Source organism: Mesoplodon mirus, assembly GCF_964341445.2.
Source record: "Mesoplodon mirus genome assembly, chromosome: X".
Lineage (NCBI taxonomy): Eukaryota > Metazoa > Chordata > Mammalia > Artiodactyla > Ziphiidae > Mesoplodon > Mesoplodon mirus.
This window is the reverse complement of record NC_138981.1, coordinates 22,310,401-22,454,579: the sequence shown is the minus strand read 5'-3', so window position 1 is coordinate 22,454,579 and position 144,179 is coordinate 22,310,401. Positions and strand designations below refer to the sequence as shown.

Sequence of the window (144,179 nt, the reverse complement as noted above, 5' to 3'; positions counted from 1 at the left end):
CCACCTGTTCCTTAGAGAAAGCTGAGTTCATTCTTTCTGGCAAGGGAGAGGACAACCTTGACAGAGTCTTTGTAGTGTTTTAGATAGTTAAATGTCGTTTTCCATAAAGTCTAATAAAATAACCCTTCATCTCAAGTACTTTAGTATTTGATCTGCAAGGAAAATGTAAAACTTAGCTGCTTTAATTGCATTTTGAAAAACACTTAGGCTCTAAAATACAGGATTTTTCCCTCTGTTCTCACTTCCTGCTGGGCACTATTCTGTTTTGGCATGTTTTAATTCACTCAGTCCTTGCAAGGACCATGGAAGGAAGGTACAGTTATAGACTAGGAAACAAGGCATTGGGCACTTAAATAATTTGCTCAAGGTCACCCAGCTATGAAGTATCAGAGCCCAGCTTCGGATCCAAGCCTCCTGGGGTCACAGACTATGTCCTTTACCACACTACCCTCTCCACTGCCTCACTGAGGGCAAGCCATAGTCCTGTCCCCAGTGGACTCATCATATGATTGGAAAGACCTCAAGATGTGTGGATGAAATGACAGATTACAATCTGTCACTTAGCCACATCTTGATGTTTGAGAGGAGCTAATAACTGACATCTTTGCCACAGTTTGGAACCATTTGACAGAGATTCAGGACTCGGACAGCTGAACGTCAGTATATTCTCTTCATACGTTCTGCTCATATATTCAAGGACACAATTTAGATCTGGACCAAGCAGGTTTTCTAATACTGCACCCTGTATCAGGGAGAGTCTTCCACTCGCTCACAGGCGGGGCTAGAGAACTACAGAGCGCTCCCTGTGGGTCTGGCTCTCTTACAGGGGAAGTTGAGTGGGCAGAGCAATTTTACTTTACTGAAGACCTGCTTAATCCCTGGACGATGGGCCTATGGCATTTGGTGAAGGCTATGGATCCTTTCTCAGAATGACATTTTTATGTGCATAAAGTAAAATATATGGCATTACAAAGGAAGCCCATTACACTAAAATACAACTCTGAAAGTATAAACTTAGGATAAATAATAAATATGCTTCTTTGTTAATGCATTAAGTAATAAGATGTAGCAGAGGAACTAATAATTACTATAATTTCAAAGCAGTGCTGAGCATGAATGATATTTTGAGGTACCTGCAAGAAGCGGAATATGTGAAAACGTCTGTGATTTCTATTCAATACAAATTCATAGACATTGTTAATACTACCGTGGTTTGTTATCTATATTCATTTGTAGGAATATATTTCACTTAGAGATCAGAGAATGTAAATATATAAAGCATTTTCTTTTCTCATCAAGTTCATGGATCCCCTAAAAGTGTCCATGAGCCCCAGGTTAAGAATATTTGCTCTAATGGAAGGTCCTCCCCCAGCAAAAGAAGCAGGTAATAAGCATCATCTCCAGCAGTGTATGCTATATGAACAAGCCTGCCAGTGATCAAGTTTGGTCCCACTGTACATAGTGACCAGATTATTGAATGGTTATCACAGCAGCTTGGAAAGGAGTTGCTTACAAGGTGTACGTTATTCATTTAATCCTCAGAATGACCCTATTGGTAGTTAAAGTTGTTAACTCCATTTTCAAGTGAGGAAATTGAGGTTAATGTAATTTGTCCAAGTTCACACATCTGAGGAGGGGTAAGCATTTGAATCTAGGTAGTCTGGCTTCAGAACCCACGGTCTTAAGCACTAAACTGAACCTGCTCAGTAAGTTTAGAGGGCTAGTCTAAGAATACCTGCGGCTAAGTATAACTGCCATTTAAAAAGTTATTTTCCTAGAAAAAAATTTAAATAAATCATTGGAAGACAATCCTTCTGTAGACTAGGGCTTCTTCCATATAGAGATCAGGAATTACTGAACACTCTGTAGTTGCCAGTTATCCACTGTATCGAATAAGCATTATCCCAAAGTGACCTTCTTTTGGCTGCCTGGACCACAAATCGGCTGGGGCTGGAGCAAAGTGGAGAGCGGGGCTTCTACTGAAGTCAGCTTCCTGACGGGAGGGCACGTCCCTTCTAATGAGCTCTGTCAAGAACTCTGAAGGGTCTGAGACTCTATGCTGCTTGAAAGCTAACAAGTTAGCCTTAATTTCATGGATGCTGGCAGAAGACAAGAATACTGGGTCAGAGACAAAGGACTTTATGACTCATAGCACAATAGGCAGCATGCATTTCATGTGTGCATTGGTTCCCTCGCCCACCCAAGTCCCACGTGGACAGCAGAGAGGTAGGCCCGAGTGAATACTGCACGTGCAGTAGATGTCTGTCAGAAGGCAAGAACCCAAGCTTAGGAAATAACAATATGTTTAAAGGGGCTGCAAACAAACCTGCCTAAGTTTTGCTCTGGAGAAAGACATTATCTTTATTATGACAGTCAAGAAACAAATTTGTCTTTGGCTCCATTAGGGAGATACTATCTCTATTTCCTCAGGCTGTTTACCATACAAACTTCCTGGAAAGTTAGTCCAGAATAAAGGCTATCAGTGTCTCTGCTCACAAGACATGCAGAAACAAGGGAAACATGGAGAACTGTCCCACACCAGACTTCAGGTGCTGGCAACTGGAGTTCCCAGACAACTCCTTTAAATAGCTAGTGTCCAACTCCAGATGACAACACTCAAGCAGTTTGTGTGTCCCTTCACTGATAAAGTTGTTTTCTCATGCTCATTCTATAAAAGGAGAACAATAAGGGTGCAGGTCCCTCTACCAGAATGCGAACCCACACTATGTATCCAGGGGTGTGTGGTGGCACTGGCACTCTTCTCTAATGAATGACGGAAGGAAGCGGACCTGTGCCTTCTCTTCTCTTGCTACCCTGCCCTTTTAAGTTTTCCTTTCCCCCAATAAAGCTGATGACTCAATTCATTCCAGGCCCTGGTGCATAACACGTGATAGCCAAATGGTCTCAGTACAGTAGATAAAGAAAAGTAACAGACAAGAGTTCCCAGCAGCCAGAAGGAGGAACATAGAACAGGCACCCAGCAAAACAGAATTGCTAGAGAAGGACAGATGACAACGTTTTAAAAAAAATCACAGGGCTTCCCTGGTGGCGCAGTGGTTAAGAATCTGCCTGCCGTTGCAGGGAACACGGGTTCAGGCCCTGGTCGGGGAAGATCCTACATGCTGCAGAGCGACTAAGCCCATGCGCCGCAACTACTGAGCCTGCACTCTAGAGCCCGCGAGCCACCACTACTGAGCCCATGTGCCACAACTACTGAAGCTCATGCGCCTAGAGCCTGTGCTCTGCAACAAGAGAAGCCACTGCAATGAGAAGCCCTCACTACAACAGAGTAGCCCCCACTCGCCGCAACTAGAGAAAGCTCGTGCGCAGCAACGAAGACCCAACACAGCCAAAAATAAATACATAAAGTAAATAAATTTATTTTTTAAAAAAAGAAGGGTATCCCCCAGGGATCCTTTTAAAAAAACCACAAACTTTCTGTAAATGGATGCTATGGCTTTAAACTTAAAAATACATTAGTTGGGGACTTCCCTGGTGGTCCAGTGGTAAAGAATCTGCCGTCCAATGCAGGAGATGTGGGTTTGATCCCTGGTCGGGGAACTAAGATCCCACATGCTGCGGGGCAACTAAGCCTGCATGCCACAACTACTGAGCTCGCATGTCTCAACTAGAGAGCCCATGTGCCACAACTAGAGAGAAGCCCACGCGCCACAATGAAGAGCCTACACCGCAACAAAAGATCCCGCATGCCTCAACTAAGATCTGACACAGCCAAAATAAATAAATAAATAATACATTAGTTGAAAATATCGTATATTAACACATATATATGGAATCTAGAAAAATGGTACAGATGAACCTGTCTGCAAGGCAGAAATAGAGACACAGACATAGAGAACAAATGTATGGACACCAAGGGGGGAAAGGAGGGGTGGGATGAATTGTGAGATTGGGACTGATATATATACACTAATATGTATCAAATAGGCAATTAATGAGAACCTGCTGTATAGCACAGGGGGCTCAGTGCTCTGTGATGACCTAAATGGAAAGGAAATCCAAAAAAGAGGGGATATATGCGTACATACAGTTGAATCACTTTGCTGTACAGCAGAAACTAACACGACATTGTAAAACAACTATACCCCGTGGGCTTCCCTGGTGGCGCAGTGGTTGAGAGTCCACCTGCCAATGCAGGGGACACGGGTTCGTGCCCCAGTCCGGGAAGATCCCACATGCTGTGGAGTGGCTGGGCCCGTGAGCCATGGCCGCTGAGCCTGCGCGTCTGGAGCCTGTGCTCCGCAACGGGAGAGGCCACAACAGTGAGAGGCCCGCGTACCGCAAAAAAAAAAAACAAAAAAAACAAAAAAAACTATACCCCAGTTAAAAAAAATTAGTTGAATTAAGGGAGAGGATACCTACTGTTGTGGCCAGAGTTAGTAACCTGGGTGAAGGGGAAGAAAAATCTCAAGGCATGATGTCCCCAAAATATAAAAAGATGGAACTTATAGAAAAAAAAGATAAGAGACTTGGAGGATAGATCTAGGAGACATAACAAGCAAAAATAGGAGAACAAGGAACTGATGGAGGTAAAGTATGATTAAGCAAGTAATAAATGCAATTTTCCCTGAACAAAACAAAGGCCCGGGCTTCCCTGGTGGCGCAGTGGTTGAGAGTCTGCCTGCCGATGCAGGGGACACGGGTTCGTGCCCCGGTCTCGGAAGATCCCGCGTGCCTCGGAGCGGTTGGGCCCGTGAGCCATGGCAGCTGAGCCTGCGCGTCCGGAGCCTGTGCTCCGCGGCGGGAGAGGCCACAACAGTGAGAGGCCCGCGTACCGCAAAAAAAAAAAAAAAACAAAAAAAAACAAAAAAAAACAAAGGCCCAAGTTGACAGACTCAAAAAGTACACTGACTTCCCAGTAGGTGCCATGAGAGTCATAGTAGATAATCTACCCATTATAGTAATTAAATTATTGTTCAACAAGTATTGATTCCCTCCCCTTTAACATGGAGCAAATTGCACTTCCCTAACTTTTTTTTTATAAATTAATTAAATTATTTATTTTTGGCTGCATTGGGTCTTCGTCGCTGCGCGCAGGCTTTCTCTAGTTGTAGTGAGCGGGGGCCCTTCTTCGTTGCGGTGCATGGGCTTCTCATTGCAGTGGCTTCTCGTTGTGGAGCATGGGCTCTAGGCGTGCGGGCTTCAGTAGTTGTGGCACGTGGGCTCAGTAGTTGTGGCTCGTGGGCTCAGTAGTTGTGGCTCATGGACTCTAGAGCTCAGGCTCAGTAGCTGTGGCGCACAGGCTTAGTCGCTCCGCAGCATGTGGGATCCTTCCGGACCAGGGCTCAAACCCATGTCTCCCCTGCATTGGCAGGCAGATTGTTAACCACTGCACCACCAGGGAAGCCCCGTACTTCCCTAACCCTTGACTTTGAGTTTTATCATGTGACTCACTTTGGCCAACGGACTATTAATGGATATGATACAAGAAGAAACTTGAAATGTACCTGCATAGTGGGTTCACCATCCTGTGCTTCTGCTTTCTGCCCTGAGAAGAGCATGCTTTGGGAGGCTCTTGATCCAAGGAGGATGAGAAATACATCAAGCAGACCTGGACCCAACTTGGACCTTAGAGTCAAGCCCAGCATAGATTTGTAGATGTGTGAGTGACCAATAAATGCTTACTGTTTAATGCCAATGAACTTTTTGTGGTAGTTTGTTACATAGCCTTACTGTGGCAATAGCTGATAGGCCTAATTTTACTTAGGCATATCCTGGTAAAATTATAAATCTCAATAATTAAAAATAAATCTTAAGTTTCTAGTCAGAAAGAATAAGTTGTCTACAAATAAAAAGTAAGATAAGTATTAGGCTTTTCTTATACAACACTGGAAGTCCTGGAAGCTAGAAGATGTTGAAAAAACAACTAGGAGACTACTGAAAGTAAAGGACTACAACCCGAGAATCCCATACCCAGCCAGTATTTCATTCATCCATCCTGGTAAAAAAAATTTTTTTTTAATTTTTTAGGCATTAAAAAAATTGAACAACCACATGCTCTATTCGAGAAAAATCATTCTAACTACTCAGCCATAAAAAAAGAATGAAATAATGCCATTTGCAGCAAGATGAATGGACCTGGAGATTATCATACTGAGTGAAGTAAGACAGAGACAGACAAATATCATATGATATCACTTATATGTGGAATCTAAAAAAAGAAGGACTTCCCTTGTGGTCCAGTGGGTAAGACTCCGTGCTTCCACTGCAGGGGGTACTACGATCTGGCATGCCACGTGGTGCAGCCAAAAATAAATAAATAAATTAATTAATTAAAATAAAATAAAATAAAAAATAAAAAATGGTATAAATGAACTTATTTACAAAACAGAAACAGGCTCACAGACATAGAAAACAAACTTATGCACATATATATGGAATTTAAGAAAAAAAAATGTCATGAAGAACACAGGGGTAAGACAGGGGTAAGACAGGAATAAAGACACAGACCTACTAGAGAATGGACTTGAGGATATGGGGAGGGGGAAGGGTAAGCTGTGACAAAGTGAAAGAGAGGCATGGACATATATACACTACCAAACGTAAGGTAGATAGCTAGTGGGAAGCAGCCGCATAGCACAGGGAGATCAGCTCGGTGCTTTGTGACCGCCTGGAGGGGTGGGATAGGGAGGGTGGGAGGGAGACGCAAAAGGGAGGGGATATGGGAACATATGTATATGTATAACTGATTAAATTTGTTATAAAGCAAAAAATAAAAAATAAATAAATAAATAAATAAGAAAACAAACTTATGGTTACCAAAGGGGAAAGGGGGTGGGGGAGGAGAAAACAAACTTATGGTTACCAAAGGGGAAAGGGAGTGGGGGAGGAATAAATTAGGAATTTGGGACTAGCAGATACAAGCTACTGTATATAAAATAGATAAACAACAAGGACCTATTGTATAGCACAGGGAACTGTATTCAATATCTTGTAATAACCTATGAGGGAAAAGAATCTGACAATGAAGGGGTGTGTGTGTATACATATCTGAACCACTTTGCTGTACACCTGAAACATTGTAACTCAACTATACTTAAACTAAAAAAAAAATCATTCTAACCAAACAACAAACGAACAAAAACAGAGGCTTCACATACTAAAGTTTAAATTAAATGGATAATAATTGGATTTCTAAAAATAAGTAATATGTAGTTCAATCTAAACCAATCATAAACAAATGTCTTGGAATATGTAATGTATTGGATAAGGATTCTTAAAATGAAAGAGGTTGCTGCAAAGGCAATTTGAATAATAATTTAGAACTAAACTATTTCAGAAAAACCTAGACGTTGGATGTGGTTAGCATGGAGGTAGAGTGAAAAAAGAGCATTTGAGGGCTTCCCTGGTGGTGCAGTGGTTGGGAGTCCGCCTGCCGATGCAGGGGACACGGGTTCGTGCCCCGGTCCGGGAAGATCCCACATGCCGCGGAGCGGCTGGGCCCGTGAGCCATGGCCGCTGAGCCTGCGCGTCCGGAGCCTGTGCTCCGCAACGGGAGAAGCCACAACAGTGAGAGGCCCGCGTACCAGGAAAAAAAAAAAAAAAAAAAAGAGCATTTGAAATTTCTCAGAGCAGGAAGGGGAAGAGAAATTAAAATAGCCTAACTATCATCTTATTGGGGTAGGGGAGTCAGGGAAAAATAGACTGCCTTGGTGAGAAAAATAGTTGAGGGGTCTTGTTTTCAAGTAATCGTAACAAAATATGTAATTGATTAAGAACTCTAGAGAATAACAAGTTGCCATTAAAAGAACAGAAAGGTACAATGGAATGTCCAAATTAACGAGGGCAAAAAATAGAATGGCGAGCAACTTAATAAAACCAGAAAGGCAAGAAAAGAAATAGTAAAGATAACTATCAAAGTCAAATGATACAGCATAAATGCAACACAGAAGGAATAAAACTAAGCATACCAGTCGTTTCAGTAAATGCAAACGGACTTAATTCTATGCGAAGACTGAATATATCAAAATGAGTTTTAAAAAACGAAACCAAACCCAGCTATATGATAAGTTATAAGAAAGAGAGAGAGAGAGATAGCAAGGCCAATGCCATAAAAAACAGAAATGGCAACATTATGATCAGGAAGAGAGGAGCTGAAGATGAAAGAACCTGCGAGAGCCTGAAGAGGAACACTGTGGAACAACAGAAGGCACAGTTTAAGAAGCAAGTGTCAAACACTTGTATGTTTCAAGCAACATAGCCGCTAAATACATAAAGAAGAAAGCCTAGGATTGAGTATCGAAAGATACCCACATTTACAGGTTGGGAAAAGAGTAACCTGGGGACTTCCCTGGTGGTCCAGTGGGTAAGACGCCATGCTTCCACTGCAAGGGGCATGGGTTTGATCCCTGGTCAGGGAACTAAGATCTCACATGCTGCATGGTGCAGCCAAAAATTTTTTTTAATAAATAAAAATAAAAAGAATAAGCTGGAATGGGAGGCTGAGAAGGAGTGACCAAGAAAGGAGAGGAAGAGCAGGAAGGTGGGTGATGTAATTTCTTGAGGTCTCAACCTACATACAGGTAAAGGCAACCCCAGCCACAGCGGTCAGACAGCCTCTCCACCCAGCACCAGCTCCAGGGTCAGAGAAGACAGAAAGAAGCTGGAGGACAACATTCCCCTCCCTGCAGGCAGCCTGAAGGAGACACAGGCCTTTTCACACAACCCTCCATTCTCCCGCATCTGCAATTTGTAGCAGATTGTAACAGAGATGCACAGTGCAGAATTAGGTTCTTTTATCTAAATGGGAGTTCTGTAGGCTTGGGGTGTTGTTAAGAAAGGAGCAGCTGCCCAATGTATGGGTGACATTGTGGAACACAGCAGTGGTGGAAATAAAAAGAGGGTGCCCATTATTTCCCATTAAAAGATCCATTTAACTTCCTGAGACTTAAAAAGTCAGTCCGTGTTAAGACAATGTACTGTTTCTGACCCACTAAAAATCCCCTTTTCTCTTCTGTTGACTAATCAGGAGTCTATATTTATTGTCAAGTTTTAGCAATAGTTTTAGGGAATTTTTTTCTAATATCTATAGGAAATACAACTGTTTAATATTGGCAAATACAGGTCCCGTTTCTGTGCCATAAGCTGTGCAGAGCTTTCATTTTTCAGTGATGAGAATTTGTGGCAACCAATAAATTTTCAAAACACTCTCATTATGCATATTGACCGCCCTTCTCAACACACACACACAGGCTCTCTTTTTTTCTGGAACAGGCAGTAAATTATGAAAGAAAAATAACACACTGCACAAAACAGATACGATCAGGATGCCACTTACCTGGGATTTCTACCTCTTCCTAGCATTCAGGGTGATGCTGGCATTTTCAATGTGTAGGGAATTGGGGCAGGACGATAAAATGTAGCTGGCCTGATTTGAACAGGGAAAGGGAAGTGAAAGAACAGCTGATGTCCCAAACACTTCTTCCCCTGGTGGGGGGATTAGGGAGCTATTATGAAAGGGTATAAATTTGTAACTAGTAGATAAATAAGTCCTGGAGATCTAATGCATAGCATAGTGATTACAGACAACAGTACTGTATTATATACTTCAGAGTTGCTAAGAGACTAGATCTTAAATGTTCTCACCACAAAAAAGAAATCTAATTATATGACGTGATAGAGGTGTGAGCTAACTCTACGGTAATTATATTGCAATATACAAGTGCATCAAATCAACGTGTGGTACACCTTAAACTTACACATGTTATATGTCAATTATAACTCAAATTTTAAAATAAATTTTTAAAAAACTTCCACTGAGTAGAACATTTGAAAATGGCTAACAGCATCCGCTCAGGAATTTACCTTAAAAAGAAACAGATACAACCAAAATCTAGAGCCTCGCTACCCAAAGTGTGGTCCCCTGGACAGCAGCATTGGCATTCCAGGGGAGCCTGTTAGAAATGCAGTCTCTGGACCCTATCCCAGACCTACTGAATCAGAATCTGCATTTTGTCAAGATCCCCCAAAAGTTTGCAAAGTGCTGCTATGGAAAAATCTCCCATCGAGCTAATATAGAATAGAGACCCAGGCTTGTTGAAGTGGGATGCAGCCTGGGCTTTTGTATTTTTACCAAGTTGCTCAGGGGACTCTGATACCAGCCGAAGTCTGAGCATCACTGCACGAGAGCCGTGCTATTCGACACAGTAGCCATTAGCCACCTGTGGCTGTTTACATCTACGTTTAAATTTAATTGAACAAAATTAAAAATTCAGTCACACTAACCACATTTCAGTGCTCAAGAGCCACATGTGGCTAGTGGCTACTCTATTGGACAGTGCATGTATAACACTTCCGTCATTGTAGAAAGTTCTGTAGGGCAGCACTGGGTTCATAAGTTCTCAATCTTGGCTATATGTTAGAATCACTGGCCATGGTTTTGTTGTTGTCGTTAGTTTGTTTTAACACAGAATGCTTATTTTAGGCCTCATCCTATAGGCACTTTATCTTCATAGAAGCTTGACTTACTGTTTTCTAGTAAGGACACCATTAGGAAAACTAAGCTCTTGATCTCAATAAAACCTCACATTTATACTCAGATAATCAGGTGCAATATTGTCATTTCGAAACAAAGCAGGAGCTCATGGGGCCCTCCCAGGGACAAAAGCCTTTCCACGTCCCCCATTTCCTGTTTGTAGGGAAAAGGCTTCACCCCCTAGACCTTCCTGGAGTTCCAAAGGGCAGATTCAAACAGTTACTAATTAGGGAAAGGAAGGAATACAGAAACAAAGGAGGAGCAGTCAAGAAACAACAGTGCAGTAATTAAAGCAGGGTCCTGGTTCCTCCTCAAGGGATATACATAGCAATATATCTCTGAGTTCTTCTGCAGGAACTAAGGCCCCCACCCAGGTGGAGGATGGTAACTTCAGGCTGAGCACAAGCACGTGGACCCCAGACTGGATGGAACCAGAAGGCTGATGACTGAGATTCCTGGAACACCACCCTGTTATCTCACCACCAACAATCAGAGGAAGGTCATACACCTGCATATCTCCCCCAAAATTTTGTGTATAAAAACTCTTCCCTGAACCGGCAACCTACTGTATAGCACAGGGAACTCTGCTCAGTACTCTGTAATAACCTAAACGGGAAAATAATTTGAAAAAGAATAGATGCATGTATATGTATAACTGAATCACTTTGCTGTATGCCTGAAACTAACACATTGTTAATCAATTATACTCCAATATAAGATAAAATTTTTTTAAAAGACTGAAACATAGGTTAAAATACAAAAAACAAAAAAAAACTCTTCCCTGAAACCAATGGGGAAATCGGGCCTTTTGAGCATGAGCCACCCGTTCTCCTTGCTTGGCCCTGCAATAAACCTTTCTCTGCTCCAAACTCCAGCATTTTGGTTTGTTTGGCCTCACTGTGCATCAGACACACGAACTTGGGTAGGACAACAATTTAAGTTTGCTGGACTCCAAGCTGTGGTGCCAGGCTCTACATAGGTCATTTCATAGATATGATACTTTCTTCATTTCCCTTGTTATTAGTTGAAAAGATCACATGAAAACAGAAAAACTTGAAAAGATTTCACACAACCATCACACTATTTCTCACTATTTCTCTGACACAGTCATCTTTGTTCAGAGCCACTACTCTCTAGTCCTTGCACATTTGCATATACAATCTGATTTTACACAGGCCACCCCAGCCTGGCTGTCCAATAGGTTTACAACAATTACAAAACTGAATCTCAATTAGATCAGCCCCCACCCCCAACCTTCAGAATATACAGAAATATTGTCAAGTGCCTGCCTTCCTGCTCCTTGGGGGGGTTCTGCTTTGTCCCACATACATTTTTTGCACAAACATAATGTGGCTCTTCAGCCTCTGCTCCTACAAGGACAGTGGTGCCCCAGGGACCCAGGTTGTTTTAGGGATGTCCTTTGCGGCTGTGACTCCTAGACATGCCTCCATTTCACACTCTAAGAATCTCCACGAGTCACCCAACTGGGTTACATTCATAGAGTAGCTCTTTATGGAGATTTGTATGATGGGGGCACTTTTATTTGCTGTTTCTCCTTGTCCCAGCCCAAGCCCCTGGAAGATCTACTTGACATTTGACTACATGGGAACATCTTCCCTCCGATCAACCATTCCCTAACCAAGTGTGTGCATTTGGACTCTCCCTCCTTTGAGGTTAATAAGGAGTGGCCCTTATTCTCAGTGGGGTTCAGTCCTAGAGGTAGGAGAGAGCTGGTGGTCCCACACAGCTAGTCATTGCCCTTACCGGGGCTGGACTAGGGTGAGGCAAGTGAAGTGTTCCCTCTCACAGTTGGGCAAGGGCAGGATTGAACATTAACTTAAAATTTTGATACTGAAAAAAAAATTTTTGATACTGTGTCCCATCATGGATTTTTTTCTGATTTTTTAAAATATTGCATTAAAATATTTTTATCTTGATTATCGAAGTTTTTTTGTTGTTTGGCACTCTGTTAAATTTCATGCAAGTGCCTTGCTGACTTCACCCTATTCCCAAGCCCTGATCCTTTCTATCAGGTTCCTCTATCCCTCATTCAGATAGAGCCTTGATGGGCCGACTGCTCATGCCATCAAGTCATACCTGTAAATCCCTCCCGGTACCCAGCTTAGGCCCTGAGCTACACAGTGATGATTGCTACCTAGTTGTAATCACATTATTCACTATATTATATTTAATTTTCATAAACAATTGTTTCATAAACAATTTTCCTTGTTTCTAGGTTGCCTCAGTTGCCTCTTTTAACAGCCGCAAGATAGTCCACTAGGCTGATGCACTATACTTAACTCTTCTCCAAATACTGGATAATCAGCTTCCTTCCTCCCACCCTCCCTCCCTCCCTTCCTGTCTTTCCTTCCTTCCCTTACGCTGCGCCACACAGCTTGTGAGATCTTAGTTCCCTGACCAGGAACTGAACCCAGGCCCTCAGCAGTGAAAGCGCTGAGTCCTAACCACTGGACCAGGGAATTCCCTTAGTTCCCATTTCTCATTCATTAATGAGCCCGTAGATCTACAAAGGAACTGAGTGTGTCTCTGAGTCAGTTCGCACTGTGGGAGACGTTTTCCCTTTAAGATATCAACTAGATGGAGGCACAGTGGAGACCCTGCTATTACTGCCACATCTTCAGAAAACGTCTCCCACAGTACGAACTGACTCAGAGACACACTATATAGGGAGCTGTTAACACGGTATTTCACACGTATACAAAAGAAGTCACTAACAGATCGGTTCCAGCTAACAAAGGCAAAGACAGGAGAAAGAGGAGAGAAGAAGAAATGGAAGACATTTGAAAATGGTTGCATTTGTTTTCTTTCCCTTAGCATCTCTTCCAATGCTAATCAGATGGCGGCCAGCAAAGACGCCAGGGCAGATGTCTACCAACAGAAGATCGGCACTAACACACCTGTAGTCAAAACCCAATTAGTGGGGACTTCCCTGGTGGCACAGTGGTTGGGAGTCCGCCTGCCAGCGCACGGGACACGGGTTTGAGCCCTGGCCCGGAAAGATCCCACAGGCCGCGGAGCAGCTAAGCCTGTGCACCGCAACTACTGAGCCTGCGCTCCAGAGTCCACGAGCCACAACTACTGAGCCCATGTGCCACAACTCCTGAAGCCTGTGCGCCTAGAGCCCGTGCTCCACAGCAAGAGAAGCCACTGCAATGAGAAGCCCGGGCACTGCAATGGAGAGGAGCCCCCGCTCGCTGCAACCAGAGAGAAAGCCTGCGCGCAGCAACGACCGTAGCAGTACAATAAGTGGGCATCTTCATTTTTCTTTGAGAGGTGGGAAGATTAACAAGGGGCTAGAATTGTCACTGGTAAAGGAGCTACAGTGAGTCCTGTTAGTGAAGGGAGGCGATGGACTGTTAATCGATTATTTTCCCAGTTGAGGAGTGGCCTTGGCTCTCTAGTTCCAAACATGGTCAGAGTGGCCTTCTCTGGACATTATTTATTTTCCACATGCACTATTTATCTTCAGTTGGGAACATCACAACCTAGCTGCCAGCAGGGCTATTTTTCATTTTCACAGCCCCTCCTTTGGCCAAGGGCAGACTAGTGCAGCTCGCAGGATGCTAATCTGTGGAGTCCAGATCCACACAAGTCAGGACATTCTGCCCTTGAACAGCTGGATGAGTCATCAAGGGAATAAATCTGGTCGTTCATGGATGCCCCGGGAGACCCTGGGAGTCTAGTCCCATGTGTTTCTGCTGTTTCTGCTTTCTGTCTGCCAGCGTCCTTTGATAGTGCCTGCATTTCAGTTAGGCCTTTTCCCTCATCTGTTTTTCTGAACAGAACAGATGCAAATGCTGGGTCTTAGCTTCAGCTACTACCAAGCGCAGATCCCGAGGTGACAGCACGTGTACAGGTAGTTCACTGCGGAAAGTTATCCCTTTTAGCAAGGGTGGCTCATCCACGCTGGGCCCAGCTGAGGGCCTATAGAAGATCCGCCTGAGATCTTCACATTCATCAGATCTTCATCAGACCCAGAAGAGGCAATTCTTGACCCACCGGTCCATCCTCATAGCCAAGGGTCACCCCTGAGTCCCTCACCCTTCCAGGTATGTGAATTTGCCAGATTAACTGAGCGGCCCCCATAGGTGTCCCCTGGCTGGCAGACGTGAAACATTTCTTGGATATGTGAGAGATGAATAGACAAGTGAAAAAAATGTTCTGGCATTTTGCCGCTGAGAGTTTTCAGTGATTTCTTTTTTTGGGGGGGCTACACCGTGCGGCATGTGGGATCTTAGTTCCCCAACCAGGGATCACACCCGCGCCCCCTGCATCCCTGCATTGGAAGCGTGGAGTCTTAACCACTGGACCTTCAGCGATTTCTATGACCACCATGTTAGCAGGATCAAGTCCCAAACTTCTACGAGTCATTAGCCAGAGTTCTGCCTGCCTCTCCCGGGCCACAGAACCTGAACGGTTGTTTCTGTCCTTGTGGGTGAAAGCCCTCAGCACATGCATCTCCCCACAGACCAGACCTCTCTGGGCCCAGTAACGAGAAGACGGACAAAAGAGAGAAGGCAGACAGACTAGCTTTATCCTGTTCCTGTGCCATTAAACTGGCCACACACCTCCTCAGGACAATGTACCTCTAATTTTAGCAGTGTAACTCTGGACAGTAAAGTTTAAGCCTTCAGCAGGTTAAGAAAGACTTGCCAGAACTGAAAAGGAACCCAAAATGTAATGACTGAGATGGGTAATGTACATAAATAGCTGGACCCGTTTGTCTCTTGTTCAAAATCCTATTCTATTTGCGAGCAATTTTCTTCTACTTCAAACCCTCTCATTATATACCCTTTCATTCAAAATGTTAATTCTCCCTCCTCGTGTAATTTAACCATCCACTAATCATTTCTGGGATGGAAACACATATTCCTAAGTGAAACTCTTTTGAAGAGCTGAATTAAGCAGACAGTGGGTTTGTTTCTCTCATTTCTTGTCTGATGGTTAATAGAATTGCCAATGAAGAACTTTTTCAAAGTCTTAAACATGATCCATGACAATGCTTTTGTGCAAACTAAACTTGGGGAGGCCAGAGAGACGTTTGTATCTCAGTAATTAAAGTGAAAAAAAGACAAAAATATTAAAAATATGTTGCCCCAAAATGATATTTACAAAAATGACTTGAGAGTCTATAAAAACACAGAGCAACTCTCTTCTCAAATAAAAGGAAAAGTACAGAGATATGGATTCTAACCTTGGGTGTTCTGGTTACTAGCTGAGTGACCTTGGGCACATGTCTGCATTTTCCACCAAATTTGTGAGTCCATTTATAACAAAAATGATAGAAATTGGATAAGAAGTTTCACGTAAAGGAAGAATATCAATGTGATGGGACAGGGAAGAAGTCAGATACTCTCTCTGGTTCATTTCTTTACCATCCCTTCTATCTAGCCTTCCCTGCTGCTCAAGGGACTATCTAATCAGAGTAATTCACAATCTCCTTAGCAGAACAGCCCTCTCTAGGGTGTCAGCAGTGAGCAAGGCCAGCTAAGGCTTTCCTGTGTTTGAAGTTGAGAGATAAACTAGCAACTGGCTCCAAATTCTATCTCACTTATAAATTTAAAATGGAATCTGCTTAGGGTCAATGGCTCCTACTAAATCCAACGTCATCCTTTATCGCTCTTGAGAAAAAACGTTAAAGATCTGAGCATTGTGAGACCCTCCACTCCCTCCTGTCCTCATGAAATAAAAAATTTCTCAGGTCATCGAATGCATGGTGTGGTAAACCACATGAGGGCCCAGTTTCTCACCCCTCCCCATGTCCACACCCTTTGCCATGTAATTTGGTAGCGCCTTCCTGCTGAAGTACTCAGCCAGGTGCAGAGCCTGGATTTGTAGGGCCCAGTGCAAAATGAAAATGTGGGACAGCCTTATTCAAAAAGCAGCAAATGAGTGCTGTTAGAGCTACTAAAATATACAGCTTTTCCTTTCTTCCACAGCCTCTCTCTCTCTCAACATGTAATGGTGTGTTTTTTTCTTTTTATTTGTTGTTAGGGTGTTTTTTATTTGCTATTTACTGTCATTCTAAGTTTAAAAAAAATTTTTTTAATTAGCATAAACTTTGCAATTCATCTTTATATTTTTGAAGAAGTGACACCTAGGGCTGGGACATCCATGCAAAGTGTACAAGGCAGGGACCCCGTGCAAAGATAAATATGCAGTGTCTGCCGTGGGCTGAGGATTCCTCGAGTGTGGAGACATATTTTTCTTTGAATCCCCAGTGCTGGGCGTGGTCCCGGGTACACAATAAGCAATAAATACATATTTAAGGGAGAAAGGGAGGGAGGAAGAAAATGAACTTGAAAATCAGTTTTGCTTGTGAGAACGTGGAGAAATTCGCACTCTGACACATCGCCAGTGAGAGAGGAAGATGGTGCATCTGCTCTGGAAAACAGTCTGGCAGGGCCTCAAAAACTTCAACAGAGAGCTCCCACATGAGCCAGCAATGCCCCTCCTAGGTATAGTCCCAAGACAAATAAAAACATACGTTCACACAAAAACTTGTACATGAATGTTCAGAGCAGCATTATTCATAATAACCCCAAAGTGAAAACAACTCAAATGTCCATCAACTGGTGAATGGATAAACAAAATGTGGTCTCTCTATACAATGGAATATTATCCTTCCATAAAAAAAAGAATGAGGTACTGATTCACGCTACAACAGGGATGACCCTTGAAAATACTGTGCTAAGTAAAAGAAGACAGTCACAAAGGACCACATATTGTATGATTTCATTTGTATGAAGTGTTCAGAATAGGCAAGTCTGCAGAGACAGAAAGCAGACTGGCAGAGCGGGGAATGCGGCGTCACTGGTAATCGGTAGAGAGTTCCTCTTTAGGGTAATGACAACGTTTTGGAATTAGATTGCGATGACAGTTGCGCAACTTTGTGAATATAGTAAAAACCACTGAATTTTATGAATTTCATGGTATGTGAATTAAACCTCAATTTAAACCAAAAAAACCCAGTTCTGCTTGGGTCCATTTCTTACTAGTGTGTGACCTCTGAAAAGTTATGTAACCTCTGTGAACTTCAGTCTCCCCAACTATAAAGTGGGAGACAATAATACTTCTGTAGAATTGTTTGTGAGGACCGGGTTGGATATTAAATGTAAAGCAGTGGCACCATGCAGTCTTCAAGCCTCTGCTCTTACCTGCTGCCCTCAGTGTCAGGGAGGGTCTCTGGCAGGATTCAGGGCAAAACTGACCCAATGGGGTCCCTCACTCACCCCCTACCCGCAGGCAGTAGAATGTAGAACATCTGGTGAGGGAGGGGAGGGATCAGAGTTCTCTCTCTTCTTTCTCTGAAAGTGGATTCTCTCCCCATCTCCCCTTGGGATGGTCAGATGGAGTGGATGAAGTTTCTTCTTGGGAGGGGCTCTGTGCCTTGCAGGGACCAGATGAGACCAAGGAACAAGGGAGCTAGGTCACTGCCTCCCTGAGCTTGGCTGGCCTCTAGGCTGTAAGGGGCAGAGTAACAGGGCTTCTCGGGGTTTCTGCTTGGTCCAGCCGCCCTCAGCATGTTAGTGTGGAAGAAAGTGTGGAAGAAAGTGTGAACAGTGTACATGATTTCTTACTGGACCCAGATGCTCAGCAGGAATACAGTTTCAGGGAGGAGAAGGGAATCCCAGTGTCTGGCACAGCCAGGGCTAAACAGACCCATGTGGCACTCCAGGCAGCAAAAGAATGCCCTTGGGGCTTCCCTGGTGGCGCAGTGGTTAAGAATCTGCCTGCCAATGCAGGGGACATGGGTTCGAGCCCTGGTCCAGGAAGATCCCACATGTTGCGGAGCAACTAAGCCCGTGCACCACAACTACTGAGCCTGCACTCTAGAGCCCGCGAGCCACAACTACTGAGCCCACGAGCCACAACTACTGAAGCCTGTGTGCCTAGAGCCCGTGCTCCGCCACAAGAGAAGCCACCACAATGAGAAGCCTGCGCACCGCAATGAAGAGTAGCCCCTGCTCGCCGCAACTAGAGAAAGCCCGCACGCAGCAACGAAGACCCAACGCAGCCAAAAATAAAAATTAATTAATTTATTTTTTAAAAAAAAGAATGCTTTTGAACAGTATTTGCTCAAAATTATTTTGTGGGTGGTAGTGATAAGGAGTGTTTTTGTATTTCCACCAGAGGGCGCTGTCTGCCTCCTTGATGGCCACTCCAATGTTCTATAATTAAGTGGAGTTAAGTGGTACCATATGAAAAATTTATTAAAGTTTTAACACCATGAAAGTGACTCCTAAGTCTACACTTTGAATCCTAAACTTTCCTCCAAACACTGGCCCTACATTTTTAGTTTTGTTTCCTATTTCCGCCTGGACGTTCTGTTGACCCACGGAACTCACTATGCCCCAAACTGAGTTCATCATCTTTCTCCCCAGCTGAGTTCTTACCTCTTTGTGGACCTAGGACAGCCAATTCCATTCTGCAGAACTTGAACTGCAAAAGGGACCCCAGCTGAAACCCAGTCACACTCTGCTTGTCAAGCCAGGCCCTCAGGAGAAAGCAGCATCTTTTTCTACTGTGCACAAAGGCACCAAAATGGCCCGCAGCAGTCCAGGGCACCACGCTCATCTCACATACTCAACTTCGTCATTTGCACTAGGTGCTTTTCCCTACTCCATGTCCGCCACCATCCCTGAATGTCAAAATCATATCTTTTTTCCTGAAGACCCATCACAAATGTTGCCACTGCCATAAAACCTCTGAACTGCTTCCTCTCCTGCACTCCCACCAACTTTTAAGCCAGCTCTTCTCCAGCTAAATTTTCAAAGCATCTTATTATACTTACTGTGGCATTTACCCCTTTCTGCCTGGTACTCAGCTATTTTTTTGTGGTAAAAAACATAACATTAAATTTACCATCCTAACCGTTTTAAGTGTACAGTTCAGCAGTGTTAAGTATATTCACATTGTTGTGCAACAGATCTCTAGAATTTTTTCATCTTGCAAAACTGAAACTTTATGGGAAAGCAAACTGGTGCAGCCACTATGGAAAACAGTACGGGGGTTCCTTAAACAACTAAAAATAGAGTTGCCATATGATCCAGCAATCCCACTCCTGGGCATATATCCAGAGAAAATTCTAATTCAAAAAGGTACATGCACCTCAATGTTCACAGCAGCACTATTTACAATAGCCAGGACATGGAAGCAACTTAAGTGTCCACTGACAGAGGAATGGATAAAGAAGATGTGGCACATATACACAATGGAATACTACTCAGACATAAAAAAGAATGAAATAATGCCATTTGCACCAACATGGATGGACCTCAAAATTATCATACTAAGTGAAGTCAGTCAGACAGAGAAAGACAACTATCATATGATATCACTTATATGTGGGACCTAAAATAGGATACAAATGAACTTATTTACAAAATAGAAACAGACTCACAGGCATAGAAAACAAACTTATGGTTACTAAAGGGGAAAGTAGGGGAGGAATAAATTAGGAGCTTGGGATTCGCAGATGCAAACTACTCTGTATAAAACAGATAAACAACAAAATCCTACTGTATCGCATAGGGAACTATATTCAATATCCTATAATAAACCATAATGGAAAAGAATATGAAAAAGAATATATATATGTATGTATAAATGAATCACTTTGCTGCACACCAGAAACTAACACAATATTGTAAATAAACTATACTTCAACTTAAAAAAAACTAAAAAAATTAAAACTGAAACTTTATATGCATTAAACACCAACTCCTCCAGTCCTTGGTAATCACATTTCTACCTTCTGTTTCTATGATTTTGACTACTTTAGATACTTCATATACATGGAATCATACAATATGTGTCCACTTGTGACTGGCTTCTTTTGCTTAGTACAATGTCCTCGAGGTGTATCCATGTTATAGCAAGTGACAGGACTTCCTTCTTCTTTAAGGCTGCATCATACATGTGTGTGTATATATATATACACACACACACACATATATATGTATATATACACCCCATTTTCTTTATCCATTTATGTTAGTGAACATTGGGGTGGATTGTTTCCACCTCTTTGCTACTGTGAATAATGCTATGATGAACATGGGTGTGCAACTATCTCTGCAAGATCCTGCTTTGAATCCTTTTGGATATGTACCAAAAAGTGGGGTTGCTGGGTCACATGGTAGTTTTTATTTTTATTTTTTTCAGGATCCTTATTATCTTCCATAACAGCTGCACCATTTTACATTCCCATCAACAGTGCACAAAGGTGCCAACTCTCTGCATCCTCATCGACACATGTTCTTTTCTGTTCTTTTGATAATGGTGTTTTGCTTTTTTCTTTTTTGGGGGGCGGTACGCAGGCCTCTCACTGTTGTGGCCTCTCCCGCCGCGGAGCACAGGCTCCGGACGCACAGGCTCAGCGGCCATGGCTCACGGGCCCAGCCGCTCCGTGGTGTGTGGGATCCTCCCGGACCGGGGCACGAACCCGTGTCCCCTGCATCGGCAGGCGGACTCTCAACCACTGCGCCACCAGGGAAGCCCCTATGCTTTGCTATTTTAGTACATGTTGCTGTATTAGTTTCCTACACCTGCTGTGACAAATAACCACAAACTGAGTGGCTTAAAACGACAGAAACTTATTCTCTCATAGTTCTGGAGGTCAGAAATCCAAAATCAAGGTATCGGCAGGGCTGGTTCCGTCTAAAGGCTCTGAGGGAGGAGCCATCCCCTGCCTCTCTTCTAGCCTCTGGTGGCTGCCGGCAACCCTTGGCATTCCTTGCGTTGTGGGAGCATGAGTGTAATCTCTCTCTCCCTCCATCTTCACACGGCCATCTTTTCTGTGTCTTTTCCTTCTCTGTCTCTTTTAAGGACACTGTCATTGAATAAAGGGCCTACCCGATGGGGTCGGGGAACACAAATCAACCCACTACAGCTGTCACTACTAGACTAAGCTCCTTGAGATCAGGATCTATGTCTTGTTCATATTTGTTTACGCCCAAGTGCCTAGTACAGTGCCTTAAACATAGAAAGGGCTCAGGAATTCCCTGGCATTCCAGTGGTTAGGACTCGGCGCTTTCACTGCTGGGACCCAGGTTCAATCCCTGGTTGGGGAACTAAGATCCCACAAGCCGCATGGTGCAGCAAAAAAACAAACAAACATAGAAAGGGTTCTATATGCCTACTGAGTTAATAGGTGGATGGACTGATGGTTGGTCAGATGATGGATATTGTCTAACCTGTTGGATGGACACCTGATGCAGTCAGAATTGGGAAGTGTGCATTATGGATTCACATCCCCCATAGAAAGTTCATAATTGCTCCAGGAAGGACTTTAAAATACAGTGCACATTGGGCTTCCCTGGTGGCGCAGTGGTTGAGAGTCCGCCTGCCGATGCAGGGGACACGGGTTCACGCCCCGGTCTGGGAAGATCCCACATGCTGCAGAGCGGTTGGGCCCGTGGGCCGTGGCCGCTGAGCCTGCGCGTCCGGAGCCTGTGCTCTGCAACGGGAGAGGCCACAACAGTGAGAGGCCCGCATACCGCAAAAAAAAAAAAAATAATAAAATAAAAAAAATAAAATACAGTGCACAGAACTCAATGAAAAACAACTCATGGCTTCACAGCCACGTAGCTTACATAAACTTCTCCCAGTCCTTGCAAATAGATCCCAGATGAAGGCTGTCTGGCCTTGGGAGATTAAGGTAAACTTGGCTGAGACACCAAGTTGCACAATGAGAGTCCCTCCCCACAGTTTCTGCAGATTCTCAGCTCTCTACTTCATGGTCCTGATTTGTTGTTCCTGTGTGTGTTCTTGATTCCTTTCCTTGCCAAAGGTCAGACCCTTTACCAGATGTTACACAGGATTCCCAACTCGCCTCCCACCACAAGCATTTCCTAAGTTTAGAACTTTACAAAGATTCGGGGGGGTACACAGTACATTCCCCCAGCCTTTAGCCATTGCCTCACTCCACTTTCTCCACATTTCACTTTTCCCTTTCCGCTCCCTCTCTGGTTCAAAACACAAATTCCTTTCCTTGTCTTATCCCAGGCCATTCTATAGTTCTGTTCACACTTCTGGCCCTTTTGCCATCTCAGCCTCTACTGTAAACAGGCTTATGTTTAAAATTTAAGGGAGGTAGGCAGGCAAGAGAAGAGAAAAGAGAAGGAGAAAGAGAGGGGGAGGAGAGTGAGAAGAAAAAAAGAAAGAAAGAGAGAGAGAGAGAGAAAGGAAGAAAGGAAGAAAGGAAGGAAGGAAGGAAGGAAGGAAGGAAGGAAGGAAGGAAGGAAGGGAGGGAGGGAGGGAGAGAGAAAGCAAGAAAGAAAGAGTGCTTCCCTGGTGGTGCAGTGGTTGAGAGTCCGCCTGCCGATGCAGGGGACACACGTTCATGCCCCGGTCCGGGAAGATCCCACATGCCGCGGAGCGGCTGGGCCCGTGAGCCATGGCTGCTGAGCCTGCGTGTCCAGAGCCTGTGCTCCGCAACGGGAGAGGCCACAACAGTGAGAGGCCTGCGTAACGCAAAAAAAAAAAAAAAAAAAAAGAAGGAAGAAAGGAGGGAGGGAAGGGAAGGAGGGAGGAAAGAAGGAAGGGAAGAAAGAGAAGAAAGAAAGAAAGGGGAAAAAGAAAAGAAAAAGGAAGAAAGCACTGCGACCTTCTAAGAGTTCTCATACCAGCTATTAAAATAATATTATTTTCTCTTCTTGTATTTTATAAATATTAATAATAACTTAATGTGGGAAGTTCTCTGAGTAGGGAGAGAAACTGAACAACATCCTCTGGTCCATTTGCTGTAGACTTCCCCCAAATCTTGGCCTTCTTACCAGAGTGAAGCAATCCTCTTCTCAAGTTTACATTTAATTATAATTGCAACCGTCATGATGATTAAACCTCTCCCTTTGTCATTGTCTTTTCTTGGCATCATTTCTTTGGCTCAGCTTGCATGCTATAGACCTCATATGAATCACAGAGAATCTGTGTTCTTAACTGTGGCGAAACCATAGGCAGCATTTTGTTTATTCCCAGAATCAGTTCCAAAACAGCTGTTTAATGTTCATCCTTGGTTTTTGTCATCTTACTTCAGGGAATTGTAACAGCAGCATCTTCTGTTTTTAATTCCCCTGAAGAAAAAAAAAAAAAAAAAAAGAACTCCCTGAGTTGGTGTGCTGTGTGTAGGTGCTAGTTAATGACTTATTTCCTCTAATTTCCTTAATCAGGAAATTTCATAGTTTGGCAGCGGCAGTGTTCCCATGAACGTGGCTTTGACCTGAACCAAGCTGTGTGAAATACTCGACCATGAAAACAGCTTGCTCTGCAAGGCTCTGACTGTTCCAAACTGAGGCCGACCAGAAGCTTCCATTTGACACAGTGGTGAGGAAAGCTCGTCAATTTTTCATGGGTAGTGATGGTTCCATCTCTAATAGAATCAATCAGCTGAAAAGTAATACATGAAGTCGTCCATCAGCTGGTACTTTGCACACAAACTGACTGGTGGGTTTTACTTTAGGGACATTTCCTTCTGAAAACAGGCCGCTGAATGATGGATACACAATATCTTGTGGTATGAAAAAGCACTCAGGAAAATCAAGACGAATTATGCCTTAACTGGGTGCAAGATATTGCTTAGTTTAGAATCATTGCTTACCAAAATGGTCATTTTTAAATGTCATCAGCCATGTTTAAATTGCTTTTTACTAATGGTTCTTCACCCTGTTGCTGAGGACAGCTTTCCAAAAAAATACTGGTAACTGACCCTACCCCCAAAGACTGTAATTCATTGATCTCGAGTGAAACCTAGGCACTGGTCTTTTTAAAGCACTCTCCAGGGTGTGGAGAAAAGGGAACCCTCCTACACTGTTGGTGGGAATGTAAATTGGTACAGGCACTATGGAGAACAGTATGGAGGTTCCTTAGAACAGTAAAAATAGAGTTACCATATGATCCAGTAATCCCACTCCTGGGCATATATCTGAAGAAAACCATAATCTGAAAAGATACGTGTACCCCAATGTTTACTGCAGCACTATTTACAATAGCCAGGACATGGAAGCAACCTAAATGTCCATCGACAGAGGAATGGATAAAGAGGATGTGGTACATATACACAATGGAATATTACTCGGCCATAAAAAAGAATGAAATAATGCCATTTGCAGCAACATGTGTGGACCTAGATAGAGATTATCATACTAAGTGAAGTAAGTCAGACAGAGAAAGACAAATATTATATGATCAATCACTCATATGTGGAATCTAATTTTTAAAAATGGTACAAATGAATTTATTCACGAAACAGAAACAGACTTACAGACTTGGAAAACAAACTTATGGTTACCAAGGGGGAAAGGTGGTGGGGAGGGATAAATCAGGAGCTTGGGATGAACACACACACACTACTATAAGACAGATAACCAACAAGGACCTACTGTATAGCACAGGGAACTCTACTCAATATTCTGTGATAACCTAAGTAAGAAAAGAATCTAAAAAAGAATGAATATATGTATACGTGTAACTGAATCACTTTGCTATACACCTGAAACTAACACAACACTGCAAATCAACTATACTCCAATAAAAGCAAAATCAAAATAAATAAATAAAGTGCTCTCCAGGAGATTCTAACATGCAGCTGATTGGAGCCACTGCTTTCTGCAAATCACAACTGCAAACAACCTTCGAAACCTGTATGTTGTGTAATTGTGATCGTGCACTTTGCAATAAGTCAGCTTGGGGGCCTCCCTGGTGGCGCAGTGGTTGAGAGTCTGCCTGCCGATGCAGGGGACATGGGTTCGTGCCCCGGTCCGGGAGGATCCCATATGCCGCAGAGCGGCTGGGCCCGTGAGCCATGGCCGCTGAGCCTGCACATCCAGAGCCTGTGCTCCGCAACGGGAGAGGCCACAAAAGTGAGAGGCCCGCGTACCGCAAAAAAAAAAAGTCAGCTTGGTATGTAATGACCTGTCTTTGAAGTAGAATTTGTTCTCCTTCAATCAGAGATAAATTAGCCTGTGACAAGTAATCTTTGGCAAACCTCACACTCACTTCTGTTCTTTCTCTCTCTCTCTCTCTCTCTCTCTCTTTCTCTCTCTCCCTCTCTCTCCTCCCTCTCTCTCTCTCTCTCTCTCTCCTTTTCAGCCTAATTTTCATTCCACAACATCTTTCAGAGACCAAACACCTCTGAGGCCAGTTCAGATCACCAAAATGTGAGCCCTACAAGGAAACTCAATATCCCATTACGCCAAACTGGTCTTTGTCCAGTATCTTCCATTTCAGGAAGTGGCCCCCAAACCCACCCTTTTATTAAGCCAATAATTTGGACTCAACCTTGATCCTTTCCTTTCCCTCATCCTTCACATCTAATCCCTTGCACCCCCTCACATTCAATCACCTCAACCTCCAAACATAACACATTCACCCACTTCTCACCACCTCCGGGGCCACCTGCCTGCTCCAACTATTAACATGTCCTACCCTGACTGCAAATGCCTCCTGCCTCCTTCTGCTTTCACCCCATTCAAGCCACTCTGAGCCCAGCAGCCAGAAGAATCTTTCATGTGGCGATGTATACGCTACTTTCCTGCTGAGAGCCTTTCAATAGTCGCTCATTTCAAGTGGAGGAAAATCCAAACTCCTCACCTTGGCCTCCAGGATCTGGCTGCTGCTGCTGTGTCTCACCCAGACTTGTGCCCCTCCCCCTCCCCCTTTCCCTCCCCCTCCCCCCTCCCCCCAACTCCCTCAGCAGGATCCACTCTCACTGGTTTCTGCCTATTCCTGGAGCAAAACAGGTGCTGCCTTTGGTGACTTGCCTGGCTGGCTCCCTTACCCTGCTTGTCTCCTTTTAAGCGTCCCTCTTCAAAAAGGCCCTCCTTGACGACTTCAACTCTGTCACAGCGCTCTATTTCTTTCCTTTCTAGTAAGAATTTAATTTACCTGTTTTCTGTCTCCCCCTATTGGAATTGAAGCTTCATGGGGAAAAGGCCTTTCTCTTATTCACAGCTGTGTCCCCAGCACCTAACAGTACACCTGGCACGTAGTAGGATCGCATCAACTCTTTGTGGAATCAATGAATGAATAACTGGGAAGAGGAGCAGGAGGAATAACTGGATAACCTGAGGCCACGCACCTCTGCGTGATTAAGGGTTGACTGCAGCTTCTGAGAAAAGGAAAGTCAGCTTTTACTTAACGTGCCCACTATGGCCGTTAGTTGTTGTTGACACATTTATCACCCAAGTCATTCTCATAACGTGCATCAAGGAGGGCTCTGGTTACAAGCACAGAAACCAACCAAAGCCGACTGAACCAAAACAAGAATCCACTATAAGGCCGCTGGCCTGCCTCATGGAACCTAAGTGGAGATTAGAAAGGGACTAAAATCAAGGGACTCAAATTCTTGGAAAGCTGGGGCTCGATCTCTCTCTCCCCACCCCCCAGCCCTGTTTTTCTCTGCACAACTATTTCTTTCTTCTTTCTCTGCAGATCAACTTTCTGCACACTTGCTGCTCACAGTTCCTGAGCTTTTACATCTCTGCTGTCCTAGAACCCAGATGGAACTCAAGTCTCACAGAACTGAACCTCCAAATTTCCTGAGAAAGACATTCTGATTGCCCTAGGTAAGGTGCTTAACCTCGGACAATAACATGCAGCCAATGACGCGGGAAGACATGAACAAACACTCCCTCCAAGGGGATCACGTTGAAAAATGGGAGCAAGGGTAAGGGAATTTGGACGGACAATTCCTGACGACCTGAGGAATCACTGGTTTTTGGCTAGGTAGACACCTCAAAATATATCCACTAGAAGATTCAAGTTACCTGCTGGGACATGCTCGTCCTCACCCCCTCCTGGCTGTCTCTTCTGTTTGCTCTCTATGACTAGTTTACCTCCTGAGGATCCAGGCTTTGGGCTGACTTTTGTAGTTCCTGGAGGCTTCCAGGTGTTGAATTGGGCCTGTATGGGAGAGAAAGAAGAGAAAAAGAGAATTAACTTTACGCCATAGAAAGAGGAGAATTAGATCAAGGAAAGAATAAGTATATTTTACACATCTAAGAGGAGAATTGCATTAAGAAAAGAATAAGTACATATTGAGCGTGGAAGCTTGATGGATTATTTTAAGTTGTTGCCTTTGAGTCATTTTTTTCAAAGCAAGTGACTCAGCCACCAAGAGATTCCTTTGTTATATGATCAATCTTACTTTACTGCTAATCGTGCAAGTTCAAATGATGACGTATTCCTGATTAAATGCTGCACTGATGAGGCAGCCTGTTTCTCTGTCCCTTATGAAGCGTCATCTTCCAACACTGATGACTGAGTCTATAAAAACAGATCCATCAATATATTTGAATAAAAAATAAGTGGTTGAATTTGGGTGTAGGATTTTAAGTTTTTAAGGAACAATGTCACACAAGATAGAACAACAGACATATTTAGGAAAAAGCCTTCCTCAAAGGCCATATGGTATACTGGTCAATAGTCTAGCTTTGTGGCCTAGTGATTCAAACCCTGGTTTCTGCCTCTTTACTAGCTGTGTGATCGTCAACAAAATATTTAATTTCTTATCATAAAATAGGAGTAGTGATAGCGTTTGGGTGAGGTTTACTTGAAATAATGGATTGTATCAGTTAGGGATTTTGCTAGACTGCAAACAACAGAATCCCTGACTAAACAGTAGCTTCAACAAACCAGGGGATTAGTTTTTCTCACTCACCAAGAAACCCAGAGGTAGGTAGTCACTCACTGGCCTTGGTTAAAGGGGCTCAAAGATTTCAGACCCGAGGTCTTTGCAGTTCCCATGACCTTTCTCTCATGGTCCCAAGATGGCTGCTGCAGTCTCAGCCCTCAGGTCCATATTCCTAATAGCAGAAAGGAGGGAGGGGTGATGATTGAATCAAGAGAGCAAAAACTTTCCCAGATGTTGAAGTCAGGGCAGGCTAAGAGCTGTAACAAACAAGCCCCACTCATCAGCAGATTAGCACAATAGTTAACTTCTCCCTCTTGCCAGGGTCAACTGAGAGCAGAGGGTAAGGGTTGTGGGGACAGGGTGGGGTGCAAGGGCTTCCAGGCTTAAACTGGGCATGAATATCCCACCAGCAGGCAAGGGAAAAGAGAATATGGGGAATTATGTAGGAAGGTTTATGGAGCAGGTTGAGAATTGAGGGACTATATTTTTATTCACATTTTATTGGCCAGAATTCAGTCAAGTGGGTCCACATAGATGTAAGGCGAGCAAGAAAATATAGTCCCTGAATGGACAGTTCCTCCCAGCAACACCTCTATGTCATGGAAAGGGAGCATGAATCTTTGGGGATACAGCTGTCTCTGTCACATTGGAGATCCATAGCAACTTCTACAGAAATTTTATCGTGTACAACCATGGCAACTGATCATCCCTGCCTGCAGTAAAGGCTGGGAAATGTCATTTTCAGCCGATATCATTGCAACCCTGGGTAGATTAGGTTTCTTTTAGTGAGGAAGAAGATACTGTGTAGGCAGCTAGCAGTGTCTGCCACATGAGAGCACAGTGCCTGGTCCTTAGTAAATACTCAGTAAATGTGAGCCGTTGTCACTGCTGTGATAGCTTTCTTAGGGAAAGCTATCCTATTTGACATAGCTGTGTCTCCTGCTGGAAGTTACTTACTCAGCATCCTGGTTAATTGATTGCTGAGCCTGGAATGAGAAGACTTGGGTTTAAATCATGGTTTGGTCCCTTCCCATCTTCTCTGAGCCTCAGTTTCTTTATCCAAAAAATGGGAAGGGTTCAACCTGCCTCACAAGTTTGTTGTGTGGATTAACTGAGACAATGAGCCCACGTGGGCTGAAAGCGTTATTTTATACATATTACATACACGATACTAAAACTGAAAGTCAAGTGGAAGAAACCCACAGGCCCATTGCATTGCTTTCCTAGGGCTGCTGTGACGAATACCACAAACTGTGCGGCCTAAAACACAAGGATACAGTTTCTCCCGGTTCTAGAAGTCTGAAGTCGAGGTGTTGGCGGGGCCAGGCTCCCTCTGAAGTCTCCAGGGAAGAATTGTTCCTTGCCTCCTCCAACTTCTGGGGGTGGCTGGCAAGCCTCGGCATTCCTTGGCTTTCAGCTGCATCACTCCAATCTCTGCCTCTGTCATTACATGGCCTTCCCCCAGCGTTCTCTGCGTCTCTTCTCTTATAAGGACACCGTTTAAGGACCCACCTACTCCAACACAGCCCCATCTTAACCAATTATACCTGCCACGATCCTGTTTCCAAGTAAGGTCACATTCTGAGGTACTGGGGGCTAGGACTTCAACATATCTTTTTGGTGGGGAACACAATTCAACTCACAATATTCACCAAATGATGAATGGATAAATAAAATGTGATATAACCATAGTATGGAATATTATTCAGCAATAAAAAGGGATGAACTACTGACACATGCTACAACATGGATGAACCTCAAAACATTCCACTAAGTGAAAGAAGCCAGACGTAAGAAGTCACATATTCTATCATTCCATTTAGACGAAATGTCCAGAATAGGTAAATCTATAGAGACAGAAAGTAGATTAGTGATTGCTTAGAACTGTGGGAGGGGGGACTGGGGAATTACTGCCAATGGGTACGGGGTTCCTTTTCGGGGGGAGGGGGACAAAAATGTTCTCAAATTGACTGTGGTGAGAGTTGTGCAAAGAAAATGAGCAAATGCAGCCATCAAAAAGAATGAAATAATGCCATTTGCAGCAACATGGATGGACCTAGAGATTATCATACTAAGTGAAGTAAGTCAGACAAGTACCATATGATATCTCTTATATGTGGAATCTAAAATATGACACAGATCAACATATCTACAAAACAAAAACAGACTCACAGATGCAGGGAACAGACTTGTGGTTGCCAAGGAGGAGGAGGGGTAGGGAGGGAAGGAATGGGAGTTTGGGATTAGCAGAGGCAAACTGTTATACATAGGATGGATAAACAACAAGGCTCTACTGTACAGCACAGGGAACTATATTCAATATCCTGTGACAAACCATAATGGAAAAGAATATGAAAAAGAATATGTGTGTGTATATATATATGTATGTATGTATAACTGAGTCACTTTGCTGTACAGAAGAAATTAACACAACCTTGTAAAGCAACTATACTTCAATAAAATTTACAAAAAAAAAAAAGGAAAATGAGCAAATGAAACTCTGCCATTCTAAATAAGTTTAGGCCTCTAACCTTCAACAAATTACATTTCCAGGGTCCTGAAAGAACCTGTGCATGTCATCCTATAAATGCTGCTAGGAAGCTTAAAGGAATCCTTTGCTGGGAAAGAAGAAAATAAGACTTTCAGGGCCTCCCTCCAGCACCGTCCCTCAAATTCTCCACGGGAGGAGGAGATGTAGCTGACCAAGGGGACCGGGGAGCACTGGCAGTCACTGGTGTCGAAGTGCCTGCTCTTTACCCAGCATCTGGAAGCCCCCTCATTCGGAATGCAGTGACTTCCTCAGTATACAGCCAGGACATCACCCTGTATCTCGGCTTAGCTCAATTTCGAGCCCCCTGTCATCATTGGCTGGAGTAACCCCACCGTTTTCTCTTCCCTTTCCTTAAGCCTAAATTTGCATGTAAGCGTTCTCTTTGCAGGTCAACTTTGGCAAGCCATTCGAGGCCCTGTTGTAAAACTTTCCATGAAATCATCCCTACGATGTCACAACAGGATACGAAAACTTGGGACGTATATTATCTCCAGACTGTTATTTAAACTTACATTTTTATCTCTATGTCCCACAGAATCTAAATAATCCAACTCCACTTCATGCTGCAAAGAACAGGGGGCAGAAGCTTGTTTTTACAGAGAGAGAAAAGGCAACTGAGAGCTGCTATTCTGATCTTGCATTCTGCCACACGCCTGGTCCAGGGCTGGGGCCTGTGTGTGACCCAAAGAGGAATAAGACCCAGAATCTGCTCTCAGGAATCTTTGAATCTTGTTGATGACAGTGTGAGTGGTGAGTGAAGCAGGAAGAACTCGTGCACCTAAGATCTGTGACTTCAACTGCCTCCAAAACTCCCCCCTGTTCCCTATGTCCCTCTCTGGGTCTTTAATGATTTCGCCACTTTCTCTCTGTACATTGTTCCAAAGAAAGTTTCTCTGGCTATCTTTTCTTCTTTCTCCATCTTTCAATAATACTTCTTTTTGAGGTGACTCTTTCTGACCCCCACCTCAGCCCCCAAATCACCAGGCCATTTCTTCTGTTTCCAGCTGCCCCGGGGTTAAATACAAATGTCTGTTACATTAACAGGAAGAAAATAGAACTGAAAGAAAGTTTGCCTAATTTGTAAAAGAAAAATGAGTTTCGATCCCAGTAGCTTATGTATTATTCTTGTAAGGACAGGGTTTACATCGATCATCTTTTCCATGGCAGTCAAGGGTGGAACGTGGTGAAGTTAGAAATGTAATTGTGTAGACGTAAAAAATTGCATCTCTATAACCATCATTGGGACACTTTTCTCAAGATGCTATTTCGGTGTCCTTCAGAGCAATAACGCTATCAATTGAGAATGTAAGAGAAGCAACTTAAATGTTATGGCTCGTTTACTTCTGGGAAGGCTAATGTGCTCCAGAGCAAGACTATTGCTCATGACAGAAGGTACTCGCAGAGAGGCTGGAAACGCTTCAAGACCATTAAAATAAAATGCCAGTCATTCCTGCTGTTCAAATATTCTTCAACTTCTACTTTAAGGCACCAACACGTACGAGTGTAATTGTGTTATTCTCTCTGATAGCTGGAATCTATCTAAGCCAAATGCTTAGGACTTATGGACTACTGGGGCTACCAGAAGACAAATGAGGTGCATACAATGTGTCTTTTTTGTGCTGGCATGTTCAACATTTGAGCCCCGTTACCGTTTGTGTTGAAATGTATTCAAAAATGAAAGTGCCTGAAGTGTCTTTCCTCAGCTGAATTGAGGAAGAGATTGGGGAAATGCATAAACCACCTCGAGATCTCAACTCAGAAATCTGAGAGAGAGAGAGAAAGCGTCACACACCTGTGCTCAGAATTACTTCCCACACTAAAATTTCTCTAGAGTTAATGGTCCATTTGTGAATCAGGAAGTTGTCATCTTGATAAAGCTGTCCTCCCCACCCGACCCTCCCACAGCCCGGTAACTCAAAATTCTCTCCCTGATGAGCAAGTGGACCACAGTTTGAAAAAGGCACGTTGGATCAGAAAAGGGCAATTTTAAAAGCCAGTGCTGTGAAAGGTGATGCTTCCCCACCGCACGGGGAAATTATTTCTGTTCAATGCCTGCCTTAGGAGGGGAACACTTAAGGTTCAGGGACCCCATTGGCACATCATGACTTTGCCTGGGACACCGTGCCAATTCAAACTGTCACAGAGTACGGAGAGGGAAAAAAAGCCTAAATCAGTTTCTATTCTTTAACAGAAAGCAATACTGTAGTTTAAATTAGCAAGGCGCTGCTGAACCACTATTTAAAATGCTTTTGCACTGACATCCCAAGAAAGGTTTTTTTCTTGTTTAATTGCACTGTCAGTGTGGAACGCTTTCACTTAAAACCATTCTGAGGTAGACCTTTTAATAGAAAGTGACAATTTAAATTGCCATGATAGCAACGTAAATGGTGCTTAAATTCGTTACTAAACTGATGTCGCAGTTGGCTCCAGGCCACTTTGTTAAAGCCGAAGAAAAGGTGTTGGGGGAAGGGAGGAAAGTAACTCAATGGTGAATCATTAATTCCTTTTATATTCACTGTAATAACATTAGCTGTGATGAAGTCATCTGGCTCCCAATAGATGTAATGTACATTTCTATTGAATTCCACATTATTCCTTTCTAACGTCACCCTGATTAATGCCTATACCAAGGAATTGCTCCAGTCACAGGCACTTCCTTCTCTGCAGTCACTCTGTTTTCTTGTCTTCATTGCAATGGTCCAAAGACAGGAGCTGTGGCTTCCATTTGCTGGGCGCAGCCTGGAACTGTACGTGCTAGATTTATCTACCGCCATTCTTTATTCTGCCTTAAATAAGTCGGATTCTCCTGGTAGCCCGTGGAAATGACTCTCGCTAGCTTTCAAGAAGGACTGTCCCCAGAGCTGAAGGTGCCATGTGAGTTGAGGTCAAGGCTGCTTGAGTGGTGCCATTGGTCAAACTTGATTGGTTTAGGGGCCCAGTGGGTGTGGACATCAGAAAATCTCAGGCAGTACTAGATCTGTGAACCTGGAGAGGCTCTCATAAGTGGGTTACAGTTGAGTTTGGAGCACTGGGGACAGTGGGAGGGATGGTGACAGGGGTTGGGAGGGATGGACGAGGAACCGAGAAGCCTGTGGGATTGAGGGCCACGCAGAGTCACCTTCACAGTCTCCTGTTCAGTTGTCTCGGTTCTGAAACATACCCCCTTAGAAGTAAATTAATCATTCAGTTTTTAAGCACAACAAGTAAACTAGATTATTGTAGAATCACCATTTTAAAATACACTGTACATGCCTCTTTATCATGTAAAAATTACCTCAAACAATCAACAGTTATAACTGGGCTCACAGTAGGGAAACATACTTCCCATTTTAAACTTAAAACATATTTAGGACAGGGTTTCTGAATAGTTTCTTGAGGTCATACAATTTAAGGGTTCTGGGAATGATTTTACAGTCTTCAAATTTTCCCTAAATCAGGCATTACAATTTCTGAAATTTCCATCACTCAAAATTGGAAGTGGCTATGGTGATCATCTGAGGCATGATATTAGGGTCTTGGTTTTGGTATCTGGGGATGGGTTACAGAGAGACCATGAAACCATACACAGATTTTTGTGTAGCTGTGTATTACCAAGGAGAGAGAGTTCATTTCTTTCATTAGAATTTCAAAGGAGTTTGCAAACCAAAAAATAGTTAAGAACCATTCATTCCATCTTACTTTACTGAAAACCAGAAAACGGAGGTCCAGAGAGGTGGTTGACTGCCCCAGGTCACACTGATAAATCTTGGCCGGTCTACAGAATCCCTGTCTCTGATTTCCAGTCCAAAACAGTCTTTTTAATTTTTTTTACAAATCTTCTTCCTTTTGCAAAACAATGGATACTGCAATGCTGTGCTTTTCTGAAAGCCAGTCTCCTGGCAAACTCAACTTTCTGGAACACAACTGTCCCTGGCAGTGGCAAAAGAGGCCCCAGAGCCACTGAAATTGTTGTCACGACGTTTCACGCACTATGAAACGACCTGAGAGATCACCGAAGAGACCGTTCATTTATTCTTTCACTTATTTAACAAAGATATATTGAGCTAAATGCTTATTAATGCTTTTGTAAGCAAAATTCTGACACATCTTGTTATCCGGTTTCACAGAAAATAGCAGAATATGAGCTGGAAGAGGACTGCAGAAGGCAGAGGTATGGATCGAGAAGTGTGAGATATTTCCTCGCAACCTGACAACAAAAGGAAACAACATCCACTGTTGAAGAGCAAAGACTCCAAGCCGTGAAGCAGACAGCAAGCGAGTTCTCACACTGTTTGTGAACATGGAGTTGGGCAGAGTATGTTTTAGAAAGCTCTTCATTTAAAGGGTTAAAATGTATGCCACATGATGAAAACGTACGTCCACACAAAAACTTGTACGTGAATCCTCATAGCAGCACCATTCAGAATAGCCTGGACGTGGAAACAGGCCAATGTCCATCAACAGATGAATGTGATCTATTCATACAATGGAATATTATTTGGCCATAAAAAGGAAGGAAGCAATGAGGCATGCCACAATGTGGATGAACCTTCAAAATATTATGCTAAGTAAAAAAAAAAAAAAACAGCCACAGAGGACTATATGTTGTATGATTCCATTTACATGAAATATCCAGAATAGGCCAATCTATTGAGACAGAAATATTAGTTGCTTAGGGCTGGGAAGGATGGTGTGGGGGGGTGATAACTAAAGGACACAGGGTTTCTTTGTTTTTTTTAGTTATTTTATTTATTTTTGGCTGTGTTGGGTCTTCATTGCTGCACGCGGGCTTTCTCTAGTTGTGGCGAGCGGGGGCTACTCTTTGTTGCGGTGCGCGGGCTTCTCATTGCGGTGGCTTCTCTTGTTGCGGAGCACAGGCTCTAGGCACACGGCTTCAGTAGTTGTGGCTTGCAGGCTCAGTAGTTGTGGCTCGTGGGCTCTAGAGCGCAGGCTCAATAGTTGTGGTGCACGGGGTTAGTTGCTCCACGGCATGTGGGATCTTCCAAAACCAGGGCTCGAACCCGTGTCCCCTGCATTGGCAGGCGGATTCTCAGCCACTGTGCCACCAGGAAAGTCCCTGGGGTTTCTTTTTGAGGTGATTCAAATGTTCTAAAATTGACTGTAGTGATGGTTGCACATATCTGTGAATATACTAAAAAACACTGAATTGTGTACACTTTGAATGGGTGAATTGTAGGCTGTGTGAATTATATCTCAATAAAGCTGTCATTTTTTTAAGTGTACGATATACAAATGCTTAAAGCCTATGCTTTAACCCTGTGGAAAATAGATTTTTCCTTTGCAGACAAATTTTGAAACTTCACTGGTCTTGAAGAAGAGGTAACAAATGAGGGTAATTCACACCAGGTTCTTAGTGGGTCTGCTTTTGTTACAGTAAGAAAGGCTGCCGCAAAATCTGTGGGAGAGCACAGAATGTCAGAGGAAACAGCAAGGGAGGGAGGAGAGAGAAGAGTTGTGAAAAAAATTTATATATATGCTTCTATATTATATATAATATGTGTGTGTGTGTGTATGTCTCACGATGTCCTATAAGAGGATAAGCCTGGGTTTTGGACTCAGTCATCTAGTTCCCTTAGCCACCTTCAGGAAGATAATTCTCAAAACAGGGAGGGGGAGGCTGAGTCTTGTTGGAGGAAGCTAACTGCCGGTGTCCAGAAAAGGGGGTAATCAGTTCCTTGCATTTAAGGGTCAAAGGAGTGAAACTGCCTGGTGGCGTGGGGCTGGGGGAGTGCAGAAGACAATGTGAAGGTGTTGAGAGAGGGTATGGCCCGTCCGTTGTCTCTGGGGACACAGGAGGAGCACTCTGGCACCATGGCGATCCTCAGGACTGGAAAGAGAGCAAGAGTTTTGAGTTGCACTAAACACGAACACCTGGGCCAGCCCGGGGCCAGCACGTCTAGGGCATCCGAGCACTGGAGAGGACCCACTTGTGTGGCTGGTGGGATGGGACACTGAGAACTATGACCAATGGAAGCCTAGGCCCGGAGCTGAGCACACGTGGTTGAGCCAATCACCAAGGGAGCACAGCACGCTGGCCTCGGGGGCAGGAGCAGCACTGGCCAGCAGCCAAGGAAGACTGGCGTTCCCTGCGATGAGAGGTGGCAGCGAATCCCACCACGGTAAGGCCAGCCCCAGGCAACAGGCAGCTGGGATCTTCCATTTGGACTGGGTGAGGCCCAGTGTTCTCAGACCACCCAGAGGGCCGTGGAGGAGCCTGAGAGGTTGATGTTGGACTTCCTGCCCACCTGGCACATGTGGTCCTGAACCTCTCTTAACTGAATTTGGAAAAATAAAAGAGATGGGGCATGATTATACCCTGAAGTTTGTGGAGAAGTTCATGCTGGTTACAGTGAGAATAGTAAGCCCTAGAAGCTGTACAGAACTTTGAATTTATGATGTTTTTCACAAGCATCATCTCGTATGGCCCTCACAAAAGTCCTGCGAGAAGGTAGGCGGTTGACATTATTCTCCCCATTTATCAGATGAAGAAACTGAGACTTAGTGAATCCAAATGAACTGCCCAGTATCAATTAATAACTGCTGAAGCTCTGACGTCAGTTATTTTGACCTTAATTCAGTGGGCCTCCTATAACACCGTGATGCTTCTCGAAAAACAAGAATACATAGGCCGCCCAAAACTTCTGAATTTTCCTGGCTCTGGCCTGAAAGGAATGATCATAGTCCAGAGCTGTATTCTGAAATAACCTCAGTTTGGCCCCAGCTGCTTTTCTTGCTTTAGTCTAGGACACTGGCTCAAAGAAAACCTCTCTCCACACAGCCAGCCTCTTCAGCTGCTCCAGACTAAGACTGGCCCAGGCCCACCCAGATCATATGCACCCTGACCCAATCCTGCCACCTCTACCTGCCACACCACTCGCTTCTGAACTCACCATGTCACAGAGAAGTGGATGCTACAGTTGGTTGGGCTGTCTCCAATATTATTGCTGTCTCGCACTGTTAATTATCTGGGTCGTTGTGTAGATTCTGTCTTTCAAACTAGAGTGGAAGCTCCTTGAGGTCAGGGGCCTCGTTTCACTCGCTTTTGATTCTCAGTGGTGTGTAGTGCATAGAAGGGGCTAGTAAACGGCTTTAAGTGAATGCTTATTCCTTTTTCTCAAACACATAGTGGGCACTCAGAAAATATTTGTTAATTGCCTAGATGGCAAACTTACTATTGTCTAGTCAACTCCCATGCAAAAAAATAAAATAAAATAAAGATCCTCACCAACTCTGCCCACCCTGACCCTCACAGACCTATTTCCTCAGGCAGTGACACACTGACGACACTTGGCCCTGTAAAGTCATGGTTAAGAGCAGGGGCCCAGGGCTGCCTTGGTTCAGTCCTCTATGTCAGTATTGGCTGTGTGACCTCAGGCAAGCTCCTAGCCTCTTGCTTCCTGCCTGTGAATTGGGGCTGATGAGGATGAAACCAGTTCTTATCACTCAGGGTTGTTACGGGGATTAAGTGAGTTAATACGTGCTTAGGACCATTCCTGGAACATGGGTGCATGACGGTTAAGTGCAGCCTGTTAAGATTACAAGTTTAGGGCTACCCCTGCCCTGCCCATACCAGGTAACCAGTCCACTGGCACCATGGGCATTCCTCACTCCCCTCAGTTGAACTTGAATAGATAAAAAGCAGATTCTAAAATCGCCCCCAAGAGGAGGAAATACGTATTTAGCAACTGTTTTTTCTGCCAACATTCCCCTCCATCTTCAGGATGGGCCTTTGGAGTCACAACAGGTCATGTCATGCTTCACCCAACGGCAGCAAATCCTCTCAGCCCAGCAACGGAATTGGGAATTTTCTCATGCCCCCAGATTCTCAAAAATTTTGTAGGCTTGGGTGCGGGTCATTTCAGGGGACCACTTCACCATCAGCCATTCTCTCGTCCAATCAATCCATCATTTATACACTGATTTATTCACTTATTCATTCGTTTGTCTAACAGATACTTATTTAGCACCAGCTATGTGGTAGACATATCCCCAAATGGATACATTTCCTAATAGTTTACATCCTAGTCATTTACAGACAATAGACAAATGAAATATGTAGTAGTTTTAGATAGTGATATATGCTAAGAAGAAAAAATAAAGCAGGGAAGGGGGGATGCAATGTTAGGGGATGGATATTAAAATTCTAGATAAGCTGGCCAAGGAACCAAAATCTGTATTAGTCGAGGTTTTTCAGAGAAAGAACTGACAGGATGGAGAGAGAAGGAACGAGAGAGAAAGAGAGTGTAAGGAATTTGATTCACACGATTATGGGGGCTGGCAAGTCTGAAATGTGCAGGGCACGCCAGCAGGCTGGAGACGCAGGGAAGAGTTGATGCTGCAGTCTTGAGTCAGATTGCTTCCCGGGAAACTCAGTCTTTTTCACTTAAGGCCTTAATTGATTAAATGAGGCCCACCTTGTTGGAGGAGGTCATGGAGAGAACGTGACCACCGGTTGAGCCACAGAGCTGGACCTGGGCAGTCAGAGGCTCCTCACCTCGTTCCTTGTCCTTGGAGTGTGCCTTCTGCCCACCGTTCTCATACTAGGAGCTGGTTTCAAGGCTGCAGCCTCTATGTCGACTTTTACGATTCTGGTAGGCAGGTGCAGACATCTGCTCATCTGGTGGCACCCAAGGCAAGCCTTGTGGATAAGTTCCCTTGCTCATTAAACCTGCCACCTACTAATCTGGAGGGGCTGCCTCTTTCTTCAGTGTACAGGGGCCAGTTTGTGAACCAACACACCCACATTATGGGGGGTAATCTGCTTTGTTCAAAGTCTACTGAGAAGGGGGTTTGGGGGAAATTTTTCAGAATGTGTGTGTGTGTGTGTGTGTGTGTGTGTGTGTGTGAGAGTGAGAGAGAGAGAGAGAGAGAGAGAGAGAGAGAGAGAGAGAGAGAGAGAGAGAGAGAGAGCGCCATGCCATGCCAATAAATATCCAGGAAAGAGAAATCCAGGTAGAGTGAGAAGCAAGTTCAGAGGCCTTGAAGTGAAGTATGGCAGGCACGCTGCTGGAGTGAACAAGGCGGAGGAGTAATGGAGAAGAGATCAGAATTCCAGGGGGCGGACCATGTGGGGCCCTAGTAGGTCTTCCTAAGGACTTGGGTGTTATTCTGAGTAACATGCAGGGGAGGGCTCCAACAAGGGAATGACCTGATCTGACTTGGGTTTTCACGATTACTGGCTGCTGTGTTGAGAATGCAGGTGGGCAAGGACGGAAGCTAGGAGGCCAGTTGGGAGGCTATTTCAATAATCCACGTGAGAGATGCTGGAGGCTGGGATCAGCGTGGGAGCAGTTAGAGGCAGGGACAAAGGTCAAGGAGAAGCAGCTGAATTCTGGACATAGTTTGAAGAGGGAGCCAAGAAGATTTGCTGACAGACTGGATGTGGGTTGTGAGAAAAAGAAAGGAATCAAGGGTGACACTGAGGTTTGGGGCTATTAACTAGTAGAGCTGCCTCCGGGGCGGTGAAGTTTGCAGGAGTAGCTTGGAGTAGGGTCAGTGTATATCAAAGACTCTATTTGGGACAGATAATGGGGGTGCCTAACACATACTGAAGTGGAGATATCATGTGGGCAGTTGGATATACAGGTCTGGAGATTGGGAGTGAGGTCCAGGCTGGAGCTAGAAATTGGAGAGTTATCAGCATATAGATGGTACTTAAGGCCCTGAGACACTAAATGAGGTCACTCAGAAAGTGAGAGTGGATACAAAAGAGGTCCAAGGATCGAACTGCTAGGCACTTCAGCACTTGGAAGTTGGGAAGATAAAGAGAAACCAGCAAACAGAATGAGAAAGAGCGATCGAAAAGACAAGACAGTAAGTGTCCATCAACAGATGAATGGATAAAGATGTGGTACACATATACAATGGAGTACTACTCAGCCATACAAAAGAATGAAATAATGCCATTTGCAGCAACATGGACGGACCTAGAGATTATCATACTAAGTGAAGTTAAGTCACACAGAGAAAGACAAATACCATATGATATCATTTATATGTGGAATCTAAAATATGACACAAATGAACTTATTTACAAAACAGAAATAGACTCACAAACATAGAAAACAAAATTATGGTTACCAAAGCGGGGGAGGGATAAATTAGGAGTTTGGGATTAGCAGGTACACTCTACTATGTATAAAATAGATAAACAACAAGGACCTATGATATAGCACAGGAGACTATATTCAGTATCTTGTAATAAGCTATAATAAAAAAGAATCTGAAAAAGAATAATATATATATACACACACACTGCGCTGTACACCAGAAACTAACATAACATTGTAAATCAACTATACTTCAATAAAAAGTTGTTTGAAAAAAAAAAAGAAGACAAAGGGGTGAGTGGGGTATTGTGGGAGCCAAGGAAGAAAGTGTTTCGAGTAAGTGACCATCTTGTCAAGTGCTGCTGCTGAGGACTGAGAAGGGACCACTGGATTCAGCCGAGTGGGGGTCATCTGTGACTAGGGCAGTTTTGGTAGAGAGATGGGGACAAATCCTGACTGGGTGGGCTCATGGGAGAAAAGTAGCAGAGAAATTGGAGACAGTGAACAGAAGCAACTCTGTTATTTAATACAGAAGAAATAACAGTACATGTGTATGCTGGTGAGAATGGTCCAGTAAATGGGGATAAATTGGTGATGCAGTAGAGAGAGGAGGACGGCAGCAGCCATGACCTTGAAAGGGGATGGAATCTAGTGCACAGGTGGAGGGACTGCTGTTGGCCGGGAGCATCAACAAGTCATCTATCTTACCGAAGAGGAAGCAAAGTAAATGGGGCCAGATGCAAGGGGGTGGGTAGCTATGGTGCTGGGAACTCGTGGAAGTTCTAATTCTCTCCATGTTCTTAGTGAAGTAGGAAGCAAGGTCAAGCTCAGCTGAGAGAGTGAAACTAGGGGGAGGAGAGGTTGAAAGTTTGAGAAGTTCTTCAAAAATACAGTGCTAGGGCTTCCGTGGTGGCGCAGTGGTTGAGAGTCCGCCTGCCGATGCAGAAGACATGGGTTCATGCCCCGGTCCGGGAGGATCCCACAGAGCGGCTGGACCCGTGAGCCATGGCCACTGAGCCTGCGCGTCTGGAGCCTGTGCTCTGCAACGGGAGAGGCCACAACAGTGAGAGGCCCGCGTACCGCAAAAAAAAAAAAATACAGTGCTGAATTTTGCTTATGAGTTGGGGAACAAGTTCTTTATTCGGTAGTTAGAGCACAAGACACACAAAGCCTGCAATGAGCTAACCCAAAGCTTAGGTTCTTGGTAAGATTAGTGTTCACGGAAGTCGGGGAAGAGGAGGGTGCAAAAGATCTCGAGATGCCTGCTGCAGGACAGGAGGTGCCCCATCCTGTTCACCGGGTAGCAACTGAGGCTACCAGTAATTTGCTGCGTTGGCCGGTGTTGGACCCCAGTGTGAGGTCTGTCGGGGCCTCCAGAAAGCAAGAGACGAAGAGCCCTCCCTCCACCTTGCCCATTTGCTCCCTTCAAATGGAAGATGGGATGTAGAGGGTCAAGCAGGACCCCCCCACCTCTGAGTGGCCGCCCTACTCCTCTGTTGACTTGGGGTGACCATGGCAGTGAGGTGAGCCAGGGGACTGCTATGAGGAAAGAGGGAAGAAGCCCGTTCTAACTGTTCTACAGTCCAAAGAGCTCCACGTGAAGGCAGCGTTTCTCAACCATGGTCCCCAGACCAGCAGCATCAGTTTCACCTGGGAAATTGTTAGAAATCAAATTCTTAGGCCATGTCTGAGACCTCTACATCAGAGCCTCTGAGGGAAGGGCACAGCAAGCTGTGTTTTAACCAGGTCGTTCTCATGCCAACGGAAGTTTGAGAAACGCTGCTTAAAGGCAGCCTGGAGAAGTTTCTATCTGCTCTTATCCAGTAGTGCCACCTATTGGGCAAGCTCTTCAGATGCTGAGAGATTAATACAAACACTGGGGAATTTCCTTTTCTTTTTCTGTACTTAACTTTACAAATCCAAAACAAAAGGCAATCTTCTTATGACCCTTCACATTATGCAAACACTAATTTTACATGGCTGTAATGAATATATCGAGACGCTTATATTTTGGTTTTTCCATAAAACATTTTGTACCCACTTTCTATGTATTAGTCCAATAGAACATAAAGTCATTATTTTTATTGTAAAATTCCATTATAACAAAATTACATAGTCACGGTGACTACATTTTTCAAAGTAAACTGGATACAGGGTCTGACCAAGTATAAACAAACAGATGGAGACAACGGGGCCTAATATTTGGAATTAATACCATCCCAGGAAATCATAGAAGTTCGTTATCATATCACAAATTAATCCATTGTTCCATGGTTTTAGATGCTTGAGCCATTTCCAGTTTTCAGTAGTTATAAATAATAAAGCCGTAGGTACCTTTGTACAATAAACTGGGGTTTTTAAAGTTATTTCTTTGGAATTAAAAGAAATCTCTAAAGTAAAATTTCCAGCCCACATGTCTGATAATATCACAGCATTATTTAAAGTTAACAAAAAAAAACTAGAAATAGTCCAAATGTGTTAACAAAAGAATCGGTAAGTTATGGTAGAGTCATCACATGCTATTCTACAGCCATCATCAATCATGTTTACAACAAGCTTAAAACAACAAATTATCAGGGAATTTTGTCAAGGTTGTGGCTTCCCAGCATCTTTGGAACACCTTTCCTGTGTTGGGCCTGCCTCCATTGTAGAAGCCAGAAAACTTGCTTTGTCAGCTTCTCTTGCAGACAGATTTACACGTGACCTAGGGTTCTTCCATCAGACATACCAAAGTAAGACTTTGATTCAAAAGTGAGCAACGTGAAGAAGCAGGAAACATATGGAATCCACTTTCTGGTGAGGGTGGCACTGGTTTCCAGCATTCAGAGGTCCTGGTATCCGGTCCTCAGCATCACGGATGCAAACTCTGGGTCCATGTCCAGGGGTCTTCACCTGGTGGTGTGGTTTGACCATTACTGCTGGCTGAATAGCCTTTAAGCCCATCTCTCTGGCCCTCTCAGAGATCTGTGAACTATCTAACTTTCTTTAATAAATTCCCTTTCTGCTTGTGTGCTTGTTCCAGTACTTTTGCAGTAGAACAAAACATTTTAAAACGTAGTGAAGGGCTTCCCTGGTGGCGCAGTGGTTGAGAGTCTGCCTGCTGATGCAGGGGACACGGGTTCGTGCCCCAGTCCGGGAAGATCCCACGTGCCGCAGAGCGGCTGGGCCCGTGAGCCATGGCCGCTGAGCCTGCACGTCCGGAGCCTGTGCTCCGCAGCAAGAGAGGCCACAACGGTGAGAGGCCCGCGTACCGCAAAAAAAAAAACAAAAAAACAAAAAAACCTTAGTGGATTCCGTGGCTTAAAGCAGGGTTTCTCAACCTCAGCACAGTTGACATTTGGGCCAGATAATTCTTTGGGAGGGGGCCTGTCCTGTGTCCTGTAGGATGTTTAGCAGCATCTGGTCTCTACCCACTAGATGCCAGGAACAGCCCCCGCCCCTAGTTGTGACAACCAAAAATAATGTCTCCAGACATTGCCAAATGTCCCTTGGGGGCAAAACCTCCCCCAGTTGAGAACAACAATCAAATATTGGAGAATATCTTGACTGGGAGGTTCTGGCTTGGGGTGTCTCATGCGGTTGCAGCCAAATGGTGGTTAGAGCTGGGGGCTGGCTGGGGATCTTTCTCATGTAGTCTCAGGACCTCTCCACATGGTCTCTTTGTATGGACTAGTTTGGGCTTCTTCACAACATGGTGACCTCAGGTTAGTTGAACTGCTTATGTGGAAGCTCAAGCCTCCAAGAGGGTGTCCCAAAAGAACCGGGCACAAACACACCTAGAGATACTGGGGGTTCCGTTCCAGACCACCACAATAAAGCAAAGATCACAATAAAGCAAAGATCACAATAAAGCAAAGATCACAATAAAGCGAGTCACACAAATTTTTTGATTTCCCAGGGCATATAAAAGTTATGTTTACACTATAGTGTAGTCTATTAAGTGTGCAATAGCATTATGTCTAAAAAAACAATGTGCATACCTTAATTTAAAAATACTTTAGGGCTTCCCTGGTGGTGCAGTGGTTAAGAATCTGCCTGCCAATGCAGGGGACATGGGTTTGAGCCCTGGTCCGGGAAGATCCCACATGCCGCAGAGCAACTAAGTCCATGTGCCACAACTACTGAGCCTGCGCTCTAGAGCCCACGAGCCACAACTACTGAGCCCACGTGCCACAACTACTGAAGCCCGTGCGCCTAGAGCCCGTGCTCCACAAGAGAAGACACCGCAATGAGAAGCCGGCGCACTGCAACGAAGAGTAGCCCTGGCTCGCCGCGACTAGAGAAAGCCTACGCGCAGCAACGAAGACCCAACGCAGCCAATAAATTAAGTAATTAATTTAAAAAAATACTTTATTGATAAAAAATGCTAACCATCATCTGACCATGCGGAGTTGCCACAAACCTTCAATTTGTTAAAAAAAATTTTTCCAAAGCACAATAAAACAAAGTGCAATAAAAAGAGGTACACCTGTAATGCCTTTTATGAACTACCCTCAGAAGTTACATGTTACCACTTCCACCATAGTCACAGGATTCAAGAGGAGAGTACACGGACTCTGCCTCTGATGGGAAGAGTGTCACGGTGCCATTGTAAGATCACGTGGGATGGGAGTTGTTGTGGAAACTTTGGAAAATCTAATCTGTCACAGTGCTCAACATCATTACTCACCAGAGAAATGCAAATTAGAAGCACAATGAGACACCACAGCACACCCACCAGGATGGCTAAAAAGAAAAAGATTCACAATGCCAGGTACTGGGAAGGTTGTGGGGGAACTGGAACTCTCATACGTTGCCGATGGGCATGTAAACTGGCACAACCAACTCTGAAAAAAGTTGCTTGCATTGACTAAAGCTAAACGTATGCCCAGTTTATGACCCAACAATCTCTTTCCTGGGTTTGTAACCCAAAGGAAATAAATGCATATATTCACCAAAGACACAAAGGAGAATGTTCATAGAAGCGGGAAAAAAACCAAATGTCTAGCAATAGGAGGATGGATATATAAATTGTGATCTTTTCATTCAATAGAATGTTACAGTGCAATATAAAAGGACTAACAACTTATATATACAACAACATATGAATATGAATTTCATAGGCATTATGCTCAGCAAAGGAGGTCAGACGTGTACACATGGTGTAATTCCATTTCTGTAATATTCAAAAACAGGAAAAACTAATCAGTGGTAATGGAAACAGGAAATGGCTACCTCTGGTGGGAGGATGGTATGAATACTCACTGGGAAGAGACACAAAGAACTTCTGGAAGGCTGGGGATAATCTATATTTTGATCTGGGTGGTGATTACACAAGTATATACCTATGTAAAAATTAATCAAGGTATAGAGTATATTAGTGACCTTTAATAATTTATTTCCGTTCCCAACAAAAAGTAGAAATAAAAGCCCTTTTCTGTTTAAAGTAGCTATTGGATTCTGTCAGTTACAACTAAGACCCTCCTCACCTAAGAAGGGTGGTGGCCCTCACCACTGGAAGGCCAGGGTCGCACTACAGCCACCATGCTCCTGTGTGGCCAGCCACTCTGCAAATTAGGCCCACTGGAAAACCATCTCCACTCAGGATGCACCCAGGAGAATTTTCCTACAGGACAGAATTCCACAACCAAGCATGGTAACCCTAAAATATTAAAAGCTGACGCACAAAAAATGTAGCTGTTGATTATACCAGTGAAGAACTGCTTGCACACAGCTGAAAGGTTACATTGAGAAATTTTCCCAGAACACAGCACAAAGAGATAAAGGGATGAAAAGAATGAAGAGGATTGTAAAGACAGATGGAAGAAAGATTCAGTGGTTAACAAGAGTTCTCTAAAAGTTACTTCCAAAAGGAGATAATTGAAGCAACATCCAAAAGATAATAGTCAAGAAATTCCCAGGATTGAACCCAAACACAAGTCAGATTGAGACAGACCTCTGAGTGCTAATCAGTAATAATGATAAAAAGCACATCTAGGGCTTCCCTGGTGGTGCAGTGGTTGAGAGTCCGCCTGCCGATGCAGGGCACACGGGTTCGTGCCCCGGTCCGGGAAGATCCCATGTGCCACGGAGCAGCTGGGCCCGTGAGCCATGGCCGCTGAACCTGCGTGTCCGGAGCCTGCGCTCCTCAGCGGGAGAGGCCACAACAGTGAGAGGCCTGCGTACCGCAAAAAAAAAAAAAAAAAAAATCACATCTAGACACTGTAGCAAATTTTCAGAACTAGAAGGATGAAGAGTTCCCAAAAAGCTACCAGAACAAAAAGGTCTGAAAAAAATGAGAATGCGGTTGACGTGAGATTTCCTGTCAGCAAAACAGATGCAAAAATATTGTTAATTGCTGAAGTCAAGTGATAAATACATGGGAGTTCACTACATTATTCCCTCTATTTTTCTGTAAAATTATTTTTATGATAAAAACGTTTCTTCTCTGTTTTTCTTTTCTTTATGGATGCAAGAAGATAATAGAGTAATACCGGCAAAGTGCTGAGGGAAAATATCTTTGAACCTTGAATTCTATATCTATTCATTTTGTCAAAGAATGAAGGCAAAATAAAGACCATTTTCAGATTACAAGGACTCAAAAATGCTATCATACCAGAAGCTCCAAGAGAACTTCACCAAGGAGAAAAATGAAACTAAAAGAAGTGATGGTGGAATTCCCTGGTGGTCCAGTGGTTAGGACTCTGCTTTCACTGCCGAGGGCCTGGGTTCAATCCCTGGTCAGGGAACTAAGATCCCGCAAGCTGCATGGTGCCGCCAAAAAATAAAAAATAAAAGAGTGATGAGATACAAGAAGCAATGGAGAGCAAAGAAATCAGTAAAATGTGTGCTCAATTTAAGCTATTATTGCTTATAAAAATTACGTCCCTTAACAGCAAACTGTAATGAAAATTCAATATATATCAACATGGAATTGGCAGGACAGGAAGAAAGAGGTGAAATTTAGGGAAATAAAAGCTTCTAAGGGTCTCATTTTGTCCAGGTTGGTTATACAGAAACTAACTGACCTTTAGAGGAGTGCTCCTCGAACTTGAATGTGTATACGACTCATCCGGGCATTTTGTTAAACAGCCATTTCTGATTCAGCAGGTCTCAGGTGGGCCTGAGATTCTGCACTTAAAATACACTCCACAGAAAAGAGAAGTCCCTACACTGTTGGTGGGAATGTAAGTTGGTACAGCCACTGTGGAAAACAGTGTGGAGTTTCCTCAGAAAACTAAAAATAGAACTACAATATCATCCAGCAATCCCACTCCTGCACATATATCCAGACAAAACTATAATTCAAAAAGATACATGCACCCCTATGTTCACAGCATCGCTATTCGCAACAGCCAAGACATGGAAACAACCTAAATGTCCACTGACAGATGAATGGATAAAGAAGATGTGGTACACATATACAATGGAATACTACTCAGCCATAAAAAAGAAAGAAATAATGCCATTTGCAGCAACATGGATGGACCTAGAGATTATCATACTAAGTGAAGTCAGACAGAGAAAGACAAATATCATATGGTATCACTTATATGTGGAATCTAAAATATGATACAAATGAACCTACCTATGAAACAGAATCACTGACATAGAGAATAGACTGGTGGTGGCCAAGGGGGAGGTGGGTGGGAGAGGGATGGACTGGGGATTTGGGATTAGCAGATGCAAACTGGTATATATAGAATGGATAAACAACAAGGTCCTCCTGTACAGCACAGAGAACTATATTCAATATCCTGTGATAAACTATAATGGAAAAGAATATGAAAAATAATGTATATGTATGTATAACTGAATCACTTTGCTGTACAGCAGTAATTAACACAAAACTGTAATTGAATTACACTTCAATTTAAAAAACAGAAAAATAAAATACACTCCACAGACTCTAAAAAATACAACAAACTAGTGAATATAACATAAAAGAAGCAGACTCACAGATATAGAGAACAAACTAGTGGTTACCAGTGGGGCAGGGGGAGGGGCAATATGGAGTGGGGGAGTGAGAGGTACAAACTACTGGGTATAAAATGGGCTAAAGGATGTATTGTACAACACGGGGAATATAGCCAATATTCTGGAATAACTGTAAATGGAAAGTAACGTTTAAAATTATATAAAAATAGGGCCTCCCTGGTGGCGCAGTGGTTGAGAGTCCGCCTGCCGATGCAGGGGATACGGGTTCGTGCCCCGGTCTGGGAGGATCCCATATGCCGCGGAGCGGCTGGGCCCGTGAGCCATGGCCGCTGGGCCTGCGCATCCGGAGCCTGTGCTCCGCAACGGGGGAGGCCACAACAGTGAGAGGCCCGCATACCGCAAAAAAAAAAATAAATAAATAAATAAATAAATAAATAAAATAAAATTATATAAAAATAAAATAAATAAAATAGTGAAAATAAATTAAATTAAATTAAAAAACACACTCCACAGAAGGCACTTGGAGCAGCAAGGCTTTAAACTACATTGTGGTTAAAAACTGTGTTGACTCAGGGCGAATGTATGCTAAACTTCCCTCACTTGGTTTCAAAAATGTAAAAATGATAGATATAGTGTTTCAAAAAATACTCAGGGACATGATTTTTTAAATTGTGGACCGGAAAGGAAGTGGAAACCCACAGCAGTAAGACAAGTTTAACATGTGGGCCCATAGAGTCCAGTAAGAACCTGACCCAGATAGTAAAGTCTGGAATTTCTTTTTTTGCTTTATTTTGTTCTATTTTTTAATTTTCATTTTTCAGTTTTATTGAGATATAATTAACATACAGCACTGTATAAGTTTAAGGTGTACAGCATAATGGCTTGACCTACATAATTGTGAAATGATTACAATAAGTTAACATCCATCAGCTCATATAGATACAAAAAGAGAAGAAAAATGTGTTTTTCCTTGTCATGAGAACTTTTAGGACCTACTCTCTTATCAACATTCAAATATACCACACAGCAGTGTTAACTACGGTCATGATGTTGTACATTACCTCCCTGGTACTTATTTATCTTATAACTGTAAGTTGGTACCTTTTGACCACAAGTCTGGAATTTCAAATCCAACCAAGGAGTAAGGAACACCCACACACCCCCATTCCCACTGCTCATGGTCCCCTGGCTATATCTGAAGGTGAACAAGGCCCACCTACCCACTGGAAACAAACTGCCCCTGATAGAGCAAGAAAGAAGAGAGACTGCACAGTCAGCCACCAGGTATGCATTTTGTGTGAGCTCCTGCTTTGGAAGCATGATGTGCCCAGAGAGCAAAAGCTCTGAGCCACTGACTTTGGTCCTCAAGACGTTGGGCTGAAGCCCATCGTAAAACCACTTTCCAGGGACAGTGAATGGGAGAGAAAAAAAGCCTCCGTGACGATGAGCGTTCAAAAAACCCTACAAAGGCCACAATGAAACCCAACACCCGCAAGAGGAAGCCAACATCTAAGAAGAGTCATATAAAAGAAAGTCAAAATAATAGAACAATTTGGAAAGGATTTAAAAATAAGTGTATTTAAAATCAACAAACAAAAGCATGTGCTACGAATCAAGAACAGATGGAATTCTTTTTTTTTTTTTTTTTTTTGTGTGTGTGTGTGTGGTACACGGGCCTCTCACTGTTGTGGCCTCTCCCGTTGTGGAGCACAGGCTCCGGACGCGCAGGCTCTGCGGCCATGGCTCACGGGCCTAGCCGCTCCGCGGCATGTGGGATCTTCCCGGACCGGGGCACGAACCCGTGTCCCCTGTATCGGCAGGCGGACTCTCAACCACTGCACCACCAGGGAAGCCCCAGATGGAATTCTTGATAAAAAACAACACACAGGCAGTGCGCTGGGCAGTCCCGCGGCTCCGTCTCCTGCTACAACGGTGTGTGGACGGAACAGACCCAGGGGCGCCCCTCGCTCCCGCCTCCGACCACCTCCAACCTGTGTTCCACTCGCAACCTTCGGAACCAGCCGCTCAGCTGGCCTCGGCCACCGGGACCGCCAGCACCATATTTTGAGCTTAACTCCGTATGACCGATCCCCCACGAGCTCCCAGATTCGTCAGAATGATTCCGCCGAGGTGGAGGCCGCCGCCAACCGCCTGGTCAACAGGCATCTGCCGGCCTCCCGCACCTACCTCTCTCTGGGCTCCTATTTCCACCGCCGCGCCGCGGCTCTGGAGGGCCTGGGCCACTTTTTCCGCGAAGCGCCCGAGGGGAAGCGTGAGGGCGCCCAGCGCCTCTTGAAAATGCAAAAGCAGCGCGGCAGCCGCGCCCTCCAGGACGTTCAGAAGCGTCTCAGGATGAGTGGGGTGAAACCCAGGACGCTGTGGAAGCCGTCGTGCTCGCGGAGGAGAACCTGAACCAGGCCCTTGTGGACCTGCACGCCCTGGGCTCTGCCCGCGCAGACCCCCGCCCCCGTGACTTCCGGGAGAGCCGCCTCCTAGATGAGCAGGTGAAACTCATCCAGAAGATGCGCGCCCACCTGTGACCAACCTCCGCAGGCCGGCTGGTCTCCAGGCGGGGCTGGGCGAGTCCCTCGTGGAAAGGCTCGCCCTCCAGCACGAGTAGGAGCGTCCGGAGCCCAGCGGCCTTTGAGGAGCCCCTGTGGCGTCAGGGCTTCTGCCTGAAGCCCCGCTCTGCAGCCACTAGGCAGCTTTTTTTAATAATAAATTTATTTATTTTATTTATTTATTTATTTTTGGCTGCGTTGGGTCTTCGTTGCTGCGCGCGGGCTTTCTCTAGTTGCGGCGAGCGGGGGGGGGCTACTCTTCATTGCGGTGGCTTCTCTTGTTGCAGAGCACGGTCTCTAGGCGTGCAGGCTTCAGTAGTTGTGGCACGTGGGCTCAGTAGTTGTGGCTCGCAGGCTCTAGAGTGCAGGCTCAGTAGTTGTGGCGCACGGGCTTAGTTGCTCTGCCACATGTGGGATCTTCCCAGACTAAAGCTTGAACCCGTGTCCCCTGCATTGGCAGGTGGATTCTTAACCACTGCGCCACCAGGGAAGCCCCACTAGGCAGGTTTTAACCACCCTGGACCCCTCTCCCAAGCCTTGGACCAAATGGAAACAACAAAGCTTTTTGCAGCAAAAATAAATAAATAAATACATATTAAAAAATAAAAACACACAAATAATTTTTAGATGACATATTAGTCAAGGTCCCGTCAGGAAAAGAAAAATCCCTCAACAGAGGGAACTTTATACAAGGAATTTATGACACAGGTGATGGTGGAACGGAGAAGCCAAGGAGGGATGGTGAGGCATCCCAGAGATTAAAAACAGCAGGAAGCTGCTACCGCCCGTATGATTGAAGGGACAACAGAAGGAGGTCGTGTTGGCAGAACCCAGCATTTAGAGCCCGCTGATGGGAACTAGAAGCACAGCAGGTGCTGCGGCCCTGAAAGGTGCGGCTACCTGGCGGGAGATGGAGGCAAAGAGGAGACACAGTCACTTCAGAGACGTTACCCAAAGCCGAGACAGAGGGAGAGAAATACGCAAACCCACATAGAAGGCATCATGGGATATGAAGGTCCTTGCAATACGGAGGGAACAGAGCATCAGGGAACAGGATGGGGAATGAATCTGAGAACAAACTGACGAATGCCCAACATGCTGAGATAAAGAAAATAATGGGTGGAAAAAGTGAATTTGTGACTTAGAGGACAGCTGAGGGAATCACTCATCAGAGGCTGCACGGTGATAAAAAGATTTAAAATATGAGGACGTAATTAAGAGCTAAGAGAGTAGGTTGAGAGGCACCAGGACTTATTTAATGAAAGTTCCAGAGAGTAAAACTAGAAAAAATCAGGAAGGGGCAATATTTAAGGAGATAATGTCTGAGAATTTTAGAGAACTGAAGAAAGACAGAGTCCCTAGATTGAAAAAGTTATTTCTAGGAAAGATGGGCTGTATTATTTGTACCAATCAACTAAAAATATGAATAACTAACAACTGAACACATGAATAGATTTTTTAAAATATGGATAACTAACAACTAAACACAGGAATAGATTTTTTTAAACCTTAGGAGCATTTAAAAGCTAATGAAAAAGCAAGGAAATACCAGGCCAAAAACCAAGAGAAAGCAGGAGTCTATAGAAAGAAACAGTTTCAAAGCCCAGGATCACTTTTACCCCCAAGGGATTTGCTAATAAGGAACACTTGTGCTTCAGTTTTAGCAGCTTAATGGGGAAATTTGGACGCAAAACAGCTCAAGGTAGAGAAAGTAATAGGAGGCCTTTCCTATGTTAAGCTGGGACCCCACTGGCTTGGTGATATTTAGAGCAGGAAAAAAATTCCTTCCCTGCGAAGTTGTGACCATGAACTTACAGCTTAGCTTCACACTGCCTGAGTAGTTCTGGGAAATTAGAGCTGTGTACCTGATTTAAAGTGGTTCCAGATTGGGACTACCCCATGAAGAAAAAGCAAATGGAGAACTTTTTTTTGGAGAAAAGCAGCTTCATTCTAGGCTTCAGTGAATCTTCAAAATAAAATTTCAAGTACAGTAATCAGTATAAAGTAAAACTAACCAAACATATAAGAGAACAAGTCACCATGAGTGGGAACCAGCTGAAACAACAGACTGCAGAATCAGACTTACCAAAACTTCAGAGATTAATTGAAAAAAAAATGCTTACATTATTTAAAGAAATAAAATACATTATTGAAAATATCTGCAAAAAAACAAAACAAAAAACGGGCGCATGAAAAATACAAGATGAGCCTGGAGCATCTTGAAGTGCCAGAAAGTAAGGAAGTGCTCAAAAAAAAAAAAGTGTTGGGAGTATGTCAGTGGAATACAGGAGAAAACCTGAATGAACTACTAATTGTCAAAGCTGGAACAATTTGGGCAAGAGAAACAAAACAAATCATGTAATACTGAGCTACAACCTAAAGTTATATTTATAAAATAAATATCCATGAGTCCATACTGATATAAACAACTGAAAAAAAAGTTGATGGGGGAGAATAGACAAATCTCCTATACTGAAGAATTACAAATAATTTATGTAGATACTCCCCCTCAAGGAGGTGATGCTTAACTCCTCACCCCTTAAGTGTGGGCTGTGCTTAGTCTTGCTTCTAAAGAGTACTGTATCAAAAGGGGGGAAAGTAACTTTATAGTGGAGAAACCTAGCAAGCACTACGTCAACCAGGTGATCAAGGTCAACATTGCCAGTGAAATTGCAGAAAGATACATTTCCTACAAAGGAGAAACAGACTGACAGTGGACTTTTCAACAAAAATAGCAGAGGCCTAAAGAAAATAGGAAGTTAATTTCTGTGAGCTGAAAGAGAATAACAGCCAACCTAACAAGCTATACTCAGTGAAAGTATCCTTCAAGAATAAATATGAAATGTATTTACAATAGCCAAGACACGGAAGCAGCCTAAATGTCCATCAACAGATGAATGAATAAAGAAGATGTGGTACATATACACAGTGGAATATTACCCAGCCATAAAAAAGAATGAAATAATGCCATTTGCAGCAACATGGATGGACCTAGAGATTATCATACTAAGACAAAGACAGACAAATATCATATGATATCACTTATATGTGGAGTCTAAAATATGATACGAATGAGCTTATTTACAAAACAGAAACAGACTCACAGACATAGAAAACAAATTTATAGTTACTAAAGGGGAAAGTGGGGGAGGATAAATTAGGAGTTTGGGATTAGCAAATACAAACTACTTTGTATAAAATAGGTAAACAATAAGGTCCTACTGTATAACTCAGGGAACTATATTCAATATCTTACAATAAAATATAATGGAAAAGAATATGAAAAAGAATATATATATGTATAACTGAAACACTTTGCTATACACCAGAAACTAACACAACATTGTAAATACTCTATACTTCAATAAATAGATAAAAATAAATTAAATAAAAGAAGGCAAAAAATATTGACTGTACAATACAATAATAATAATGTTTTGAAAGGCTTAAGAGACACAACTACAATGGCATATAGGCCAGGAGGGGGTATAATGGGGCATTCGATGGTCCCTTCATGGTCCTAGGAGCAGGCAAAATTACCATTTAACATTAGACTTTTACTTATTAAAGATGCATGTTTTATCTCTATTACAAGTACCACCCAGCAATTTTACTCCTGGATGTATACCCAAGAGAAATGTGTGAACATGTACACCAAAAACGAAGCACAAGAATCTTCACAGCGTTTTCTTATAATACCCATATTAGAATATAATCTGCAAAAAAACCTGAATCACTATGCTGTACACTTGAAACTAACACCATATTGTAAATCAACTGTACTTCAATTTTAAAAAAGAGAAGCACTCGGATGGCCTTTAAATTGAAGTCAAAGTTCAATTTCTTAAATATCAGATCCATGGAACAGGAGAGAAGCTTGGATAACACTGGAGAATAGTGGTAGAAGACGTGCTTTTTCAAGTTGAAAATCTATTCTGACTTTTAGAATTCTAAAGTTAAACCTCTCCTCACTGGGATTTCAGTCCAATGACATCTAGAGAAACATGACTTTTTTGGTCTCTAAATACAAGATCCTGAAAGTATTTTTAAATGGTTCAAAAAGCTCATTTGTTATGAACTAACATTTTAGAAACAACTTTTCAGTGACCTATGTGACAATAAATCAGAAACATACTGATTAAGTTTACCCTGAATTAACAGGCAAAGAGATAGAAAAGACACAGTTTAGACATTTCCAAAGGCAATGCATTTGGCCCAATTTTTTGAGTCGCTAAACAAAACAAAGGACATTGATGCTTTTTTTGTTTATGATGCTATCACAAGCTATAAAACTAACTCCAACATTGCTTTGTGTATTTTCTTCCTTTTTAAAAAAAATGTTATTTATTTATTATTTTTGGCTGCGTTGGGTCTTTGTTGCTATGTGCGGGCTTTCTCTAGTTGCGGCAAGTGGGGGCTACTCTTCATTGTGGTTCACAGGCTTCTCATTGCGGTGGCCTCTCCTGTTTTGGAGCACGGGCTCTAGGAGCGTGGGCTTCAGTAGTTGTGGCTCGTGGGCTCTAGAGCGCAAGCTCAGTAGTTGTGGCACACGGGCTTCGTTGCTCCATGGCATGTGGGATCTTCCTGGACCAGGGCTCGAACCTGTGTCCCCTGCATTGGCAGGCGGGTTCTTAACCACTGTGCCACCAGGGAAGTCCTGCTTTGTGTATTTTCATTACAATTTTTGTCTTTATACAAATTTTGTCTTTTTCGTAATATTAAGATTATTAATTACAGAAACAAAATAAAACTAATCAAGTAATCATGCTATTACTAAATTTTAAGTGTTTTAGTTAGGTGCAGTGTTTGGCAATGAAAGACAATTTGGGAGTTGGATATGATTGTTAGAAAAATTTCCCAACTTTGCATTTTTTACAGCTTGGTATTTTTTCTATTTTACTTACACTATAGATATATTTCCTCTTTTGGGGGGTATAAGCTTACTTTGTCTCTTCCTAGAAATATATGTATCTAGTAAGGGCAATAAAAAGAAATTAAAATGTATGTATTTAGATGTATTATAAATAAAACACTATTGTGACAAAAATCTATCCATTCATTAGCTAAGGATATAAAATTGAAGCTACTGAAGTAAAATTAATGGGGAAAAAAAAGGATCCTCACGGCGGCAATATTTGAGATACCTCCAGATGTTGATAGAGGAAGGGTATATAAATTGAAGTATATTCATGCAATGGAGCAAAACAGAACCAGGGAATTCCAGAGAGTCTCTGTAACTGGAGTAGGTTGACAACCTTTCCCAGCACAGTCACTGGAATGAATGAATTGATTTGCTTCACTCTGTTGAGGATTAAAGGATTAAAAGTTCCAGAAGACTGAGTCACCCTCACATACTTTGGGCAACATGCTGACACTTTGGCTCTATTGCAGAAATTAGAGGAAGAATCTGGCAGATGGAGCCTTCAGGGGCCTCTGTAGCAGGAGTTCTGCCAGATCCTCAATTTATCATTCCACCAAGATTGTACACACCTAGGGAATTGCCCAGAAATAATCATGATTGCTGTTGGGAGGGTTGAATGAATGTTGGGTGGTACCCCCCTCCTCACAAAACAGCCCATCCCTTTGGTCACTAATTATTCACTTAACCCATCTTCCCATATATACCCTTCCAAAAATTCTGTTGTTTAAAATAACGTGATTGTTTCCCCTTACAACATAAAATGAACTCACACTTCCCAAAGAGAAACCAAGGTCTCCTCAGTTTCTGCATCCAGCTGCAAGATAAAGATCTTTGGATCAGATCTGTTCCTCTTCTAATTCCAACACAGTTCTGGAAACTATGGTCTAAATAGCACAAGTTTATCCATCTTCATTTATATTGAGAGAGAAGTCAGTCAAAGATTTGAGAAATTCTTTAAAATATATAAATACACATATTTGGCAAGGAAGAAAACTTGAGGATCAGCAATAGGCTTTGTTTTTGCCACTTTGTTTTTGTGAGGTATCCCTCCTCCATCATACAATCCTAACTGCTCTTGCCTTGCAGGTGTGAGGTGTCCCAAACTTTAATTCCTGAGCATCTTTGCCCTTGTCAGTTTTGCCTGTTTAGGCATCCGGTAGTCTTTAAGTTTTACCGAGGGGAGCTTCCTGAGTTCCATTCATCCTCTGCCTTGCCCCCATAGTGTGGCAGCAAACTATTTTGCATTGATCAGAAGCTATTAATTAAGCCAACATCATAACCCCCTTGTGTTTGCCTTCACACAGCAGTGTTGGGAAGAGGCGAGCAGTTTTAGTACCACGTAACCCCCAGGGCTGTCTAGATGAACGTCCTAGCTGAAACCAGTGGCTCTATCTCACCCCAAAGGGAGAGGCTGCACATGATCTCAATTTCTCACAAGCTCTCCCAGTGCTATCAGCAGTGGGCAGCTGATGTTCTCAGAACGGGAATGAAACTCCCCTGGGTAGTTGGCATCCAAGCTCAAATTCACACCCTTCCCCCAACCCCTGCTACACACACACACACACACACACACACACACACACACACACAACTGCTCTCATAGGAACCGTATAAAAATGGAGAAAACCTGCCAATAAATATATGAAAAGATTTTCAACCTCACTAATAACTAGGGGAATGTGAACTAAAACAACGTGAAATTGTTTTTCTCTCACCAGACTGGGAAATATGGCATTTTGGCAAGATTTAGAGCAAACAGGCACATTCATTACTACAGGAAGTGTAAATTAACACAGCCATTTTGTTGGGCAATTTGGCAATGTCGCTAAGACTACAGATGTGCATATTATATGACCCAGCTCTTCCCCTCATAGGTGTCTGGCCCAGAAAAACACACTCTGGCATAGACAGGTAGGAAATGTTCACTGCAGCACTGTGTATAACAGTGAAAATCTGGAAACAACTTAAGGTCATCAGTACAAGATAGATAAGTAAAATGTGGTATTTTCCATTTCATAGCTAAGAATGAACTAGATCCACATATATCAACAGGGATTTCAAAACTGGTTGAGATGGTTGAGTGGGAAAAAAAAAGCAAGGAGGAGTGAAAAAAGTGAATGATATTGCAAGAGAGTGTTATTTTTTGTAAAAACAAGCACATGCATGTTTATATAATTTTTTTAAGTTCTAGAAAGATTTACTCCAAACTCACAATAAAGAGTGGAGAGGTGGGGAGGAGAGATCAGGTTACTGTCAAAGAGGAGTTTATCTGTAACATACTTATTTTCACCAGGAGAATGTGTTCATGTTTTATTCTCACAACTGAAAATTAATGATAAAAACAACACGTTACACTGGAAAGTATACTTAACTTAAAATGCTCACTCACCTGGTGTATGATAAAGACCTGTCTTTTGTGACATCCTCTTCGTAGGACTACAGACCAAGTGACCCCAGAAGCTCCAGAAGTACTCCTCTGGAGACGCAAGGTCTAACAGGCTAACCAGCCAGGCACAGGAGCATGTCTTTATGATGCTTATTAAGCCAATTCTAACAAGAACTTTCTGAAGCTTTTGAAAATCCATCAAAATTATTGAGTCAGTATCGGCCCTTGATTTAGTTATCTACTGCTGCATAACAAATAATCCCCAAACTTAATGGTTCAAAACATTTGTTTTGCCACAATTTCTGTAGGTCAGGAACCAGGGTCTCTCACAGTGTTGCAATCAAGATGGTGACTGGGGCTGCAGCCTCATCTGAAGGTTCCATGGAGGAAGGATCTGCTTCTGAGCTCACTCACATGATTGTTGGCAGGATTGTGTTTCTCACAAGCTGTTGGACTAAGGGTCTCAGTTCCACTGAGGGCCTCAGTTTCTCACTGGTTGTTGGCCAGAGGCTGCCCTCGGTTCCTTGCCATGTGGACCTCTCCATAAGGTAGCTCACACATGGCAGCTGTCTTCATCAGAATGACAAGCAAGAGGCACCAGAAAGAGACAGTTTGTGACCAAGACAGAGGTCACACTCTTTTGTAACTTAATTTGAGATGGGCTTTCCCAACCCCTTTGTCATATTCTATTCATTAGAAGCAAGTGACTAGAGCAGCGGACACTCAAAGAGAGACAAGCATCATTGGGATTCCGTTCAGAAGCTGCTACACGGCCGCATGGGAACTCCATGCTCTGTTTATGCTGTGTAAAAATGGGACTGCTGGTGGGGAAGGAGGGAGTGCCCACAAATGGAGGAAATATTAGTATCCCAAAGAGTCCTGAAAAAGAATTCCTGGTGGTGTTAGAGGGCATATTAGCAACTCCAGTAGATGGCACACTTCCCTGTGAGCTGATACCCATTCCCCTGAGAAAAGCACCTTCTGACACAACCTGTCCTGAGAATAAAGAGATTTAAGCCAATTGAATATTGTTAATAGGGAATTATCACATATACAATATTGATTATTAATTTTCAACAAAATAGTACAATTCTACAACTCTAAGTGATTTCTGTGATTTTCTTTTTAAAATTTTGTTGCAGATTTTGACACATATGGTGGCCAGTTATATCATAACGACATGTAAAGTTTTTGCATGTAAGCCAGGATCTGAGTATTACTAAGAGAGCAGTCATTTTAAACTAAAAGCACCTCAAGTGAGCATCACAACTGATAAATTCAACAACATGTGGCCATTTGTGCCTAACAAGATATTATACTCCCAGGAAAATGGCCATACCAACCATGATGCATCACTTGACTTTTAAATCTTTCTTCATGAAGATTAAAATCTCTGGTTGTTGTAAAAATTAAGGGTCATCTATCAGTGTTTTTCAGCCTATAGTATGTGAATTATTAGTGGATCAGATGGGACATTGCCATGGGGCTGAACAATCTTCTGGGTGGCTAATCTGAAAACTACATGTGCACATATGGAGAGTTTTTCTCCTCTCTCTGTCTCTCTCTCTCTCATCCTGTGTTCTCCAAGGGCTTGTGCTGAGCAGCAGACAGCAGCAACATGTAGTCTCTCCTTAAAACTGCCCCAGGAAGCCAGCAATCCCCAACAGAGAGAGACACAGCCAAACACCCCCCACTCCACTGAGGCCCTATAACACTCGAAACAAGCTCCATAATCACAGTCAGCATCACAGCCATACAAACAGGATCTCTCAAACAAAATCATGAGCACGCAAAAATCACAGAACATCTGAGGAAATTCATTGCCATAAAAAACAGGCACCAAGCTCAACCAACACAAGAAATACCAGAGTTATCTCTGGTATTAATGGAGGAATAGTTGTGTGTGTGTGTGTGTGTGTGTGTGTGTGTGTGTGTGTGTTTTCATTTCCATTCCACCTTGAGAAGCCTGAAACATCTCAAGGCTGAGGTAATAGGAGAAGGCTTTTTAAAAATGTAATTAAAGGACTTCCCTGGTGGTCCAGTGGTTAAGACTCTGCGCTTCCAATACAGGGGGCATGGTTCGATCCCTGGTCAGGGAACTACAATCCCACATGCCACATGGCACAGCAAAAAAAAAGTAATTAAAAGCTGAGAAGGAGCCATGAACTCTTTCAGCATAATTCAGTTCAAAACATACACCAACAGGAAGTTATCCTCCACAGAAACATCTGATTGCTTTGGAACTATTTCTCCTACAGGTCACAGCAGCACAATGAACTCTTCCACTGTCCACTTCCACCTTCAGGACCTAAAGTTTTCTTTCCCGCCCCCATCCAAAAGAGGAACTGCATGACAACCCATGACAGAGGTACTAAAAAGATCAAGGAATATGGGGAAGGGGCGAAGATGTTGGAAATGGTTCAAGGAGGTTGCTCCCTACCAGCAGCAGGTCACAGGTGCACGATGAGTTGAATGGATGAGGACAACCAGCCAAGATCTCCTTTACACTCCAGATGGCTTGGATTATGAAGTAAAGAACCAATTTCACGTGTTTGCTTGGCTGAGGGTGTGGGTATACTACATCTTCCACCTCTCCCATCACTTACAAAACTTCACTTTCTCCCAAGGAGAAGACAAAGAGAGGGAAGGGTTATGCATGAGGTAGTTATTGACCGTCCTGTCCGTTCCCCAGCATAGCAGGGGATACAGGGACTGAACTACATTTGGGGCGCTATCAGTCATCTTTGAGTTTTAAGGTGTGATATCCAGCTGGACCTCAGATAGAAACTTTTGTGTTAAACTTGAACAAGAAAATATTTTCACCATGAACATTAGACTATCAGATCAAGGATGGTAAAGAACAGGAGTCACCCAGACCAAGGCCATGATAGACCTGACATTGACTCCAGATGGCCCAAAAGAGGGCCAGGGTGAGGTCTGAAGTCAGAGTGGCAAATCTGGGGGAGAATATGCTGTTAGAAGTGTATATACTGGAACAAAAACCCAAACATATGCAGCATTATGTAAGTCTACCAAATGGAGAAAGTCTGAAGTTGTAAATGACATGTCATTTAAAACATAACCTCCACAGATGTCCAGTTTCTTAAAAAATGGAAGTTGTTCCTGGATGGGGGCAGGGGTCTTGTGACTGACACGTTTGCAGTGTATTCGCTCAGGGCCCTCCTAGGTTCCACCCACGCCATCAGCCCCTGGGACTTAGTAGCCTCTGAGGCTGGTCATGATGTAGGCTTTGACATCACTGATGTGGCTGGAGTACTTGCTACCAGAAACATGATCAGCTGGTGAGAAGTACCTCTTAAGGTACCAGATCAAAAGACTGATCTGTGATTAGAGATGCTGATGAAATGGAACACGGGCAGAAGCTGCAAGAACGGAGCATCGGTGAAATGACTCTCACGTTAGGGTTGTTCATGGACCCTAGGTCACCAAATCGTTTGTTTGTCTGCTTGTTTGTGTTTGAGAGCTGCCTCACAGCCCTAGAGAGAACAGCAGAATGGAAAACGGCCTCAATTCATAGGCCCAATCTATTAGCACACGTTAGTGACAAGGGGGAAAGGCACTACTTACTTCTTCAGACTGGAACACCTCTTACAGCAGGCGTCTCCTGGGAAAGACAGCAAGTCCAGAAGGGCCAGAAACACCAGAAGCAGAGGTTCTCAACTGTAGCAGCATGTGGAGTCACCTGGGAGCTTTTTAAAAATCCTGATGCCTTGGCCCCTCCCCCAGAGGTACTCCGTTCAATTGGCCTGGCCTGAGTCCTGTGCAGGGGAACTCGTTAAACGATCCCAGGTGAGTCTAATATGCAACTAGGGTTGAGAACCTCTGACCCGAATTAAGGGCTTGTAATCCTAAATTATAGTCAGGATTTATTAAGCCATCTTAGATTTCATTAAACTTCAGAATTCTCATTGTTGGTGAAGCTAATCTGAGGAAGAGAAAAAGGTTACCATACATGTTCACCAAAAGCAAGATTAAACAATAAAGCTCAGGCTAAAGATTCTAGTGTAGATCTAGGGGAGAGAAGTGATTCAAAAATATGAAACTGTGGGAATTCCCTGGTGGTCCAGTGGTCAGGCCTCCATGCTTTCACTGCCGAGGGCCCAGGTTCAATCCCTGGTCGGGGAACTAAGATCCCACAAGATGCGTGGTGTGGCCAAAAAAAAAAAAAAAAGAAACTGATATATAAAATAGATCACTAATAAGGACCTACTCTATAGCACAGGGAACTCTACTCAATACTCTGTAATGGCCTATGTGGGAAAAGAATCTTAAAAAGAGTGTATATATGTATATGTGTAACTGATTCACTTTGCTGTACGCCTAAAACTAACACAATATTGTAAATCAATTATACCCCAATAAAGATTAAAAGCAAAAGAAATTGTACCCCAGATAAGCAAGATCCCAGTGGTTTGGATAAAGCAGAGTCTGAAACACGGGTAGGGCTCCCTCCCAAGAGTTCAGTTGGGAGACTACACCCACTAATTTGCTTTAGGTTGAAAAGATGAGTCAGAAGAGGGATGGCAGTGAGTTTTGGACCATCAATACCATGGCATTTTGGAAATGGAGACAAATGGAAGTGAAATTGAAAGTGCTACCTCTAAACATGGGGAGATGCTATCACTATATGGCTTGGGTTTGTTTCAAGTTGTTAAGGAGGATGGCCATCCAACAACAGCCTGCAAACATGAACATAATCTACTTGGTGAGTGTCTCCTCGTTTTCACATTACACTGTGGAGTGTACCACTCCCTGGCTCTAAGGTTTGTAAGAAGGAATCATGATGTACTCAATCAGGCTCAGCCTGGCATGGTCTCCAGGAAGCCAAAAAACTAATTAAACTAACACCACCCAGAGAACGATGGAGACTGAACTGGAAGAGAAGTAGTCTCTGGGTGCCACTATTAAATACCAGGATTCTCTTCACAGAGACTTTGAAATACTTCCTCGGGAAAACTGTCGCAGGAACAACAATTTTATTTTCTTTTTTTCTTTCTTTTTTTTGGCCGCACCGCACAGCTTGTGGGATCTTAGTTCCCCACCCAGGCATTGAACCCGTGCCCTCGGCAGTGAAAGCACAGAGTCCTAACCACTGGACCGTTGGGGAATTCCCTTAGAGTATGCGTATTCACAATCTTACCTCACTATGTTAAGTTTCTAATGGAGAAAGATTCTTCTGCATGTTGCAGCTCTTGGATTTTCATTTGTTGTGGAGAATCCACAGGTAATGCATAAGGAGGTTTTTTGTTTTTTTTTTGTTTTTTTTTTTTTTTTGGTACGCGAGCCTCTCACTGTTGTGGCCTCTCCCGTTGCGGAGCACAGGCTCTGGACGCGCAGGCTCAGCGGCCATGGCTCACGGGCCTAGCCGCTCCGCGGCATGTGGGATCTTCCCGGACCGGGGCACGAACCCGTGTGCCCTGCATCGGCAGGCGGACTCCCAACCACTGCGCCACCAGGGAAGCCTGATTTTATTTTATTTTTTAAAGTAGAGAACATAGAGATTCCAAGTTGGAAGAAGAAGAGCAAAGAGGGGGGACAAAAAAGAAGTTGTATGGACCAGATATTGGAGGAGATTTGAGACAGTTGGAAGGTGATGTTCAGAGCTCTCTTACCAGCAGTCTATAAAGTGTATTGGGGAAGCAGCAGTGGGGAAAAGGCATATTTAAGATGTTAGGTAGGGACTTCCCTGGTGGCGCAGTGGCTAAGAATCCGCCTGCCAACACAGGGGACATGGGTTCAAGCACTGGTCCGGGATGATCCCACATGCTGTGGAGCAACTAAGCCCATGAGCCACAACTACTGAGCCTGCGCTCTAGAGGCCGTGAGCCACAACTACTGAGCCCACGTGCCACAACTACTGAAGCCTGTGCGCCCAGAGCCCAGGCTCCGCAAAAAGAGAAGCCACCGCAATGAGAAGCCCACGCACTGCAACGAAGAGTAGCCCCCACTCGCTGCAACTAGAGAAAGCCTGCAAGCAGCAACGAAGTCCCAACACAGCCAAAAACAAAAAAATTAATAAATTAAAAAAAAAAAGATGTTAGGTAGGCATTAAAAATGCATTTCCTCTTTGGTTTTTCTCAAAAGACCAAGTAAAGCTGTAAATTACTCATCATGAATGCTGGCTGCTGACCTAGATTTCTTTGGATGGATGCCTTGCAATAAATGGATCACAAAAGGCCCTGACTTAATTTAAAAATTATTAACAGTAGATGCGGCATACACAAAATAACTTTAAATTAATGATTACTGATTAATGGATTATCTGGAGAAAGATGAGAGGCTATCACATTCATAAAACAAGAACTGGCTGTTAAAAAACAAACCAATTAAAGACTGGAAAAAACTCTCTAGCTGAAGAACAAGTTTTTCTGAGTGATTTTCTTAGAACACAGTGCAAGTGGGGAACAAAAGAGATTAAAATGTTAAAGAAAAGTTAAAAGAACAAGGACAGATCCAGAAGTACCAGCTTTGATCAAATGAAAGTTCCAGCATAACTGAAGACAATAGAGGGGAGACTATAATAAAATAAACGAGATGAAAATTCCCCAGAGGTGAAAAAAAGACACAGTTTTCATATTTAAAGAGCCAGTCAAATGCTAAGTACAATAAATTTAAAAATATTTATCTGGACTTATTGCAGTGAAATCTCAGAAAACCAAGAATAAAGAAAAAAATTCTTTAAATTCCCAAAGAGGAAAAATATATTGCCTTCAAAGCAACTAGAATAATATTATTCTCAGAAATCTCATCACTGCCTCTAAGTGCTATATGAAAGGAAATAATACAGCTTCAACTATCAAAATTGAGAACAGAATGAAGACATATTCAGACATGCAAGGACTCAAAGTTTACCTTCCCAAACCCTTTTCAGGAATTTTAGAACATGTGACTGTGTAGTTTTTAAGCCTAGAAAGAGAAAGACATAATATTAAAGAAAGAGTACATATAACCAGGAAAATAGTAAGTAGAAATAATTCGAGGATAGCAGCTGTACAAACAGACCTGGAAAGAAACCAAGCCAGTTGAAACAGGGAAAGGAGGCTTCCAGAGAAAAACTTTTGGGAATAGAATCCAAACAACCAAATGCTGAATCGAAATAAAGAACTCAAAAATGGCACTGCAATGGTGAAACGACTGGTGATGAACATCATATGTACGTAAATTTAGAACTAACACGAAACAAGTGGAAACTGTAATTATACAATACAATGCAAATTTCAAACACCTTGATGAAGTAAAGTAACCAACAAAAAAGTGATAGGTAGGTTTTCTATTTCTGGCAATAGTGGACTAACTTGTTGCATACCAACTCTCTAACCAAGTACAACCGGAAAAAACTAGGTAAGATATTTTTAAAAATCTGTTTGAAGGTATCAGAGTGAATGCAATGAGGTCTTGAGAGCAAGATAAAAGATGAGAAACACACAAAGATGAGACCAGCATTCATTGCTGGCTGCTTTTCCCTTCAAGGCATTTACTGATTTTAAAAACAGCAGCTGAAAAGCTGAGAAGCTTAGCAGAAGCAATGACTCATGGTCTGAGGAGCTGAGCAGTGCTTCCAATAGTCCCAAAGGGATGGAGGGAAATTAAGAGTTTAGGGTCCACCAAGGAAAAGGGACCCTGATAAATACTCTGTGTTTTTAGCTGGAGTCTCTGAAGGGCCATATCTTAGGAATAAGGATGAATCAGAAATGAATAAACACTCGAAAAGACTTACTCTCCGCTTCAAATCAGTTTAATCCCTGATTATATTAAGGAGAACTGCCTCTTTATCAGCTGCTAGCCTAAAGCTAAAGTAAAACAATTCTATAAGAAAATAACACTTTACAGAGACTCAAATTATCTCTATAATTTTTCATATATATGTCAAACATTCCATCAAAAATTATTAGGAGGATTCTGGCCAAGATGGAGTAAGAAGATTGAATTTACCCTCCCATCTGAAACAACCAAAAGATGAAAAAATATATGAAACACTGGGTTACAAGACACTGGACATTAGGCAACAAATGACAGTGATGGGGAGAGCTGGAAAACAAACAAGGTGAGCCCTAGGAGCACCCCACATTACTGCCTTTGGTGCCCACGTCATGGAGCAGGGAAGGGGAACTCAGAGATAGCCCAGTGACTTCCCCAAGTTGAAGAGACAGAACTGAAAATCTGGGGAGATCAAAATGGCTAGAATCTTCAGGAATGAATTCCAGAGAGGAGAGAACTGCAAAAAGAGAGAGAACTCCAGCTCTCTGCACAGGGCCTCACTTGAGTATTCAGCAGAGTGCTAATCAGCACAGGCACGTCAGGAAACTGCCCAAGGCCAGGGAAAGAATCAAGTGAAGAGATTAGAGGGAACAGTACTCAGAGTTAACACAGGGCCAAGAATACTGCCTGTTCCCACTAACTGGACAACCTCAGAATTCACAGGGAATTTGGCAGCGTACTCTGAGGAATCTGAGGTCAGTTGAGAGGATAATTAACCCTAGACTAAACACTGTTCTGATCCTGTCTAACAAATCTTAAAAACAAGACCTGAAAGGATCAAATTGTTTCCAAGGAACTGTGTCACAGAATAAAGCTCAGCAAGGTAAAATGCACAGTGCCTGGTGTCCAATTAAAAAAATTACGAGGCATGCAAAGAAGCAGGAAAATACAACCCAAAAGGGGAGGGAATCAATCAATGAAACCAACCCCAAAATGACACAGGTGTTAGAATTCATAGACAAGAACACTAAAAAGGGTTATAACAGTATTTCATGCCCTCAGAAGTTAAGACATGGAAGACATGTTTTAAAAAAAAAAAAGACTCAAATCGAGATTCAAGAGATGAAAATTACAATGTCTGAGATGAAATTACACTGGATAGGATTAATAGCAGATCAGTAATAGCCAAAACTTTTCCAAATATAATTAAAACTATATACTCACAGATCCAAGAAGCTCAGTGAATCCCAAGCACAAGAAACATGAAGAAAACTATACCAGGGCACATCATAATCATATTGCTCAAAATCAGTGATAAAGAGAAAATCTTAAAAGCAGCCAATTTAAAATAAACAAAAACATGTTATGTAACAGATGAACATCATATTTCTCTTTGGAACAATGCAAGCAGTGAAGAAACATCTTTAGAGTATTAAAAGAAAAAAAGTCAACCTAGAATTCTATACAAAGTGAAAATGTCTTTCAAAAATGAAGGGAATGGAATATTACTCAGCCATAAAAAGGAATGAAATTGGGTCATTTGCAGAGACATGGATGGACCTAGAGTCTGTCATACAGAGTGAAGTAAGTCAGAAAGAGAAAAACAAATATCGTATATTAACGCATATATGTGGAATCTAGAAAAACGGTACAGATGAACCTATTTCCAGGGCAGGAATAGAGATGCAGACATAGAGAACGGACGTGTGGACATGGGGGCAGGGGTGGTGGGGCAGGAAGAGGAGGGTGGGATGAATTGGGAGATTAGGTTTGACATAAATACACTACCGTGTGTAATATAGATAGCTAGGGGGAACCTGCTGTATAGCACAGGGAAATCAGCTCAGTGCTCTGTGATGACCTAGATGGGTGGGAAGGGTGTGGGATGGGAGGGAGGTCCAAGAGGGAGGGGACATAATGTATACTTATGGCTGATTCACTTTGTTGTAGAGCAGAAACTAATACAACATTGTAAAGAAATTACACTCCAATAAAAAAAATTTAAAAATAAAATATTTTTGTTTTAATGAAGGGAAATAAAGACTTCTTCAGACTTACAAAAGCTGAAAGAAGTCATCACACAATGTGGAAAGGATAGTCTTTTCAACAAATGGTACTGGGAAAACTGAATATCCCCATGCAAATGAATGAAATTGGACCTGTATCTTACACCATACACAAAAAGTAACTTGAAATGTATTAAAGATTTAAATGTAAGGCCTGAAACCATAAAACTCTGAGAAGAAAACATAGGGGAAAATCCGTTTGTCATTGGTCTTGGCAATGATTTTTTGGATACAACACCACATGCACAGGCAGAAAGAACAAAAATAAACAAGTGAGACTACATCAAACTAAAAAGCTTCTGTACAGTAAAGAATACCATCAACAAAATGTTGCTACCTATGGAAGAGGAGAAAATATTTCCAAACCATATACCTGATAAGGGTTAATATCCAGTATATATAAGGAACCCATACAACTCAATAGCAAAATAACCAATAACCCAATTTAAAAATGGACAAAAATCTGAACAGACATTTTTCCAAAGAAGACATACGAATGAACAATGGGTTCATGAAAAGGTGCTCAACATCACAAATCATCAGGAAAATGCAAACCAAAACCACAATGAAATATCACCCCACATGTTAGGATGGCTATCACCAAAAAGACAAAATATAACAAGTGTTGGCAAGGATGTAGAGAAAAGGGAACCTTTGTACATTCGTGGTGGGAATGTAAATTGGTGCAGCCATTATGGAAAACAGTATAGAGGTTTCTCAAAAAATTAAAGATAGAACTATCATATGACCCAGCAATCCCACCTCTGTGTATATATCTAGAGGAAACAAAATAAGTATCTCAAAGAGATATCTGCACTCCCATGATCATTGCAGCATTATTCACAATAGCCAAGATATGGAAACAATTTAAGTGTCCGTAATGGGTGAATGGATAAAGAAAATGTGATATGTGTACATATAATGGAATATTATTCAGACTTTAAAAAGAAGGAAATCCTGCCATTTGCAACAACATGGATGAACCTGGAGGACGTTATGCTAAGTGAAATAAGCCAGACACACAAAAATAAATACTGCATGTTCTCACTTATATATAGAATCTAAAAAAGTCAAACTCATGAAAGCAGAAAGTAGAATGGTGGTTACCAAGAGATAAGGGTAGGGGAAATAGAGAGATGTTAGTCAAAGCGTACAAAGTTTCAGTTATGCATGATGAATAAGCTCTGGAGATCTAATGTACAGCATGGTGACTAAAAATAGAGCTACTATATAATCCAGCAATCCCACTCCTGGGCATATATCTGGAAAAGATGAAAACTATAATTCAAAAAGATACATGCATCCCTATGTTCATAGCAGCACTATTTACAATAGCCAGGATGTGGAGGTAACTTAAATGTCCATTGACAGTGGAATGGATAAAGAAGATGTGGTACATATATACAATGGAATATTACTCAGCCATAAAAAAGGAATGCCATTTGCAGCAACATGGATAAACCTAGAGATTATCATACTAAGTGAAGTCAGTCAGACAGAGAAAGACAAATATCATATATCACATATGTGGAATCTAAAATATGATACAAATGAACTTATTTACAAAACAGAAACAGGCTCACAGACATAGAAATCAAACTTATGGTTATCAAAGGGGAAAGGGGGAGAGGGCTAAATAAGGAGTTTGGGATTAGCAGATACAAAATACTATATATAAAATAGCTAAACAACAAGGTCCTACTGTATAGCACAGGGAAACATATTCAATATCTTGTAATAAACTATAATGGAAAAGAATCTGAAAAAGAAGATATATATATATGTATAACTGAATCACTTTACTGTACACCAGAAACTAACACAATATTGTAAATCAACTATACTTCAATTTTTAAAAATTAGAAAAGAAGTTAAAAAAGTTATAATGTGCAAAATGCATTAACAGACACTGAAACAAAGAGGATATACGGATGGTAAATGAGCATATTAAAAGATGGCCAAAGTTATTAGTCATTAGGGAAATACACATTAAAACCTCAATGAGATAGCATTACACACCTAATAGAATGGCTAAAAAAATAAAAAATAGAAGTTACAATACCAAGTGCTGACAAGCATGCAGAACAATTGGAAGTCTCATACATTGCTGATGGTAATACAAAATGGTACAGCTACTCCAGGAAATGTTTTGACAGTTTCTTATAAACATACACTTACCACATTACCCAGGAATCTCACTCTTAGGTAATTACCTTACATAAATGAAAACTTATGTTCACAGAAACATCAATGTCTACAGCAACTCAAATCATAATTGCAACCCAAATGGCCTTTAATGGGTGAATGAATAAACAGTTGTGGTACAGCCTTACAATGGAATACTACTAAGCAATAAGAAGGAACAAACTATTACATGGATGAGTTCCAAAGGCACTACACTGAGTGAAAGAAGCCACTTTCAAAGGTTATCTATTGCATGCTTCCATTTCTATGAAATTCTGGAAAAGGGAAAACTACAGTGATAGAGAAGATTATTGGCTGCCAGGGATTAGGGGTGGGATGAAGGTAGGATTACAAAGGGGCAGGCTGAGAGAGATTTTTAGGATGATGGAATCTTTCTGCATCCAGTTTGTGGCAGGGTTTCACAAATATATACATTTGTTAAAACTCTTGGAACTGTACACCAAAACCAAAAAGAACCATCCTTATTATATGTTAATTTCTAAAAAGTTCTTAGACTTTTACACCAAAAAGTCAATTGTACTGTGTTATTTTAAAATAAAGTAAAATAGGGGCTTCCCTGGTGGCGCAGTGGTTGAGAGTCCGCCTGCCGATGCAGAGGACAGGGGTTCGTGCCCCGGTCTGGGAAGATCCCACAAGCCGCGGAGCGGCTGGGCCCGTGAGCCATGGCCACTGAGCCTGCACGTCCAGAGCCTGTGCTCCGCAACGGGAGAGGCTGCGACAGTGAGATGCCCGTGTACCGCAAAAATAAATAAATAAATGAATGAATGAATGAATAAAAATAAAAATAGGGCTTCCCTGGTGGCGCAGTGGCTGAGAGTCCACCTGCCGATGCAGGGGACGCGGGTTCGTGCTCCGGTCCGGGAGGATCCCACATGCCACAGAGTGGCTGGGCCCGTGAGCCATGGCCGCTGGGCCTGCGCATCCGGAGCCTGTGTTCCACAACGGGAGAGGCCACAACAGTGAGAGGCCTGTGTACTGCAAATAAATAAATAAATAAATAAATAAAAATAAAATAAAGTAAAATAAAAATTTTAAAAAGAGAAAGAATTTAATATCAATACATAACCACTAAAATGGCTACAATTTCTAAGAGAATGACCACAACAAGCATTGGTGAGGATGTGGAACAACCAGAACTCTCCACACTGCTAGTGGAATTGTAAAATGGTCCAACTACATTGGGAAAAAAGTTTGGCTGTGTCTAAAATGTTAAACATAGACCATACAAACCAATCACTCCATTTACCCAAAAGAAATGAAAACATATGTCTGCACAAATACATAAATGTTCATGGCAGTTTTATTTGTAATAGCCTAAAACTTTAAACAATCCAAATGTCCACCAACAGGTGAGTGTATAAAAAGATAGTGGTATATCCATACAAGGGAATAACACTCAGCAATTAGAAGGAATGAACTATTGGTATATGCTGCAATATGGATGAAACTCAAAACAATCATGCTGAGTGAAAGAAACAAGACCAAAAAAAAAAAAAAAAAGAAGAAGAAAAGAAAAAGAAAAAGAAAGAAAAGAAATGAAAAGAAAAAGAATAGTAGGGTTAAGAGCAGATTACATGCAGCCAATGATAGAATTACTGGTAGGTCAAAAGAAACTATCCAGAATGAAGCATGGAGAGACTTAAAGGATGGAAAATATATTTTAAAAAGAATGAGACACAGGGGATACAATATAGAGACCTAAAATATATCTCATTGGACTCCCAGAAAGAGAGGAGAGAGAGAATGGAGAAGAAGCAACATTTGAAGAGATCACAAAAGTCATTAATCTCTGGTTTCAAGAAGCCCAACAAATCCTAAGCAGTATAAATGAAAAGAACTTCACACCCAGACATATCACAGCAGAATTACAGGGGTGGGGAAAGCACACAGAAGGGAAAAAAACTGATTACCTCCCAAGAAGCAATAGTTAGGTCAATAGCTGACTTCTCAATGGGAACAATGGAATCCAGAAAACAATATAATGAAAATAACTGCCAACCTAGTATTCTATATCTAGGGTTTAAAACAGGCAGAGAATTAAAATATATGACAACAGTAGCATTTAAGTTGGGGAGACTAATCTATAGTCCTTACATTTTCTCAGAGAATATAAAAGTACCAATTAACATTTGACTTTGATAAGTTAAGAAACCATATTGTAATGTCCAGGGTAACCATTATTAAAACAGTAAAATAAATTTCTTTTATTGGCAGACCAACAGAAGGGGAAAAGTGGAGTAGTAAAAAACAACAAATCCAAATTAAAGCAATTAAATAGATGAAAGGTAAATATACATCTAAATTTACTCAATAATCACTAAAAGTGGGAAAACCAGATCTTATGTACCTAAGAATGTGATGCAATGTGAAGCACACAGCACCACCAATTAAGTATTCTTGCCAAAAAAAACTGAATATGAATCTAATCAAGGCTTCAGATCTAACTACCCATTTACAAGAAATAAGAGCAACAGAAGAACAAGTTAAATGACATCAAGAGGAAGCAACCAGCCAAATGTAGTCTGTGAGACATTCCATATAACAAACGACCTGATTTCTCTGAAAAATTAATTCCATAAAATCGGGTGGGTGAGTGGGTGAAGAACTCTTTTTTTTTTAATGGTTGTACAGAACATTTATTGTTTTTGCATTTGCTGCCAGGAATGTTTACCACGAGTTCAGGGCCAAGTTGTAGATAGTAATCTGTGACTCTCGAAGTATGAAGGTATCCACTCTTCCTGAGTCCATACCTGGACTCAGTCTCCACTTGGCTTGCTTGCGTTGGTTTAAGCTGTAAGCTAATTTAAACCTTTCTACACAAGCTGTGTATACATTCCAAACACAGATCATCTATGACCCTGGTGGTGAAATCTGACAAGAACAACATAAAGTGGTTTATAGCACTTATTGATTTTAACTTGGCTAATGTCCCAAACTAGTTAGGAGATAAGGCAGTACTCAGCAAACTTCTGTTATTTGAATAAGAGTCAATTAGGGAAATTTGGATATGGATTGGATAATATATGATAAGCAATTATTGTAAATGTTTCTACATCTGATGATGGTGTAGTAGTTATATTTTTTTAATACCATCTGTTTGAGAAGCATACTTGGGTATTTATCAGTGAAACTACATGATATCTAGGATTTGCTTTAAAACAATACAGCATAAAATGGGATGGGAGGGATAGATGAAAGGAGACTGGCAAGATATTGATAATTATTGAATCTGGATAATGGGTAAATGGGGGGCTATTATCCTATTCTGACTGCTTTTGTTTATGCTTGAAATTTTTTATAATAAAAATGGAGAAAATATACAGCAGGTTAGACAAATATCAAATATATATCACTGATTACATTAAAACAATTACAGTTAACAAGACTAAATTGTATTGAATTTTTAAAAATTTGCTTATATACTGCTTACAAGAGATTAATTTTAAAGCATGAGGACACCATAAGTTTATAAGTAAAAATATTTTTTAAAAAGGAAAATGTTAAGAATGATATATTTGTAAGCACATAATAAGCCCCTAAACTTTATAGTATGTGGGCATTGCAAAGAACCAAGAAAGCCAAGACACACTTGAAGAAGAACAAAATGGGTAGACTTGCCCTAAGAAATATAAGAATTATTCTTAAACTATATAAGTCATGGGACTGGTATCCAGAATACATAAAGAACTCTTTCAACTCAATAACAAAAAGACAGATAACCCAATTTAAAATGGGCAAAGGATTTAATAGACATTTCTCCAAAGAAGATATACAAATGGCCAGCAAGCATATGAAAAAATGTTCAACATCCTTAGTCATTAGGGAAACGCAAATCAAAACCACAATGAGATAAAATTTCACATCCATTAGGATGACTATAATCAAAAAGACAGTCAATAACAAGTGTTGGCAAGAATATAGAGAAATTGGCACCCTCATATGCTACTGATGGGAATGTGAACTCCTGCAGCTGCTTTGGAAAATAGTCTGGCAGTTGCTCACAATGTTAAACATAGAATTATCATATGACCCAGCAATTCCACTCCTAAGTATATATACCCAAGAGAAATGAAAATACACATACATGCAAAAACTTGTACACAAATGCTTATAACAGCATTATTCATAATAGCCAAAATGTAGTAAGTCAGAAAGACAAATACCATATTATATCACTTATATGTGGAATCTAAACTATAACATAAATGAACAAAACAGACTCACAGACATAGAGAAGAGACTTGTGGTTGCCAAGGGGGAGGGAGGGTGGAGGGGATGGATTGCAAGTTTGGGATTAACAGATGCAAACTGTTATATATAGAATGGATAAACAACAAGGTCCTACTGTATAGCACAGGGAACTATATTCAATATCCTGTGATAAGCTATAATGGAAAAGAATATGAAAAAGAATGCATGTATATGCATAACTGAATCACTTTGCTGTACAGCAGAAATTAACACATTGTAAATCAACTATACTTCAATAAAATTAAAAAAATAATAGCCCAAAAGTGGAACAACTCAAATGTCCATTAACTGATTAATGGATAAACAGAATGTTGTATATCCATACAATGGAATATTATTCTGTCATAAAAAAGAATGAATTACTGATACATGCCACAATACAGATGACCCTTGAAAATATTATGCTAAATGAAAGAAGCCAGCCAAAAAGAGCACATGTCATATGATTCCATTTATTTGAAATGACCAGAATAGCAAATCTGTAGACACTGAAAATAGACCAGTGGTTGCCAGAGGCTGGGAGGAGAAGGGGATGAGAGAATAACTGCTAGTGGGTACAAGACTTCTTTTGGGGTGATGAAATATTCTAAAGTTAGATCACGGTGATGGTTGCACAACTCTTTGATTATACTAAAAGCATGGAATTGTATATTTTAAATGGGTGGATTTTATAGTATGTGAATTATATCTTAATAAAGATGTTTTTTAAAACTATAGTAATTCAAACAGTGTGGTATAGTTTCAGAAAAAGACAAATGACAAATGGAACAAAACAGAGAACCTAGAAACAGACCCACACATGTAGGAATATTTTCCATATTACAGAGCTGGCTCTGAAAATCAGTGGAGACAGTATTGGTTTTCAATAAAGAGTTGAACTTGTATCAATTCGAAATTGAAAAAACTTAAATTGGATGCCTAACTCATACATATCCTAAAACTGATTCTGTGGATTAAAGACTTAGTTGTGATGAGTCAAACTTTAAAGCTTTTCAAAGTAACCTCAGAGAGTATCTTCATTACTGTAGGAAAGGGAAGGCTTTTCTAAGACACATGAAGCACTAAACAAAATGAAAATATTTCAATTTTAGTTAAGATGAAGACCTATGTTCATTAAACAAAACAATAGAAAGAGTAAAATGGTAAGCCACAGAGCAAGAGAAGATATTTTCAGGGATTGCTAAATGACACATAACTGACAAAGGACTAATATCAAGAATATATAAGGAATGTGTATGGATCAACAAAGAAAAGGCAAACAATCCAACAGAAAAATGGGCAAAAAAAATCCATACAGGCTTTCACAGAAGAGGTAACATGAATAATCAATAAGCATATGAAAAGATGCTCAATATTATTCATATTTAGGGATATGTTAAAGCCTCAATGTAATGTTTTTTACACACACGAAGTTGGCAAGACTTAAAAGTCTGAAAATATGCTTTGGTGAGAAAGCATAGCAATGGGACTTCTCATACACATTGTCACCAAAACTTGATATTTTTCATATTTTACTGGTGAGAGTGTAAATGGGTTCACTTTGAAACAAAGCTTGGCATTGCATGTTAAATTTGAATAATGTGAGAAAAAATATTCAGAAATAATGGCAATGTCTGTGACAATAAATGCTCTCATTCTTGCTAGCTTAACAAGATTTATAACATACTGAGAAAGGATATGGGGAACTCTTATCCAGCACTATGTGCTAAGCATTTAATTAAGATCTTTTCACATGCTTCTTTATTTAAATTTGAGGCAAAAGGGGTACCCAAACTACTGTTATTTTATGGCAGGAAACTTCTGACTGAAGTTCCTTCTACTAGATAAAAATAACTCAGAAGCAATGTTAGTCCATGAGGACAAGCTACACATTTACAAACATTACCACTCTCTAGCTTCTTTCTTCAAGAGACATAGGTTTCAAACATTTAAAGTTTTCAGTACAATAATAATCACATGGTGGGATGTATAATTAAAGAGATTCTTTCTTCTAGGTGCCATTTTATGACCATAAGACAAATCCAGAAGATCTTATATGTGAATGATACGAATATTCAAAGAAGCAAAGGCCAGTCAGAGAAGTAATAATTACACACATAATATATGGAAATTTCCTTCAGCTAAAGAAAGACTTGACCCATCATCAAGAAAAGGCTCAACAAATAACTTCCAGACATGATTAAAACACCACACACACACACACACACACACACTCTCTCTATATATATATATTGTAATGAAATTTCTGAACTCCACAGATTTTTTAAAAACCACATAAACTTTAGGAAACAAAGGAAGAGGCAACATACACAAAAGATAACCAGTGAAACAACATCTACCAACTGTGAAAAGTTTATACCTCCCAACTAAGGGACTGTGACCAAAAGTTTATACCTCCCAACTAAGATAGCATTTGTCTTAGTTGGGAAGGCAAAAGTAGATATTTGGGGTAGTCAAGGCCTCAGAAAGAATATAATACACCCACATACCAGACATGAGGGAACAAACATTTGGTATGTGTCAATCAAACGACAATTTATTCAGCACAGAGATGTCAAATGGGGAAAGATGAATAAGAAACAACAGTAGCAATGAATCCTGCAATGTACGCTTACATATAAATAGATTATGATAGCATGACTGAGGATTTGTAATATAAGCGATAAGAAAGGATTTTTGAAATAGGAAACACATATCAGACAAAACAAAATTCAAGATCAAATGTTAAAGAGGACAAAAATCGATGCTCTGTACAGTCATGAAGAAATGTCATATATCTATGTAACAAGAATCTACAGATGCCAAATACGTAATGCAAAACTTGAAATACAAGGAAACTGAAGAAAACACCAATATGATGGGAGATCTTAATATTTTTTCAAAAATTTAAGAAGGATATAAATAAGCAGGTCACTGAAAGAAAAGTCCAAAGAAGACATACAGATGGCCAAGCGGCACATAAAAAGCTGCTCAATATCACTAATTATTAGAGAAATGCAAATCAAAACTACAATGAGGTATCACCTCACACCAGTTAGAATGGGCATCATCAGAAAATCTACAAACAACTAATGCTGGAGAGGGTGTGGAAAAAAGGGAACCCTCTTGCACTGTTGGTAGGAATGTAAATTGATACAGCCACTACGGAGAACAGTATGGAGGTTCCTTAAAAAACTAAAAAGAGAATTACCACATGACCCAGCAATCCCACTACTGGGCATATACCCAGAGAAAACCATAACTCACAAAGACACATGCACCCCAATGTTCATTGCAGCACTATTTACAATAGCCAGGTCAGGGAAGCAACCTAAATGCCCACTGACAGATGAATGGATAAAGAAGATGTGGTGCATATATACAATGGAATATTACTCAGCCATAAAAAGGAATGAAACTGGGTCATTTGTAGCGACGTGGATGGACCTAGCGACTGTCATACAGACTGAAGTAAGTCAGAAAGAGAAAAACAAATATCGTATATTAATGCATGTACGTGGAATCTAGAAAAATGGTACAGTTGAACTGGTTTGCAAGGCAGAAACAGAGATACAGATGTAGAGAACAAGTGCATGGACACCAAGGGGGGAAAGCAGCAGGGGTGGTGGTGGGATGAATTGGGAGATTGGGATTGACATGTATACACTAATATGTATGAAATAGATAACTAATAAGAACCTGCTGTATAAAAAACAAATGAATAAAATAAAATTCAAGAAAAAATAAAAAATAAAAATCAGGTAGTCAAAAAGTAGCAAGAATATAGATTTGAAAATATAATCTATAAGCTCAATTTTATCTATAAATTTATATCAGTAATGGAAAAATATACATTATACTAATATGCCTGTATTCTATTCCTCCCCCCAAAAACCTTATTATGCCTTGTCCAAAAAGAAAACTATAAAATTCCAAAAAATGTAGAGGATATACAGGCCATACTATGAACCCAAACCAATAAAACTAGAGATCAACACTAAAGAGATCAATAAAAAAACTTTTACTACTCGGAAGTTAAACACTATTGTAAAAAAGAAATAAAAAGTGATATGTAGAACTATCTAGAAAGCTATGAAAAAGAAAAATTCATATGTAATGGACATAGGTAAGATTGTACACCAGAGGAAATGCATAGCTTTCAAGGAGTTCGTTTGAAAAGAAATGACAATAAATGAAGTATGAAACATAAGACATTCTAACTAGGTAACAAAATAAACAAGAAAATAGGAAAAAATTAATAACAATGCAAGAGGAAATTGATTAAATACAAAACCAAAAAATATAAATAAATAAAATTAAGAGCTGTTTCTTTGATATTATCTATGAAACAGCCAAACCTATGGAAGCCTGTTTAAAGAAAAATGAGAGAAAAAATATACAACATTCAGGATAAGAAAGGAGATATCACCAGAAATGCAAGAGAATAAAATAATTATGAGAACATTTTTGTGCTTCTTTATGGCAATAAATAGAAAATCTAGAACAGTGGTTCTCAACCTTGGCCACACATTGTCATCACTTGAGCAACTTGGAAAATTACTGATGCCTAGTCCCTTCCAGAGATTCTAATTTAGTTGGTCTGGGGTGTGGCCTGGGCACTGGGCAGGTCAAAGGCTGCCTCACGTGATTCTGATGTTCGATCAAAATTGAAAACCACTGAATTCTTAGAGGGCTTGGACCATATGGTCCATGAACCAGCATCACCATCTCCAGGGAGCTTGCAAGAAATGCAGAATCTTGGACCCCACATCAAGCCCATGGAATCAGAATTAGCATTTTCACAACCTCCCCTAGGTGATGTGAATGCACATTAATGTTTGACTAGAAGAAATGGATGATTTCCAAGGGAAATATAGATAAGAAAATTTATTTAAGAAGGAAAGCTCGTGGACCAATTAGTGTAGAAGAGGTCGTTAAAGTAAAAACTTACCATTTACAAAGAGGCATCAGACCCGAATGCTTTCACAACTGAGTTCTATCTAATCCTCAAAAGTCAGATAATGCCTCTTGTTTTTAAACCATTCCAGATTATGGAAAAGTTTCCAAGTTTATCTTATGGACTTAGCTTTACATTGATAGTCAAACCTGATGACAATAGTACAAAACAAGAAAACACCAGAATTATGAACACAGATACAAAAATTCTAAATAAAATACTAGCCTATTTAAGCAACAATATATTTAAAGAACTGGGATTTCCCTGGTGGTCCAGTGGATAAGACTCCGTGCTCCCAATGCAGGGGGCCCAGGTTCGATCCCTGGTCAGAGAACTAGATCCCACATGCCGCAACCAAGACCTGGCGCAGTCAAATAAATTAATATATATATATATATATTTAAAGAACAATAAAAATTACCTAAGTAGCATGATTTTATCCTGGAAATGCAAATATGGTTTAACTTTAGAAAAGCCATGCATGTAATTCAGTATACTTCATTACATCAACAAAATCAAGTAATTATATCAATAGGTCACTAAAAGACATTTGATAACATTAATTAGTCATTCCTAATAAAATCTCTAAGTAAAATAACAGTGGAAGGAAACTAACCTTGGTAAACACTACTTTTCCAAAACCAACATTATACTGAGTGGTTAAGTGCTGAAATATTGCCATTAAAAGCAGGAGTTAGGGCTTCCCTGGTGGCGCAGTGGTTGGGAGTCCGCCTGCCGATGCAGGGGACATGGGTTCGTGCCCCGGTCCGGGAAGATCCCACATGCCGCGGAGCGGCTGGGCCCGTGAGCCATGGCCGCTGAGCCTGCGCGTCTGGAGCCTGTGCTCCGCAACGGGAGAGGCCACAACAGTGAGAGGCCCGCGTACCGCAAAAAAAAAAAAAAAAAAAAAGCAGGAGTTAAAACGAATACAATGTAATATGTCAACTATCTTAATTAAAAAATTTTAAAAAGGAGTAACAGAAATGCCTGCTATAATATATACTATTCAGCATTGTTTTAGAAGTTCTAGCTAACCTAAAATAGAAAATGGAAATAATTGACATCTTTTTGCAATATGACTGCACACACACAAATTCAAAAGACTACTAAAGCGAATTAGTATTGGGAAGATTACGTGGTAAAGTAGCTGGGTCCATGAAAAGTATATAAAGATCAATAGATTTCTCTCTTCTCTAACAGTATCTAGGTTGACTATATTATGATGGGTACAATCTCTGGCAAGTTTTTCAGCTATGAAAGAGAATGAGATAGAGCTTGGTCTACTTTCCCAAAGGGATGGATAGGATATATTAAGTGACTTGCAAAGATGCATAATCTCATTTTCGTCAAAAAAATTTACATTCCTCCAAACGTCCTCTTGCTCTCTTTACGTATCTATCTTTGTACAGTTTTGTATGAGCATGAAGGGAAGGCATACAGTCTGTTAACTATGATTACCTCATAGTTACAATAACATGTATTTTACAATTGAAAAATCTAATAAAACTCAGTAAAGATAATTTTTAAAGGATAATAATGTTCTGGGTAATGGGATAAGAGGTGAAGGCATTTTACTTTCTTCTCTGTATCATTCTGAACTTTCCATATTCTCTCCAAAAAGAATGTGAATTAAAAAAATTTTTAAGTCAAACAATAGTTTCAGAAATACTTGATGTTTGAAAATTGCTGAACATAGAATCAATGCTGTGGTTACAAGACACATAGAAGATTTATGTGTATGGACTAAGATTGGAAGAGAACAAAGATGAACAAGCCCTTTAATAAAGCAAAGTGGCATCGCAGATCATTTTTCCAAATTTTGTTATGAAAATATGCAATTAAAATAACTTGCAAGATGTCCATCTTTGTATAGTTAAATAAATTTGCCCTTTAGAAGTTACTTTTTCTGAAGAAAAACTGAAGCATACTACCCTGGGAGAAATAGGAACTACACCTTTGAAAGTCTGTCACAACCACCACCTCGAGAGGGGGAAAACGGACACGAATATGCAAGGCCAAAGGTAAAGATCTCTGCTAGTGGGCCAATGCCAGAGGGTAACCCAGAATTGGACTAACCCTTATTTTTTTTTTTTTTTGAGAATGGCATAAGGGACCTCTCCTCTGCCTCCCCCGGGGAGGGCTGGGGAGGATGCTGCAGCCCTTCGATCCCATTTGCTCCACTTCTCTGGTAGGAGACCAAGCAGTCTCTCTATAGCTCACAGAGGGTAAGGTGGGCCCCACACCTTCGTGACTGGCTGCATCAGTCAGGGCCTAGACTGGAAATCCATTTCCCTCCTAGGGTCTCTCAATCCAGGTTTACTATATGAAGTCACACACTCAGTGGGTGGTTTCTTCTATTTTCAATGTGGTTAGAAACCAGAGAGGAGGACAGATGTGATTAGAACCTTCCAAACCCCATCAGATGGCTTTGGAATACCTCCCCTTATTTCAAAGTTCAGGCAAAAGGAAATGGGCTCTACATCTAAAGCCAAACACAAGCATGAAGGAAAAGCAGAAATTGGCCTCTCTTGAAAAGTAAAATAATATAGGTCTAGTTAACTATTCCGTTTTCATCAATGTGTTTAGTTATTTCTGTGGTAATTCACATCATGAATGAATAAACGCCATCTAAAAGTCCTACGCAGGTTTTCTGTAGCCAACTATCTTAGTGGCTTTACAACACCAGCACGTCACTACAACGCCAAATCCCTTGTGTTCACCAATATCAGCAACACAAGTAACACAAGAGACCAAGAGAACAGGAAAAACCAAGTAAAGGAAAATAATTCTTGATTTTTTACTTTGATTTCCAACTTGGTTGACTAAGAATTTCCATCTCAGGGGCCATTAAAATGATTTTAAAGTCCGAGCAGGTGCAGATGCTATATCTACATGCAACAATGATACTTTCATTGGTGCCAGAAGTGCTGAACTACTGAAGGGGTCACATCACTTCCAGCTTATACCGTGTTGGGGATTTATTAACTGTGTGATTTAAGCCTCGTGTGTGTGTGTGTGTGTGTGTGTGTGTGTGTGTGTGTGCCTTGTCTATAGCCAACAGTCCACTAGGGTAACTTAAAACAAAATAGGAATTTATTTACAATAGCAAAGATGTCAAAAATAACAGGAACAATATATAACAAATCCAAGAATTGTTTTATGAAAAAGGCAAACAATACATACACAAAAGATAAAACAAAATCCAAAAGGGCAAACTTAATCTTGACCTTATCTAAACAGCTGCAGAATGTGGCAAAATAGTTTTTCAGATATGAATTACTTCAGTAATGTTGGGCCAATTCAACACACACTTCTCAGCCCTTCTTTTTCACTTGGTGAATCTTCCTCTGACTTCTATTTACCTTTGGGGAATGTAACTTCGGGGAGGTCATACAAGATTTATGAAGTACATACAGGCTATTTACATGTGTACTAAAAGATATATTTATTGGCTGACAGGCTAACATTTCAAAAGGACTAAAGTGATATGAAAGTGAAGGTATAAACTGAGTCCCATTTCACCATCACTGCTTCCTTCTGGGGTTTGGGTGCGTGTGTGTGTGTGTGTATGTGTGTCTTGTCTACTACAAAAAACGAATGCACCAGTAATCTTTTAAGTTCCTCAAGTGCTCTAAAACAGTGCTTCCCGAACTTGAGCATGCATCACAGTCACTTGGAGGAGGTGTAAAGACACAGATCACTGGGTCCCACACCCAGTTTCTGATTCAGTGAGTCTGAGGTGGGGCTGAGAATTTGCATCTTTAACAAAGTCCAGGTGATTATAATGCTGCCGCTGCTGCCAGGCTTTGAAAACCACTGCCCTGAACTATCACCCTTTCAAGATTTCAACTGGTCAAGCTTTTCCTTCCATGAATCCTAGAATTTGTGAGAAATAAAGGAAATTGTTAATACTGAGGTTCCCAGAGTACTGAGCAGTACACTATCTGACTGGTTGGCATCACAGACCAGCAAGATGTTATGTCAGGTGTTCTACTACAATTAAGTTTTTCAGCATGGTGTGGTTTTGCCTTTTTTTATGGCTCTGGACAGTGACATTCACCATGTTTTCTTGATCGTTTACCTCAAATTTTGATTATTTAGTGTTTCAACTATTAGGGAAACACTTGTTCCAACAGTTAAATAACTGCAGGATCTCATCTTGAAAAATCAAAGATGACTCAAATCTATTTCCTTATTTTCTTCTGAGTCCTGATAACTTTTACCTAACTTCCGATTTTTATTATAACAATGATCATTCTCTAGTATGTTAGCATCTACTAAAGCCCTCCAAACTGGGCACAAAGGAGTAACTCTAGGGCAGGGCTTCTGCTGTGGGGCTGGGCTGTGGACGGATGCTGAAATAAGTGCTCTCAAAAACCACTTTATGCATGGGAAAATTTATCTCAGGGGAATTACAGATGCTAATAAAACAAATCCTTTATGAAGATAAAAGAAAAAATGAATTTCAAGGACATGCTCATCAAAGGACTCACCAATCACCTCTTAACTTCTCTGAAATGTTACTTGCAAATTCGCAGAACTGAAATATTATTAGTATTTAAATCCAAGTCACAAAATTCAAAGCGATCAAGCATTTTGCATTCCACTGCTGCATATAAGGAATTAAGAAATGGGGAAATGAAAATAATCCACTGCTTTTGATGTTTATTAGGTTTACAAAAACTGTACATTTTTTTTCTTAAGAAAAAGCATTAACTTAGTACTGGTATCAAATAGACTAAACATTAACAGGAAAATATTCTGATTTTTATTTTTGCACGTTATTCTCAAGTACACAATTACAATAATGTCACACATCCCTATATGATTTTCTTTTTATGTATTTTACCTTTTTTACAAAGTGTACAGAGGGAGGGACATACAATATTTAAGGATATTTCTACAGAACAATAACTTATATTATGTCCTTGTAAAAATCTGTACCTCTTTAAAACATTTAACTGAAACAACCATTTTTTTAGCTTTGCTAATCAAAATTGTTTTAAGAATTAAAACTAGGTTGTAACTAATGTCAGTATATAACAGTGACTACAATTTTTTTCCTCTTTATACAGACAAGTACATTTTACCATATTCACTTGACCAAACCCATAAATATCTTTTAAAGGTTTCAATATTGTGCTTTAAAAAGAAAAGAACTGTGTATGATTCCAGACCAGGTAAGAGAAATATAAAGTGTGTAAATTGTTGTGTTCTTTATCTTTCAGTTCGTTTAAAAAAATATAATCGTTATATTTTCTGTATTAATTTTTACGGATGTTTTAAAATGAATAAATTTCCACTTTCGTTTAAGTGTTTTCTTTTACATTATTTCTGGGAAAAATAAAAATTAAGGGAGATTTTAAAGGTTCTCACAAAAAAACAGACAGAGCTTTCAATAGTAATGCAGGGCAATGAATCACACAATGGTCAAGTTACTTTAGAAAAAAAAAAGCACATTATGGGGGCCAAGAGGGCACAGGCATTCCTATGCCTTGGCTTTGACTGGCATTCAGGATGGAGTTATACCAGCCTAAAGCACTTGATTTAGAACTGGACTAAATCAACCTAGCACTTCAGAGGCTTGCCAAACACCAAATATTAGATTTCTAACCCTATAAATGTAACTCTCACATACAAATATCAACGGCAAAGAGAAAGAGGAAAGCTAAAAACCTAATAGCACAAAGGGGATGGAACACCATAATAAAGTGGCAAGGCAGCTAACAAGTGGGGAGAAAACTCCAAAATCTCCCGTGATGTACCAGATACTCATGTGCCGACAGCCAATTTAAGGGATCTCAAAACCTGTTTTCAGTTCTCCAAAATTCCTCTTAACATAACCAAATTCTAACCAACCAAGTTTACTTCATGAATTTATGACTCTGATTCAGAACTCTCTGTTAAAACGTGTTAACTTTCAAAGAAAAACGAAACTGTGAAAGACTTGGTGATGTTCCAAATAAGGCCTCAGATTTTCCTCATGCACTTAAAACACACACCTCTATCTTCTAATCAAAGCCAGCTTGAGTGTTAAGTTTTTGAAAGGTTGCCAGCTGTAACAAAGTAGTAACAGAGCAGGCTGAACCTGCCCAGTGTAAGTCGTAATTAGCACCCATTCTGTGGTACATGGAGCAACTGCTTCCTTAGTCCCCTCACCTGGGGACACAGAATCCCTTCATGGGCTTCTCAGAGAGAACTGAAGGAGTTATGTCTGGATTCTCATTAGCTTTTCTGAAAAATATAAAGGCATGGAGCTGAAGTTATATGAAAACATTCTATCTAGAAACATCTTAACTTCTATTTTTCAGTTACCAAAGATATTTAAAAGAAAATACCTTTACTCTTTAAAAATACTAGTGTCCTTATTTTCCTTCTAATTCTTCACCTGAGTAGTCTCTCCAAAGAGCATGATTTACAAAATGCTCTCTCATGCATCCCTGCATCTTTCATGTTATTGTAAATTTAATACTTTTCATTATAGATTTTCAACAACTACTACTTGGGGTTGTGTGTATAAATATGTAAAATAAGCAATACACACAGATACATGTTATATATATGTGCATATACATAGTTCAGGGTACATTTACATATATAAAGTTGCAAAAGATCCTACGAGCCACGAAATACCTCTAGGAGATTCCAAATGCAGTCCTCAGTAAGTCTCATCTGTAGCACACAACCATTCCAACACAAAGCAGCAAAGACAAAATACAACAGGATCAAGCAAAATTTTTCAATAAAGTTTTCTAAAAGTTTGCTATGCTGACAAAAGATGTAAATACTCCAAAGAAAGCACCCCCAAAAGTATATTTTGTCTGCTGAACAAAACGAAAGGTAAGCACAAACCCAGCCACTGCTCTTTACTCAGCGATGCCAGGGACACAAAAGCTCAAATGGAAACTTTCATTGTCATGTGGTCTGAAAATATTAAAACAAGATGAGTAAATGACTCCCATGTTAGGGTAATTAGACCTGACCATAAAATCTCCCATTTATATTAGTAGATGTCTCTGACAATTTTATTGTGAGAAATTTATGGGAAAAAAAACATAAGTCAATATGAGTATTTTCAGAGTTACCAATCTAAAATTACCTTAAGTTAAATGGTCTTAGAAGAGTACCATCAAGGTAAGCAAGGTAAATATTTAAATAAATATAAAACTTCTAAAATAGAAAAACTCAGTATAGAATCAGGGATTACTTTATTAAAAGCTTGTTGCTGCAACTTGCTTGTTGCTGCAACTTGCTTGTTGCTGCTTTTCCCCATTTATTAAACAAACTGAATAGAATTCAGAACACACTATTGAACAAATGGTAAAAAATAAAAGTCAACTAGAAGCAATAATTCTATTTGTACACAGCATAAATCAATATACAGTATTGTATGTGAACGAGACTGTGGCTTTAAAATGAATTTTCTGCTTCAAGGCCAACATCTCTACAAAAGTCTGTAGAAGCGTTGTTAGGGCAGGCCAACTTCTTTATGATGTCGCATTATGTGCTGGTTCTTTTCTGAAGGTCTTCGGAACCCTTTCTTGCAGTACTCACAACGGTGGGGATAGTCTTTCGTATGAATGGAGATAACGTGCCGTTTAAAGCCTGAGGCATCTGTAGTGCTATACTCACAGTACTCACACTGATATACTTTCCTACCACTGTGTGTCTTCATATGCTTTTTAAGCTCATTCTGTTGCCTAAATCCCTTTCTACATCTCTTACACCTAAATGGAAGATCTTTTGTGTGAACTGAGAGAATATGGCGACTTAGAACGAACGGATCTGCAATCTTAAAGTCACAATGTCTACACTGGTGCATTTTTTTACCCTTGTGGGCAGCCACATGTTTCTTGAGTTCTGAAGGCCTGTGAAAGCCTTTATCACACATATCACACTTATGGGGGTAGTCCTTTGTGTGAACTGAAATTATGTGTCGTTTCAAATCGCTTGAGTTCGAACTCTTGTGGTCGCAATGCAAACACTGGTGTGTTTTGCTTTCTTGGTGGATAAGAGCATGTTGCTGCACCTCTTTGGTATCTGAGAAAGTCAGAAGACAAATGTCACACTTGAATGGCATCTCTTTACTATGCTTAGTTTTTACATGCGTTTTCAAGTTAGAAGAGTCTGCAGACCTATATTCGCAGTACTGGCATTGGTACGGCTTCTCCCCAGTATGGATTCGCATGTGCTTTTTGAGCTCTGATGGGTGACGAAAACCTTTACCGCACTCCACACATATATGAGGAAAGTTCTTGCTGTGGACCGCCAAAAGGTGGCGATTCAACAACCCTTGTTCAGCTGTCTCATATTCACAGAATTTACACTTGTGCATTTTGTTGGCTCCTTTTTCCTTATGCACCATTTTGTGAGTAAACAAAGCCCCAGCGTGAGAGAAATGCTTCCCACATTCGTCGCATTCGATGGCCTTCTCTGCCTTGCTGGTCAGCTTGTGGCTCTCCAGGTGGTTGTGTAAACTTATCTTCTTGTTGGTAGTGTAATCACAGTCAGTACAGCGGTACTTCTTCTTGGTAAGGTGTTCAGGATGGTTTTTCATGTGCCTTTTCAAAAAACCTCTCGACTTAAACTTTTTCCCACAAATCATGCAAGGATAGACAGTCAAGGGATGTCCATCAGGGCCAATAATTATTGCTAAGAAAGGAAAAGAAAGGAGCATGAGTGATCAAACCAAGTTCTGTTTTGGTTTCTTCAAGAATTTAAAGCATGTGTTCTGAACATTATTGGGCAAGTACTCCTATGTTAGGCTATTTACTACTTAGCATCATTCCTTTTACAATTTTTCAACATAAGAGATACGGCAGCCTCATCAAAAAGAGAACCTGGTCTGGAAACTCCATTCAGTATGACTGTACTAACCTCACTCCCTCCAGTTTAAAAAAAAAAAAATAAATGAATAAATACGTAACTTCTACCAACTAGTGACTGTAGCTTATCAATTGAGAAATTGGTGGGAAATTATTGATAAAAACAAAGTTTCATAATCACAGTTTCTGCTTTGGTTATTCTAACAATATAAATTATGTCAATTTACAGTAAAGCTTAAATATGTCTACAGAATTTTAATATGCAAATCAGCATACAAGAATAGACAAGAATATGTCACAAGAACTGAAGTACTTGCCTTGCTGCTCTGTAAAGTATTCCTACTTTATGCTGACATAATCAGATTCTTTAAATATATTTGGTTTTTTAAAAAAGTTAATGCTTCCAACATATTTGAGGGATTTCTTTTCATATCCACATAAAAATCACCCGAGTTTTGAATTTTTTCATCCATGTTTTATCCGCCCCCCCTTTTTTAATCCAAGGAAATCATTCATGAATATCACTGAATTCTTAAAATTATATTTTCAAATTCAATACACAAAAGCTCTATGTGGTCTAGCAGCTAAAATGTCATCACAACACCTTTGGGGATACATACTAGAGGTTCATCTGAGAGCTCGCAAAGCACGCTGCGCTGTGGAACTCATGTGCCCTCACCTGTTTGGTACTGCCTGGAATCAGGTCTTCTCCTTTTCTTTGGTTTTTGTTTAGCCAGTCTGCCAAGCCCAGCAGACTCATCTATGTGCAAGAGGGCACTTGCAGTGCCATTCCGGTTTTCAATTCCATCAGAATTATTACCTAACAATGCGCATTAAAAAACAAAATTATACAGTATTATAAATTATAAAGAATTAGGGACTCTTTATTAACTATAACAACGAAAGTTAGCCATGATACTCATGAATGACAGAAATTCCCTATTCTAGGTAATGGGTTTTATGACCACATTTATTATAGCAAGACCATAGGAAATGCCTAGCTTCCAAATCTAAAAAATACATGTCAGCATTTTGCCCCATGGCCATGGACTCCCTTGTTGTCTCCCAAAATTGTAAAGTCATGGGCCACATATAATCAAGATGAAAAGTTTCAGCTTAAAAGCCTGTGTACTTCTTGCAGTACTTCCTTCTACGTAATATACACATGAAGGAAATTCCTGTTAAAAATAAAGACAAAAAGTAGACTTTATAATCTTCCTCTACTCTTATGCAAATCAAATAACCCTTGCAGGGTACTGGTATTTCAGATTTCTGAAACCTAAGACCATAGAAACCGTTTTCAATCATGAATTCATGTTCAGGAACCAATTCAATCCCAAGAGCTGCAACGCGACTTACCGTAAGCTGCTGCCCACGCTATTGGCATGAAAGTTTTGATTTCATTGTCATCGATTTGCTGTTCATGCACGGCAGCGGCTGCCGCTGCGGCAGCAGCATCCTCCTCTCCTACAATCACTTCCATATAAACTTCATCTGCAATTTCTGCAACATCTGAGTAGAAAATTATAGAAACTTGTGTGACCAGGTTTACAGATATCACAGGAAAAGATATTTTCACTTGAATTCAGTTAATAGACAAGTAGAAAGAAGGTTCACATGTTATATACCTAGAACATAGCTTTCACGTAGTAAGCACTCAATAAATATTTATTGAATGAATGATACATTTCTTGGCTTTTACCATAATGTGCTTCTTTAATAATCTTATTTTTCCATACTCTTTTCCATTATGGTTTATTATAGGATACTGAATATAGTTCCTTAATTTGTTTTTAAAGCAACATTCTGAGCACACATAATAAGTCATTGATGTTTCCCTTGAAATACAGCAGAATAATAATCTCTACAATAATCCTACTCGTTTCCTTCAGACACTGGCCATATTTTTTAAAAAAAGAAAAGGGAAAAAAAAGAGCTACAGGAACATAAAATTCTCTCCCACAAAAAGGCCACCTACTTACTTAAATCTTCATCTTCTTGCTGAGAGTCGTTGACAGTCATATAAACCATCTTTTCCCTTGGCACACGAATACTGCTATTTTGATCAAGTAGTTCAACTCCATGATCATTCTCAGGCTCACTCTCCACAATGTCTACAGTGCCACCTATCAGACAAGATGAAGGCTCCAAGAATTTATGTGAAGACTTCATTTCCACCTGTTTCACTTACTACATTTTACATACTTTTCTACTGCTATATTGGAACCCTTGCTTAAAATGTTATCTTCAGAAAAGATTACAAATATTCTCAGTTTAAACCACCAAAAAATAATTAGGTTGAAGTGTTTGATCAGGAGGTATACTATGCTGAAGGTTTCCTCTTACCTAAGTCATCCTCTCCAGGGTCAGCTTTAAAAATGTACACCTTGATGACTTCAGGGCAAGTGCCATCCACTTTACAAGGATCGATTTCCGACTCTGCATCCATGGTCATTCCAGAGGAACCATCGTGTTCTATTTTGCCAGCATCATCCACTAAAAAGGCAGGAAATACATGACAAATAATAATAGCAGATATTTAAATAAAAGTTACCATTTTCAAAAGCCCTTTTTACAAATATAATCTCTAACTTGATTCACATAAAATTGGATGATTTTACCTAAACAAGTAGACATGCAGCACATGGTGAGAAACGTGGCTGACTGCTAAGCTAGAGCCGGGTCACAGAGGGCTTTCGTACAACCAGGCAGAGGGGCTCATGCTTGACCCTGGTAGGCAGGAGGTTTTTCGGTCTGGTAAGGTGTCACAATCTCTCAGCAAACTTAAAAACACAGGCCCTCGCCAAGCAGTTCTACAGAATCAGAATTAGCAGGGGTGGGGCCTGATAGACAGATTTAGAGGAACCCTGCCCCAGGGATTCTGATCAGCAGTTTGAGAACTTCTGCTGTAGATGGTGGGAGACTCTTAGGCAGAGCAGTGACAAGGTCAGATCACCATTTCTGCTACACCATGCTGGCCTTGAGAAAGGTGGATTCAAAGGGATCAAAACATAAAGCAGAGATATCACTTTTGATTCTACTGCAATAATGCAGGTAACAGGTGACAAGGCCTCAAAAATTAGGACAGAGGTAGTATGGATGGGGAAGAGGGCTACACTTGAGTCGTATCTTAGGACTGAAATCACAGAACCTGGTGCCCAACTGAAAAGTGAACATGACAAAAGGAGCCAAGGATAACCATGGGGTTTCTGATATGGGTGACTGAATGACTGGGGGAAGAAATGGAAGGAAATTAGAGAAAGTATCTCTCTTCTGCATGTTTAATTAATTAACTTAAGGTCCAAGGGTAACATCCCTAAAAGCTCTAAGAGCAAGTGCCTGTCCCTATTCCTCTGTGACCACAGAACCTTCTGCTTGTTTCTCGCAGAGTATACGATTCACTGTGTTGTCACTAGGGGTGTGATGCCTCCGTCTTTCCCACTGATAGAGCAGAATCTGTATTTTCATTATTCAGTCTTTTAAGACAGAGTCTGGTGATAGCAGACACTCAGAATACTGATGAATCAATGATTCAAGGAATGACTGAGATGTGAAGTCAGCTGCTAGATACTCAAATCTGAAAGCTGAAGGCTGACCCACAGATTTGGGAGCCATCGGATCCATGTTAACTAAGCCTTGAGATCACACAGTGAGAACCTGCAGTATGAGGAAAGAGTGGACTGAGGACATCCTAGGGAATGTCATGGTTTAAGGGAGGGACAAGAGAAGAGTTCACAAAGGAACCTGAGAAGGGAAAGCTGCACAGGTTGGTGGAAGGTCATAAAGGAAGCTAGGGACTTAGAAGTTCCAAGAATCCTAGTAAGGCCCATGGCAATAATGCAGCATGCACACAAGTCAAAGGGGAATGTCTGCACTGACAACAGTAACCTGGAAGTCACTGGTGTTCCTGCTGAAGAGCAGTGTAGTGAAGGCTATATATGGTCAGATTAGAGTGGGTTGAGGATTCAATGGAAGGTGTGAATTTCTTCAAAAAGTCCAACTTAAAAATGGAGAACAAAGGGTAGAAACTAGAATGCATTGCAGGATCAAGGACTTTTCTGTTTAATTGATTAAAAATACTCGAGTATGCTCAGTCTGTGAGAGAAAATACAATAAAAAGTGAGAGGCTGAAGCCAGAGAACCTGGTGAAATTTTGGGATCAAGATCTCAGAAGAACAGGGAGAAGATGAAACGAGGCATAAAGATGAAGGAATTTTCCTTAAATAGGAGGAGAAATACGCTATCCTTCTGAGACCTGAGAAGGTAAACATGGATGAGAATGAAGCTTATGTTGTGTTTAGAGAAGGGAAAGGAAGACTGTAATGCAGAAAGTTGGAAGAATTCATGGCTGGTGGCTTCAACTGTGGATATGAAACAGGAGGTAAGGGCCTTGGTCACCAGAAGGAGAATGGCAGATGAGTTAAGAGCTTGGGAAGCTAGAGAAAATGAGCTGATCCAGAACAAGCTTACCGATATGAAGGTTCAAAGAGACCAGCTGGTTAAATTCTCTGCGGTTTTTAAGAACAAAGAGAGGTTCCCTGAACTGAATATAGCTACCTAAATTCAAGTATCTTGACTATGCTTTATAAAAATGATTTGTACAGGGAAAGAATCGACATTATGTCCTTATTTCTGGCCTGATGTGTACTTACCCTTTTTCAAAGCTAAATATTTCTATGACATACCCAGCTGACAGGGCCACTGTTATTTTCTTAAAGGTGGCTTTGGAACTTCAAACTGAGATGGCATTAGAAGGCTGAAGATCTCACCAAACTAGCAGGAGAGTCCTGAATAAATCTGTATGTCTTCAGAGAACTCATCTCTGAATAGTTTGATATTGTTGATGAAGCTTGGCCTCTTTTGGCAAGGTTTGTCAAAACTGATTCTAACATGTACTGGAAAATCAAATGTCCTTGTGTTTACAAAGAACAAAGTCAGGCTAGCTGTTTTTGCACATGTTGAGTTTGTTGGTACTCATAAGATAAAACCTCTGATGACCAAAATCCAATCATTTTGGAGCTTGCAAAATGTCATGCATTTACCTGTAACTTAGAGTAAGACATTTCTGTTTGCTTTCATACATGTGTGGGAAACACATCTGAAATATACAGACTTACCAAAGCCTAGCAAAGCTATTCTATTATTAGACAAAAGTAGAATTCACCTTCAGATTTTCACCTTGAGAATGTGTCCCACTAACTCAACCTATGAAATTATTCTGAATATGAAATATATTACAGAAGTGATTTGTTTTTTTTAAAAAAACACAACATTTTGGTGGTCCTGTTAAGTACTAAAAATTTCACCGTGATTTTAAAGTTACCATTAAAAATGAATTTCTAAAAACAGACAAAGAAGGCTTTGATAAAACTGAGTCATCATACATATGATTTCTGCATTAAGTTCCTTTTTCTAATGCTGTAATGAAGAACTAAAGCTTCAGAATAAGCCCTTTCCAAAATAGAAGAGCATGATTTCTGGAAATTAAGGCCACCTCTAATAATAACTACCATTTGCATAGCATTTTGCAATTTCCTTAGCATTTCTATGTACTTTTCAATTTCCTTAGCATTTCTATGTACTTGTATTTCATTTGATTCTTACCTTTTCCAGATAAAGAAAGGAAAGCTCTGAGATGATATGTGATTTGCCCCGTCAGTAAATAAGTGAGGGGTGGGAGAGAGAGTGAAGAGGTACTTGTCTTTAGAACTCAGACCTCTATTCTCATCTTTTGATTTTTGAAGAAATATATGTTCACTGTATAAAATTTAGTATTAAAAAAAATCACCAATAGTCTCACTAACCAGATATTGCATCATTAGTTACTAAATTTTCTTCCCAGTTTTTTCTATTAAAAAAAAATTGGCATCACAGTTTCCTCAAGCCTTATGTAATAATCATCTTTACATCTCATCTGGGTTTTTTTGTTTTGTTTTGTTTTGTTTTGCGGTACGTGGGCCTCCCACCGTTGTGACCTCTCCCGTCTTGGAGCACAGGCTCCGGATGCGCACGCAAAGCAGCCACGGCCCACGGGCCCAGCCACCCCGCGGCACGCGGGATCCTCCCAGACTGGGTCACGAACCCGCGTCCCCCGCATCGGCAGGCGGACTCCCAACCACTGCACCACCAGGGAAGCCCCCTCATCTGGTATTTTAAACTTGAAAGCTGAAGAAAAATTTGGCTTATCAACGATCTCATTAGCAATAGCAAAACTATAGCAAAATATAGGCGTACTGTATTCTTAAGTTACATTTTCTCAGAACTTTGTAGAGATTGTTCCACTGTCTTCTAGCACTGAGTATTTCTGTGTGGATGTCCCTATAATACTTTATCCCCAAAGTTCACTAAACATCACTGTGATTATGACTTAGTGGTTTTATCATTCTGTCAACTTCTTGAAAGAAATATTCAATCTTTATTTCAGGAAAGTTCCTTGAAGAGTCCAATCTTTATTTCAGAAAAATTCCTTCCATTATAAATATTTTTCTAATTCATCAGTTATTCCCTTCTTCTGGAATTTCACTTATGTGCATTTGTCTCCTTTATCTGTATTCCATATCTATCCATCTTCTCCATAATCATTTATATCTCTCTTTTTTTAACCATTTCATTTTTGTGATTTTCTAAAGCCAGGTGTCCCTCTGCCCCTGGTTATATACTGAGGCATATTTATGCTTATAGTTGTTTCTGTGGTAGCTTTTATCTTGATCATATTTTTCCTTTCTTTTACTTTCTCTTACATATTTTCAATTTCTTTCTGAATTCTGTCAGTTTGTTTTCTGCCTCTATTGTCTTGTAATACATTTTGTGAAACTTTGTATCTCTTCTCTGAGTTTTAAGAGATCATGTTTGCAATTTCACTGAGCCTTCAGGTCAGTGCTAACCAAGAGAACTTTCTGCGATGATGGAAATGTTCCATATATCTGCACTAGCCACATGTGACTACTGAGCACTTGAAATGTGGTTGGCGCAATTTAGAAACTATATATTTAATTCATCTTGCAATATATTGATATTAAATAAAATAATATTTCAGAGAGCTGAAGAACATGAATCTTCAAAGGGCTCACTATGCATGATAACACAACACATGAAAAAAGACCCACAGGACTTCCCTGGTGGTCCAGTGAGTAAGACTCTGCGCTCCCAATGCAGGGGGCCTGGGTTCGATCCCTGGTCTGGGAACTAGATCCCACATGCCGCAACGAAGATCCCGTGTGCTGCAACTAACACCCGGCGCAGCCAAATAAACAAATAAATATTAAAAAGAGAAATGAAAAGAAAAAAGACCCACACCTAACTAAACAAAACCCTATGATATTTCAGACCAACAGGGATAAAGAGATGATCTTTAAAACTTCCAGAAGAAAAAGAAACATCTACAAAGCAATGAGAATCAAAATGGCATCAGGCTTCTAAACCAAATGCTGGATGACAATGAAACATGCCACCACAAATTCTCAGGGAAAATTCACTTCAACCTAGACTTCTGTACCTAACCAAGTCATCAATCAACTTAAAGGGTAGAAAAGAAAAAATATTTTTAGTATACAAATCTAGACTCCTTAGGAAGTTATTTCAATATGTGGCCCAGTAAAATAAGGGAGTAAATCAAGGAAGAACATGGCATAGGGATCCAGAAAACAGTGGACTAGTCTCAGGAAATGAGAAAAGGAAAACTTTAGAAAAATGTCTGCATTATAGTAAGCCTAAAACGCAACTAATCCAGAATGGATCAGAAAGACAGAAAGCTTCAAGAGGGGAGTCACTGGAAAAAGAAGAACTCAAAGAAAAAAACCTGGACAGAGAAGTAAGTCAAACTTGATAGTGTATTTCTTAGATGGCACAAACAATTAAGAAAGAAAACCTCCGGCTTCCCTGGTGGCGCAGTGGTTGAGAGTCCGCCTGCCGATGCAGGGGACACGGGTTCGTGCCCCGGTCCGGGAAGATCCCACATGCCGCAGAGTGGCTGGGCCCGTGAGCCATGGCCGCTGAGCCTGCGCTCCGCAATGGGAGAGGCCGCAACAGTGAGAGGCCCGCGTACCACAAAAAAAAAAAAAAAAAAAAAAAAGAAAGAAAGAAAGAAAGAAAACCCGTGCTATAAGGGCATAATCAGTCTCAACAACAAAGTCTAATTAAGCTTGAAGTCTTTATATGACCAGTACCCACAAGGAGGACATGGATCAGTCAGTAAACCCCAGCCTTTCAGAACCGGAAGCTACCTGATAGATCTTGAAACAGATTATTTTCTTAATTTGAAAGAAAAATAAAGACGATTTTACTTCCTAAATAAGTTACTTCAAGGGACAGCCTGAATACACATATCTTTTCTAAAGGTTTAACAAGAGTGCCAGGTTATAAATGTTAGGATTGATGTCTAGGTGGGAAACCAAGCCTTTTCATAAAACCATACCTCAGTATTGCTGCTGAAGAGAGAATTTGGTTCTCTGAACCAAGAGCCTATTCTAACTTACTCTGATGAGTCCAACAGTCATCTTACTACCTAATCACTTCAATTTTTTTTTTAACCTCTAAACCAAAATCCAATCAAAAGAAAAACTATAGGGCTTCCCTGGTGGCGCAGTGGTTGAGAGTCTGCCTGCGAATGCAGGGGACACGGGTTCGAGCCCTGGTCTGGGAGGATCCCACATGCCGTGGAGCAACTGGACCCGTGGGCCACGGCTGCTGAGCCTGTGCGTCTGGAGCCTGTGCTCCACAACAAGAGGGGCCGCGATGGTGGGAGGCCCGCGCACCGCGATGAAGAGTGGCCCCCGCTTGCCACAACTAGAGAAAGCCCTCGTACGGAAACGAAGACCCAACACAGCAAAAATAAATAATAAATAAATTACTAAAACTCCTACCCCCAACATCTTAAAAAAAAAAAAAAAAAAGCTTAGCCTAAAATAGTTCCAAAATCTGAGCAAATACCTGATTTAAATCTTAAAAAAAAAAAAAAAAAAAAAAAAAGAAAAACTATAGAATAAAAACATGGTATTCGACATCCTTAGGGTTCCAGTGTGGGCGGGTGGTATTGGATAGTGAAGACACCATGGATGGGTAGTTCCACCTAAAAGGATACCTAAGCTCACGATCATCTGTTATGTCCCAGACACTGTGGTGGGTAGTTTCGCTATATTTTATCATGAAATCAATGACAACAACCCCAGGACTGAAGTGTTTTATCTCTATTTTACAGATGTGAAACCAGAGCACCTAAAAGACTAACATGCAAGAAGCATTCTGCCAAGGCAGCAAGTGCTCTAGTAGATAAACACACTTAAAAGTTCACTTTTAGACCTCCCTCTCTTACCTTCCTCCTCAAGAACCCTCCTTCTGAGGTTAAAATTTCATCTTAATTTTATTATATAGCCTATAAAAGATTTGAAAAAATTGGTTATAATCTGATCTCCTTTAATTCTTGAAACTTTCCTAGAGGGGTTCAAAGGCTTAATGAAATTAGTCTCATTCTGTAGACAGGGAATTAATGCATCAGAGACATTCAAGTGCCTATCCTAACTTACAGCGATCTCCAGCATGGTGTCAGAGATATAATTAATGAAAAATATTTGCCAAATTGCACTGAATTGGTCTAAGACCCCTAGTTAATTAAGAACTAGTTAAGCAAGAACTGACTTCTTAACCAATTCAGGGGGAAAAGGAATGACTATTACAATCCCACCCTCTGCCTGCCTTTACCCCAAAATCCCCTGATGGGACAACAGGAAGGTCTTGAATGAAGCCAGTCCAGAGTTAGTCTTGCTAGCCCAATGGATGCCACCAACAGAGATACTCGGTGTGGATAACACCAAAGGCCAGTAGTTTCTGATAGGCATGCTTTGTGCTGGATGCCTGGTGCGCATGACCTCTAATTCTCACAACCACTCTGTAGGTCAGGTAGTATTACTGCCTTTGCACAAATAAGGAAACTAAGGCCAAAGTGAAGTCAGTAACTTGCTGAGAAGCAGGAATGGCATCCAAGTTGAAGGCTGGCTGACTCTAAGCTACAGGTGCTATTTCCATACACCATGTTGCTTCTCTAGGATCCCTATGAAAGGACAGCCATGTTCTCTCTCTCCCTCTCTCCTCTCTCCTCCTCTCTCTCCACTGACCAACTCCATTATCCCACCAAGTAATCAGAGATCTGTTCCAAGGGCAAGCTATCAGACAATTTTTATCTAGGTCTCAAGCAGATAAACAGTAAATATGAATCACAAGGCCAATCTGAAGCTCCAAATGCTTCTAAGACTTACAAGATGTAGACTTTTTAACACAATCTTTTTTGTCGTGGGGAGAGGGAAGGACTACAACATCTTTACCTTATTTGAGCACTTTATTCTTAGTATAAATCTGACATCCTGATTGGACGTTAAACTGAGAGCTTAATTCACTAATTTTAGTGTTGATTTCTAAATAAATTTCAGAATGCCTACAGTAAAGACAATAATTTTAGATGCATTAACACAAACCTTTTTGAATTTTACCAGAACACGCTAGACATCTTCTCTAAAATAGTCTTAGTTCAATAAATAAGACTTCTCTCACATTTCAGAAATATTCCCATGTGGATATGTATTTTTTAAATTCTAAAATTTTATTGTGGTTTATCAAATGGTTTAAGGACGAAAACTGATAGAGCACATATATTAAAAAAAGGTAAGATACATACACATGCAACCATCAGCCCACAGAACAAAGGAATAAACAAATATTTTACCATGTCTCCTGTACTAATAGCCCCTAGAATCAATAAACAAGTTATTAGATTGTACTAATCCTCAGAGTTTATGCATTAAACATACAGAGATTTGGATTTATTTATCATTCATTCCCCGAACAACTTTTTATTGGATGTCTACACTATGACAAAAGTTGTGCTTAATTAGGAGCTAACATCAGATCAACTGGTCAAAACACCTAAACTAGAAGGCCAGGGCCACCACACACTGCATCCGCGGGGTGCCGCTGACACTGTGGCTGTACAGTGGACAGCGTCAGGCAGCAACCATGTATACAGACCCTCAGCTTGTCTAACGTGCTCTGCCTCTAGTGATGGTTTTACCATCTGCCCAGCTGCACAAGCCAGAAGCCTGAGAGGGAATTTCAAACCCTCCGTCTTCCTCAACCCTAAATTTAATCCAAATCCTACTTTCTAAGTATGTCATGAAGCAGATTCCGTCAAACTCTACTGATAGAACCTTATTTCAAACCATCATCATCTGTTCCTCAGCTGGACTACTACAACCTCCTCCCATAGTGTACCTTTTTGGTTTCTGATTTTACTCTTATCTTGTCTGCTCTCGACAGCGCCGTTAAGGTTACTTTTCTGAACCGTAAATCTAAGCATGTTACTATTAATCTGCTTACAACCCTCTAACAACTCCCCACATCAAAAAGGCAGAGCAGGCTTCTTAGTATATTCAAGAGCCTTTATGACTGTGCCTTTCTCTATTTTGCCACTCACTTCTCATCATTTTCTCCATTCACCTCATCAGACACATTATTTGCACCCCAAAGAAGAAGTCTCTGAACACTGACAGATCTTTCCCAGCTCCCTCCAAATAAACATGCTCTCCTCTCTGCCATTCCTCCCTCCTCGGCTGCCCACTGAACATTTCATTCCCCCTTCAAATTAAGTTCACCCCACATTATTTTTTAAAGATGTGATAATGGTATTACTGGTTTTTTTTAATCGTTATCTTTCAGAACTATATACTGAAATACTTATGAATGAAATGACGTGCAGAATTTGCTTCAAAACAATATAAGAGGGAAGGAAATGCACAGGAGTAGAGATGAAATAAATTCAGTTATATCTTCAACCAAGCTTCCACAGAACTTTGGCTTATAACACTTTCATAGCATTTAGCTCACCCAAGTGTACCCAAAATTTACCAACATCTTTTCCCTTATTGCTTCCAAAATGCTTTGTACATCCAGTTATATATCTTTTCACACTAAACTGTAATTATCTGTTTCGGTATGTCTTCTCTCCAGGACTGTGAACTTTTAAAGTCAGAGACTTTCACTGTTTATCTCTAACTGCTAGCACAGTTCCTAGCTTATCGTGGCTTATCAATAAATGTTTGTGAATAAAGATACAAGAAAAAGTAAACATGGGCAAGAGTATAAAAATAATAGTTTATATACAATTCCTTTTTCTCATGTAAACATAAATTTGAAAAAAACAACATTTCTGAGGTAGAAAAACAATGGAAAAGGGTTTGGAGGCTGCCTGGGTAGATTCTGCTATGATGGGTTAAATAAGAAAATGTTTACGCCCCCTCTAAATTATTTCCTAACGTCCTTGAAATTGGGTATTCAGTAATACTGCAAATTTTAGTAAATCACTTGAACTCTATTTGCCTCTTCTGTCCACCAATAAGCACTATTTATTCCAAACTCTACTGCTCTGTAGTATTAACTTTATACACACACACACATGAAGAAGGGCAATATGAGAGTGGGGACTAGACACTTTGGAATAAAACACACTTGATTTCGAATGTTCACCCTAATGCTAGCTGGGTGTGTAACTTTGGACAAGTTACTTAAACAGAGCCTCAGTTCCCCAATCTGTAAAACAGTGGTAACACCAACGTTATAAGGTTGCTATAATTAACAAATTATATAGTAAGTTCTGGCACAAAGATATTATTTATTGAAGGTTTACTATTACCTATTTTTATTGTTACCAACTTGTTACAAATCTCCAACTAAATAATTCTTGGGATAAAAAAGCTTAAGTTTAAAAAAATTTTTTAAACTGTCCATATTGACTTGATAACAATCAAACCATAAACACAAGCCTAAACATTTTTCCCCCAAAAGAGAACTTTATTAAAAACAAACCTCACCAAACAAACTTAATTATATCTTCTGATGGAAATGCCCATTGACTCAAGGGCCATTAGAAGATGGGTCTGATGAGTCTGAGAGCATTTTGCACACATTAGTACCTGAACTCTTTCTTGAAATATTAATTCAAATGGACTTAAATTATATATATATATATATATATATATACACACATATATATATATATATATATATGCTACTACACCAAAATAGTTCAATAAGCATTAGTTAAGAACTAACCAATCTAATGATATATTAACATTCAGCTTTTATAAAAGCAGTTGCATACTGCAGAACATGGTGTTTTGAATACAATCTTATCTTAGTGAAAAGGTCTTTGACCTTAGAATATAAAAACAACTAACTGGAGAGAACACAGCTATGTTATTACTCCACACTCACTGTCATCAAAAAGTTTTATTAAAGTTATGGTCTGCACCAAGTAAAATTTCCAAGTTTACAATAAACATGTTAAAAATGTTGATAAACTTTTACTTAACCCAACTAGTTTAAAGGTTCCAAGATTAAATTATTTGCTATAATTTTTGTTAATGTTTGTCTTCTTTAAAACTGCTTAAAATAACTGAAAGCACATATTTTATTAAAATGTGTATTAGAAATGAAGCACCATAAAGGTTTACATTAGAACAGAGATTCTCTGCCAAGTGATCAGGCTTTGGCAGGAGAAGCCCCATACTCCAGATGCATATTAGTTGTTTTCTTTGATGTTACTATCAACAGTAAGCACACATACCCAAGTATCCTGGTTTTCCATAAGAACACACTATGTTGCCATAACTTGTTAATTTTGCTAAACCTTTAAAAACTCACTTATGGATTTTTGCCTGGCCTTTAAAATTCAGACTTTAATATTTAGGGTAGTAAATTTTACAAATTCACTACCCATTTCTGATAACATGAAAACAATATAAGGACAGACAACAGACATATAGATCAATGGAATGGAATTAAGAGTACAGCAATTGGGGCTTCCCTGGTGGCGCAGTGGTTGAGAGTCCGCCTGCCGATGTAGGGGACATGGGTTTGTGCCCCGGTCCGGGAAGATCCCACATGCTGCGGAGCGGCTAGGCCTGTGAGCCATGGCCGCTGATTAGCGTTTTTTTAGCAATAAAATATTTTTAATTAAGATATGTACATTTTTTAAAGACCTAAAGCACATGTAACAAACTACAGTATAGTGTTAACATAACTGGGAACCCAAAAAAATTCATGTGACTCACTTTAGTGTGATATTTGCTTTACTGTAGTGGTCTGGAATCAAAACCGCAATATCTCCAAGGTATGCCTGTTTAGATAAACTGGATTTCATCAAAACTTAAAACTTTTGTTCATCAAAGGATACTATCAAAAAAGTGAAGACAACCAACAGAACGGGAGAAAATATTTGCAAATCATATATAAGGGATTTGCATCTAGAATATATCAAAAATTCTTTCAACTCAGTAAAAAAAAGACAAATAACTCAATTTAAAAATGGGCAAAATGGGCGTCCCTGGTGGAGCAGTGGTTAAGAATCCGCCTGCCAATGCAGGGGACACGGGTTCAAGCCCTGGTCGGGGAAGATCCCACATGCCACGGAGCAACTAAGCCCGTGCGCCACAACTACTGAGCCTGCGTGCCTGGAGCCTGTGCTCTGCAACAAGAGAAGCCACCACAAGGAGAATCCCGCACACCACAACGAAGAGTAGCCCTCGCTCACCGCAACTAGAGAAAGCCCGCGCACAGCAACGAAGACCCAACAAAGCCAAATAAATAAATAAATTTTTAAAAAAAGGGCAAAAGATCTGAACAGACATTTCTCCAAAGAACATATACAAACGGCCAACAAGCACGTGAAAAGACGCTCAACATCATTAACCATCAGGGAAATGTATATCAAAACCACAAGAGGATACCACACTTCATATCCACTAGGATGGCTATCACCAAAAAGACAGTATTAACAAGTACTGGAGAGGATGTGGAGAAAATGGAATCCTCATTCACTGCCAGTGGGAATGTAAAATGGTGCAGCTGCTTTAGAAAACAGTCTGGCAGCTCCTCAAAAGGTTAAACATAGAATTACCATATGACCCAGCAATTCCACTCCCACATATATACTCAGAAGAGATGAAAACATATATCCAACAAAAACTTGTACACAAATGTTGATATTGAAGTCCTAATAGCCAAGAAGTGGAAACAACCCAAAAGTTTATTAACTGATGAACAGACTAAAATGTATACCCATACAATGGAATATTATTCAGTAAAAAAAAAGGAATGAAGTACTGATACATGCTACAACATAGACGAATGTTGAAAACATTATGCTAGGTGAAAGAAGCCAGACACAAAGGACCACATATTATAGGATACCATTGATATGAAATGTCCAGAGTGGGCAAATACAGAAAGTAGATTAGGGCTTGCTTAGAGTTGGAGACGATGGAGAGGGATAATATGAGTGATAGTTAAAGGATATGGGGTTTCTCCTTGGGGAGATGAAAAAATTTCTAAAATTGATCATGAGGATGGTAGCACAAGTTTATGAATATACCCAAAACCACAGAATTGCACACTTTAAACGGGTGAACAGTATGGTATGTGTATGAAAAGCTATTACCAAAAAAAAAGTTTATTTCAAAACTTAAATTGAATCTAGGATTAGAAAGGAACACCTAACTTCCATTCATCTCCTACCTAACTGTCCTAATTAAAAGACATGAGAGATGTCAATAAGACCTAGAGTGACATTTCGTTGATCATATTAATATCAGAGGCACCCAAAGAATATTTTGTTTCCTGCAGCTGTTATAAGGCAGTGCCTGACTCATCATCACCAGATCTTCTCCAACTTTCCCTACTGTACAAACTGATGTTTCACAAAATAGCATCTTGACTATGCAGCTGCAGAGTGAAACTGTAGGAGGGTGAAGACCACTGCAAAGAAATTAGGGATGCCTGGCAGCTGTCTCAGATTCATGGAGAACTAAGAAACAATTTGAGTTAACAACTGGATGATTCAAACACTCCACCTTTCAGAGAGCCAGAAAACTCCTAAGTACCATAAAGTAGTGCTACCATATCTAGCCTGACCAGAACCAAGTAACAGCCACAGCTACTGGTAGGGAAGAAATGTGTCATTAATACCTTGGATGAGGCATGATGTCCACAGACTTTCAGCTATAGCATTCATTTATTCAACAAATATTTCACATCTAATATGCCAAAGGATTTGATGGGGAATATACATAAGTAGCTAAGATGCAATAGACAGCTCCTGTCCTCAAGAAACATACAATCAATTTAGAAGCCATCACAACATCTAGAGAGCAATGACTAGATGAAGAGGTCATCCTGACCTCAAAGGCAGCTATACTGTGACAAAGAATGTTTGTGCCAATGTACACTACCCATGACACTACTACTTGCTACTTTATCATCTTTTTTTTTTTTTGCAGTACACAGGCCTCTCACTGTTGTGGCCTCTCCCGTTGCGGAGCACAGGCTCCGGATGCGCAGGCCCAGCGGCCATGGCTCACGGGCCCAGCCGCTCCGCGGCATGTGGGATCCTCCCGGACCGGGGCACGAACCCGCATCCCTGCATCGGCAGGCGAACTCTCAACCACTGCGCCACCAGGGAAGCCCTATCATCTTTTTAAATGAGACTTTCAGAGGGAAGAAATCTGTCAAGACGGACTCTAAAAACTTTATAAAAGCTGTTTAGTAGACTCTTAGATTCAATGACTTACTGAAATTTTTAAAAAGAATATTTGCACATCTGTTCATGTTCATCTTTGACCTATAAAGTGATGAATAAATATCACAAGAATTCAGAGATACTACCATCTCTCATCATATTATGAAGAGCATTAAAGTTGACTGCTAATAATGGCATCTCAGCATTCTCAATCACAGATAAAATCAGGCCATAGTTCCTCTATATGCTTACTACAAAGCCCTTCTCAATCCTGAACTTCTGAAATCAATATAGGTTTTAAGTTAACATGTAGCATAAAAGAAGTATCTTTACTGGGAGGCAGATAAGAGAAAAGCTAGTTAATTCCAAGGCATTCATCTGGTTTGATTCCAAAGCCAACAGTTTAAACATGATCATTACTTTGAAGGGAAAGGGGATGATGGTATGGAGTGGGGGGAAAGAGTGAAGAAGTGTCTGTATAATAGAGAAGAGAAAAGATACTACCAAAAGTCACCATCCCTAAACCCAATTTAAAACCAATCCAACCATTTCACTATAGTGAAACAGGGGGATAAGAACTTGTATATGTGCTCTTTGTATTCTTTGAGCTTGGATGTGATATTCTATTTTTAAAAGAAAGAAGAAAGGGAGGGAGGGAGGGAGGAAATAAAAAGTAAAGGAAGAAACTATCATTGTATTATTAAAATACATATTTTATGTACATATATAAAATATACTAAAATACAGTACAATAGCAGTTTGTGTCTATCTGTATTTACTTTTACAGGAACATTAAAATCTATATCAGTTAGCACAAACCCAGGGCCTAAAAAAAAAGATGACTATAAATAAAATTTTTAATAAAAATTTTGTAAGTATGAGCTCTAATACAAGAATCTACTACACTATGTCAACCATTACTAACGAAACGTCTGGTTTTTTGGATGACTTTCTTGGACGGCTAACTTCCTAAAAGAGTAATAAAGGTAAGAGACAGTGTGCAGCTGAAGGTCGAACTAATGCCATGAACTTTACTCCTTAGCTAACAAGTTTAAGACAGAAAGGACAGAAAAGGGAAAGAGGAGTCAAGAACAGAGAGTGCTTTCTCAAGTATTTCACCAGATCCTCCTCCCCTCATAAAGCACAATGAACCCAGTTCCCTCCTTTCTCCAGCCTTGCCCCTGGGTTGCCTAGTCGTGGGATAGAAAATCCGGCAGTTACATTTAAAAATAGCATTTTCATTTAAATAGTGCATCTTACATACAAACTTAAGTCTCCCAATCTCAGCTGGCCCCTGCAGTTCGTTCAGCAATCTATAAGTTCTTAGCTTCCTGCCCTGGCCCATCCCCATATGACATAGGCTTTTCAACCCTTTGCCACTACCCTTCAACTCCCACCCAACGTCTGCAAGTCCTTCTATATTAGCAGGTGAATTTGCTACACAGAGAAAATAGCTCCCAACATTCAAACACTCCTTTTAAACTTACTGTCCCAGGCCCGGGCTCTCCAATTTTCCTGATCCTTAACTGCCTTCCTGTCTCGGAGAAGGGGACTCCTTTCTCTCTAGGACTCACCTACCAGCCTTCCACCACTGCCCTGGACCCTACTCTGTTCCTCTGCTCTGGAACCTGCTCCAACTGTTAGTCCTTCCTATATCTTCCGTCTCTGTTCAACTATTTGTGTCCTGCACCTGTAAACCTATATATATGCTCAACACACTTCCACCATCCATCCAACCATCAAAAGCTGCACTCTTGCTTCTTCTGTCCCTTCACTGACCAAAACGGCAATTGATACAAAGTGCTTCACCTACTCCACCACTTCCACCAACTTCTCAATCCATTACAACTTGTCTCCTCTGTCTCTTCTCCACTGGCCCATGCTTTATTGAAACTATTCTAATTAAGATACCAATAACTTTTTATATAATTTTTTAAGGTTACTTTCCATTTATAGTTATTACAAAATATTGGCTATATTCCCCATGTTGTACAATACATCCTTGAGCCTATATTACACCTAATAGTTATAATAATAAAAAATTTAAAAATTAAAAAAAATAAAGTTGCCTTTCCACAAAAATAAAACAAAAAGGATAATTCAAAAAAAAAACACAAAAAGATATCAATGACCTCCTAACTGCCTAACGAAAAAGCCCACTCCCTCCTCAGTAACTAACACTCTTAGAAATTCTGCTTATCTTTGACAGTGTTAAAAACATTCTAAAGATTTTTCTCCTCTTCCTCTTCCTAAAACCTCCTGATTTTCATGGGCTCTTCTCTGCCTACTTCTTAAATGCCCAAAGGATCCATACTTGACACTCTTATTTGACAAGCACTCTCTGTGGACCACCACCCATTTCCACATAGGGTACTACCTATATTCCGTTGTCCCAAATTTCTTCCTCTAGTCACAAACTCTCTCAAAAGCACCAAATTCATATTTTCAACTGCTTACAGAAAACATCCACCAGATTGTCCCCAGCAAGCAACCTAAACTTTTAACAGGTCCTGAAACATTTTCTTTCCACCAAATCTATTCCTCCTCCCAGGTAATGGCATAACCAGGCACCCAATCTCCCACGGCAGACACCTTAGTGTCCTCCTTGAATTCTTTCTCCCTCAAATCCTTAGCCCTATTCTATCTATCACCAAATCGCATTCATTTTACTTCCTAATCTCTCTTAAATCCAGCTCCCCTGCTCTACTGCCATTACTATGAAGGTACTTAGGACCTTCTTTATCTCATGTAGGAATCATTCCAACTTCTACTACCAGGATTACCTTCCTAAAATAAATTCAAACTTGAAACAGGATATTACATTTTTCCTTGTCAGAGTGGCAAAAATTAAAAGGGAAAACAATACCCTATGTTGGTCAGAGTGTAGGGAAAGGGACATTCTCATAAACTTGGTGGGTGGAATTATATTAGGCAAAATACCGAGGCAAATATAAACCAGACTTGTAAATATGTATACCCTATGATCCAGCAATATTATTTCTAGAAATTTATTTTAAGTAAATAAACAGAAAGTGCACAAAGATATGAGTACATCCTAAAGTTCCCATTATTCCCAGCAGAAGCCAAGACCTTTTTGACATACTATATACCATTTGCCTAGAATGGCTCCCTCCTATCCATGTCCTTCTTCATCCTGCAAAACTAGGAACTCATCCTTGAGTTCAAAGGTCAGCAACTCCATTCTGTCTCCACAGCAATTTAGTCACACCTCTGCATCACAGTGTAACCTATCTTTCTCTCCCACTGTAGACTGTAAGCTCTCCAAGGACAATGGTTTTGTGTAATTTTTATTTAGCACATATCCATATTTGCACTATCTACAAAAATGTCTGACACAAAGTAGGGGCACAGTAAACACGTGTTGAATGAAGGCATTTTCCTCCTCTTTACACGAAGAACTCTCTGATTTCCAAAATCTTAAGAACTTTAAAAAGGTAATTCCTGGGCTTCCCTGGTGGCGCAGTGGTTGAGGGTCCACCTGCCAATGCAGGGGACATGGGTTCGTGCCCCGGTCTGGGAGGATCCCACATGCCACAGAGCGGCTGGGCCCGTGAGCCATGGCCGCTGAGCCTACGCGTCCGGAGCCTGTGCTCCGCAACGGGAGAGGCCACAACAGTGAGAGGTCCGCGTACCGCAAAAAAAAAAAAGTATTGCCTAAAATGCTGGTGGACTCCAATATTTTATATTAAATTCCTGTTTTATAACAGGTATTTAAGCAAAGCAAATGGTCTCGTGCATTTATATAAGCAAATAGTCTGTGAGTCTTTATTTGTTTGAAGTTTAGTTCCTAGAGGCATAATTAGAATTTCCATACTGGGTCAGAATTGTGGTCTATCCAACTGAGGATTAGGATCCTCAGGATATCTGAAAGTGGTACCAAGAAATAAATTGTAAGAAGACATAGCTGTTCTCTCCCAGATGTTAGAGGTGTGTTCCAAAACACCTTACTTTTCTTCAACAACCCAGTATGAGTCCATCATACTTGAAATCATGTTTTGGAATATTTGTTTAAATACTATGCCAGAGCTCTTTTCCATGTTATCTGTTATATAAAGAGCATTTTACATAGTACATAGTATTACGTAAGTAGTACTGTACATCCATATACAAGAATATAAGTAGTTTGGATATACATTTTTCTCTAAGTTGAACTCCTTTTAAGTTTCAAGAGGGTTCCTAATCCTAATGAAGGCTGGTAACAGCCTAATCAGATCCTTCATGATTTCACAAAGTTCAGTTCTAGTCCTTTCAATCTCTGATCTCTAGACTGAAGAAATCTCATCTTTCTACTGTGTCCTTACAGAGAAATGATTCTACTCTGTACCATTCCACTTTTCTTAATTTTGAGTTATCTTACAGGCTCCAAACTGAAACAACAATGAAGGAAGGTCTATGAGATTTAATTTTATAGAAGTCAAGAAAATTCCACCCCTGATATAAGTTAGACAACCTTCAAAAACACTTTTGACAATCACTGTACCCCAAGACTTACAGGAAATCATAAGGTAGTCCTCACAGTTGCTTTTGTCATCATCTTGCTGGTCCACAGGAATCCCATTGGCATCTATGACTGCTTCAGAGGCACAATCTGCTACCAATACTTCTTCTGACACTACGTCAGCTGTCAGAGGATCAGTGACGATCTCTGCCTCTACTACACTATCATGAACAACGTGTTCAACATGTCCAACATCAGACACATGTATGGATTCACTCGTCAAGACGTGTTCTGGCATAGACATTGAGGCTGAAGTAATATCAGAAGCTAAAACATCATCTGGGACTGTGCAATGTGCTAAAGAAACTTCTTCGGTTACATCTGAGCCCAGCACTTGCTCAGGAATGATGACCGTTTCAGATACATCTGCTTCTTCCATGATATCGGGACATTGAACATCTTCTATAACAACGTCCTCGATAACATCTTGGATTACAACTGAGTCTGGGTCATCAGGAACAAAGTTATGCACAGTTATGTCTGAATCCACAACATCTGAAACAAAAACAGTTTCTTGTACTTCCACAACAATCTGATCACCATCCATGTGTGTAGCATCAGCTCCTTAAAAAAAAAAAATTTAAATCACAAATTTCAGGTATATATGCATGATTACCTCAATTAATGTAAATGTTACTTAATTTCTACCAGGAAAACAAACTAGCTCCTCAGTTGTCTCAAACATTAAGATAGATTAAAGAAATAAAGAGAGTATCTATTTTTGAATCATATCAGAAATAGAAATTCTTAATACAAGAACTTTTATACTCATCCCAAATCAATTAACAGGTAAGGAAATAAAAGAAAAACAAAGTAACTGAGGCAGTCACACACAAAAATATATTCATTTAAGTAATATTCTAGGCTGACTAAAACTAAACCCATATGCATAGGTACTTAAGGGATGATTATAAAAATTAATAAGTAAAGCAACTTCAGGTGGCAAATATACCATTTTCCTTCATTATGTGTTTTTCACTTCTTTCCCTTCTTGCTCCATCTCTCTTTCAACTCATATTTTTTTCTCCTGTCCATCTCTCCCATGTTTTCTTTTACTTCCCTTCATTTCCCCTTTCTCCTCCTTTGTTCTAGAACAATATCCCACCGATATCCTCCATTTATGATTACGGAAATTCAGAAACTATCCTCCGAATCCAGAATATAAAAAGAATCGGGCCATAAATAAAAAGAGGGCTAGAAGGCCACAGTTAAAGAGGAAAGACAACTGGTTAAGGAGCCTCTGTGGACAGATAAGATGAATAAAAGTGCAGTTGCTCTGGAGCAGTGGAAGGTGAGGTTAGTTGGAGTGGGGCCTGCCCCAACCTCACCAGGGTAGTCCGCCTCCGTTCAGCTTCCTCCCATCCCCCCATATGCCAATCCCCCTGGCAGTTCCTCAGAACATAAGAAACCCTACTCTAGTCCACTCTGCAGTTAACAAGTGAAGGTAGAGGGTTGAATCAATTGAAGCCCAGTGAGATTAAATGACTTCACCAAGATCACACAGTTTGCACAGGTTATGGTGCTCAGTAAATACTACTCTGAATAAATGCCACAAATGAGAATCGAAATCAGATATCCTTGCCAAAAACATAATGTAAGATAAAATAAAACAAGTCTGGTACCTTGGCTCCTGATCCAGAGAAAAGCAAACAATATTTTATAAAAGTCTTACCTAAAAAGCTATTCAGTCGATTAGTGCTTGTGGATGTGACTCAGACCAGGCTGAGTCCAAGCAGCTGCCTAACTCAATGACTCTGTGTCAATGGCCAGGCCCTCAGAGAGACACATGGCTTTTTTTTTTTTTTTAAACAAACACAAATAATCAACAAGGGCCAAAGAACCTTTAAAAATGTAAGAAATCTTAAAGCCAGTTAATATCCATTTTATTTACACCTAGAAATAATAAAGAGTGCTTGCTTTAATTCCCATAGAAATTCTACAAAATGCTTTATACTGTTTTCAATATTCTCAATATTAACATCAAGCAATAGATCACTGTAATCTCCATTTTGCAGACATGAAGATGAAAGCATTTAGTGGCAAGAGTACTGGTTAAAAAAATCTAAATCAGAGAGCAGGATTTGGACACTTATTAGTTTTGTGACCTTGGGCAAGTCATTTAACCTCTGAGTTTCGGTTTCCTCATCAGTGAAATGAGGACAGTAGTATCTGCCATGCATACCTCACAGGACTGCTGTGATGATCAAATGGGAATATATGGGAAGTGTTCTGAAAAACTGTAATGAAAGGTTTCATTATTATTAGGACATATGAAAATGGAGGCCCTGGCAGATTAAGTGACTTGCTCAAAGATAAACAAACACCATAAGTGTTAACAATCAGGGCTAAAATGCAACAGCCCTTCAATCTACCCCTTAGCCCATGATCCAGGCTTGCTTGTGGCAACATTTAAGCTAGTAAATGGTGGGCGTTTTTCTCCAAAGAGCTTAGTCTCTCTTTCAAGCACATTAATTATACTTCATGTTCTAAAGAAGAAAGAATCATAACTTTGCATTTATCATTATCAAGCTGAAATTACCAAATGTGAGTCAAAAGACTATCCCAAATTGTTAAGAAAAATATACAAACCCCCATTAGATTTAGAGATTAAAGAAAAGTTAAAATTAAAAATTGCTAATATTTAATTTCCTGATAAAGTTAATTGCTATTTCTTTAGTACACAATACAGTCATTTCAAGTCCAGTGGAAAACTCATTAACATTTTATTTATAAGGGTAGCTAGTTAGTGTGACATAAAACCATTTTATATTACAAAACCTAGCATAATCACTTCAGTATGTTATATAACTGGAACCATGAGTAATCCAAAATTGTGAATACTTTTTTCCCATTTTTAGAACTTCATAAATTTAATTCTCCTTGTACAGTTTGGGGAGTGAGGTAAGACTCCTTTTGCTAACTTGTGAGAGAGAGGATTTTAAAAGTAGGATGGGGTCAGAACATGGAGGGCCTTAGGTTTATACTTTACCTGCCGGGTAATGGTCTATGTGGAAGAAAGTAGAATGAAGAGATGTAAGCAAGGAATATTTTCAAAGGGAGAACTTTAACAGGACTGAAGTAAACACTAAGGTTTTGATAATGTTGCTGTTACTGACAAGAACGAGTGTTGGTTATGAGGGAGCCAAATTTTTAAGGAGGGGAATAATAATATACTCACTTTAACATCTGTAAGCTTGATAGGATAAAAAGATACCTAAGTGTAAATATCAATGACAGCATCTAGCAATTTTTCCACTTGACAACCAACTCCAAATCTGGTAGGTGGGAAGTGGAACAACCCCAGTAGTTATACCTGTTGCATCAAAATATGAGTTTGGCTCTTGTGGTTGTAATTCAAGTCCATCTTCATCCATGGCCTTTAATTCTCATCAGTCACAGCTCCTAAATTAGGCAAAAAAGTAAACCAAGTATTACTTTTTTAAATATATGTATTAAAAAATGTCATCATACTATTTACATTTCTGAAACACCAAAAATTATGTGACAGATGAACATCTATCAAAAATGTGTCTATCTGAAATAAAAGGGAAAAGTTAAAATTAATTGCCAAAAACATAATGATACATGGGCATCTATATGACAAGGAAGGTGGATAAATCAAGTAAGTCAGCTTTGCCTCGACATTTTGAGATACTGCTTACATACATCATACATACATACGTACATACATACACACTGCAAACGTCTTGATGCATTCTGACACATGCATAAATCTGTGTAATCACTACTCTACCCAGATCAAGCTAGAGAACATTTCCAGCACCCCAGCACTCTGGCCTCCTCTCACTCTGTATACTCCTCACTCCCACAAGGGTAACCGGCTTCATTAAGGTTCAATTTATACTCTGTAGCTTATCGGGAGGAAATTCCTGCACAATTTTCATATTACTTCCCTGAATTTAACATAGTCTGCTATCTTTCAACCAATACATTAAACAACGGTTAAAGATCCAAAGTGCATAATTATAGTAAACACCCTTTGGGATTTCTGCCTAACTTACAATGACCTCTTAACTAATCCCCCAATCGGGCTTCCCTGGTGGCGCAGTGGTTAAGAATCTGCCTGCCAATGCAGGGGACACAGGTTCAAGTCCTGGTCTGGGAAGATCCCACATGCCGAGGAGCAACTAAGCCCATGTGCCACAACTACTGAGCCTGCGCTCTAGAGCCTGTGGGCCACAACTACTGGGGCCGCATGCCACAACTACTGAATCCCGTGCACCTAGAGCCTGTCCTCCGCAACAAGAGAAGCCACCGCAATGAGAAGTCCACGCACAGCAACGAAGAGTAGCCCCCACTTGCCACAACTAGAGAAAGCCTGTATGCAGCAACGAAGCTGCGGTGCAGCCAAAAATAAAAAAAAAATTTTTAAATAAATAAATAAGCCACCAAAAAAAAAAAAACCCCAAAAATCACAAAAAACTAATCCCCCAATCTAGAGAAGTAAATTCCTGCAGTGTATTTATACTCTCCTGGCCATAGTTGATTGGCACTAACTATAAAACGGTAAAAATAAGTTCATCTTTGAGCACAATAAAATCAAAGTCCTATCCCTGAGAATCGAAACCATGAGCAAAGGTCACTCAGTCAATCTTTGTCTCTCTGTCTCTGTCTCTGTCTCCCCTCTCCTCTCCTGGCAGCTGGAACATAGGAGGTGAGGAAGGCCATTTTCCCACTTCAGCTTAGACCAGTGAGATAAAGTTTACAAATAAATAATAAAAAGAGGGCTTCCCTGGTGGCGCAGTGGTTGAGAGTCCGCCTGCCGATGCAGGGGACACACGTTCATGCCCCGGTCCGGGAAGATCCCACATGCCGCGGAGCGGCTGGGCCCGTGAGCCATGGCCGCTGAGCCTGCGCATCCGGAGCCTGTGCTCCGCAACGGGAGAGGCCACAACAGTGAGAGGCCCGCGTACCGCAAAGAAAAAAAAAAAAATAATAATAATAATAAAGAGTCCAGTGAATGCCCTGAGAAATAGAGGAGAGGGAGCAGGGAAGGGAGGCTTACCAATAATAGCTTTTTAGCTCCTGGTTCTAGACCTTTCTGAGGTCCAGCTACAGTCTGTCTTGAGTTTTTCCAAGCCACCCCAATGACCTTAATGCTTCCTTTTCTACTTAAGCCAAAAACTTAAAACAAAAAAAACCAATCAAATAATATACTACTTAGTACTGATCACTGCTTCAAAAGAGCACACATCAGGGATTAGGGCTTACTCATGTTTCAAGTATTACATAAACCTCCTCCCTCACTGGTTTCCTTATCTCTACTTTCTCACTTTCTAATCCAACCTAAATGGTTCTATTAGATGCATCTTTCTTTTACTTTTATCATTTTTTGCTGATGATATAAGTGCCACATGCTGCTTACTAAAATTTCAAATAACAACAAGAATCATTTTTCCAAAGCATCAGGCAGGTGATATCAGGCCTCTGTTCAAAAAATGTTTAATGGCTCCCTGCTGCCTACAAATAAAGTTGAAACTCCTGCCACCTTCTAAGTTCTAGCTGCAAACGATCTTTCTCTCATTATCTTCCCTAACTCTCCTTCAAGCACCTCGCCCAACCACCATATGAACACACTTCAACCAAACAAAAATGCCCCATGTCCACATAAGACCCAAACTCTATATTTGGCTCAGGGTTTCTTCTACCCGGAACACCTTTCCCCTATCATCTCTGCTTGGATCTTCCCCCAAGTCCCCTTCCCCACACACACAAAAAGAAAAAGCTGAAAATAATCTCTCCCCCCCTCTGAATTTCTATAGCACTTTATCTTTTTTCCTTTTTCCCTGACTCTACTTGTTTGCTGTAAATTATGATTATTTGTCTTATTTTCAGATGCCAAACTTGCATTTATATACATATATATACTCCTTAATGAAATATCCATGAGAAACTCATTTAATTAATGTTAATAAACAGATTTTCAGCTTGTCAACTCTGAGACATATTCTATTCATTTTCAGGAAAGAGCATGTTTCACGTTATTTACTCAAAGTGCTTCAAACAAAAGGACCAAAAAACAAAAAAAATTTCAACTATAAAAAATGGAAAACGTACATGCTCTGAATAAGCTGTCACTGCTCTCTCCCCATCAAAATCACCTCTAGCCATATTTCTTTCTCCCCTTTTAAAAATGTAATTACAATATGATAAACATAAGCTAATTTTCTAAGCATAATGGCATAGTATACATGAAATCAAGCCAATTTAGAAGGCAATAAACGGGGTTCCTTAAGGTATTTAAGGCTCCTCTCCCCAATTTCCCTACATAAACCCAAACCCATCAACTCTAAGAATTCTCCACCTGCACAATAACTCCTTTTCTCAGCTTTTCTACTAGAGTTTGATGGATAATCCCCTCGATTTTGAAATTCTCTCCTACCTCAGTTTAAGTGACATCCTAGTCCTCTTCCCATCTTCCCAACTGCTGTTTACTCTGCTGCTCCTCTCCCACTACTGCAACCCTGCCCAGGGTGGGACACTCAGCCCTCTTCTCTTTTCTTTATTCCAGGGTTTCAACTAGCATTTGCACAAAGATGATTCCCCAAATCCACATACTCAGGGTAGTACCTAACACTTCCACCATCTTTTTTCTGGGGGGGGGGCACGTTGGGTCTTTATTGCTGTGTGCGGGCTTTCTCTAGTTGCAGCGAGTGGGGGCTACTCTTCGTTGTGGTGCGCGGGCTTCTCATTGCGGTGGCTTCTCTTGTTGTGGAGCACGGGCTCTAGGCGCCCAGGCTTCAATAGTTGCAGCACGTGGGCTCAGTAGCTGCTGCACGCGGGCCCTAGAGCACAGGGGCTTCAGTAGTTGCAGCGCCTGGGCTCAGGAGCTGTGGCACGTGGGCTCAGGAGCTGTGGCTTGAGGGCTGTAGAGCGCAGGCTCAACAGTTGTAGCACACGTGCTTAGTTGCTCTGTGGCATGTGGGATCTTCCCAGACCAGGGATCGAACCCATGTCCCCTGCAATGGCAGGCGGATTCTTAACCACTATATACAAACAGAGAAGTCCCATGCGGAACATTTTCATCAGGAGAAAACCTTGCTTTCTCCTGACATGACCACTAAGGCCTTTTCCTTCTTCCCTGCTTATATTCCGTCAGGTTGTCAGACTGTCCCTTCCTTCTCCACAACTTCCCAGGAATCTGTCCCTTTTTACTCCCACTGTCACCATTCACTCTCAGCTTCATATTTCCTGATCCCCAGGGAACAAAAATAGCGTCTCAACTGGCCTTTCGCTTTCTGCCACTCCCACAGCAAATGACCAGGAACCTACAAGTAAGGGCTGGTGCCAAATGCCAGGGCATTCCTGCAATCTGTGGGCAGACTAATCCTCGGAAGTACTGCTTTGATCATGGAACTCCCCTGCTCAGAAAGCTTTAGCAGTTCCCCAAAATTCAGGGTGCTCTGAAATACTAACCCAAGCTACCATAACACACTTATTTCTCAACATTTCACATCATACCCATTTCCTAACAGATACTCTGGCCCAAATGGAGGGTGTCCACTCACCTTATTTTGGCTCAGGTAAGCAATAGTTGTTCAACAAACAGTTTTGACTGGTTATTTTTCCTTCTATTTTGTCATTATAAAAACTCAAATCAGGAAAAAAACATGTTTTGAACTTCTAAGCAGAGATGACTATACTTCAACTTTGTAATCCCTGTGGGGTTAGAAGTAAATCTCTCTCACAACCAGAATGAAACCAATGTTCTTAGGATAGAACCTACTCAGGAAAGTTCTCAGGATTGTGATAAAGTAAGGGTGGGGAGCGCAAGCTGATGATGTAATGCAAAGTGCCCCTACCTTTGCTGCAAAAACCAAGCCCAGAGAAGAGCTGAATCTGAAGACAAATAAGCGGAACAGTTCAGAGAACCAAGAACCTAACGCTTTGGGCGAACACATACTAATGTTCAGTCTGATTATCAAATGCCCTCAAAATACTTCCGAGACGTCACTCTCACCTTAAGCTCCGTAAAATATTCCCTTCCCAGATGCAGGAGTCATGATCCTAAAAATGCTATGGAAGAAGTCACAACAGAAAAACGTACCATTTTAAGGGAAATATTGGTTTGAGAGAAACTCAGGAAATTCACAATTTTCTTCAATTCTTCAAAATAAAGCAATAAAAATACCATGCCAAGTTAATAGGCATAGCAGTGGCATTTTATCTGTCTTAAATCTGGGATAATGAATATAATTTCTTTTTTTTAAACATCTTTATTGGAGTATAATTGCTTTACGATGGTGTGTTAGTTTCTGCTTTATAACAAGGTGAATCAGTTATACATATAAATATGTTCCCATATCTCTTCCCTCTTGCGTCTCCCTCCCTCCCACCCTCCCTATCCCACCCCTCTAGGTGGTCACAAACCACCGAGCTGATAATATATCTTTCGATGCCTAGACACTTTCATGATCTCCCTCTTGGGGAAGGTGCTTATATTTTCACTTTGCTTTTTGTCATAAGCATACAAGAATCATTTGTCTGCTTTTGGTCTTCCCAAAACTCCATGCCTTTTAATTTTATGACTTGACTCTAGTTCCTCTCCTTAAGCCATGCTCAGAAAACCAAACTGTATCGTACAGATTAGATGAAATTGCTCAAGCTACAGTAAACAGAAACAAAAGCAGATCCACCTGTAACAGAATTTCTCTTAGAAGGAAATCGGAACTGGTGAAAATTTACACTTAAAGCCTAATTAATATCTTCCCTCTTAAGCTACGAATTTCTTTCCCAATTTTTTTCCCACATTGTTCAATGTGGGAAATGCAGCTATCATTTCTTCAGATATCTAATTTTCAAATCTGGAATGCTATTTCACTTCTCTTACCAATTCAGCCCTTAAATGTCTCACAGTCACCCACTCTTAAATTCATCATGTCCCCTTTATTTTCACTGCTACCACTCTAACAAGCTCTGGTGGTCTTACATCCAGAACCCAGTGGGAATCTTCCAATCAAAGGATTTGAGCCCTTCTTGAACTCAAGAAATTTTCTTCTGTTTCAATACTTGCTTCCATTTTCTCTGCTCATTCTTACTAGAATTTCCATTATAGGATGTAAGAACTCCTAAACCTAGCCTCCATATTGCTTTAACTTCTTCTCCTGTATTTTCTATCTTTGTCTTTCTATTACATTCTCAGAATCCCTAAACTCTTCCTTCTAAGCTAATTTGATCTTCACTCCATCTACTGAATTTTTACTTAAAAGATCATGCTTTAATTCCAAAATAAACTTAGTTTCTTTTTCACAGCAATCTTTTTTCAGTGGATACTGTATCTTCTCAAATATCTCTGAAGATTTTAAAGTTTATTCTGTACCCTATATTAACCTGTCTCCTCTGCTGTTTCATTATTCAGTTTGTTGAATTTGGTGCCTCTCTTTCAGACTGATGGTTTTCCTCAAAAGCACAGTTCTTACAGGTTGTCCATTCATATTTGTAGATGAGGGTCTAGAGTTACATTCTGATAGCTGGGCTGTATTTCCTCAGCCCAAGTGAGAATCCCTGTTTGCCTAGCAATGAACCTAAGCTCTGACCAAAGGAGTCCTGTCTAGAATGAGGTCAAGGGAGAGAAAGGAACCATGTAACTAGCCAGGCTTTCCTTTATGGTGGATGAGTAGCCCATCTTGCAGGTACTGGAGGTCCGATATCCCTCAGGATACTACAAGCTACCTAAAGCACTGCCCTTAACTTTCTCCCCCACAGTACCCACTTTGGAATTTCCTATGGATGAATTTGCAATTCAGAGAGCCAAATTTTTGGCATTAGCTCAGGAGGAAAACCACTAGAGACATCTATACTGATAAGTAAAAGGCTTGGCTTTCCATAACTTTAATAATCTGGCTGTGCCCATGGCTTGCTCTTTCTCCTAGGATGTCCCCACTTTTGACACTGGGGAAAACACAGAATGACTATTTGGGGATGGTCCTTCCAACGTTCCAAATAGGGCCACAGGTTCACTAAGTTCGCTAGGGCTTTGCCATTAATTGATTCCCAATTGCTTTATTCAACCAGAAATTCATCATATTCTGGTCTACAAGTGGCATACCTCTCAGGTTTTCTTTTTTCTCTGAATTTTTATACTTCTTCCTCAATGTGATTTCAAAAAGAAGTAAAAATAAATGTGTCTTCTCTAGTCTATCTTGAACTTGAAGTCATTATGAATTTGTATGTGTTAAAACAGCATGGAAATATGTAAAAGCAAAAAAACTATGATAGAAACTGAAAAAACATCAATAGTAGTGGAAAGTTACAACTCTTATCAACACCTGACAGATCAAACATTCAAAAAATAAGGAAAGATATATATAATTAATAATATTAAGCTAATAGCTTTAATTCAAATTCTACTCCCTAATACAATATTTTATTTTCAAAAAACCGTGCCCACCCTCTGTGCCAAGAAGAGGAAGAGAAAATGCTTCCTGTTGTAAATGTCAGAGCCCCGTCCTTCCTTGCCCTGTCCTACTTGGAACTTTTGTACACTTTGCTCAAAAATTCAATGCCAAGTTTTTGTTACAGATTAGTTTTTTCCATAAAGCCATTTGAGCCAATCAGTAATTTCAAGGTTTTGTTTATTTAAAGTCTAAGAGTTCGAACTTTCAAAATCTATTACAATTTGGTCCTAAAACTAACACAACATTGCAAATTAACTACACTTCAAATTTAAAAAAAAATTTTTTTAAAGAGCTTTTAAACAGGAAATAAAAAATTTGGACCTAAATTGACAAGCCTTCTTAAAGTTTTATTTTTCCAAAGCCCCTATTCATGTTCAGATTAGGAGTTGCCAAAATACCTATATGTCCATTGACAGATGAATAGATAAAGAAAATGTGATATATACATACAGTGGGATATTATTCAGCCTTAAAATTCCATCGTTTGTGACAAGATGGATGGAAGAGGACATTATGCTAAGTGAAATTAGCCAGATACAGGAGAAAAAAAAACATTCTGCATGATCTCACTTATATGTGGACTCTAAAACAGTCAAACTCAGAGAAGCAGAGAGTAGAATGGTGGCTCCCAGGGGTTAAAAAGGAAGAGAAGTTGGAGAGATAATGTTCAAAGGATACAGAGTTCTGGAGATCCTCTATATGGCATAGTGTCTACAGCTAACAATACTGTACTGTACACTTAAAATTTGCTAAAAGGGTACATCTTATGTTAAGTGTTCTTACTAAGATGGAGAAGGAGAGGGAGAAGGAGGGGAAGAGGAAGAATAGGAACGATGACAGGATGGGAGTAAACTTTGTGAGGTGATGAATATTTACGGCTTTGCTGGTGGTGATGACTTCTCAGGTGTATACTTATCCCCAAACTCATCAAATGTATACATTAAATGTGTAAAGCTTTTATATGTCAATCATACCTCAACAAAGTGCTTTAAAAATAAAAAATGTAAAGAAAATTTTTAAAGAGTTGCCAAAACACCCTCTGAAGTTAGTTGCATTGATGTGCTACAAACACTAAGCACTACACTTTTTAAATGCCTTTGTCTTTAAGACTGTAGCTTCATGTTAGGAAGTATATACCCTTTTTTTCTTTATATATACTTTTTTTTTTTAATTTTTGGTTGCATTGGGTCTTCGATGCTGCGCGTGGGCTTTCTCTAGTTGTGGCGAGTGGGGGCTACCCTTCGTTGCGGTGCACGGTCTTCTCATTGCAGTGGCTTCTCTTGTTGCAGAGCATGGGCTCTAGGCACGCGGGCTTCAGTAGTTGTGGCATGCAGGCTCAGTAGTTGTAGCTTGCAGGCTCTAGAGCGCAGGCTCAGTAGTTGTGGCGCACAGGCTTAGTTTCTCCGCGGCATGTGGGATCTTCCCGGACCAGGGCTTGACCCCGTATCCCCTGCACTGGCAGGTGGATTCTTAACCACTGCGCCACCAGGGAAGTCCCAGGAAGTGCATACACTTTCTACGTAGTTTTTGTTATGTAAAGTAGTACGGCCTCCTTCATGAAATATTGCTATTTAATATACTCAATAATTTATCCATGTTCATTACATAAAACTCTACTGTATATCATAATCTCTAACAAATCTCTTTGGATCACTCTTTTTGATTTTGAAGTTTTAAAAAAAGTTTAGTTTATCAGCTTTTGCTGACACTCTGAACAGAAATCCTACTCATATGATTTCCTCTAATAACCACCTTTAGGTGAGGTATACTGGAGTGGACTTTGTGAAACACTTGATGTGATCAAAGGATGGAGACTGTTTTGACATAATATGGAGATTAATTTAAACTACACAACACACAGAAGAGTTAAACTAAATAAAACAGTCAGGGAAAATCTTTAAAAGGTTAATTTCTGGGCTTCCCTGGTGGCGCAGTGGTTAGGAATCCACTTAGCAGTGCAGGGGACATGGGTTCGAGCCCTGGTACGGGAAGATCCCACATGCTGTGGAGCAACTAAGCCCGTGCACCACAACTACTGAGCCTGCGCTCTAGAGCCCATGAGCCAAAAGTACTGAAGCCCGCACGCCTAGAGCCTATGCTCCGCAACAAGAAGACACCGCAATGAGAAGCCCCGCTCGCCACAACTAGAGAAAGCTCGCCACAACTAGAGAAAACCTGCACACAGCAACAAAGGCCCAACGCAGCCCAAAATAAATAAATTTATTTTAAAAAAAATTAAAAAGGTTAACTTCTGTCAAATGCAGTACATGATGAAGAATTGTTGGTATTATCAGAAACTTTTTTTTTTTTTTGCGGTACGCGGGCCTCTCACTGCTGTGGCCTCTCCCATTGCAGAGCACAGGCTCCGGACGCGCAGGCCGTGGCATGTGGGATCTTCCCGGACTGGGGCACGAACCCGTGTCCCCTGCATCAGCAGGCGGACTCTCAACCACTGCGCCACCAGGAAAGCCCCTGTCAGAAACTTTTTAAAATCTTTTTCTTGCACCTGTCATCCTTCCCAAAATCAGGCATTTACTTCATCTCTGAACTGGTCATTCCCACAGTTGTTAATTTAGTTAAGTGCTTTTCAGGGGACTTCCCTGGCGGTCCAGTGTTTAAGACTCTGCGCTTCCACTGCAGGGGGGCACAGGTTCGATCCCTGGTCAGGGAACCAAGATCCCGCATGCTGTGCAGTGCAGCCAAAAAAAGTGCTTTTCTTATCGAACTCCTCCTTAATGAGCAACATGTCTCCTTGTACTGAAAAATCTTTCTGATAATGCATTGGAATTTCGGGGGGGTTTTTCCCCTAAACTAAAGCAGTCTCACTTTCATGTTACTTTATTCAAGTTAATGGCAGCTTTCCTTAGTTTTCTAATAACCAGTTGTAAAAAACATGTACTGCAGCTTTACAGTTTTTTAAACTATTTTAAATCTTTTTAAACTCTGAAACTTCTCAAAATTACTGTTTGGCCAGTTGACCAACACAGTAACTTCTTTTTTTTAACATCTTTATGGGAGTATAATTGCTTTACAATGTTGTGTTAGTTTCTGCTGTATAAAAGTGAATCAGCTATATGTATACATATATCCCCATATCCCCTCCCCCTCTTGCATCTCCCTCCCACCCTCCTTATCCAACCCCTCCAACCCCTCTAAGTGCTCACACAACACTGAGCTGATCTCCCTGTGCCATGCAGCTGTTTCCAGCTACCTAGCTATTTTACATTTGGTGATGTATATATGTCAGTGCCACTCTCTCACTTTGTCCCAGCTTACCCTTCCCCCTCCCCGTGTCCTCAAGTCCATTCTCTACGTCTGCGTCTTTATTCCTGTCCTGCTCCTAGGTTCGTCAGAATCTTTTTTTTTTTAGATTCCATATATATGCACCAAAATAGTAACCTAATACCCTACTCTTTCCCTCACCTACGTGAACACACATGCTTCCTATTATTGCTCTTCCTAAATACATCACTTTGGGTCTGTTAGGCTCTGTAAACTCAACGCTGACACTAACAATGTTCTCTGTACTAGCAAGAATATAATATCAGGCCTTTCAACAACTGTAACAAAATTTTTAAATTGACATTTGCAAAGTTATGGAGCATTTTTATATTGATCCTCTGCTAATACAATTAGCAGTATGTTTTGTACCTATAACTTAATAAATCCTTTAATCATAAAACAAACAAAAAAAGAACAGGCTGGACAACGAAAGGGCTGGTTTGCAATACACCTGCAGACCTGCTTCTTTTTTTCTTTCTCTGTTTGCTCATCATTTTTTTTCCAGTTTTACTGAGATATAACTGACATTCCATATTCTATAAGTGTAAGATGTATAACATAATGATTTAACTTACATACACCATGAAATGATTACCATAATAGGTTTAGTGAATATCCATCATCTCATATAGATACAATATTAAAGAAGCAGAAAAAAAAATTCTTCTCCTTGTAATGAGAACTCTCAAGATTTACTCTTAACAACTTTCATATATAACATAGAGCAGTGCTAATTACCTTCATCATACTGCACATTACATCTCTAGTATTTACTTATAACAGGAAGTTTGTACCTTTTGACTACCTTCATCTAATCCCCCCTCCCCTCCCCACCTGTTTCTTACATGACCAACAATGGGCATGCTCCACTGAGTAACAGCTCCAGGTAGAGTATCAGCAGCATTAATTCCATGATCACTCTCTGGGGCAAAGCTAGGGAATCAGCTAATTTACATTGCACTCCCCACCCCCCCCAACAAAATCCATGCCTGCTTTTTTCAGGGATTTGGGTAGATAGGAAACTACTACTAGATAATAATCTAAAAGAGAGGAGGAAACTGGGGGAAGCACAAACATACATAATTTGAAATAAAGAAAAAAACACATAGATACAGGAAAAGTAAAAAACTTGTAAGAAAACAGTCTATAATTCTATGCTAGCACACTGAAGAGAAATGTTAATTTACAAGCATTAACTCAATAAGAGATAGAGAACCCAATCACCATAAAATGGGGGGGGGGAGAAAGATGTCTGTTACCCTTTCAAAAAGCTCTAGGCTTTTCCCAAAGCTAGCTGAACACAGGAGGAAAGCCATCTCAATTCTTTTTATAAAACTAATTTACCATTTTTCGAAAACACAATGATCCAAAACCTATGGGAGGCAGCAAAAGCAGTTCTAAGAGGGAAGTTTAGAGCAATAAAAGCCTACCTCAAGAAACTAGAAAAATCTCAAATAAACAATCTAACCTTACACCTAAAGGAACTAGAGAAAGAAGAACAAACAAAACCCAAAGTTAGTAGAAGGAAAGAAACCATAAAGATCAGAACAGAAATAAGTGAAATAGAAACAAAGAAAACAATAGCAAAGATCAATAAAACTAAAAGTTTATTCTTTGAGAAGATAAACAATATTGATAAACCTTTAGCCAGACTCATCAAGAAAAAGAGGGAGAGGACTCAAATCAATAAAATTAGAAATGAAAAAGGAGAAGTTACAACAGACACTGCAGAAATACAAAGCATCCAAAGAGACTACTACAAGCAACTCTATGCCAATAAAATGGACAACCTGGAAGAAATGGACAAATTCTTAGAAAGGTATAACCTTCCAAGACTGAACCAGGAAGAAACAGAAAATATGAACAAAACAATCACAAGTAATGAAATTGAAACTGTGATTAAAAATCTTCCAACAAACAAAAGTCCAGGACCAGATGGCTTCACAGGTGAATTCTATCAAACATTTAGAGAAGAGCTAACACCCATCCTTCTCAAACTCTTCCAAAAAACTGCAAAGGAAGGAACACTCCCAAACTCATTCTACGAGGCCACCATCACCCTGATATCAAAACCAGACAAAGATACTACAAAAAAAGAAAATTACAGACCAATATCACTCATGAATATAGATGCAAAAATCCTCAACAAAATAATAGCAAACAGAATCCAACAACACATTAGAAGGATCATACACCATGATCAAGTGGGATTTATCCCAGGGATGCAAGGATTCTTCAATATACGCAAATCAATCAATGTGATATACCATATTAACAAATTGAAAAGGAAAAACCATATGATCATCTCAACAGATGCAGAAAAAGCTTCTGACAAAATTCAACACCCATTTATGACAAAAACTCTCCAGTAAACGGGCATAGAGGGAACTTACCTCAACATAATAAAGGCCATATATGACAAACCCACAACAAACATCATTCTCAATGGTGAAAAACTGAAAGCATTTCCTCTAAGATCAGGAAGAAGACAAGGATGTCCACTCTCGCCACTATTATTCAACATATTTTTGCAAGTCCTAGCCACGGCAATCAGAGAAGAAAAAGAAATAAAAGGAATACAAATTGGGAAAGAAAAAGTAAAACTGTCAGTGTTTGCAGATGACATGATACTATACATAGAGAATCCTAAAGATGCTACCAGAAAACTACTAGAGCTAATCAATGAATTTGGTAAAGTTGCAGGATACAAAATTAATGCACAGAAATCTTGCAATCCTACACACTAACAAAAAAAGACCAGAAAGAGCAATTAAGGAAACAATCCCATTCACCATTGCAACAAAAAGAATAAAATACCTAGGAATAAACTTACCTAGGTAGACAAAAGACCTGTATGCAGAAAACTATAAGACACTCATGAATGAATTTAAAGATGATACAAACAGATGGAGAGATATACCATGTTCTTGGATTGGAAGAATCAATCTTGTGAAAATGACTATACTACCCAAATCAATCTACAGATTCAATGTAATCCCTATCAAATTACCAATGGCATTTTTTTTACAGAACTAGAACCAAAAATCTTTAAATCTGTATGGAGACACAAAAGACCCCAAATAGCCAAAGCAGTCTTGAGGGAAAAAAAACGGAGCTGGAGGAGTCAGACGCGTTCATGACTTCAGACTATACCACAAAGCTACAGTAATCAAGACAATATTGTACTGGCACAAAAACAGAAATATAGATCAATGGAACAGGATAGAAAGCCCAGAGATAAACCCACACACCTATGGTCAACTAATCTATGACAAAGGAGGCAAGGATATACAATGGAGAAAAGGCAGTCTGTTCAATAAGTGGCGCTGGGAAAACTGGACAGCTACGTGTAAAAGAATGAAATTAGAACACTCCCTAACACCATACACAAAAACTCCAAATGGATTAGAGACCTCAATGTAAGACCGGACACTGTAAAACTCTTAGAGGAAAACACAGGAAGAACACTCTTTGACATAAATCACCGCAAGATCTTTTTTGATCCACCTCCTAGAGTAATGGAAATAAAAATAAACAAATGGGACCTAATGAAACTTAAAAGCTTCTGCAAAGCAAAGGAAACTACGAACAAGACAAAAAGACACCCTTCAGAATGGGAGAAAATATATGCAAATGAATCAACGGACAAAGGATTAATCTCCAAAATATATAAACAGCTCATGCAGCTCAATATTAAAAAAACAAACAACCTAATCCAAAAATGGGCAGAAGACCTAAGTAGACATTTCTCCAAAGAAGACATACAGATGGCCAAGAAGCACATGAAAAGCTGCTCAACATCACTAATTATTAGAGAAATGCAAATCAAAATTACAATGAGGTATCACCTCACATCAAGTAGAATGGGCATCATCAGAAAATCTACAAACAACAAATGCTGGAGAGGGTGTGGAGAAAAGGGAACCCTCTTGCACTGTTGGTGGGAATGTAAACTGATACAGCCACTACGGAGAACAGTATTGAGGTTCCTTAAAAAACTAGAAATAGAATTACCATACGACTCAGCAATCCCACTACTGGGCATATACCCAGAGAAAACCATAATTCAAAAAGACACATGCACCCCAATGTTCACCGCAGCACTATTTACAATAGCCAGGTCATGCAAGCAACCTAAATGCCCATCGACAGACAAATGGATAAAGATGTGGTACATATATACAATGGAAAATTACCCAGCCATAAAAAGAAACGAAATTGGGTCATTTGTAGAAATGTGGATGGATCTAGAGACTGTCACACAGAGTGAAGTCAGAAAGAGAAAAACAAATGTCGTATATTAATGCATATATGTGGAACCTAGAAAAATGGTACAGATGAACTGGTTTGCAGGGCAGAAATAGAGACAGATGTAGAGAACAAACGTATGGACACTAAGGGGGGAAAGTGGCAGGGTGGTGGTGGTAGTGGTGGGATGAATTGGGAGATTGAGATTGACATATATACACTAATATGTATAAAACAGATAAGTAATAAAAACGTGCTGTAGAAAAACAAAATAAAATAAAATTCAAAACTTAAAATAAAAAAAATAATTTACCGTTTTTTAAAAAACCTAACAAAAATAATGTAACCAAACTACAAACATGGTTATTTATGAATCCCAAGTCAAGTTTTTGCAAATATGATCCATCATATAATATATATAGACGCACACGTGCACGCGCATACACACACAGATACCTTGACAAAGTATGGTTATTCTAGAATTCAAGGATGGAACCAAATAATGGCCCGAATTAACAGGTCAAAAAAGGAAAATCCTGATGTGCCTCAATAGATGCTGAAAAGTTGAGATTCAACATCTATTTTTTTACTTAAACTAGTCAAATTGGAAGAGAAAGACATTTTTTTTAAGTTAGAAAAAATACAATAAAAAGGAATGAAATCTTAGTACATGCTATCACGTAGATGACCCTTGAAAACCTTATGCTAAGAAGCCAGATGCAAAAAGCCACATATTACAGGATTCCATTAATATGGAACATGAAGAATAGGCAAATCCATACAGACAGAAAGTAGACTGTCAGGGGCTGGGGGTGGGGGGTGATTGCTAATTGGGTACAGGGTTTCCTTCTGGGGGGATAAAAATGTTCTAAAATTACTGGTGATGGTAGCACAACTCTGAATCTACCAAAAAAAAACCCACTGAATTGTACACTTTTGAAGGGTGAATTTTGTAACAACTTCCTCTCAGTAAAGCTGGTTTAAAAAATACACATGCAAATCTTAAACTAGTTCATGTTACAACATGTATTTTTAGATAGGAAAATGATATCAGTATCACTTTATAACAAAAATACATGTATTACAACTAAGGTGAAACATTGAAAGTATTTCTTTTAAAGTCAAACTTAAGACAAGGATGCCCACTAACACTATTATTATTTAAGATTGTATGGGAACTGATAGGCAATGCAATCAGATAAGATAATGAAATGCAAGATATAATTATTATTTGAAAGAAATTATATTTATTTATATACGACTTATCTAGGAAATTCAAGAGAATCAACTGAAATCTTAATATCAGAATGAATTCATAAAATGTGCTGGTATAAAATTAATATACTTGATGGCAAAAGCTTTTTATTTTAAAGACAAAAGCTTTCTTATGTAACACTTAAAAATGTAAAATACCATTAGTAAGTAACTGAAAACTCTAAGTGGGATTTTTTTAATACAAATATACAGAGAAATCAATCTTGCTCTTGAATATATTGGATCAGTAGTATTAATTCTCTTAATTAACCTCTACAATCAATCAAAATCCCAACACACTTTTGTTGTAAATCAATTGACCTCATATATGTAGGTCTACTCTCGGACACTATTCTGTTGCGTTGATCAATCTGGCCTTGCACCCACTATTTTAATCACTGCATCTTTATAATAAGCTTTAATATATGGTAGTGTGAGTTTTCCAACTTTTATTATCAAGACTGCCTTTGCTATTCCAGGCCCTTTGCATTTCCATATAAATATGAGAACTGGCCTATTAAAAAGCCTGTGGGGGGTTCTGATTGGGACTTCATTGAAAACTGACATGTTTACAACGCTGATACTTCTCTTCCATGAACATCGTATCTCTCTCCATTTATGAGTTCTTCTTTCATCTCTCTCAGTGATGCCTTCACTAAAGGTCTTTGTAAGCTTTGTTGGGTTTACTTCAAGGTACCGGATGTTCTCTGATCTTACTATAAATTGTATTACTAGCTTTTAAAACAAAATATAAAACAATCAATCAACTGTAGTGGCTTTTAAATTTTATTTTCACGTTGTTTGTTGTTAGTATAGAGAAATACAAATTATTAATCAATGTCCCCCAACTATAATGTAGTAAAATTAGAAATAAATGTCACTGAGATAATAACACCACCCCAAAAAATTTCCTTAAATTTGAAAAGTCTCAATAATTCAATGGGCAATAGGAAAATTTTAAAAACCACAATATATTTAACTAAATAATAAAAATCAATTCACTTAAAATTCACAGTACCAGTTACAGTTCAGAGGAAATTTTATAGTTTTAAAAGCATGTAAGAGTAGAGATTAAAAACTAATGAGCTAAAAAACAAAACAAACAAAAAAACTAATGAGCTATAACAGAAAAACAAAACAAAAAAACCACAAACAACCCAATCCAAAAATGGGCAGAAGACCTAAATAGACATTTCTCCAAATAAGATATACAGACTGCCAACAAACACATGAAAGAATGTTCAACATCATTAATCATTAGAGAAATGCAAATCAAAACTACAATGAGATATCATCTCACACCAGTCAGAATGGCCATCATCAAAAAATCTAGAAACAATAAATGCTGGAGAGGGTGTGGAGAAAAGAGAACACTCTTGCACTGCTGGTGGGAATGTGAATTGGTACAGCCACTATGGAGAACAGTATGGAGGTTCCTTAAAAAACTACAAATAGAACTACCATATGATCCAGCAATCCCACTACTGGGCATATACCCTGAGAAAACCATAATTCAAAAAGAGTCATGTACCAAAATGTTCATTGCAGCTCTATTTACAACAGCCCAGAGATGGAAACAACCTAAGTGTCCATCATCGGATGAATGGATAAAGAAGATGTGGCACATATATACAATGGAATATTACTCAGCCATAGAAAGAAACGAAATTGGGCTTCCCTGGTGACGCAGTGGTTGAGGATCTGCCTGCCAATGAAGGGGACACGGGTTTGAGCCCTGGTCTGGGAAGATCCCACGTGTCGCAGAGCAACTAGGCCTGTGAGCCACAACTACTGAGCCTGCGCGTCTGGAGCTTGTGCTCCGCAACAAGAGAGGCCGTGACACTGAGAGGCCCGCGCACCGCGATGAAGAGTGGCCCCCGCTTGCCACAACCAGAGAAAGCCCTCGCACAGAAACGAAGATCCAACACAGCCAAAAATAAAAATTTTTTAAAAATTTAAAAAAATAAACGAAATTGAGCTATTTGTAATGAGGTGGATGGACCTAGAGTCTGTCATACAGAGTGAAGTAACTCAGAAAGGGAAAGACAAATACCGTGTGCTAACACATATATATGGAATTTAAGAAAAAAAAATGTCATGAAGAACCTAGGAGTAAGAAAGGAATAAAGGCACAGACCTACTAGAGAATGGACTTGAGGATATGGGGAGGGGGAAGGGTAAGCTGTGACAAAGCGAGAGAGTGGCATGGACACATATACACTACCAAACGTAGAATAGATAGCTAGTAGGAAGCAGCCGCATAGCACAGGGAGATCAGCTCGGTGCTTTGTGACCACCTAGAGGGGTGGGATAGGGAGGGTGGGAGGGAGGGAGACGCCAAGAGGGAAGAGATATGGGAACATATGTATATGTATAACTGATTCACTTTGTTATACAGCAGAAACTAACACACCACTGTAAAGCAATTATACTCCAGTAAAGATGTTAAAACTGATGAGCTAAACTTCCAACTTAAATTTTTCAAATGTCAGAATAAATTCAAATAAAATAGAAAGAAAGAAATATTAACCATATGGAGCAGAAACAGAAATGGTCAATAAAAAGAACTATTTGGGGCTTCCCTGGTGGCGCAGTGGTTGAGAGTCCGCCTGCCGATGCAGGGGACACGGGTTTGTGCCCCGGTCTGGGAAGATCCCACATGCCGCGGAGCGGCTGGGCCCGTGAGCCATGGCCGCTGAGCCTGTGAGTCTGGAGCCTGTGCTCCGCAAAGGGAGAGGCCACCACAGTGAGAGGCCCACGTACCACAAAAAAAATAAAAATAAAAATAAAAAATAAAATAAAATGTGCTTATTATCGTTTGTACCAATTGACCTTTTCTGAAATCATGCAGTATTGAGTCATGTCTTTAAATCTGTTTCCATGCCAGAATCTTATCAATATATAAGAAATTTAGAAAGACTAGGTGCCAAAATACCCAGCACAATACTTGTATATTTTTAGAATCACATAGAACTAAAATCCCAGGAACTAAGAAAACTCTGGACCTTATGTGGTTTATTCCTTCCATCACTTCAAACATACAAAGTAGGGCCTATAATGTTATTTGCTCACAATATGTTTACGTCTTCCACATTCATACCAGTATACATCAGATTTGCTCATTTTGGTTTTTTTTAATTAACCAAGTCTTACAGTGATTATTTAATGTCTTTCTATAAATCTCATTTTGTGCTGTTACAGAAGACCTCCATTTTGAAAATCTACATTGTAAAAGAAGCACATGTCTTTAATGTCTCCAGACAAAAAGCCTTACAGTTAATTTCACTGTTTGCACTTTGGGGTACAACCTACAGGGAGGGCCTGAAAAAAGAATGGGAGGGGGCTATTAAATATTTTTAGTAAAATGTTGCCTTTGTCTTGTGCAGAACATGTAGAATATGTGCTTTAATTTAGTAAATATTTTTTAAAAGGTGGAAATACTTTATTGTAGCTAAAACAATTCTTAATCATAAAATTTCTGAAATTCTTGTAATTTTTTTTCAAACTTATCTGAAGTTGTTTACCATTTTATTTTTGTTTGAAGTGTGATTCCCAACCTCTCTTGAAAAAAAAAAGGGTTTCTGCTAATGAATTGAGCAAACATTTAATATTTTATATGCCTTTTGAGCTGTGTAACTTAATATTTGGGATATTTGACAATTTGTTTTATTATGTAATTGATAAAATGGTGATGTGTATTAACATTAGCTCAACCATATATTTATACTGTCTGCAAACATGTGGTTATAGTTCTGTGGGAGAAATAATTTGTCAGTGTTCACCAGCTTGTAAAAATCTAGTGTGAGAGCTTAAACGTTAAATAAATGATGAAATGCAAAAAAAAAAAAAAAAGAAAGAAATTGGTAGAGTACTCCTAAAACTTCACATTCAGGGTCCTACTATGGGATGCTTTTCTACTCAAAGCTATTCAATCTTTCCTAACAATATTGTCCTCTACCAACAAGAGTGCTGCTGATGCAGCATTTCTTAAAATGCTCCATAATTATCTATGTGATTTTCTTTCCAGTAAGACACCCACCTCACAATTCCTTCTGCCTTCAGTTGTATTGTTGGGTGTGAAATTAAAACACAACAATGCACATACTCATTTAAGTGATGACAAAATGAAGAGTCTTGACCAAGTATGTGCATGTAAAAACAATAACTACATCATGACTGCTACCTGGACAACAATGATTATAGGACACCATCAAATGAAGATCTATATGAATCTCTGACATATTAAAATGGGGGCGGGATGTACTTCAGAATCTATGAAATATGGTAATAACGAAAGTTCAGCAAGGTTACATGATCAATACAGAAACAGTATCTAGGGGCTTCCCTGGTGGCGCAGTGGTTGAGAGTCTGCCTGCCGATGCAGGAGACGCGGGTTCGTGCCCTGGTCCGGGAGGATCCCACATGCCGCTCAGCGGCTAGACCCGTGAGCCATGGCCGCTGGGCCTGCACGTCCGGAGCCTGTGCTCCGCAGCGGGAGAGGCCACGACAGTGGGAGGCCCGTATACCGCAAAAAAAAAAAAAAAAAAAAAAAAACAGTATCTAAAAGAAAATCCTATTCACAATAACAAAAATGATACAAATTTTTTTCTAGCAAAAAATCTAACAAAAGTTGTGCAAGAGCTTTATGAAAAGCAGTAGAATATGCCCAGATTCAGACCCCAGCTCCACTACTTAGCATACATCTATATGTATCTACATATTATTCTATAAATTTGATGCAAATACAATAAAAATCCAACAGTTTTTCACAGAAACTGACTCAAAAATAAACAAAGGAAGGAAAATAGCTTTAAAACTCCTAAGAAAAATAACACTTATTAAGATTTAACTATAAAGCTATCATTGTTAAATCAGAGTGGTATGGTATATAGTCAAACAGACCCATGAAATCAGAAGAAAGTAGAAACAGATGTATATATGTGAGAATACGATAAACACAAGTTGCATTACAAATTAGTGAGGAGAAAGGCTGAACTACTTGGCAAATTCATACTAAAAAGATAAAATCAGGGGGCTTTCCTGGTGGCGCAGTGGTTGAGAATCTCTCTGCTAATGTAGGGGACACGGGTTCGAGCCCTGGTCTCAGAGGATCCCACATGCCGCGGAGCAACTAGGCCCGTGAGCCACAACTACTGAGCCTGCACGTCTGGAGCCTGTGCTCCGCAACAAGAGAGGCCGCGATAGTGAGAGGCCCGCGCACCGCGATGAAGAGTGGCCCCCGCTTGCCACAACTAGAGAAAGCCCTCGCACAGAAACGAAGACCCAACACAGCAAAAAAAAAAATTAATTAATAAACTCCTACACCCAACATCTTCTTTAAAAAAAAAAAAAGATAAAATCAGATTCCTATATCACACAACAGAGAAAAAAATTCCAGATGGATTAATGACCTAAATATGAAAAAGCACAGTATCATTATGACCTTGGGGCAGGGGAAGAATTTCTTGCAGATACAAGAAAACATAAACCATAAATGAAAAAGAACTGAGGACACTGACTACTTTCACATTAAAAAGTCCTACACAAAAAAATATTCCACAAACAAAGCTAAAGAATAAGCCACAGACTAGGAAATGGTATTTTCAGTGTATAAAACTACAAGCCATTAGTATTCAGAATATAAAAAGAATAACCATAAACCAATGAGAAAAAGGCAACAATCCAATAAAAAATGGACCAAGGATAGGCACAAGCAAGTCATAGAAAACTCAAATGGCTAATATAATACATGGGAAAAAAGGCTCAACAACACGAGTAATCTAAGAAATGCAAAATGAAAACAGCAATGAGATACCGTTTATACCTAAAAGATTGGAAAAAAACTGCAAAGTCTAATCTTTTGGCAGTGGTCTGGAGAAACAGGCTCATACACAGCTGATGGGCGTGTCGAATGGAACACAATTTGACATTTGGCAATTCCCAGTAGAGTTGACAAATGCACAGACTCTTGAATGTAGCGACTCTACTTCTATAATCCCAAGAGAGAAGAACCCCATATAAGGATGCTCACAACAACATTGTTTGAAATTGCAGACAACTGCTAACAACCTAATGGCCCCTCCCTAAGAATAGATAAATAAACCACAGTATATTTATACATTAAAAACAAGTAAAATGAATGAACCAGATCAGTAGTTTTCAAACTTCTTGGACTCAGGACCTCTTTACACTCAAAAATTGAGGACCTCAAAGAGTTTTTGTTTATGTGGGTTCTATCTAGAGATGTTTATATTAGAAATTAAATCTGAGACACCTTAAAAGGATTCATAAAAAATAAACCCACTGTATATAAACATGAACATTTTGAAATAACTATTTTTCAAAACAAAAAATTGTGAAAGGAGTAGCACTGTTTTACATTTCTGCAAACCTCTTCAAGGACGGGTTTGATAGAGGACAGCTGGATTCCCATAACTGCGTCTGTGTTCAATCTATCATGACGTCACGTTTCGTGGAGGCTCTGTACAGTACTTGTGCAGTGTACAAAAGAATGAGGCTGGAAGAATCTCTGGGATCCCTGGGAATTCCTGGAGCACACTCTTGAGAACCGCTAAACTAGATCTACATACAACATAAATAAATCTCAAAAACACATTGCTAAGTGAACAAATATATATATAAAATGATAAACACAGTATGATACCATTTATGTAAAGTTAAAACACATAAAGCAGTACTTGACACTGTTTGTGGTACATACATATTAGGACAGCGGTTATGTCTGGCAAAGAAAACACAGGAATGGGATAGGGAGGCACTCTTCGATCTGTGAGATTTTCTTTCTTTAAACACAGAAAGTTATGAAGCAAATATGTAATAAAATATTAAGATCTGTTAAATCTGGGCGATACCTGCTTTTCAGTAATTCTGAAATATTTCATAATTTTAAATATTTTTTCAATCCTAATGGCTGTATTCTTCAAGGCCACGTAGCTTCCTTAAAATGTTACCTCCCTTTGAGTAAAATATAGTTACAAGATTCCTGGATTTTATAAAAAGTTCTTTGGAAAACTAACTTGACAGGACTAAGTATACACTGGCCATATTAACCCCAAGCTTAAGCGCTGGGGGCGGGGCCTACTCAGCTTATGTGGCATATGCCTTCCTACGCACACCCCTTGCTCAAAGGATACAGTGACTAGACAGATGCTTGAATAGTTGAAAACGATTCAACTACACAAAATTCTCTGCACCCCAAGATTGAGAGAATTGCTTTTAGATAACTGTCATTACCATGTACCAGGTAATGCTCTGGGACAAGGATAAATGAGAACCTGTCTCTACATCCAGAGTTTAGAAAAGATAACAAAAATACAAGTACACAGCTAAAATATAAAAGGTTAAACGCTAAATTAAAACATACCTATATTGCTATATGAGACAGAAGAATGAGCCCGGAAAAATGATGGTGCCATAAACAGAAAGAAAGCTAGAAGCAGGAGTTGTTTTAGGGGCTCTGCGTTTAAAAAAAAAGTTTTTTTCCCAATAAATAGTACTGGGCATCTACTACGTTCCAGATAAATTTGGTTTCAGCCTTGTTCAGACAGTAAGACACCTGAAAGGAGGTGGTCAGTAGGCAATGCTAGAGAAACTAGAGAGGATGGGCATGGTAAAGGGCACAAAAACCACGCAAGAAGATTAAGAGAACAGGATAGACAACTGACCTTGAGGAAAATCCCTAACAGAAGGCAGAGAAAGTACAGAGTTTCTGAAACAAAGAACACTTTTAAATAACACACCTGCTGACATGCTGTAGAAGTTTCCCAGTTTGGGAAACAGCGGATCTAGGAAAAGTGGAATGAAAAGAAATGAAAACGCTGGTGAAAGGAGAGATAAGACAGCTGAGGTTTTTGTAAGATGAGCAAACCTAGGAATGTTTATAAGGAGAGGAAAAGGCATCAGCAGAGTTAGAGGGCAATGATGCAAGTGGCAGAATCACACTGACAGAGCTCCATCCTTTGGGACCAGTGGATCCCACAGGCAGAGCATCTGGGCCTGAAGGAAGCCAATTCTTCCCACAAGTGAAGAACAGGAGGACAGCCTAGGGAGAGGCAGAGGAAGAATATGAAGTGGAAGGAAGGAAGTTCAATTGCTTAGATCAGATGGCTGTCTATCTTTCTGGCTTAAGTAAAAGATTAGGTAATCTTTGCTGAGGCTGAGGGGTTTCAAGGACAGGTTGAGGAGTTTAAGAGTAAAAAAGAAAAAGTCTGGAATTGCCAGTGTGCATAAACACAAATAGTACAAACAAGGTCATAAGTGGCGATACAAGTCCAGGTAGGTTGAGAGAGGAAGCATTTACAAAAAGCAATGTGGCAAAAAATTTTTCTTCAATGCATTGTGAGCATGTTTTTAAACAAGGAAACTTGCATCTATCTGAAAGATACACAAGTTAAAAACCAACACCTCATTTATCCAAGACAGTTGTTCCTCCAGTTTTCCAGGCCACCCTTTCAGGCAAACAGCACTTTAACTGTTTCCAACAGAAATCCTTCCAAAGCATACACCCCTGTCCTCTTAGCTATACGACTGAAGCCAACTCTTCATCTTAGTCACCCACCCTTGCCGTGCTGGAACACGTACTCTGCGGCTGCACTGCGTGTGCAGCAGTACAACTCTCGTTTAGAATTCTGTGTCTTTCCCAGCTGTCAAGATATAAAGCAACTGCTTCTTTCAAGTTTACGTTTACCTTTACCGTCTCAACGACCACAGACTGCTTTAGCAACTTGCTTCTAGTCAGCCTCCTAGAACGCACTGTGTCCCAAACTTTTCTAAACCATAGCCCTTTAAGATAAACATGAGAATATTCAGTTCCTTCCCTTCCCCTCATGGAGCAATCACTGCTCTGACCTGTTGCAGTTTAGGAAAAATAGAAGAACTGAAACAACTTTCTGGTGAATATTTATGCTACCTATAGATTTACGTATCATAAAATTCTAGGAAACACATTCCCAAATGTGCAGCGAGAAGAGCTCAAATATTAATCAAAACACGAGAAGGCTTAGCTTAGTAAACAGCCTTAGTTATTACCCTCTTAATCAAAACGGTGGTTCCTCTTACCAGACTGAAGAACAGGGATTCCAAAAGGACCACCTGACGGCTGCTGTCTTTTTAATCATCGCTCTTCTACTTTTCAAAACTGACTTGTTCAAAAATTACCATGGGGATACTTACAGGTTCATTCCTCATTTTCGTGAAGTAACCCACAGCACTGGTCCTGTAATTTTCAACCACGGTAAATGAAAAGCTACAAAGCCCTCCCCATCTGTTTATTACAGAGATTATAATAACTCCTGAGCAAGAAGTTACTTGGAGCGAGAAATCAGGACAGAAAAAAGAAGTAGCTGCCTACTAGATATGGATTGTTGAAAAAGTAGCAAAATTGTCTGAGCTTCTGAACATCCTTGATAATCATTCCTGCAGCGAAACAAACACTGGTTGTCACACTATCTCTCAACTTTGAAACTTCCTAGGCCAATGGAAGGGCTAAGTGACTATAAAGCCGGGCTCAGGTGCGTCATCACTCTATTACTTGAGGGCTCCCTGGCCTCCTCCATTGAGTATAAGCCCCTCCACCTGGAAAGCAAGCTCCATCTACCTTATTTAGCTACCACTCCCCTACCTACACCGTCAACTCCAGCCAAATTACACATACTTGCTGTTTTCTGAAGAAGCTTCACCCTTGAAATGCCCTTTCCCCACCCCCATCTCAGTCTAACAAAGTCGTACCCATCCTTCAGTAACCTTCTCGAAATGTCACCTAACCTCGTTTTCCTCTGAAACCCCAATAATTGGCTGTACCTTCCCGGCAGCACTTCAGTGCATTTCACCTCATCTCATCTGCCTCTGAACAACGAACTTCTTGGAGCCACCGTCTGCATTACAAGAACCTTTTGAATCTTTCGTAGCACCTAGCACCGAGTTCACAGTAATGTAGTATGCAATCAAAACTACTTTAAGGAGTGGAATTCCACCTTAGAATTTTTCAAATCAAATAGAATACCATACCAGGTACAGGAACAATAAGTACTGCATCACGTTACGTTGTCCTTCAATAAGAAAATAAAACCTTCTGCCCTTTTCTTACTCCTGAAAAATAGTAAATACTACCAACAGATCGCTAATAGCTTAAATGCACCTTTTCTAGAAAGTTGTTTCCAAATTAATGAAATTCAAACGACTCCGTAAAATTTTTATTTCTCCGTTTCCGCGCTGTGCAATTTGCACTTTTCCCCTTACTACATGAAAGAGTGAGAACTTCTTTCCTATCAATTTTTTAAAAAAAAATTTATTCCTTTATTTCTTTCTTTACTCGAAAAGGCAGTGACTGTTGGAAAACAACCGCATCTAAAGCACTCTAATTCACGTGTGACTTCGCTGAGGTAAAAATAAAATGTCTTGGGGTCCCACTTGCCGTGGTGAGTCCACATGCCTGGGCGGACCCTCAAGTGACCTGTAACAAGCGCGGGGGAAAGGCGCGGGGCCGGGGACGCTGAGGAACGAGATTGCCCCAGCGGCTGGGCGCCGACGAAGGCCGCCTGCGGCAGCTCGGCTAAAACGCAGCGGAAGCAGCAGCTAGTCACGGGGGCTGCGGTAGGCAGGGCAGGAAGGAGGCGCTGCCGCCGAGCGCCTAAAGCCCGAGCGCACTTCATGGCGGCGAGGGCAATGGCCGCTGTGGGGAGCGAGCACGCCCCCTCCGCGCGCACACGCTGCCGTGCCGGGCCTCCGGGACCCGTCACCGGAGCCGCCGCCACCGCCGCCACCCGCTCTCCGACCCCCCCTTACGGGCTGTAGCGGAATTTTCTCTTCAGACACCGCCTTCAAGATGGCGGCTCCCCCTCCCAGCAACCCCCTCAATCGTCCCCTGCTGCAGGCGCCGAGCCGCCGCCATCTTGTCCCCCGTCCCTCCCCCCCTCACCGATATTTACATAGCGAAAATCGGCCCGGCCGGCCTGCGGCCTTCACCTCACGCCTGCAGCCTTCGCCTCCTTGCCAGGCCTCGCCCCCGCGCAGTGCCCCGGGCCGGCCGCGGCACCGACCCGGGGCCCTTCAGCCGCGTCCCGGGCCACCGGCCGACCCTCCCCCAACCTCCGCCCGTTTGCGGAGCGCGGCTTCGCCGCCGCTCGGGGCAGCCGGGCTCCTCCCCGGGCCTAACTGCGGCCTCCTTGGGGCCTGCTCGGCGCCGCGCGCCACACCGCCCGGCCTAGCGCGGAAGGGCGCCACGCGGGCCGCCGACCAGGCCGGGACCAGGCCCCTGCGCGCGCGCTAGGCCCCGCGGCCGCGGCGGCGCCCGGAACTCACCGGACGGGCGTGCGGGCGGTCGGCGACGGTGGCGGGTGCTGCAGGCCGGCCTTTCTCTGGAGCACTGGGCCGGGCTCCGGCTGGTGGGGCGGGCGGAGGGAGGGAGGAGGGGCCGAGCTCGGAGCTGACAAAAAGCGGCCCAGCTCCCCGGCACGGGCCCGCCGTCAGCACGTCACGTCACCGCCCGGGAGAGAGACCCAGGAAAATGCGGAAGGGTACATAGGCCCCCTCCTTCGCCCGGTGTGTCTCCCTGGTGCCCCGGTCGGCGCGCTCACGCCCTGCGTCCGGGGAGCCCAGTGGCCTCGCTGCGGCGGGGTCTCCGGCGGCCGGAGTCTCCGTGACAGCGCCCCCCTTGTTTCCACCTCCTCCGCGCTCCCGCCCGCCGCCGCCGCTACACACGCGCCGCTGCCGCCGCCTCGGCCGTAAAGCCCGCGCGGGGCCGTGGTCCGCCGACCCCGTGGAGAGGCAGGCGGCCCGCACCCGGCCCGGCCGCCCCCCACCATCTCCCGTGGGCCGCGGCCGCCCCCCGGGCCCTCCCCGGAGACCTACCGCCTCTCCGCGCCGGTCCTGGCCGAGGCGCCTGCTCGAGTTGTTTGCAGGCCCTCAGACCCCCGCCCGCAGTAAATGTGTTTTCTTCATCCCCGTGGCTGGAGAAGAAGATAAATTTAGCAACCCCCGCCGTCCCCTGCCTTCGCTTAAAAAAAAAAAAAAAACTTTGAAATAAAATGAAAATAGGCTTGCCAGTCTAAATGGGTGCGTGGGCAAAAGGAGGGGGAGAAGGGTTATCCTAGAGCACCTACCAAACCGTTTAATTTTTTTTCTAAATAAGCGTTCAATCAGAGAACCTAATTGATTTTATTAGTTTACGGCGGAAAAAATAAGGGTTACGTTTTGAAACTGGTTTCGCACATTGCAATGAACACGAATTTTTACTATATATTTTCTCTATATCCTTGTTTCAAAGTAGGGGAGTCTATGAAATATGTCTTGTGTGATTGTTTCATAAATAATGAATTTTTCACATTCTTTGATAAATACAGAGGGAGGAGCAGAATTGGGATTTGGGTGTTTTTTACAAACTACTTAAGTCTTTCAAAGTTTAAAAAGACTTAGGAGAGAAAGAAAAACATGTATTTGAGTAAATAAAACATTTATCAACCCCAAAAATGTGTATTTTGCATTTTCGTTACTGAAATTTTTATGCTCTTTCCATACTGAACTTGGAACCTAAATTATGTTTAAAACTTACTAGTTAAACGCTAAATGATGTAGCCTTTACATTAATCCGAATCTAATATGCTTTATTTCTTCGTTCAATTCACTAAATGTTAGATAAAGATATATATATATTTTTTAATTCTTTGAGCCGCACTGCGCGGCATGTGGGATCTTAGTTCCCCCATCAGGGGACCCACAGGGGACCCACACCCACTGCACTGGAAGCTCGGAGTCTTAACCACTGGACCACCAGGGAAGTCCGATAAGTATACTGCTAAACAGTATATAAAACAAAAGTTATAAGGCAAATAGCATATTGGTGTGAAATCTCTTCTAATACAGAGGCCTTGTATTTTAGTTTCCTGTCATAACTTTTTAAAACTCCCAGAATGCAAGTTGTCCTTTCCCTCAGACCTCTTACAATTATAAAATTGCTTTCAAAAAGGAAAAGCAAAGGTACAGTAAGAAATAATCTGAGGGACTTCCCTGTGGTCCAGTGGTTAAGAATCCTCCTGCCAATGCAGGGGACACGGGTTTGAGCCCTGGTCCAGGAAGATCCCACATACCTCGGAGCAAGTAAGCCCGTGCGCCACCACTACTGAGCCTGTGCTCTAAAGCCCGCGAGCCACAACTATTGAAGCCCGCGCGCCTAGAGCCCGTGCTCCGCAACAAGAGAAGCCACTGCAAATGAGAAGCCCGCGCACTGCAATGAAGAGTAGCCCCCGCTCGCCGCAACTAGAGGAAGCCCGCGCACAGCAACGAAGACCCAATGCAGCCATAAATAAATAAATTTTTAAATGTAGTAGAAAAGAAGTAATCTCTGAGAATGTACTTGATGGTAAGTTTCCTCTCAAGGCTTTAACCTTGATTTTTTTCAAGCAATTAAATGATAAATGACATGTCTTCATCATTTATAGAAAATTCCACTGGGCTGTGATATAGACTATTCACAGAAAGGTAAATAAAACTAATATTTTTTTCAAGTAAAAAATAAGTGAGCAATAGCTTGTATACCTACACTAATGTGATTTCAAAATATTGATAACCAGCGTTTAAGTACTTTCCAAGGGCCTCCTTTTAATGCTATGGCATGTAAAGAACGGGGTCTCATCAACCATGTAACTGTAAGCAACATGAACACAACCTAATGTCAGCATTCTTGTTAGTTCTTCCATAATTACCATCAAATACTTCTAAGTCCACTAGCACTTAAGAAAAAAAGTGTCAAGGATCATAAACAAAAAAGATGTTTGCAGAATTTACAAAACCAGAAGTAGTTTAGGTATCGATACTTTTAAAGAGCCTTTTGCCATTACTTTTCATCCATAAAGAGACTTAACTCTGATAGGAAAAAAGGAAGGGATGGCCTAGTTCTATTAATTATATTAAATAAACCATTACTGGAGTCCAACAAATATTATTCTATAGATGACTGTACAGATGAGGTCAGCTATACTTTTTTTTTGCGTTTTTAAAAAAGGGAAAATAATTTGTACTTCAAATCCGTTTACGGAAGGCTATAAAAAACAGTGTATGATAAAAATCATTTTACTGGAATTACATTTAATATAAAATTCTCGTGTGGAAAAAGTGAAGGCTCAAAGGAAGTGTGAACAGCAGAGATCAGGAATTGTTCGATGTAATAAAACACAATATAGGTTGCGAAAATATTCACAGTAGGACCTTGAAGACACCTAAAATCACTGAAAGCATTTGGTAATCAAGCACTAAGTGATTAAGCCCCTGACACCTTGCACTTAAAGGACCTACTGCAGCCTCTCTTGCATTGATACTTTTCTTCCTTCTTTTAGTATTAGGGACCTAGAGAATTCTGAGCACAGGGAGTAAAAAGATGTAGTGTTTGCCCTTGGGGAACTCAGAATAAGGAGGCTGTGTATGGCTGAATACAAACATTCTTAAGTGCTTTCATTTTCTCACCTAAATAAACACACAATAAAGTGAAATTTTATTTAGGGAGATTGAGAGCAGAACATTTCAAAGGCATATGCTGTGAATACAAAATAGATGGTTTCAAAGCAGCCAAAGGGATTTTGGTTATGTGCTAAAATTTATTTGTTCCTTCAGAGCTGTTAATGTATATTAGATAGTTAAAAGCAACTACTCAAGGTTTTGACAGTGTTTTAATAACTTAACTAAAAATCCCTGACATGTTTATAGGTCCTTGAGCCAGGAATAATACAAGGCCTTTCAATCATTTTTCCAGAAAAAGATTATTCAGAAAAGAAGCTGTTAAAAAAAAGAATAAAAGAAGTTGTTGCTTTTCATTCCTCATCGCTGACTGATGGAAATACAAATAAGAAACAATAAATTATTAGCTTATGAGAAATATAGACCTTCTTGAATAAAGTTGTGGTAATTCATTACATTATATCCCAAAGGTTAAAAAAATATTTACTTTCCCCTAGAGAGACCATAGTTTTATTGAACTAAGCATGCCCTATAAAAATTTACCATTTATCTGGTACTTGATACTTATCTTAACATGAGCAAGTTGCATCATGTTGGAATTCAGCTGACTATAATTAATGCCAAGTAAGAATTTTTACTCTGAGTCTTTAAACCACACACACTCCCCAAGGGAAATAATTTTAAAATAAACAATGACTGACAATTAGGTGGTTTTTGAACAGTACTTTTCACACGAATCATCAGTTGAATAAGACGTTGTTTAATTCCTGAAAATCACCAATACCTAAATTCTACTTCATGGATTATAAATCACAGGACACAGCAAACAAATTAGCTCCACTAAAGAGGTGAAAATATGAGGTCTAGAATAACAAGTAATAATAAGCACCCCAGGCACC

The 144,179-nt window shown here is 40.7% G+C and overlaps 1 protein-coding gene across 5 annotated transcripts; it reads right to left on the bottom strand.

The window, feature by feature from the left end:
• Positions 1-82,829: 82,829 nt before the first annotated feature.
• ZFX (zinc finger protein X-linked) lies at positions 82,830-140,235 on the bottom strand. 5 transcript variants are annotated; one of them, XM_082610410.1, is made up of 8 exons: positions 140,134-140,234; positions 112,926-113,014; positions 109,607-110,176; positions 90,882-91,031; positions 90,518-90,661; positions 89,895-90,047; positions 89,215-89,355; positions 82,830-88,362 (listed from the first exon to the last, which is right to left on the bottom strand). In XM_082610410.1, exons 2-8 carry the CDS (start codon positions 112,984-112,986, stop codon positions 87,179-87,181), a joined length of 2,403 nt encoding a protein of 800 aa, XP_082466536.1. In that variant the 5' UTR covers positions 112,987-113,014; positions 140,134-140,234; the 3' UTR covers positions 82,830-87,178. The 5 variants fall into 5 exon arrangements, with proteins under 5 accessions (XP_082466536.1, XP_082466537.1, XP_082466538.1 ...); XM_082610411.1 differs by lacking the exon at positions 140,134-140,234 and adding an exon at positions 139,761-140,019; XM_082610412.1 differs by lacking the exon at positions 140,134-140,234 and adding an exon at positions 139,798-140,019.
• Positions 140,236-144,179: the final 3,944 nt, after the last annotated feature.

Excerpts from the sequence above, each read along its gene's own strand:
- ZFX (XM_082610410.1), bottom strand. The coding sequence starts at position 112,986 with ATGGATGAAGATGGACTTGAATTACAACCACAAGAGCCAAACTCATAT. Across the intron at positions 90,048-90,517 it reads GCAAGAAGATGAAGATTTAA|ATGTTGCAGAAATTGCAGAT; the intron begins GTAAGTAGGTGG and ends TTTTCTACTCAG. Across the intron at positions 88,363-89,214 it reads TTCCAGGCAGTACCAAACAG|CAATAATTATTGGCCCTGAT; the intron begins GTGAGGGCACAT and ends TTCCTTTCTTAG.